Source organism: Rhopilema esculentum, chromosome 1 (assembly GCF_057945365.1).
Source record: "Rhopilema esculentum isolate cy_ngs chromosome 1, ASM5794536v1, whole genome shotgun sequence".
Taxonomy (NCBI): domain Eukaryota; kingdom Metazoa; phylum Cnidaria; class Scyphozoa; order Rhizostomeae; family Rhizostomatidae; genus Rhopilema; species Rhopilema esculentum.
In genome coordinates, this window is record NC_142815.1 from 4569539 (window position 1) to 4713000 (window position 143462).

Below are 143462 nucleotides of genomic sequence, written 5' to 3' on the forward strand. Positions count from 1 at the left end.
GGGCATTTCTACAACTTATGGATAACAATGTCATAAAAACTATCATCAAGAGTATCTGTATAAGGTGATTGAAAGCAGAAATACGAAGACCACGGAAAGAGTAAGGTTGAATACCATGTTCACTGTGTCTCTTGCCAAGGGCACTTCTTCAACTTATGGATAACAATGTCATAAAAAACTATCATCAAGAGTATCTGTATGAGGTGATTGGAAGCAGAAATACGAAGACCACGGAAAGAGTAAGGTTGAATACCATGTTCACCGTGTCTCTTGCCAAGGGCACTTCTTCAACTTATGGATAACAATGTCATAAAAAACTTTCATCAAGAGTATCTGTATGAGGTGATTGAAAGCAGAAATACGAAGACCACGGAAAGAGTAAGTTGAATACCATGTTCACTGTGTGTCTTGCCAAGGGCACTTCTTCAACTTATGGATAACAATGTCATAAAAAACTATCATCAAGAGTATCTGTATGAGGTGATTGAAAGCAGAAATACGTAGACAACGAAGAGGGTAAGGTTGTATACTATGTTGACTGGGTTTAATGCCCATGCCCCTTTTGCAACTTATGAATAACAATGTCATAAACTCGATAACTGTTGAATGGGAAAATACTTAAAACCAAACATCATAAAGACTATCATCAAGAGTATCTGTTTGATGTGATTGGAAGCAGAAATAGGTAGACCACGGAAAGGGTAAGATCTAATACTATGTTGACTGGGTCCCTTGCCTAGGCCCCTTTTGCAACTTATGAATAACAAAGTTATAAACTCAATTATTGTTGCATGGGAATATACTCGAAACCAAACATCATAAAGACTATCATCAAGAGTATCTGTTTGATGTGATTGGAAGCAGAAATAGGTAGACCATGGAAAGGGTAAGATCTAATACTATGTTGACTGGGTCCCTTGCCTAGGCCCCTTTTGCAACTTATGAATAACAAAGTTATAAACTCAATTATTGTTGAATGGGAATATACTCAAAACCAAACATCATAAAAACTATCATAAAGTGTATCTGTTTGAGGCGATTGGAAGCAGAAATAGGTAGACCACGAAGAGGGTAAGGTTGTATACTATGTTGACTGGGTCTCTTGCGAAGGGCACTTCTTCAACTTATGAATAACAAGGTTATAAACTCGATAACTGTTGAATGGGAATATACTCAAAACCAAGCATCATAAAGACTATCATCAAGAGTATCTGTTTGAGGCGATTGGAAGCAGAAATACGTAGACCACGAAGAGGGTAAGGATAAATAGTATGTTGACTGGGTTTCTTGCAAAGGCCACTTCTTCAACTTATGAATAACAAGGTTATAAACTCGATAACTGTTGAATGGGAAGATACTTAAAACCAAACATCAGAAAAACTATCATCAAGTGTATCTGTTTGAGGCGATTGGAAGCAGAAATACGTAGACCACGAAGAGGGAAAGGATGAATACTATGTTGACTGGGTCTCTTGCCAAGGCCACTTCTTCAACTTGTGAATAACAAGGTTATAAACTCGATAACTGTTGAATGGGAAGATACTTAAAACCAAACATCATAAAAACTATCATCAAGTGTATCTATTTGATGTGATAGGAAGCAGAAATACGAAGACCACGGAAAGAGTAAGGTTGAATACCATGTTCACTGTGTCTCTTGCCAAGGGCACTTCTTCAACTTATGGATAACAATGTCATAAAAAACTATCATCAAGAGTATCTGTATGAGGTGATTGAAAGCAGAAATACGAAGACCACGGAAAGAGTAAGGTTGAATACCATGTTCACTGTGTCTCTTGCCAAGGGCACTTCTTCAACTTATGGATAACAATGTGAACAATTTTTTTGCGGTACAGAATTTGAAAATGGCTTTGAAAAAAGCAAACATTTTACAACATACTAAAAGCTTTTTCGTCTGACACTCCTCAGAGCATAAAACGTCAGAATAGGTTCCGAAAAAACACGATGGAAAAATATATACACAGTCACAAAATGTCATAAAAAACTATCATCGAGAGTATCTGTATGAGGTGATTGAAAGCAGAAATACGAAGACCACGGAAAGAGTAAGGTTGAATACCATGTTCACTGTGTATCTTGCCAAGGGCACTTCTTCAACTTATGGATAACAATGTCATAAAAAACTATCATCAAGAGTATCTGTATGAGGTGATTGAAAGCAGAAATACGAAGACCACGGAAAGAGTAAGGTTGAATACCATGTTCACCGTGTCTCTTGCCAAGGGCACTTCTTCAACTTATGGATAACAATGTCATAAAAAACTATCATCAAGAGTATCTGTATGAGGTGATTGAAAGCAGAAATACGAAGACCACGGAAAGAATAAGGTTGAATACCATGTTCACTGTGTCTCTTGCCAAGGGCACTTCTTCAACTTATGGATAACAATGTCATAAAAAACTATCATCAAGAGTATCTGTATGAGGTGATTGAAAGCAGAAATACGAAGACCACGGAAAGAGTAAGGTTGAATACCATGTTCACTGTGTCTCTTGCCAAGGGCACTTCTTCAACTTATCGATAACAATGTCATAAAAAACTATCATCGAGAGTATCTGTATGAGGTGATTGGAAGCAGAAATACGTAGACCACGGTAAGGGTAAGGTTGAATACTATGTTGACTGGGTCTCTTGCCTAGGCACCTTTGCAACTTATAAATAACAATGTCATAAACTCGATTAATGTTGAATGGGAAGATACTTAAAACCAAACATCATAAAAACTATCATCAAGTGTATCTATTTGATGTGATAAGAAGCAGAAATAGGTAGACCACGGAAAGGGTAAGATCGAATACTATGTTGACTGGGTCTCTTGCCTAGGCCCCTTTTGCAACTTATGAATAACAATGTTATCGAAAACTATCGTCAAGAGTATCTGTATGAGGTGATTGAAAGCAGAAATACGAAGACCACGGAAAGAGTAAGATTGAATACCATGTTCACTGTGTCTCTTGCCAAGGGCACTTCTTCAACTTATGGATAACAATGTCATAAAAAACTATCATCAAGAGTATCTGTATGCGGTGATTGAAAGAAGAAATACGAAGACCACGGAAAGAGTAAGGTTGAATACCATGTTCACTGTGTCTCTTGCCAAGGGCACTTCTTCAACTTATGGATAACAATGTCATAAAAAACTATCATCAAGAGTATCTGTATGAGGTGATTGGAAGCAGAAATACGAAGACCACGGAAAGAGTAAGGTTAAATACCATGTTCACTGTCTCTCTTGCTAAGGGCACTTCTTCAACTTATGGATAACAATGTCATAAAAAACTATCATCAAGAGTATCTGTATGAGGGAATTGGAAGCAGAAATACGAAGACCACGGAAAGAGTAAGGTTGAATACCATGTTCACTGTGTCTTTTGCCAAGGGCACTTCATCAACTTATGAATAACAAGGTTATAAAAAACTATCATCAAGAGTATCTGTATGAGGTGATTGAAAGCAGAAATACGAAGAACACGGAAAGAGTAAGGTTGAATACCATGTTCACTGTGTCTCTTGCCAAGGGCACTTCTTCAACTTATGGATAACAATGTCATAAAAAACTATCATCAAGAGTATCTATATGAGGTGATTGAAAGCAGAAATACGAAGACCACGGAAAGAGAAAGGTTGAATACCATGTTCACTGTGTCTCTTGCCAAGGGCATTTCTACAACTTATGGATAACAATGTCATAAAAACTATCATCAAGAGTATCTGTATAAGGTGATTGAAAGCAGAAATACGAAGACCACGGAAAGAGTAAGGTTGAATACCATGTTCACTGTGTCTCTTGCCAAGGGCACTTCTTCAACTTATGGATAACAATGTCATAAAAAACTATCATCAAGAGTATCTGTATGAGGTGATTGGAAGCAGAAATACGAAGACCACGGAAAGAGTAAGGTTGAATACCATGTTCACCGTGTCTCTTGCCAAGGGCACTTCTTCAACTTATGGATAACAATGTCATAAAAAACTTTCATCAAGAGTATCTGTATGAGGTGATTGAAAGCAGAAATACGAAGACCACGGAAAGAGTAAGTTGAATACCATGTTCACTGTGTGTCTTGCCAAGGGCACTTCTTCAACTTATGGATAACAATGTCATAAAAAACTATCATCAAGAGTATCTGTATGAGGTGATTGAAAGCAGAAATACGTAGACAACGAAGAGGGTAAGGTTGTATACTATGTTGACTGGGTTTAATGCCCATGCCCCTTTTGCAACTTATGAATAACAATGTCATAAACTCGATAACTGTTGAATGGGAAAATACTTAAAACCAAACATCATAAAGACTATCATCAAGAGTATCTGTTTGATGTGATTGGAAGCAGAAATAGGTAGACCACGGAAAGGGTAAGATCTAATACTATGTTGACTGGGTCCCTTGCCTAGGCCCCTTTTGCAACTTATGAATAACAAAGTTATAAACTCAATTATTGTTGCATGGGAATATACTCGAAACCAAACATCATAAAGACTATCATCAAGAGTATCTGTTTGATGTGATTGGAAGCAGAAATAGGTAGACCATGGAAAGGGTAAGATCTAATACTATGTTGACTGGGTCCCTTGCCTAGGCCCCTTTTGCAACTTATGAATAACAAAGTTATAAACTCAATTATTGTTGAATGGGAATATACTCAAAACCAAACATCATAAAAACTATCATAAAGTGTATCTGTTTGAGGCGATTGGAAGCAGAAATAGGTAGACCACGAAGAGGGTAAGGTTGTATACTATGTTGACTGGGTCTCTTGCGAAGGGCACTTCTTCAACTTATGAATAACAAGGTTATAAACTCGATAACTGTTGAATGGGAATATACTCAAAACCAAGCATCATAAAGACTATCATCAAGAGTATCTGTTTGAGGCGATTGGAAGCAGAAATACGTAGACCACGAAGAGGGTAAGGATAAATAGTATGTTGACTGGGTTTCTTGCGAAGGCCACTTCTTCAACTTATGAATAACAAGGTTATAAACTCGATAACTGTTGAATGGGAAGATACTTAAAACCAAACATCAGAAAAACTATCATCAAGTGTATCTGTTTGAGGCGATTGGAAGCAGAAATACGTAGACCACGAAGAGGGAAAGGATGAATACTATGTTGACTGGGTCTCTTGCCAAGGCCACTTCTTCAACTTGTGAATAACAAGGTTATAAACTCGATAACTGTTGAATGGGAAGATACTTAAAACCAAACATCATAAAAACTATCATCAAGTGTATCTATTTGATGTGATAGGAAGCAGAAATACGAAGACCACGGAAAGAGTAAGGTTGAATACCATGTTCACTGTGTCTCTTGCCAAGGGCACTTCTTCAACTTATGGATAACAATGTCATAAAAAACTATCATCAAGAGTATCTGTATGAGGTGATTGAAAGCAGAAATACGAAGACCACGGAAAGAGTAAGGTTGAATACCATGTTCACTGTGTCTCTTGCCAAGGGCACTTCTTCAACTTATGGATAACAATGTGAACAATTTTTTTGCGGTACAGAATTTGAAAATGGCTTTGAAAAAAGCAAACATTTTACAACATACTAAAAGCTTTTTCGTCTGACACTCCTCAGAGCATAAAACGTCAGAATAGGTTCCGAAAAAACACGATGGAAAAATATATACACAGTCACAAAATGTCATAAAAAACTATCATCGAGAGTATCTGTATGAGGTGATTGAAAGCAGAAATACGAAGACCACGGAAAGAGTAAGGTTGAATACCATGTTCACTGTGTATCTTGCCAAGGGCACTTCTTCAACTTATGGATAACAATGTCATAAAAAACTATCATCAAGAGTATCTGTATGAGGTGATTGAAAGCAGAAATACGAAGACCACGGAAAGAGTAAGGTTGAATACCATGTTCACCGTGTCTCTTGCCAAGGGCACTTCTTCAACTTATGGATAACAATGTCATAAAAAACTATCATCAAGAGTATCTGTATGAGGTGATTGAAAGCAGAAATACGAAGACCACGGAAAGAATAAGGTTGAATACCATGTTCACTGTGTCTCTTGCCAAGGGCACTTCTTCAACTTATGGATAACAATGTCATAAAAAACTATCATCAAGAGTATCTGTATGAGGTGATTGAAAGCAGAAATACGAAGACCACGGAAAGAGTAAGGTTGAATACCATGTTCACTGTGTCTCTTGCCAAGGGCACTTCTTCAACTTATCGATAACAATGTCATAAAAAACTATCATCGAGAGTATCTGTATGAGGTGATTGAAAGCAGAAATACGAAGACCACGGAAAGAATAAGATTGAATACTATGTTGACTCGGTCTCTTGCCTAGGCCCCTTCTCCAACTTATGAATAGCAATGTTATAAAAAACTATCATCATGAGTATCTGTATGAGGTGATTGGAAGCAGAAATACGAAGACCACGGAAAGAGTAAGGTTGAATACCATGTTCACTGTGTCTTTTGCCAAGGGCACTTCTTCAACTAATGGATAACAATGTCATAAAAAACTATCATCAAGAGTATCTGTATGAGGTGATTGGAAGCAGAAATACGAAGACCACGGAAAGAGTAAGGTTGAATACCATGTTCACTGTGTCTCTTGCCAACGGCAATTCTTCAATTTATGGATAACAATGTCATAAAAAACTATCATCAAGAGTATCTGTATGAGGTGATTGGAAGCAGAAATTCGAAGACCACCGAAAGAGTAAGGTTGAATACCATGTTCACTGTGTCTGTTGCCAAGGCCCCTTCTTCAACTTATGAATAACAAGGTTATAAACTCGATAACTGTTGATTGGGAATATACTTGAAGCCAAACATCATAAAAACTTTCATCTAGAGTATCTGTATGAGGTGATTGGAAGCAGAAATACGAAGACCACGGAAAGAGTAAGGTTGAATACTATGTTGACTGGGTCTCTTGCCTAAGCCCCTTCTCCAACTTATGAATAACAATGTTATAAACTCGATAACTGTTGATTGGGAATATACTTAAAGCCAAACATCATAAAAACTATAATCAAGTGTATCTTTTTGAGGTGATTGAAAGCAGAAATACGAAGACCACGGGAAGAGTAAGGTTGAATACCATGTTCACTGTGTCTCTTGCCAAGGCCCCTTCTTCAACTTATGGATAACAAGGTTATAAACTCGATAACTGTTGATTGGGAATATACTTAAAGCCAAACATCATAAAAACTTTCATCTAGAGTATCTGTATGAGGTGATTGGAAGCAGAAATACGAAGACCACGGAAAGAGTAAGGTTGAATACTATGTTGACTGGGTCTCTTGCCTAGGCCCCTTCTCCAACTTATGAATAACAATGTTATAAACTCGATAACTGTTGATTGGGAATATACTTAAAGCCAAACATCATAAAAACTTTAATCAAGTGTATCTTTTTGAGGTGATTGGAAGCAGAAATACGTAGACCAAACTCTGTACCGCAAAAAAACTGTTCAAAAGTAATATTAAGAAAGAATTGTTGTTTATTTTCTGTTAACAATCTTTTGGTGGTACAAAACTTGAAAATGGCTTTGAAATAAACAATCGTTTAGTAAACTAAAGCTTTTTGTCTGACACTTTTAAGAGTTTCTGTCAGTTGAAATATAAAACAATAAATATATGACTTCTTCTTTCATCATTCTGGGTACTTTATCAACCTTTAATCAATACAGCTACTTTCAAAAGCAGAGATAATATAATACATGAAATCAAAAATATCATAGAATTTGTTGACTGTTTCAACAATATGCCTATTTTATTGGTTGTGATACTTATTATCAAAAATCAGAAATATTTTTTTTCAGTTGATGTAGTAATATCTGGTTAATCATTTTGGGAATATGACACTATTCTAGGCAACAAGTAGTTCTGTAAGGCTGAGTTATTGAGATTTTAAGAAGTTTCATAAACACTAAAGTATTTTAAGGATTTCACTAATAAGAAGTATTTTCCAAATCGTTTATGGAAATCAAGTTGGAAAGTTGCATTGGACAAGTCTATGGACAAAATAACCTTTTTTAAATTATAAAATGTTTTAATGGATCTAAGATAATCATTTACCATGCCTGGCATAAAAAAGGGTAAAGAAAAACAGGATGCTCACATAAAACATGTTTCTAAATGCATGTTTGTTGATAATTACAACTCAATTTAAATCTTAGAAAATTATAAAAATTTATGTGATTCATCGCAAATGAAAATCTCTATGTTCCTTATATAATTTAGGACCAAGATAATGGTAAAGCTGGGAAAGTTGATGTTCTTGGATTGTGTGTTTACCCTAAAACACTTTTGTCATTAGGTACTTCTGAAAATCTGTTTTCCTCGTGTGTTATCACATTTGCCACAAGGAGATCACAGAATTGGAACTCTTAGCCCGTTCGGAAAATTTCAAGTTGTTTGGAGTTGTGGACTGTCAGGAAACGAATAACCCCAATTTAAAAATTCATTTTTTCATACAGTCGTTTTTTTTAAGAAACTGGCTATAAGAAACGAGTACTGGACTACTCGAAGCAAAAAAATTAAGAAAATATCAAATCATGATAAAACTGAGAAATTTTGTAAAATCCAAGAACAAGATTGCCCTGTTGGTCTAGAACTTAAGCAAAAGGAATAAAAATATACTTCCCACATCTAAATACAGCATCGGAATGGAAGCGAATCTCTTGATGTGATAAAAAAGGTCACGAACATTTCATAACATCATTCATGACATCATAATTAAGAAACTCTTAAGAAACAATGAGTATTGATATTTCCAAAACATTAAGAAACTGGAGTATTTAACATCGACCTTTGTTTCTTATTTAAAAAATGAGTGTATCTCACAAACAGCCAAAGGTAGAAATTTGCAAAACTTTGTCATCAATGTACGGGGTTTCTAAGGTCCCATCGAGGCAGGACTTTTTCCAAGGCCCTAGAAATCCTAGGCTCAAAAACCTATAGTTATTTGCGCACAGGGAATTTCAAAGAGGGAGCTGTCTAGTTTCCATACTGCTTGACCTGATGACGTAGTTTACTCTAAACCTAACCCTAACCCTAACCCTAAACCTAACCCTAAACCTAACCCTAACCCAACCCTTCATTTGAAATAATTAATCATACTAATTTATAACTATTAATCATATATGACTATCAGGTCAAGCAGTATGGAAACTAGACAACCCCTTCAAAGAGGTACTTCAAAGAGGCGTAATCCAGTAAAGTAGAATTTCAAAAGAGTTATAGAAACAAATGTCGCCATTAATGGTTCGTGTTTACTTTTATATCATCAACGACTCTTGGAAGTATTGCGGCGTGGAATAATTGTCCTGTTTGTTAAACTTGAAATGATGCGTGCTGTTTCAAAGGGGAAGCCTTAACCAAACAGGCAAAAAGGTCAACAAATTTTCAACAACAACTCCATATTTGCTCAAATTTCTCTACTACATTAAGCGCGCATTTCAGTAACGAGACAATACAAAATTTCGTATGTTTCGTATAAAAAAATGAGTTTATACATTTCAGTCGAATTTGTTGCCGTGCGTAGTGAAATGATTTCACTACAGCAGCAAATTCCGGTCAAATCTAAAGAATTATCCAAATATTCAAAAGGAAGTACCTCGCGACCGAGCTGTCCAAAAATATGAAGTTTTCAGCATAGGCAAAATTCAAGATGACAACTTCAAACCTGAAGTCCATATTTGAGAAATGTTTGTAGATAGCAACATCAACCCGGAACGGAGAATTCCAGCAATCGAACTCTTTTCATCAAACTTGACCATTTTCTGAATTTAAGCAAGTAAAATATTCTTTTTAGGAAAGGCCTGTATATTTCATGAACAGGCTTTCAGAAACTAAATTCGTATTCAACAGAAATTAGAAATTTCCCGCCAAATCTGTAGTTGCCTCGTTGTGGATTCATTGTCTTTATGGTCACATGATGTTAAAGAACATTTTTATGGAAATCAGTTTTTTTACGAGAGGAAGTGAACATCGCGAGATTCGTTATTACCACTGAAAGCTTTTTGTAAACTTTCATAAAACTTCAAATTAAGGTAGGTAAAGGTACTCTCCTACTTTACATCTGGTCATTGCTGTATCAAATTTTTTAGCTGCTTCGTAGAAAAGACTCTCGCCCAGCGGAATCGTGACAGCCCCCCCCCCCCCCAATCAATGTATATAATGATAAACAAAGTGAAAGTTATATTATATAATTGGAATATGAAAGCAGTATTTGATAGACACTGCGCAGCCATTAGCCTAGCATCAATCAAGGGGGGGGGGGGGTGGGGACTATAGCATGTTCATAATCGTGGTGTTTACCATGTTCAATGATATGTTGTATTTACTAACTTGGTTAAATTGGTGTTTATTTATCCTCGAGCTAATTGTAACTATTTTAACAGTAACCTGAAATTTTCTCTAAATCAGACTCTTCATAAATTAGGATGTAGAGAAAGAGGCAAACATTTACATTGTTAACATTAACAGTCCATTTACTATCAATTTTTATTGCTTCCCTAGATAATGTCATTCAAAAGAAAACAGCATGATGTAACTTACAAAGTTCTTGTCCTTGGTGAATCTACTGTTGGAAAAACTGCACTCATAAAATGCTACACAGAAAAAGACAAAGATTTCAACCCTAATTTGGTTCCAACTATCGGTTTGTCTTTTTAAAAAGTTACAAGAATAAATTATGAGTTTCTAATTTGACCTGTCAGTGCATTTTGCAGGTCTACATCAGCACTGCTGCCCCATTAATTTTAAACCTCCTGTTTGTTATGTTTTATGTCTTATGGCCTGTTAAACATTAAATTCAGTAAGATGTGCTTTGAAGTGGACTGCTTAGACAATGCTATTTTTGATTAACAGCATTAAGAATGATGGTCAAATTTTATTCACTTCTTTTTCAGGTATAGATTATAAAACAGAGTACATGACAATTGACAAACTTAAAATTAGAGTACAAATTTGGTAGGTTGGTTTCTTCCTCAAAACTCTAGATAAGCAATTTATTTGAAACAATTTCATGGAAAATGCTATTAATTTCCCCCTTTGCCACAATTCAGGAACTAGAAGAAACTAGTTAGCTTTAACTTTAACGCTTACTTTAACACCAACTTTATCGCCACTACTGAGCATCGCTTTAGCATTTTGCTCAATTGAATAAAAGAAATTTAGTTGGCCACTGCAAAAGGATAAGATTGGTAGAGTCTTAGCTAGAAAACCAGTAACTCAACCTGCTCTGACAGGTTAGAGGATTACCAACATAGCAAAATAACTGATTTTTCTACACTCTGTAACAGGCAAGAGGAGCTAAAATTTTATATTTATCAAATCACCCTCTGTTACATTTTGCAGCTAACCAAAAAAAATCTTTTAATACATTATTTTAAACTTTTTATATAAGGAATTTATTCAATAAATTTTTGAAAATGCATTACTTTAATTATACAAGGATTTTGCCATGGCTCCTGCTCCTCCTGTAGCAGGGGCTCCTCCAGCAGCTGGGGCACTACCAACATTGCAGATGAAGTCACCAATGTTCCTTCTCTCTAAAGCCTTGGCAAAAAGTCCTGGCCAGAAAGGCTCTACATTAATTTTTGCTGCCTTAATCCACTTTGTGACTTTTTCAGTCGTAACAGGGAAATCATCATGGAGGATCAAAGTACTGTATACATATGCAAGTTGCGACATTTGAGCCATTGCTCCAGTAATTTAAAGTCTTTCACTCTTTTTAAGGTTTATAAGTTAGATTTAGATTACCAGTACAATTTTGCTTTAGCTTTTTAAACTAATCTTTTAGGGATACTGCTGGTCAAGAAAGGTTTCGTACAATGAATGCTATGTATTACAGAGGTGCAAAGGTAATGCTTTGTGTAAATTTTTAACTCATTGAAATATGCGCTTAAAATGTGATGCAATTTCTGTCTATCTAATGAGAATAAGCCTTCAAGTTTTCAATATACAGTTTGGCTTGATTATGATCTAAACCTGTCAAAGCTTTTCAGTTTATGCAGCCCCCTGTCCCTTCAGTTATTGTGTCTCTGCCTGGAAGAAATTGTCAATGGGTAAATTAGCTGACCATTTTTACATGTATAGGGAATTTTACTGGTGTATGATGTTACAAACAAAGACAGTTATTTGAAGGTAAAAGATTGGATGGAGGATCTTAAGCAGGTATGCAGCCATTTTGTCTTCATGAAATTGGTTTATTCTTTTCCATTAAACAATTTTACAGTCATTTTGCTGATTCACAAGAAAGAACTTCTACTCAACGTTGTTTTCTATATTAAAGCATGATTTGGACAAGGAGGAAATAATTTTAATTGGCAATAAGATTGACTTGGAGCACTTGCAGGAAGTTGCTTCTGATGAGGGAAATAAGGTGAGAAGTAACTTGTATATCTAAATTGTCTCTCTCAATGTTACATGTCAATTGTCACATGTCAAATTTTGCTGTGTCTTGAAAGCTCTGCCCTCCATTTGGGCCTAGACTACTCTATATTTTTATCTGTAATTTGTATCTTCTTAAATAGTCATCCGTATTGAATGATATTGTTCACCTAACTTGTCATTACTAGTAAAATCTGATTATTATTTCTGTTCTTGTGTCGATTTTAGTTGGCAATGAAATATGGTATTAAGTTTATGGAGACAAGTGCAAAAACTGGAGAAAATGTTAATGAGGTTTGTTGGCCCTATTTCTATAAAAAGAATCTTTAAACCTGTTGTGACCTGTGGTTACGATTAGTAATACACAATGTAGGCCATCTTTTAATCCACTTGCAAACTACAAAAGTCTGTACTACAAGATGTTCCTTTTGAAGTTTCATTAATCATATCTGTGGCATTTTGAAATATGTAGAGGTCTTCTTTAGGCTTGTAGCATATTCATTTTATTAAATACATTTTTATTTCTAAAAGCTGTGAGGGCAAGTCTCTGTTTATATAAAGATGAGGACAACTGCCCTGTTGTTAAATACAATAGAAAGACTTGATTGGCTACCCCCCCCCCCCCTCCCTAGTTAGTATGTTGAAAAAGGTGATTTCTAAAGATTTTTTTCCAATTTTAGACATTTACAAAACTTGTTTACAACATGAAAGATTCCTGTGACCCTTTTACAGTAAGTTATGTTGATCATGAATTTAATTTTAGAAGCTCGATTTTATTCCCTCTTGTTCATGTCCAGTATGTAATTGAAGTGATACAGACAGGGACATCTATAGGAATGCGAGTTTTTGTTGAGCGGCGTTACCTATCATAGTTGTGTTTCTGTGACGACCCTCCGTTGATGAGTAGAACTTCGATGTAGTCTTATTTAACGTGCAGAGAACACGGAGTCAGAGGAGCTTCAGTAAGACACGTGTTGACTTTAACTGGGGTTATCATAACTAAATTAAATGAATCTATCTACATACATATATACTAAACTGATTGTTGTAAATATAATTGAATGACGCTAGGAAAACAATGCATAGGTTGGGAGAGGCAAGGTGACGACAGATGATCAAAGGAGAGGAAATGTCATGTGGGAACAGCAGTGTTTTGATGCTGATGATCGTCATGGTGATTAATGATGATGCCGTAATTGCCTGTTGGGAAATGTCTTACGTGTTAAGTGGAATGTGATGAATAGGCAGAAACGAGTGTATGGCGTAGGATGGAAAATAGGCCTAGGCAGGGTCACTACACATCACTCCACCCAAATCTTTTTTTAACAAAAGGATACTCTATCACCACAGGCCTTGAAATTTTCAGCATTTAAACCCAATCTCAATCTAAAAAAATCACAATAAGTCTGCAGAAAATTGGTTACTAAGGCTAACTATTTTTTCTTGTTTGCTTGCAAAAATCCTTCTGCAGACAAATCAAAATTTGTATAGCTGTGTAATGTTTCTGAATTTTACAATCAATTGTTGTATGTGCAACAAAAGTATGTGCGGGAATTTTCACAGCAAAATTTTAAAACAAGCTATTAAAGCAGGATGGACGGAAACAAGCTCTTACAGACCTTTTCCACATAACAGGAAAACTGAATAATTAAGATATTTTCTCCCATATCCATCCTCAAAAAATCTTAAAGAATGTTCAGCTTACTCATTGTATGCAACCTTTCACCTTATATTGGTGCGGTCAAAAGAAGACCCCTCTAAAATGCTTCCTTTGGTAGAGAAACTTAAAGATGTTCTGTGTTTTGACTTTCAAAGTAAGTTAGTCCATACTAATTTTTTTCAAGGTTTCATCAGATGTAGGAAATGAGGACTGGGAAGCAGTTCATCGGTCCAGCCATGACACCAATGCAAGTCTAAATCTGAAACAATCTGCCAAAAAGAATGGGGAATCTGGTTCTGGGTGGTGTTGTCCTTTAGGCTAATTTTGTATTTATATTTACATGGGCCTCTAAATCTTAGGTATATCATGCATATGTGCTAGTCTTAGTCTTCTTAGTTTCTATTTAGAAAAACTTGACAATATGTGCCCCTTTAATAATATCTTATGTTATAAGGCAAATGTTATAAGAGATACAGAAAAATATCCTCATTTTTACTACTCCTAAAACTAAGAAACAAAGAATTAAAAGGATTAAAAAAACCTATTCTGGTATTCAGTGAATTGCATTATTTTAGTTCCTTCTGAGGAAAGAAACAGGTTCTGTATAAATATATTGGCCTATCTAAGTTATTGTCCTAGAATTTGTCAACATGCATCAAACCTTTTTTTAGGCCTCAGGTGTCGGTTAACGTATATTAAAGTATTGTACTAAATCAACCTCTTTAACAGTTTGAGCATATTAGAAATTTTGAAATTATCAGAAAGTTTAAAGGAAATTATCAGAAATTTCTGATTCGTCAATTTATATCAATATTTTTATAGTCATATAAATTTGTTTTAATTAGAAGTAGAGAAAGTAGAGAAGTAGAGAAAATTTCTCAGAAAATATATTTGTGTAATCAGTAAAAATAAGCCTCTCTATTGTTCAAAGTAGATTTTTCTCAAGAAAAACTATTTCGTACAGAGTAATCCAATCTTTCCACAACAAGTATGGAGCTTGTCCTCTTTGCATAAGAATGTTGGTGTTCCATAATGCAGAATAAGCTGTGACATATAGCTGCACAATATTTTTTATATATTTTTGGCCTATCATGAACTGCTCAATGCTGTAGAGGAAGAGCAGTAAATTTGTAGGTGTATTGAATGAGTATTACACTTTTGTATATCTTACTCAACACACAGTGTACTCATTTTTTTACTTAAGAGTTTTGAAAAATATTAAAAACCTGAGATGTTAAGATATAGGATTTGTTTAGTAGAAGTTAGAGGACAAGATATTCAGTCGGTAGATAGAAGATTTAAACGGGGGGTTTATTAATTGGTATTCCACTATTTTCTAAATTATATCTTTGGTGAGTTTTTGTTGTTCTTTGGCTACCTTGAACAAATTTAGCTAATACAACATCAAAAAGATACACAAGATTTGAAAAAATCCGAATGAATTGTGTTTTACTATACATGCTACCATAAAATACAACACAGTAATTAAAAAAAGGTCTACATATGATCTTCCATTCTACATTTTATCTTTAGCTAAAATGAGTAAAATTTGATTATTGAATACGTTGAAACGTTAAAAAATTGGACATATTCTTGGACCTCTCCTGTCTGCTGTTAAATTTTGATTTGTACTTGGGAAATGTTGATCATATATTCTTTTTGTAAGGTTAGAAAAGGCCTGGGGAAATAAAATTAATAATTAATAATCAAATATACATGCAAAAGACCATTCAGAATAATGGTTTCTGTAAAAAAGGAGCCATTGAAACATATCAAGAACTGTGCATTCTATCAAAAACATAAGATTTGACATAAATATCACCATAAAATCTCTGTATTGAGTCATTCAAAAATATTATAGCCTGAAAAGGGAGGCTGTATCCTGTTATCCTAATATGTTGAATGAAAGGACTGTGTGTGTTTAAAAGCCTAATAGAAGTACATAGCAACAGAGAAAAATAGAATATTTGATTTTACTTCCAGTTTCATTACTTTTATTTTGCTATTGATACTAATGGAAACAGAATAATTTCCATGTGCTACTCTTCTTTACCACATTGATTCAAGACACACATTTTAAATACCAGGTTTTCCTTTCTTTTCAGCAATGCTAATCTCATTGTTTTTCAAGTTCTTTTATGTGGTAAAAGCAAAGAGTTTGTCATTTTCCTGAAACAACTAGTGCAAATTTAATGGAAAGGACAATCATTGAATGATTTACCTGGTGCACAAATCTGTTTTGTTTTGCACTTGTCAAGATTATGTCTGTGTTTCTGAGGCTCTGACATTTCTATGACAAATTGGACACTCGTTTTAGTGAACAACGGACAAAAAAGCTACACAAATTTCCCATAGTGAATAAATCAAAAATAGGGGAGGAATATAAAAGGCCCAGATGATATAAAATGTAAAATCATGTCTATTTTTATGCAAAAAGGAAACAAAATTCCATGTTTATACAATTATTTAATGGAATAATTGCTCTACCCCTCCCCCTAAATGTAGTAGAATTTAATCGCTGTACTTTTTTTCTGATAGAGACAATCCAAAGTAATAAAATAAGGGAAAAATCAGCTTTTTTACAGCAACTACGACTTCTTCCTGGACACATTTGCTGGGAGAGTCATTTTTTAAACCAATGATGAGCTTTGCTGAGTGATCAAATCTATTGTTTCCAATGACCTAAAGAGAATGGAAAAATCATTAGTCAAATATCAAGCTAGAAATGATACCATATTCAGCACTAAAATATTGACCAGCTTGAACAAATATGGAGAAATATGTTCTTGATGATTTACTCATGTCAAGTTATTGTTTAGTGAAATGGTAAGGCAGGTTTTTACAACTAGTATCTGATTAAAAAATGGGGTAAAATATGCTATTAAAAACATGGTCAAGAATTTCAATTCACATACTAAACACATGTTCTCAATCCAGTTGTCAATATTACTCCAGCTTTTGTCTGAATCCACACTGTAGCAAATCATGAAGCCCTGGCAGGAAAAGGGAACCAATCTTATAATATCCATGATATTTAATGCCAAAGACAATTGAATCAATCAAAAAAATCTTTCATAAAACAAACGCTATTTGGTATTTGAGATATAATTTGTTTTACTTACATGAATAATTCCATAATGATATGAGGTTAATGTTCTAAAATCATTTGCACCTGAGAAGTCCCTGGAGAGAAAAGCACACCTTTATGTTTAACAGAAAGACATTTACTAGCAGCTTTCCCGTTCTGAATTTGCCAACTGGGTTCCAAAAAGTGGCAATATTGCAAAATTACATTGTCCAAAAATGTTTGAACTATTAGAGTATTTCATTAAACAATGAAAACTATATTTATCACAGCATCTCAGTTCATTTCTTGTTTAAAATTCCACTGCATACAATTTTATGATGATAAATATACAAAAGACTATATTATTATAGAAAATTTCTTAACATTAAATAAAAGAAATCAAAAGGAATATACAAGTACATAACAACCATCCTCTATGAAAATTTGCTCCAGAACTTCCAGTTTTCTATTTTAGTATCTTAAATGAAAGAATCTCACTTTTTCTAGAGGGATAAAACCTTCCACGTATTGCTAAACATATAAACCTACAGCATAAGATGTGGATGCATGAAACATACCATATTTCAAGTTCTACTTTCTGTTTTTCAATATTTATGGTCTTTTTGGATAAACTGTAGCCTGAAAATTAAATTATGGAAATTATTAAATGATAAATACAGATTCATGAGGATTCTAAAGCCAATTTTATGGTATTCGCAGTTGCTTTGTCGAAAAGGACCTGAGATTCGAAATCTCTATGCTTAAATTAGCTGAAACTGAAAACCTCACATCGTTTGGAGTTCATGGTCGCGAGTAACTACGTTCTGAATATCGTGATATTTCTAGAGATCGACAACATTCCTGTCGCGGGTGAAAACATTCTGATCAAATATACACAATTAGCGGCCTTACAGCCCTAGAAACAAGATATTTTCGGCACAGACTTATTACAACGTGAAGGTTTTAATTCCATGATCCACCTTTTGGCAAATATGAAGATAAAAAAAGACGGCCCAAAATGGGAACCATGCAAAAAATATTATCAATCAAACCTTGCGTGGTTATGTAGACCTCGGGATAAGAATTATCAACAAATCTCGATATCAAGCTCGTTTTTCCAATCCCACTGTCTCCTATAACCCCAATTTTGTACTTGACGGGTGCGCAAGCCATATTTTTCGTACGTTTTCTCGAAAATTAGCTGAGAATGCGGCAGTCCATTCCTTTCTCTTTAAATTTTGTCGCTATGATTGTGAAACCACTGCTGCACTTCCTTCTTGGGAATAAAAAGTGATCACGTGGTGTTGCACATGGTTGAAATTCTACATATACGAATGAGACCGAGGGGCGATTCACTCTTGCAAATAGCGTACGAGATTTTTCCTAAAACACAAGGATTTCTGAGGATTTTCAGATAAAACAGTAGGCTTTTTTCAAAAGGTGTACGAGGTTTTCTTAGAGTGATTTGCCCCTTGAATAAAGTGAGGGGTCTATATCGATGCCCCCATTCATGAAAAGATGAGGACTAGCCCCAGCTAAGCTAGGTACCATTAGGCACGCAATGGCAACCAATAGCACCTAGTATGCTCTGGGACACAGACTTCATAGACCATTTTACTCTAATGAAGCCCTGTATGCCGGGGCAAAATATTATTATTCGTTTTATTTAATTTGTTTGGAAAATTTCTTTCATTGGATTCTCTTCGCTGTTTTGCTTTGTTCCTGAATTTTATCTTCGTATCTTTATTCACTGCAAGATTCACTGAATCCGGTGGACAGCCTATCCTGCGGTTCTCACGCTTATATACCTTACCTTATTCATATAAAACCCACCTCATTGATACAAAGCCCAACCTTTGGATGCTGCGTGGTGTTTACCAGAGGGCATCATTTGATACAAAATGAAAGTGTGTCAAATGAAAATGAAAAGAGAACTGCATTGGAAAAAATAAAAACAGACTTATAACAATATTTTCCTTTCCCAAAAACATATAAATTAACAAAGGTATTGCGAGAACTGTTTTGAAGTCTACAAAATATATGCTCAAAAGTTATGGAAATGCCAAGGAATGTCTCAGTCAGAGCTGTCTTCCGTCTCTTCTGTGACATGAAAACTTTCATAGTTTTCGAATTGTAAGCATTTAAATTATTCGTAATTTCTTGTTTAGTCTGATTTCTAATGAGCGCCGCTTTCAAGATGCGGCTTTTGACAGAGGACGGGGGGGAAGGGGGCGGGGTTTATCAGAAGGCGGTGTCCATTAGAGAAAATACAGTATGTGCATGAGGCAGGGTCTACATGGCCAAAGACAAGAGTAAAAAATTCTCTGAAAGAATTAACGGAAAAAGCTCTAACCCCCGTTTCAATATGAGCTGATGGATCTCCACAGGGGTCATATGATATAAATGCATCTGCCTGGGGGCCTAGCTTTTTTAAGGAAAAAGAAAGAAAGTAACATATTGTTTTAAACAATAGAGGGCCACTTGCCCCTAGTAAGTATATGTTGAAAAATCTAAACCATTCCATTCAACCCAAAGCGAAACCGATCTGTCTTCTCGCTGAGGGTCCTTTAACATGCAAGCAACTTCTCGCCAAAGCCACCCTCTGTTAATTATATAAAGGTCATTCGGTTTCTGAGGCCTAATTAAGTTTTACAATCCACGACTGTTCTGCGTGTGTTAATGAAGAGTTTATCTGTATAAATGCCATTCTAACATGTGTAATTATAATGGAAACATATCAGTGCTATCTTCGTATTGTGCAGTACTAAAATATTATGCGATTATTTGAAAACCTGCAACCTTCTGCAGCTGGTAACCCAGGGTCTAAAAACATCATATTTTCTTAAACCAAGAAAATTTCGAAAGTAAACCTCGTATATCTGGTAACAGTTTTTTGATGAAACTTATGGCCAATACCAGTGCCTCTAGCCCCATCGAAAATGGTCGAACACAGTACATCAACAGCTACCATGGGTACCAGAGCCAAGGAACTTGTGAGGGAATTCAAGATGGGAGAAAACAAACTGTTTCATGAATTCAAGATGTCGTCCACTAAGCACGCATCATACAGATATGCATGACTGTCACTGGAAACAAAGACTTGACTGCGGTGTTCCCCAGGGATCTATCCCTGGTTCACTAGTGTTCATATTGCTAATAAATGACATCGAGAAAATTGTTGAATTAACAAATTCTATAACTTATGCTGATAACACAGCTTTGTTCAGTGCTTGAAAGACAAGTGCAGCGGACTGTAGGTTCGAGCTGTGACTTGTATCATTCCATAGGATTTGAAAACAGTTTGGGATTGGGCGAGCATGGCAGCGGGCAGCAGTAGATTTATACCAAACTTTCAATTATAGGTTAAGCTGATATACTCCTCTCAAGGTAACAACAAAAATAATAATGATATATCGACGTTGATACAATTTTTCTTGGTCAACCGAGTAGGGTCTAAAAATCAAGGACTTGTGTCCAACAAAATTTAATGTAAAATATTAAATCATTTACAATTAAAAAAATATCATTTAGACTTTGAGATAGCAGAAGCCAGATAAAAAAATGTTGAATGGAAGTGGAGATGCATTTCGATCGCTCGTGATCTCGATTAAAGTGGCCAAATTACATTCGATGTAATATGAATATCACTAAATTTTAATGAGAATTACCTAATATATAAAAAGTGTTTTTGATTTAATTTTCAGCTGATCTTTGTTTACTTGCTTGCTTAATGACTTGAACACGTTTGCCAATCAACCAGGTAAACTGAGGTTAGAAATAAAACACGGTCACATACCCACACGAATGAAACTGGCACAGTCTTGCCTGTACTGTAGAAATTGGCAGCCATCTTCTAATAAACGTCTCTTTTCCTCTCAAATTAACAGGAAAATTAATTTAATTCAATTTATTTGGTTTCCAATATAAATCAATGAAAGAAGAGCGTCCATCATGAATAATGATTTAACATGTGACCTCTGCTGAGCATGCCTCTGTCATCAGCAATAAACCATTTTGAACCTATTCGTTCTCTGTAGACATTTTCTGGCCGCCCATTGGCATCCATTAGCGCTCCAGTAAGGATTTTGCCTTTTATGGGATTTGCTTTGCCTTATAAGGGTGCGAGGTGATTTTGCCCGTCTTATTTGATATACAAGATGATTCGCTCGGTTAGCCATGTATGTGCCCAGGTCTATTATGTCATGGCTGGCCGCGCGATTCCCCGTTTAAAGGTCACTGCGCAAATAGCAGGTTGTCTACCATCTTCAGCTAATTTTCACTGTAATCCAATTCGCTTGTTTGCAGCAATCAGCGTTGCCTCCAATTTCCATTATTTCTTCGATACTCATTCGATTTCAGCTGATGGGAAGCATCTCAATGTGACCTTCCGACATGAAAAGTGGATTTATTCTAGTCTTTGGCATTTTTTGCGTCATCGAATGTTTCCCACTTTCCTTGAACAGTAAGTTGAGATAATATCGAGTTCAGTTTATATTCTCCCTTTTCGGGTGAAATTTCTGATCAATCTCCTATTCAAGGCTACAAATGACTCAAGCCCAACTGCTGCTGCACGACAAAATATCATCAGCCATTTTGAGATGATCAAGATGGAACTATCAAATGTCGTATGCTTTGATGTAAGTCTTCTCACGCCGTAAATTTCTCTGCAGGTGCAAGAAAAGAAGATACAGGGTTAAACAGGAGAAAACGAAGCAACGAGCAAATTGCAGACAATGAGGGTAATCCATCTTGAAAATCTATCAGTAAATCATTCAGATATTTAAAGGGTGACAATTGTATTATCTTGAACTTCAAAGCAATTAAAAAATTCCACTACAATGTTTTGAGCTACAAACATTTAAGACACATATTTCAATTAAGAACAATTATTAGGTCAAAGAAGATTTGGTCGCCTTCAGCGCCCCTCGATTCTTGGTTGGCGGTGAACAGATACCCCTTTTCAGAAGCACTATCTCTAATAAATCCGGCAATTTATTTCATATGTATTATTATTATTATTTATCTTATTTATACACAGAAACCCTATCAGCTACTAAGTTAAAAAAAAGTAAAGATTAATTTACATATAATGCTGGTCTTTATAGGGATCGTGCTTCGGGAAAGGATGCTAATTTTGCAGGAATTTCTTTAATGTCTTTTTTAACGTGGTAATCGTGGAGCTCATTCTTATTAGTAATGGAATTTCGTTCCACATCTGCTTTTGGAGAATTCTAGGTTGCCTTGGGATGTCTAGGTGAAGGCAATTTCTTGATATTTGGGATCTAGTGACAAGTCTTCCTTTCAAATTGTCGGGGCAGAGACCATTTATTATTTTCTAGATCATTACTGCCCTGTCAAATTTTATCAAATTTGAGACCGAAAGCCAATTGCAGTTCCACCCGTCCTTTAATCTTGAGCCTTCTATTAGCGTGTGCGCTCTGTTTTGTAAACGCTGAAGATGATCGAGCTTTGTGATTGACAATTTGCCCCATAGTTCATCACTGTATCTCAAATGACTCTCAAGCAGTGCATTATAGACCTGATCCAGTTTCGAATGCGGGAGTATGTTTTTTAGCTTCCACTGGGAAAAGAGAACATTTTTTATTCTACCTTTAAGGTTTTTATATTGCTTATTCCATGTCAGGTTTTCGTCGACCGTAATTCCTAGGTACTTTACCTTTTGAGCTCGTTTGATTGGCTCTCCATTCACATTTACTTCTAGTGGGCCAAGGATACGGTTGGTTTGTCGTTTATGGCCAATAACCATAGATTCTGTTTTTTCAGTATTCAAGCTAAACTAATTCTGACGTAACCATTCTGCAATATTGTCGATCTCAGCTTTTAGATCATTACAGAGATCGTAGATATCTTCGGCAGAAAAGGTGACGCTGGTATCGTCCGCAAACATGTTTGAGGTGCATTTTTTGAGGCACTGCTCAAAATCATTGACATACAGGAAGAAGAGGAGTGGCCCAAGCACGATCCCTGGGGGATACCGCAGTGAACAATTTTTAAGCTTGATTTATGGCCATTTATTTGCCAGTATTGTCTTCTGCCTGTTAAATACGATGTGAACCACCGAAGAGATGTCTCTTCCACTCCGTATTTGGTTAGTTTCGATAGAAGAATCCCGTGTAAAAACAATGGGAAATCTTTACACATTGTCGAAATTCGCATTGTTTCAATACTGCACAGGATGTTCAAAACGTTCCATTAAATTGCCGCATTGCCAAAAAATTTACGTAATATAACTCAAGATTGTCATATATTTTTGGTCATGAAAGCAAAAAAGAAATAATAAAATCGAAGTGTATTTGACTTTTCCAGTTCGCACAATAATATCAGCAATCGTTGATGCCATCCTGGATGGTGACAAAAGGAAGAGATCCGAAATTCCAGGTAAAAGTACTAGCTTCTTTTTCCTCTTGAATGCTGTTTTTCTTTTGCTAATCATTCAAACATTTAGCATAAATTTCGGCATTAATAAGAATAAGAAAAATGCCATGCAGTGTCACAGCAACAATAATACTGCTTTTCTCGAAGTTGAGTTTGTTAAAAGCGCTGGAGAGGCTTGATGATATATACAAAACGAAAGTGCAGCTACAATGGCCTACTTCAATCAAAACGAAAACCTGCAACAAAAAGCCAAAATACGTATATATAATTCAAGTGCAAAGTTCTAAATGCATCAATGATTTGATGTTGTAGTTTTTGAGATGTTGCAAAAATTGTCTGAGTTGAATCGTCAAATGTTTACCTTGTTGCATACTTTATTTTTTAAGATGGCGATGAAGATGAAACCGGAGAAACAATAACTGGTAAAGAGTTGGACACAACAACTCGAAGGGCTCTTAAAAACAGCAACACTGAGATGGGCATTAACAAAAAGTTGTCCAAGACGGGGACTTTCGATAGAATTTCAGCCAAATCAAATTTCAATCCGTTGATTGAATCAGCCGTAGAGCAACAGGGAGGCAAACGTTCCAAAACTATACAGGATAACTCAAAGAAACCAAAGGATGAAGGCAACGTACAAACTTTAGAGTTCAATGGCTCCGGAAATAATATGGAAAAAGGATCCTCAAAATCTAGCAACTCCATTGCGGTAAAAACACAGAACGTTTCAAAACGAGGTGTCGAAGACTTTGATTCGAATCTTATTGGGTCTCGGACAACGGAAAGTGAGATGCTCATTGACAAAACTGTCGATTCGTTAATACAAACTGCGGATTTTGTGGCATCTGAGTCAAGTGAATCTGGGGAATCAGGAGAATCCGGCCATTCTGGAGAATCGGGAGAATCCGGGGAATCTGGAGAAGCGGGTGAATCCGGAGATTCTGGAGAATCAAGCGAATCTGGAGAATCCGGGCAATCTGGAGAATCAGGGCAATCTGGAGAATCAGGGCAATCTGGAGAATCAGGGCAATCTGGAGAATCCGGCGAATCTGGTGATACATCTGTATCAAAGTTTAGCAAAAGAGATCGAATTCCTAAAGATGCTGAGGAAATAAAGACACAAGAAAATCATATCGTTGCAAAACAAAAAATTAAGGAGACTTGGCCAAGGAAAAGGGAGACTTCTGTTGAAGAAGAGGGTTTGGTAGTAGGGGAAGGGAAGGAAGGAGAAAGTTCAAAGAGTGGGGAACTTGGAGAAAGCGGAGAAAGTGGAGAAAGCGCAGAAAGTGGAGCAAGTGGCGAAAGTGGAGCAAGTGGAGAAAGTGGAGAGAGTGGAGAAAGTGAGGAGAGTGGAGAGAGTGGAGAAAGTGGAGAGAGTGGAGAAAGCGGGAACTCAAGCAACGGTGATGTTCAGAGTGAAGCGTCCTTTCAGAAAAGAAGTGATATTCCAAATACCAAAGGAAAATTTAACAAAGAACAGTCTTTCTCCAGTAAAATAAGTGGAGATTCAGAACAGTCCGGCGAAAGTGGGGATTCAGAACATTCAGGCGAAAGTGGCGAGTCGGGTGAATCCGGCGAAAGTGGCGAGTCGGGAGAATCCGGCGAAAGTGGCGAGTCTGATGAATCCGGCGAAAGTGGCGAGTCTGGTCAATCCGGCGAAAGTGGCGAGTCGGAAGTATCAGGAGAAGGTGGCAACGGCTCATTCCAAAAGAGAAGCGAAATCCCTGGATTTCAGTTGGAAAGTGATGACGGTAAGAAGTTACGGCAACTATTCCACCTCAACGGGAGCTTTTCGCTTGCTGATCTGGATAAATTTACGACTGAACATTTTTAAAATTTGAGCATTTCTCATTGTTGCATGATTAGAAAAATTAGCAACAGCAACTATCTGGATAAAAATCAAAGTGGGGTTTGGGATAATTAGCTGTTCTTTTGGAAAACGGTTGCGACAGAAACAAAGCTGATAAATTGCAATGCAATGCACTGCTTTGGCAATAGAAATATCGTTTGATTTTAATAAACAAATAAATCAGAACTTTTTTCGCTACAAATCAAGCTAACTTTTACTTTTGAAAACAGTTAAAATGACATCAAGTCTTTATTGTCAAAATGGATCACTGGAAAGAACATTTTCTCTTAACTAAATTGAAACAGGTTATCAACTCAAATGTGAGTATAAACGGCAAGAAACATATGAGAAATACAAGTGATTTGTTTACATGATTCTAGATGCAGCTGCTGTTTCAGGAGAATCGGGATCTGGGTCAGGAGATGATCACGAGGACGACCTTACTGAAAAATTTCAGATGCAAATAAAGCAGAACAGGTCGGATACTGGCTTAGGGAGCCACATAAAGACTGTGGAAGAACAAGGACGAGAGCTTGAGCAGGATACTAGTGGGAGTGGCAGTGGTGACGTAGAAGAGGAAAGCGGCGATGAAGACTCTGAAGAGGAAGCAGCAAGCGAAGAGAGTGCCAAAATCGTCGAAAAGATTGTCCAAAGCGTCGCTAAAGCGGCCAAACCAAGAGAACAGTCATCCGAAACTGATGACAGTTCCCAAAAAGATGAAAGTGCCAGCAACGACACGAAAGGGTCATCAGAACTATTAACAACTGTAACTCGATCAGTCGATGATGCAGATGAGGACTCTCTCGGAAAGCAGAAAGAGACTAGCAAAGCAGGAGCAATTGACGCTACAAACGTAAGTGAGACGGTTATCACTCCCTCTCCTCCATGTGAAGCTTACCAGTTCTGGCTATTGCAGTAGACTTGTACCTAACGACTTGTACCTAGCAATAATTTGTCTATCCTGGTGCAATTTTTAGCCAGATAAATAAAGCGCGAAAAATCTTCAGGCACAATACATGCCAAAACTCTTTTACATAAATGCTACTTAATCTTTTCTCAGCACTTTTGAGCATCTTTCTTCGAAATTTATCTAGATTATTTACTCTTGCACCTTTTAAATTTAATTGTCGCAATGTTATCGTCATGCCCGATTGTGCTAGACAATTTTCCTTTCATCAACAATAGACATGACATATATGAATTTTGGTAATTTCCTTTCTCTTCTGATATTTTTATGATTAATATCATATTGTTTTTAGGAAGATGCATCTTTGTTTGGTCTGGTCAAAAGAATGGTTCTTCATAGTAAGTATTTCGAAAATGCGCAAAATCCTGAAGATTTTTTGTTTCTTTTGGAAGAGTTTATCAGCACCTTTATTTGTTTCATGTTGAATTACCTGGACCAATTTAAGATGATCCTAGTAGACTTGGAGCCTAAGTCTTTAAGGTCTGGTGAATGTACGTAGATTTACGGAGAGAATATATATATATAGATTTTGTGCTAACTGAAGTTGAAATTCAAAAGGAATGAAATACTATAAAAAAGTAGGATAAAAAAAATAAGGAAAGGTTGCAGCCGAAGCATTTTATCTTACATTTATTAGATTATTCTCTGTGTTCTGCAAATTTACTTTGTTTGTAAAGGTGGGAAAGACGGAACAAAACTGACAGAGACGCTTCTTCACCAGCAAAAGAATCAAGACGAGCGAAAGGTATTATAGCAACCAGAAAGACCAATTATAATTCCTTTCATAGTTATCAGCTCCCTAAATCAGCAATGGCTTAGTTCTTTTTAAAAGCAAAAGTATAGTTCAAGAATATTCTTTTCTATTACGTTTTCAACTTATTTGATCTAATTGTGTAATCAAAAGTAATTAAAATGAATAATCAAATACAATCAACATGATCTGTGTATTTGTATAATATATTGACAAGACGCTTCTATGTTTCAACTCCGAGTTTGATGTTTAATGGGAGAATCATGCACTGTTAAAGCAACGGGTTCCCTGAAAAGTACTTCATCTTTTTCAGTTATAACTTTTAAGAAGGTTTACACTTTAGCAATAATGTTGATATTTATTTGGGCCTTAACTTAAAACTTTTGGAATAAAACATCAAATACCTAAAATCAAATACCTTATCATAATATCTAGAGCCAAATATGTAAATGCTAATGTAAAGTTATATTCCTTTGTATTTTCTAGCTGACTGGCGATTTAGAAGAGGCTGTAGGCATGAAAAACATTGAAGGCGATGCCGAAAAGGCTACTGTAAGATCATTCATTAAAAAAGGTAATTATTCATGCCTTGTCATCTTTCGGCACCAATTTTTAATGCTTCATGTTTCAAATCTTCGTGATCGAGCGTGTTATTAAATGTTCTTTAACAACTTCAGATCTACTGATTATTCAAGAGTCCCTTTTCAAATGCATGAAATAAGTGGAGGTAGAATCGCCTCGTCACTAAAATGGGCTTCCTTCCTAACTAGAAATCGGAGACTTAGAAGGCATGGCAGCCTCACTCTCAAACATTGGTGGCCTAGATCCTGAGATGCATAAAGTAATAGCTGCCTCATTGGAGCGAGGCATGATGAAGAGGCTGTCCATTCCGGAAAAGAAAATGTCTGACCTGGCCCAAGAGGAAGATTCCATAGTTAAGGACGCAGAGGCTCTGTTCATAGCAAGTAAGTTCAAAGATTACAATTAAAAATTTCTAGCAGGGATGGGACAAAAGGGATCAATGAGGAAAAACTTATCCTGCCTAGAAATATTCTCAAATTTTCTTTTTGATTAAATCAATTTATTCTGCTTCTTCACAAAAGGTAATAATTTGTTGCAAAAAGCAGTCTAAAATAGTTATTAATTTACTACTTTTTTGCAGAAAAGTTGACAGATATTCAAGATAGCGATGCTGTACTAACGACAGAAGAGCTAGAGTCTAAAAAGCGATCTTTGGATTCGTTGATTGAAGCCCTTCCGATTGCAAGAAATAAAATTGAACAATTGTCTAAAACTGTAAAAGATGCGGCCTTTGTAAACAAACGAAAAGAAGGGGATCTTAAAAAGGGTACATCGAGGTGAGAAAATGCAGGGATATGGCAAAAAGGGGAGAAGAGGTGATTGGAATTCAAAAGTTCATCTCGTGGCTATTATGTTGCAGTTAGTGTTCATCAAATGCCTTGCGGGTGAACTACCTTGGGAATAAAAGGCAATATGACATAAAAGTTCATCAATTTGCAGTTGAAATTGAAACTGAATGACAAAAAACAACTCGTTCCTTAGATGCCATTAACAATAAATATCTCTTCTGACAATCGGTCGTAGCGCTTTAAATAAAACATTTTTATCTTCAATTTTTGGAATGACGTGAGCAGCTTGTTGAATGAGCTAAACTGATAAATTAAATTATAAACTTTACCGATGGGAAAGTTTTTTGCTCAAGGGTTTTCTTATTTTCCTACATAATCAACTAAAACTAACTACAATTCAACGTTCGAAGTAATAATGAGTTATATCTAGCCTAACGTGTGTAATTAGAACTTAGTGAATGTAACTTTTATACGCAAATAAGCTTATGAATATAATACTCAAGCTACACATAATGAGGGTGATATTCAAACTACAAAATAACGGGATACGTTAATGAATCGGCCATTAAGAAAGCTAATATCTTGTTACCTTAGAGCCGTTTTGCTTTCAGCATTTTAATTTGTTCTATAAATACCTTCATCGCATGTGCTTGAAGCTTAATGAAGATCTAAGTTCTACTTTTTCAAAACTTATAATAGAAATGACAAGGTATCAAATACTTCTTTTATTAATTGAACTTTTTACGTTTTAAGTTCATTGTGGTTTTGTGTTGATACAGTTGTGTATGTATATAGTAATGCATTAAAGCAATAAATGAATCTACAAAAATTTCTTTTTTTGCTTAAAAGTCCCTCTTTTAAAAAAAAACCAGTGCTGAATGAGGTTATTATTATCTTGCTTTTGCTGTTGGTCCTGAATAGAATCAAGCTAATTTCTATAAGAGATTTCTGTTTCTCGTTTATTCCTAAACACAAAGATCGTAGCAGTTTTATACCGTAGATTTTAATAACAAACATGAAGAATATGTAATGTAGAACAAAGTAGAATAAAGGCTAGTAAAAGCAAACCTTACCATAAAAACAAATATGCCAATATTGAGCAATTAGACATTGCAGCAGAAAAAATTGATCTTTCAATATCTAATTTATCAATACGTTTTCAATAACCCTGGGATAATGTCTCTCTAAATAGATCAATCAAACGGTCCATCATTGACCTCTTCTGGTTTTCTTCAACATCTGAATGTTTTTCAATATGAATTGATAATCTGTCACCCTATATTTAATGCCGCAAATTGCTTCTCGAGCAATTCTTTGTTGCAACCCAGAAGTATGCTTGCAAAATAGAAACATGCAGAGGGGATTTCATCCATGTTACTTGCTTCAACTGGTATTGCCACATCAATTGCAATAGGAAGTCGTCTGTTGCCTAGCAACAAGGCAGCAGGTACCAGTGATTTTGCTGCTTCGTATTGATTTCAGCCTCGTAATCACATGACCATAGCTGGTTGTAGCGATGATTTTTGACCGTTGTAAAGCTTTTTACAAAATGTTGCAGGTGGCTACAGAAAGAAACCAATGGAGCACGCAGCCATCCATAAAAACAAAAACGGAAATATTATTTTCCCTTGTTTAAAAACATTCTTTCAAAGCCAACGGATCTTGCAAAAAACTTGTTCTAAAAATTTGTTCTCAGTTTATCGCTAGGAAATAAGTTCTACATAAATAAAAATTACCGTCCTCTAGAACGGAAATAATTTGAATCTTGGTGATGGAGTTGTAAAGAAAGGCTACATGTTGCTGAAATGCCCGTCAGAAACAGCTCTTTGTGATAACTTCTCAAGAATCTCTTAATCGTTGATAGAAGAGCAGAATAATTGTTATTGTCGTTTGCCTCCAGCTGAGTGAATATCATGGATTACCTTGACACGAGGTGGACTAAGCTGAAAGATTACGATTTTGGGGAACAAGATAACGGGGAAACAAAGCGCTTTATCGACTCAGATGAGGGTTCTGGAGATGAAGAGTGGGTACAACAGCTGCACAGGGACTACGGAAATACTCATAAACTTGGGCTACGAAAGCGTTTGTCGAGGTGGACATCGATGGAGAAGTATCTAAGCATCGGGTTGATTATTTCTATTATAATTGGGGTATTCCTGTGCGTCATTTTAATGATAAATTACTTCACAACATCAAGATATAAGCAATTTTGGCAAGAAACATTTGAAAGCAAATGGGGAAAAGATCTAACGAGTATTTGTACGAAAAAAAGTTGCGTTGAAAGGTCGTACTACTTGACTGAATATATCGATGAAAAAACTAAACCATGCGATGATTTTTATCAGTATTCCTGCGGAAAATGGCTTTCCAATGTTGACATACCATCTGGTCAGTCTAAATGGACAAGTTTTACAAAGCTAGCCGAAAAAAACCATCGGAAACTAAAAACTATCTTAGACAAACTTCATCCTCTTGAAAGTGAAAGCGAGGCAGTGAAAAAAGCACATATGTTTTATAAAGCATGTCAAAACAAGGCATGGATGGAGAAAAATGGACTGAAAAATTTGGAAAAGCTTATAAAAGATATCGGGAGTTGGGGACTTTGGAACAGCACTGAGTGGAATGATGAAGATTGGAGTTTTGAGCAAAGTTTGACAAAAATACACAAATTAAAGAGTATGCCACTCTTCTATATGTTTGTAGCAACGGATGATTTGAATGCAAAAGAGAACAGCATACAGGCAAGTCTATGCAAAAATGTGTTTGATCTGTACTTTACAAAAGACCGTTAACATACAAACATCAGCAAAAAATTTATGCAAAAATCTGACGCTCGTTGACATTCTAAAATGCTACCCTTATGCGTTATAACGAAGATAAAATGTTTTATTTATTAAGGCTATGTTGGTGAACAAAGGAGATAATTTTGCAGATGCTCAAAATGCTACCATAGAAGAAGCGTTGTTTTGGTCTTATATTACATAATAGAGTTTAAAGTAAAGTATAAGAGTATAAATGAACATTTCTAGGACAAATAAAATGAACAATGAGTTCCGGTTGAAATTCTAGATTCAACAATCAGGAATCACTTTGTCCGATGAGACGTACTACAAGAACAGTGACGATAACCCGGTATGTATTCTTGTTTAACTAATATCATTGACTGTTTTTTCCTTTCTGCTTAACAAAAATTACAATTTTACTTCTATGTATAAAAATATATTTTCAATACGCAGGATCTCAAAGATGCAAAAAATGCTCAAAATGTTTTACACGTTTCCTGCTTTTGTATTCAACAAATCATTACCATCTAGTTTTAAAATTTTTTCTAGTGCTCTAAATTTTAGTATATTTAGAACGTAAAAATGTCGATGAAACAGGAATTTGGCGCGCATTTTGATGAAAGACATGGAAGCTGAAATATAACAATAAATTCGTATTTGCCCTAGTGTCCGAGCTAAAAGCTCAGTTAACATAAAAGGTATGTCTACTAGGCTTGTGTTATCCACCACATACATAATCACTTCATATAAACTGTGAGACACAAGATTTAGAAGTCATTCAATGTGAAAATGTAATATAGAACTTATTGTATCTGATCATACGCAAGGGCCGAGAGAAAATAGATTCACATGAATAACTTCTTAACCCTGTGTCTCCATATATAGTTGGCCATTATCAAATTTGATACCGAGCACCACAGTAATGTGCTCTTTACAATCAACTTATCTACTGACAATGATCTCATAACAGTCCAAACATCCTTTTTGATGCAACCAAGTGAGCCAAAGCAAAGCACTTTCAAATCCACCTCCCAACCTAACGACTGCAGCAGACTGCACAGCGGCTGATACCGTTTCTCTTTGGTGTTCAGTGCTTGCTCAAAATACAGATCGTAGCAGACAGTCACCTCTAAGATAATGCATTTACGTGACTGATTGTCAGTGATAATGATGTCAGGTTTACGATGCGTAATACGCTGTAATTCATCACCATATTCCGTTATTATTGATTCTGCAAGTTTGTTTGCATGAAACTGGAAACCACTTATACTTCCTGAGATCACCTCAAATATTTTGTCAGCAATTCGATTGTGACGTCGACTATAAAAGTTGTGAAACTCTCTACATCCATTCATCAGATGTGCGACACTTTCCGTGTGCTGATGGCAAAAGGGGCAAGAAGGGTCATTATCACGATTCCATACATGCTTTGTGAAGTTTGTTGGAAGTAGACTCAACCGTGCTTTTATTGCAAACCTCACCAGTAAATCACTTACTTTTCAGTTGTAAAAAATTGAATGGGAGGATTTCAACTGAACATCAGTCATGCAGAGAAAGGGGCCTTGAACTGAAAATTGCTTTGCTTTTTGCAAATCTCGATTAACTGTCTGTTTGAATAGCAACTTCTGAAGTGGAGCACCTTCATCAATAAATTCACCATTAATAATTGCTCCAGCCTTTCCTTGCCTGAACTCAATGGAAACATCTAGCTTTCTAGCATATCTCAGAAGATCTGGCCAATCTGATTGACACCCAAATTTGGTACGACTATTCAGGTAGCCGTCTTCACTAATCTCAAACCCAAGGAAGTCCATATCATTATCTGTTGAAGCAACTTTCCGTTTTTCCATATCCAAATTAAGGGATTGACGTGCAATGTTCTTGAACTGTAATTGGGGATGATTCAACATCTTAATGAGAAATGCAACCCTTGTTGACCTATACGCATCTGACAAACGCTTAACTCCAATCCCTCCGTGCTCGCGTGGTAAGAAGATGATGAGCTGTGTTGTTGTTTCATACAAATCGTACATATTTCGAAATGCCTTCACCAAGGACTTTTCCATGAGTTCCAACTGCTCCTCTGTAAACCTTGTATTGTAAAAATGGTGGAGAATCTTCGCGAGAGCCAAGTTATTTAAAGCACTAGCCTTTAGAGCAAGGGGCAATTTGCAGCTTGTTATTTTTTCCAATAAATCTTTATAACTTTCTATAACTTCATACACTTGCACAGCATCTTCGCCGGAAAGTGAGAGAGACTTTCCAAGATACTTATAGGACTTGTCACGGGGATAAACTTCGATGACATTTCCTTGAATTGACACAGTTGGCTTTTTATCTGCCTTGCCTTTGTACCAGTTATTCCCAGACCTCCTTGCATACATAACTGCACATTTACTGGGTTTCACTTCTAAACCTGCTATCTTCATGGCAACTTGTCCGATCTCAAACATCTCATTTATAATCGTTACGTCATAACTGACAACAACAACATCATCCGCAAAAGCTTGCAATGGATCCTTCTTTCATCTTCGATGCCCTGCCTGATAACAGCCTCTCTTACCATAGGCTTGCATACTCTGTCAATCACCAATATGAATAAAAGTGCACTCAAAGGGTCACCTGTCTCTGTTCCTCTGATTATATTGAACTCTTTACCAGTGGCGAAGCTAACCAAGAACAGGTGGTTCTGCCCAAAGGGGGTCTGGGGGCATAGCCCCCAAAAAAATCACGTGAAGCCACGCCCTAGACACCCCCGGAAAAGGGGGAAACGCCCTTCCGGATATGCTGAAATCAAGATTGCAGCGAAACATTTTTAACTGCCACATTTTGGAAAAAAGGGGAAAAAGGCTCGGATCCTTTCAAGTTCCTCCTGCCTTACATTGAAGAAGTCAAAAGAGCATCACAAAAATTTTTTCTAAAATAAGCAACATTTGAAAATGTTTTCATTGATTAAAAATTTTGAAATCATTGACTAAAAAGAAATTGCTTGTACAGATAGGCATATACAGTTGTAATACATACTGGAAACATAATTGATTCAAATTATTTGAAAAAAAATAAAAATATTTTGTCACAGCATGGATATGTCTGATGCACGGTAGATAGGGTCTTGAATCAATTTGTTTCGAATATTAGAGGCGACCCTTAACATTTTACCAGTACAATACAATCTGAGTCACCGAGTACAAAAGCTCCCAGTAATTACCATTGCTTTCCTTTTCATCCTTTTCAAAGCGACCTTTTCATCGGGACCTCTGAGTTGTAGGGTAGTTCCTGTTTAAGGCAGGAGGACGAACTTCTGAAATTAAATTTAAGCAAGCCATTTTTCTGTCATGCACACTCCATCTCCCCTCGATCTCGACTTTTCTGGTACAAAAAAAACGAAGATTCTCTCTCGGCAGCGGCGGCAAATTTTTCTACTGTTTATAATAGGCCTCTGAATATGACTTCCTTTGCCCTCTGCAGTCTGAGAGAAAACTATATGCTGTCAGGTTCCTCGCGATGTCTGTGATATTCCTGACTTTAACAGTAAATAGGACCAACAGAACGACCCTAAACAATTTGATTTCTATAAGTGCCACTCGACTGAAACGATCGATTCTTGTATAAATCAAGTGACGACAGTGTAGGGCCGAAGCTTCCAGCAGCAAAAACTTCTTCAGCAGCTGAATCATGACGGCTACAGTTAGTTTTATACATGATATCAAAATAGTTAAGCCTGACTATGGCCTGAGTGAAAATTCTTTGTGACCTTTGACCACGGCGCAGAAAATCAACAAATTATACCGAAACATAGGGCTCCAAAAGTCTAGGTCCTGCCTTCATGAAAGAGCAGGACCTGAGGTCCTGCCATTTCTGAAGGGCAGGAGTGCTATTGTTTTCTTCTATTGTGAGGCAGGACCAAAAACAGGGCTACAAGGCGTTTGCCCATTGTTAGGCAGGACCAAACATAGGGTTTAGTCCTGCCTACGAGTATTGAGCAGGACTGACCACAGGGCTAAATTGTTGACGATATCAATTTACGAACGGGATACTCGAAATTCCATTCCAGTCACCCTGTGTCTCAAAATTGAAAAAGGGCACAGCCACGAAGTATAAGTGTAGAATAAGACAAGAAATGCCTTTGAATCAGGCATATAAAGATTTCATAACGTGAATCAATTTTTAATATTTTAAAAATTGTTATCTTTGGTAATTTGTGGTCTTGCCCGGCAGGACAAGCAGGACCTTTGACTTCGCCACTGCTCTTTACTCAATTCAAACCCACAAATCACAGAAAACGAAGAGTAACGGTATAGATCTTCGACCAAGCAACAATAAATCAAAGGAATGTCAAATTCCCGGAGAGAGCTGAAATATAACAATAATAATAATAATAATAATAATAATAATAATAATTCACCATGTTTATGCAGGATAACCTTTTCAGTAAAGATAATGCTGCTATCACTAAGGGTCCTTTAAAATGAAAGTTTGCAAAGAAAAAGGTTCAAAATTATAAAAGATTGAAGTTAAAGCTTAAAGAAAATTTAAAAGGTTAGAAAAGTTACACTACACATTTAAATAAAAGTTACACTAAAAATCCAGGTTTGTGTCCCTGCTGCTTGCTTTAAATCTCAAAAGTGATTTTTCAGTTTGCAAGCTATTTGGTAATTTATTAAAAATCTTTGCACCCTGGAATGAGAAAGTTTTACGCCCCGTTTCTGTCCTAACTTTTGGAATGAATATACTTTTGTTGTTTTTGCGAGTATTCATTTTGTGATTGTGCCTTGTGAAGTAATTTCCAAACGCTTTTGGCGCAATGCCGTTTAAGCATTTAAAAACTTCTAATAATGCACATAGTCTGTTTCGAAGATGGTTTACTCGGGGAAACTTGACATCACTTTTCCTTTTTCCATTGATAATACGCATTGCACTGTCTTGAAAGGCCTCAAATCTTTGTTTTTTCGACTGGGGCATGCCAACAAAGCATTTGAACAGTAAAGCATGACAGGGAGGATCATCACTTTGTAAATAGTTTCAGCAGTGTGTGGACTGCTGTTCTGTCGCACTCGTGATAGTAGCTTCATTCTTGATGACATCGTTTTGACTGTCTTCTCAAAATGGTCGTTGAAATTAAGGTTTTTATCCAATGTTACCCAAAAATATTCATAGTTTTTGCCTCAGTAATGCTTTTTCCATTCATCTGGATCCTTAGTGGTCTTGATTTTGATGGTACTTAAGGTTATACTCATAATTCAAGCTATGAATTGTTTAACTTATGATTGCATGTTTTATAATAATCATAAATTATTAAGAATTTGATTAACTTTAATTCATCATTGAAATATTGGTTTTTCTTTTGAAAGGTAATCAAAGCTTACAAGAATTTAATGGTTGAAACAGGCCTGCTTTTGGGTGGCGAGAAGAAAAAAACAGAGGAAGCGATGGAAGAAGTATTTCAGTTTGAAAAAAAACTGGCTACAATTTATGAAGCCAAAGATAAATTGCGCGAGGCAGAAAAAATACATCACACGATGACAGTGGAACAGCTGCAGGACCTTTGTCCCGCGGTAAGGTGCTTGTAATGATGATTGTAAACCAACCAAACCCAAGCTCTCTTTCAACTCGCAACTAAACAAGACATTTACCTTTGCTCTTTATTTATTTCATTGCTTTTCAGATACCATGGCTTGACTACATGAACAGTATGTTCAACACAAAAGTTAAATTTGATGAGACTGTGGTGATTTACACGCCGCACTACCTAAAGAACATGTCAGATCTGGTTATCAGAACGGAACGAAGGCAAGAGGTTTACCTTGTCGTTTCAAAAATGTTATTGAAAATGAACGGCTCAGAAGAATGTTTTCTTATTGCAATTAGTAAATGTTTTCACTGTTTTATGTAATTAAATTTTATTTTTCATCCAGGATTCTTGCAAATTACATGGTGTGGCACTTGATCTACCCCTTGCTGCCAATGATATCCGGTCCGTTTAGAGCTGCCTATTCTGGAATGCTTAAAGCCGAGAGAGGAGTCCAGATCGTCGACACAAGCTGGCGGAGTTGCGTGCTTCAGACAGATTCAGTTTTTGGTTTTGCCACTGGCTATCTTTTTGCAAAAGAGAACGAGAACGATTTCGCTGCAACCAAAAGCGAAGTAAGTTGTAAGGCCAAGGACAAATTTGAGTCTAAATTCAGTGACAACTACCCCCTGCAAATTAAAACTAATTTATTCAATCCACTACGACTGAATGCTTATTCTGCAAAAAACTTTTGGTTTGAAAAATTTTCCATTTTTTAAATGCAGGTTGAAGGAATGATTACTGCTATTAAAGAGGTATTTCTTAGCGACATTTTACAAAAAGAATGGATTGACGAAGGAACAAAAGCAAGGGCAATTGAAAAGGTGACGTAATTTCTTGTTGCAAATTTCATTTATGTACTCTCCTGTGGAACTAGGACCGTTATCTTAGCTTTGCGCAATAAAACAAAAAGCCAAGAACAAAAGGAACCCAAGAAGACTGCGAAAGCAAAAAAAATATATTTTGCCATTGACTTGAATTTTGTGCACTGAAAGTTTCAAATAAATTTGAAAAGGCTTGCATTCAAATTACTTCAACATTTTGTTTTATAGGTCGCTGCGATTGAAAATATGGTTGGCTATCCAGAATGGATATTCGATGCCGCTTTACTGACAAGTTATTACAGAAATGTACGGGTTTTATTCTTTTGCAGGATAATCATCATGCATATTGCACTTTTCATTTGATTTATTTTCAGATCTCTGATAAATAATGGGAATTATTGAAGATGCATCATAATAATTGTGTAAATCGAGGTTTTTTTTTCTAGTTGTCTGTGACGACAAATCCATTCAAGAACTACCTGAATGCGAGGTCATTTTATCATCAGAAGACAATGAACAGAAGAAATACCAAACCCGCACGCAACGAGTCAGTTATCATATTTTACTATTTTGACTTCTGTCTTACCTTGGACCATTTTCATCTAAAATATTCAGTCAATTTCTTGATATCAATAAAGAATCAATGCGATAATTACAATTAAACTACTATTGTCAAGTAGGGAGCACTTTCTTGATTTCTAAAACTCCTATGTTGAAAAACGCAGATTGGATCTTCGCAGGTCCTCAAAATGTAAAGGATGCTCATATCAAAAAACCAGAAAAAATTTATAAAAAAGGGCTCATATGAACATTTTTCGGAGAAATATTTCAATTTTGTCAATGTGGTAAAATCTTTATCTCCAATTTTGCAGATGGCACGTGACTCCGACTTCGGTGAATGCATTCTACAATGCTCCTCGCAATTACATTGGTAAGCATGTCATAGCTGAATTTATTTGCATTGGCGCAATTCTGTGAAGACATTTCTTAATTTACAAATAATTTTCAATACTAGGTATGCACACAGTAAAGATGTATCTGTTCATCCAAACGGGGTAAACGTTCATTTTCTATAGAGAAAATGTTTCTAGGAATATCGAGGCCACAAACTGCTAACTTCAGAAATGATTGCCAGGCTCAACTTCATCAATAGAACTCATCTGATTTTTTTTTACATTTTGTAGCTCAATTAAAATTTAAATTCACAAAATTACAGCAGTAGAATATAATATTTTTAAAATAAAATATAATTTTTGAATATGCTGAACAATACCACTTACAAGTTAATAGTAGGTGGCCCCCTCCTCATTTCTATTAACTGGCACATTTATATTAACTGGCACAATCTTAAATGGCAAAATATATCGGCTCGAAATTCGATATTGTTTGCGAATATCGACTAAGGCAAAATGTGAAGTGTTCTCTAAAATCATTGATGCAAATAGCAAATGAAGCGGTAGAGAATTCTTTTTAAAAATATGGAATGTTGTTTAGTGAAACTCCTTTTCGACCTTCCCAAATAGTTTTAATCTATTGTTGACAAATTTTGTTGATTAAAGTTGAAATAGATTAGTCAAAAAGGTGCCAAATCATCAATCACATTAAGAATTGAATATTCCGCATGCAGATATAATTGTATTTTAAAAAACGCTTAGCGGATCTGGCCCGAACCATGTTAATTTTGTCTCTGCTAACGTGACTAGCAATCTTTTTCTTTCATTTTAGCATTTCCATTGGGCGTTTTGCAGTCGCCATTTTTTGTGTCAGACCTCCCTCTGTAAGTATCAAATATAGACAGTGATAAAGTGTCTACTTTTCATTTCTCTTTCATTCCATCAATTTTATTTCAAAACCTAACTTAACTTGCAGAGCAGTAAAGTTTGGTGCACTGGGAGCCATAATCGCCCACGAGTTGACACACGGATTTGATAACCAAGGTAGGCTTGTCTGAAACTTTTTTAGATGAATGAAAATCGAATTCAAATTGAAATAAAATGGCGAATGAATTACTTTGCTATAGATATAGTCGGTACAAAACGTGAATGGGCAACTTTTCTTAGGAAAATCAGAGGCTTCACACAATTTCGGACCATTTAATGAAGCAAGAAGTAAAAATCTTTAGAATTTACATCTCGCAGCTTGAAATATGCAAAAAACTTTAAAGTCTATTTTATCACAACAATGAAATAAAAGGACAGGGCAATTTCATAGATTTTAAAGGGGTACTGCGCTGCAGGGCCCGCTCCACTGATTCTAAAGTAGGGGGCCAAATAAGGGGGTGACCTATTTAATACCTGAAGGAGGGATTTGATAGCAAGAAATAGCTATAATTGGCAAGAAATGTGAGAGGCATGCCCCCAGCCCCCATTATGGCACGTGCCCTGCGCTGTGTAATGTAGGCATTCTCAAAAGTAAACTTGTCTGCGCGGGGACCTGCTCGATCCAGTTTCTCTTTTAATTTCATTCTACTTCAATTAATCCGGCAGTAACGTTTGCACACACGAAACCGTTGCTGGAGAAAACCAATCAATAAGCTGTAATAAATTGGAACTGATACTTGGTGATCACAAAGGGGGAGTGAACATTGTTGAAAAAGAGGGAACAGAAAAGGGGGAACAGAAAAGGGGAGTGAACCTTATTGAAAAAGGGATCAGAAAGGGGGTTAGAGATTTGTTGAAAAAATTATTTTCATTATTAGGGCGAATGTTTGACAAAGATGGGAACATGATGAACTGGTGGAGTGAAAAATCGAAGAAGGAGTATGAGAAGCTAGCATCTTGCTTCCAAGAACAGTATCGGAATCTGACAAATTCCGTATCATTCGCAGTATGTAGATATAATTTCGAGGCATGTTAAAGTAACAATATGTTACACTCTCCTACTTTGTTTCTGTTTTAAAGAAACGAATTGGTGTTGATTAAGACTAGAAATAGTAGCCCCGTGCTTTATTTGTTTGATGGCATGGCAATCTCTTGCAGAGCCGAAGCAAACATATTTCTATCATTTTGAATGCATAGTGCAAAAATCTAGGGATTCAACCAATTTGACTTTTACTTTTCTTTCCTGTAGCAAAGCATAACGCACATTGTAAGAGGAATCTTCAGCTTTAGTATATATAAAAAAATATTGTAGATGACTTAGCCCTTTTCCGCTTTATATTGCATCTAAGTAAGTAGATCTTTCTTCAGAGATATAAGAAACCTTGGGACCCCCGGAAACATTGCATGTGCTTTTCTAGCTAGGTTGTTTTTACTTTTTCAATGTATTTTATGCCAATCTTTTTGGTGACTGTTAAAATTACTTAGTGCCCTTCTAAAAGTCATGCAACCCCCCTCCCAAAAAAGATGAATATTTTCTAATTGCCTGTCTCTTTTCCCTTGCAGTATAACAGCAAACAGACCCTTGCTGAAAACATAGCAGATAACGGTGGCTTGCATCTGGCATTTATGGTGATTATAATTTTCTTGTTTTCACTTGACTGCATTTCAAATTCAATTTTCTGTCATTCTCTGAACGGCGATTATATTTTTCCTTCTATAATTGGAAGTTGTTAAACTGCGTCTAAAAAATATGTTATATAAACGAATTGATCTTTAATAAAGACGACGCATGATTAAGATGAGACATGATTAAATCTACGACTTTACCACCGTTCGTTTAAATAGACAGTTCTTGTGTCAATGAACTTAGAGAGAAAAATGATCCACCCACCCATTCTATTAAACGTTCATTCCATCTTCGACTTTTGGAAGTTTTTCATTCTTATTTTCAGGCTTACAAGTTACTGCGCAGGAACACAAAAGCAAACGTACTCCTCCCCGGTGTTCCACTTAGTCCAGATCAGTTGTTCTTTGTGTCTTTCGCCCAGGTATTCTCAGTGCAAAATAGACGAGCTCAAATCAAATTTGTCAAATTTGATCACAGCATTTGATATTACTTTTAAAATTACAATAACAAAAATATTTAATTTGAGAGTATAACTCTCATCGTTATTGTCTCCCAGACCTGGAAATAAAATAATTTCACAGTTGTCGATCATTTTGTAAGTCCAGTTTTTAAAGTTTATTGCCAAAGTTTGTTTATAAAAAATGTTATTTCATTGAAGGTGTGGTGCACTGCCAGTACAGCTTCAAGTGCAGAAGAAGCTGCTATCACTGACCGCCATAGTCAAGAGCGTATTCGGTCGGTAAAGTTCCTTCACAGATATTGAATTTTGTCTTAAAAATTCGTTCTCATCATAAGGCAGACACTCATCGCTTACACTCATCTTTAACCCCACAAAATTAGCCATTAATAATTTTCCAGATTGACAAGAAGCGTTTATAAATCACACCAATCAAATAACCTACCTGGTTCATAAATATATTTACCTTATTGCTCTATGTTAATGATTCAAATTGTTTCTAGCTTCTTTGCTTTTTATCGGAAGGAGGAGGGGAAGGGAGGGGGGGGGGGAGGCAGGAGATTTAGGAAGGGTGCGAGCCCGCTTAGCATTTTTGTTTAGGGACCTCCTCCTTGATTCTAGATTTAACTATATTATGTCCTTTTCCCTCGTCTTTTGCTGTAATTCTGTAAATCGTGATGTAACCTAGTTAGTTTATAAACGTTTTTGTATTATTGATAAGAACTCTGTTTAATATTACACGTTTGATTGACTAATTAGAATGACATTGAATTGAAAGACACGAATCATATTCATATCACACTTGAAAATACAATTATCAATATATTCATTAATATTGATTTGATTATTTAATCCATCAATCCTTTACGAAGAAGGTAAGCTTCAGAATTTTGCTTCTTGTCTCTTAGATATTTATGCACTGCTTTGCCTTTAATCAAATGATCAATACAAGAAAACTTTTAATCAGATGTCAATTCATTTTTTAGTGTTCTGGCAACTATTTCGAATTCGCAACAATTTTCCTCCACTTTTGGTTGCAAATCAAATTCAAAGATGAACCCAGAAAAGAAATGTAGAGTGTGGTGAAGCATAAAAGCTGAAATTTATTTTGCTGTAAATCTTCGACTAAGACAAAGTTGTAACGTACCGTTTTGTTTGATCAAATAAAATTTGGTTGCTATTTAACTCAAGAAAAAACGACATCAGATTTTGTTTATTCTCCAAATCCTTTTAGATACCAAGTCTTTGTGTGTTTACTTTGTAAAAACAGTAAGTTAAAGTAAAATAAAGAAAATAACAGTTTCAGTGGCCTTTGATAAAAGTGACTATATTCCGAAGTAAACTTGTACTGGCCTGAAAGATGTAGTAAGACAATCCAATCTACAAAACGGCTCAACTGTAAAAGTTAGTTTAAAACATTTAGAATAAAAGACAATTTTTAAAGGGAAGTATTGAGGGACCTTGCAATAAAAACAGTTACTCTATACGTAGCATGATGAAAAGCGCAAGTGGGAACAAGACTTTTGATTTGATATTCATTAAATTTGATCAACCACTGTGGAGGACAACAGACCACACAGGAAATCGGAAATGATTCCACATTTACAAGATGGCTGCACAATAGTCGACCGGCTGCCTATTGTTTAAGCGTAGCATGAAACTGTACCACATTGAATTCGAAATGGCGGCTACAGATGCAGGTAGTATTTCCTCGTTTTATATTCGCGTTTGCCAATGTTTTGAATTTGCTGACTTTAATGGCAGGGTAGAACTATGATCAGACGTAATAATAAAATCATATTTTAAAGAATTTGCTGGTGTCTACAGAGGCAAAACTATAAATTGAAACGCGATCAAAGCAAGGAGTTAAAACGTTGCCGTGGCTTCAAAGACAAATAAAAGGATATCGAGAGGGGGTTGGGTTTGCATTTAAAGAAATTTTCAGAAACATGGATTTGAATTTTTCATGTCAGAAAGAAATCTAGCATCTAGATTTAGTGAGTGGATAGCTCTCTTGTTGTACCAAAGAGCATGAACATAAATGTCAAGCATTGAACATGTGGTCTTGAGGACAATTATAAACCATTACAGAAACCATAAACTAAAAGACCCTAGCCTTGGCCTGGAATCCAGATTTTTCCTGGATTAGCCCCTGCTCAGTTAAATTTGCAATTTTGAGGCGTCAACAAGGCCATTTTTCTTAAAGCCGACACCTTTGTTATGTAAGCATAAAATGAGAGCTTACTGGAATTGTTGTCAATGAAACCACGGAATTTAAAATTTCAAATGTTAAGTTTTTACACGAGAAATGACCAAACGACAATCATGTTTATGTGTCAGCTTTCCATATTTTAGAATTTCACTACATACAAAGTTTTTGTTCTATTTCTGCAGTACATACAATACAAATCAAGTACAAGTACAGTTTAAAAAGCAAAGCTACAACTTACAAAACATGTTACATATCGCAAGGAAGGTGATTTCTTCCTCAAAAAACTTGCTCGCTAGCCAGGATACACATATTTTCGATAAGATACACCTTATAAGAAACAGTAGGCTCAATATTCCAAAAGGCTCAATACCCTCACTGAATTTAAAAAGTTAAAGAACTTTAGTAAGTTGTAGTCTTAATTATCGAAATAACTCAAAACAGTTTTGACATTGGAGGCCACTGTAAACTGCAACCCGATCTTTAACATGCAAATTTCATTCATTGTCAGTAAGCCGCACACTCAAGAAGTTTCTATTTAAATATCTGTTTTGACTTCAAATATTCGAGGAACTTAAACTGAAGTAGCACGTAATAAACTTTTCGTAGCAAAATGGCCCAAATATTAAGAAATTACCAACAAGCCCTGGAAATCAGTTTCTTAGAAAATATGCTGTACTAGGGTGGGGGGGGGGGGGGGTACACACTTTGCTACAAGGTAAACTGGTTTCAGTTTTATGGGGTCTAAAATTCATGCTCCCAGCTCCGTGAAAAGACAAAATTACAGATAAGGAGGGGGGGCGGGGGTGCCATCTAGCTGCCATTCATTCACTTTAGAAACAATACGCAAGGGTATTATCATTCGCTGCAGTGTTTCTTTTAATATGAAGCAAGGAAATCAGGAAAATAAGTGAAGACACGTTTCTCTAAATATTTACTGTTGAAGATTTCCGGTGCACACCAAGAGGTATACATACGATTACAAATGAAACACATTGCTCTTCAATAAAAACTCTTCAATCAAATTTGTGCTGGGTAACATAAATACATTGTTTTAATTCACTTAACGACTACAATAATCGAAGGATAGGCATTTACACATTTAAAATGCATAATAATGTTGGGTATCATGCTTAACAATAGCTTAATTATAGCTCAATATTTTGCTCGATTAAATACACCAAAAATAAGAGGGTTATTACCGATTGCCCACAAAGCAAGTTTACATAGCAACAATATTTTTAACATTAAAATTATTGGTTCAATTTTTATTAAACTTACATAGAATAAGTTCTTGGATTGCCTGCATTGACAAGGCCAAAGAACACCAGAAGTGACGAGGCAGCAAAAGTTGATTGAAATAGTTGCCGAACATGAACATCGATTCAGCATCCGCCAGTCTTGCTATTGCTCGCCTTTGCAGAAAGGGAGTGTTATGAGCCACAGAAGTGAATTTAAAGCGATAGGTTTGATCACATGATGGCAGGACTAAAAGGAACATTCCTGGAGCAATGTGCATTCATAATGCTGGCAATCAAGGGCCTGTGATTGGACAAATGCCCTCATAGCAGTTTTTGTTATTGTTTTGTCGTGCAACTGAAGCATGGTCTTGCAACATTTGGGACTCTTCTCTCCGCGAGCTAACATGTTATTATCTTTGAGCAACACCTTTGCAAAGGGGCGTGCTTTCCTGCATGCTGTTGGCTTCAGTGCATCTGATTGGCTGCTCAATCTGTGCTTCTAGTCTCAGTAGATTTCTCTACCAATCCGAAGCCCGCTGAACTCAAAGCATGTAACGTCCCAAGGGCAACCTTGAACATGGACATCGCCCCATCGGGACCTAGACTTTGAGGGAATTTATTATGGGTTGGCCACAGAGGCGTGCATCTCTTCCCGCCATTTTTCAACAGAATTCATTGGCTGCAAACTGTTAACTCGACAAAAAGTATAATATTATTGGCTGATTTCAAATTCAAAAACCGTTGACCAACTTCAAGAGGAATTTTATTCAGCGTGGTTTTTTCTTTTCATTGTGTTCAGGCCAACGTGTAATACAGGCCTTTGGTAAACTAGGAATGATGTCGAACTCGACGAAACTGGATTCACGGTTAGTGTTTTCTTGCAAATTTACTTTTGACGTAACAGTAAATAATCTTGTTTCTTACCCCATGGATTTAAATTTCGATGTTAATGTTTACTGCGAAGTGAACCCTAACGCCTGAAATTTGAAGGAAATTTGTTACCTTTATTTTATATCTCTACAATGTGTACAGAGAGAACGTTTTCAACGCAATTACAATAACAGTTGCTAAATCTTTAAGGGGGCATTTAATTAAGAATTTTTTTGCATAGGCTTGGTATAGACATTACATCATACAAATACATATACACACTTTTATTTTTATTTTTTTGTCTATTTATTTTGCTAAAAAGGTATCTAGGTCAAGATGGCCTTTCACCTAATTACAACATTAACATACTGCAACTTTTCATGCGTTTTTATACGAACCAGTGAATTTAAGTTCAGGCTGACTGTTCTTAATTTTTTCGAAAATCTGAGGCTGGATTGTTCTAAATGTTTTTCTAAATAAAGAGGGTGTAAGCAGTGCCATTGCTAGTTTTTTCGCTCAAGGGAGGTGTCCAGGTCACATTTGCCAACAAATTGACTTAGACAACCTTCATTTTTATACAAATTTACACCGATAACACAACCACACCAGAAGTTTTATGATGAAATTTTGCTTAAAATTATATTTTACAGTAGCTCAGCCTCAGCTTGTTGTTCATTTGTTCTTAACTTTTAACCAATTTTGAGGCTCGTGTTTTTATAAAATTGTTTTTATAAAAAAGTGTGTATTTGCTTGATGCTAAAAGCGCCATCACGCTTGTTCATTTTTAAACATCAATTTTCAAAGTAAGTGCTTAAAATGTATCTTTAATCAGATAAACCGAGTCACAGCTCCTTGTTTGCCAACGCTGCTCAAGCCAGTTCTTAAATGTATTCGAATTAGGTGCATAAACTACAGCTTTCGGTCGGCTCTTCTAATGCATCTTGGATATTTCCCAAATCTTATTGCCTCATTTAGATAGAACTGTCCGAATGGAGCCTGAAATATGATAAGCGATAAGGGGGGCCACAGCCCTTCCAGCCCCAATTTCTATTAGGCCTATAATTCTACAACTTCAAAGTTTATCGAAGGGAGAACTTATTTTGTATTTAATTATTTCGAAGGGATATTCTACAAAGGACAAGAAGATTGAAATGAACGTCAAAAGAAACCAGGTCAAAGGATTTAACATCCTGGAATCCATGCAAAAAGACCTCGTGTCAGGCGAGTTTATTTTATTTTCTTTCCTTTTTTTCTCTCTGAGTGATGAAAATGATTAATGGCTCTGTTTGACCATTATACAATAAATAATTTCAGCAGACACCTGTTGAGATAAATGATTGGAACTAATTTCTTGCGAAAGAAAAAAGGTGTCATTTGACCTTATAAAAGAAATTGATTCAGCAAATGATGCAATTATTTGTAATTGATTCATTGTTTTGCTTTTCAAAGATATATTTACTATGTAGATCACTTTGCTTACTCTGCTTTCTATTTTCATTTAAAGAAACTCAAGGTTTCATCATTTCAAATTCTTCAAATGAATATAAAAAATTGTTGTTGATTTCACTTTTGCCGTTAGATCGAACATAGTGGTTCTCATATTAACCTTTTGAAAATTACTGCATCTTTAGAAATTGGTGGAGTGATTCTCATATTAACCTTTTGAAAAATACTGCATCTTTAGGAATTTGTGGAGTGGTTCTCATATTAACCTTTTGAAAATTACTGCATCTTTAGAAATTTGTGGTTCTCATATTAACCTTTTGAAAATTACTGCATCTTTAGGAATTTGTGGTTCTCATATTAACCTTTTGAAAATTACTGCATCCTTGAAAAATTGTGGATTGGCTCAAGCCTTTTAGCCTCCACGCTTTCTCAGTCCCCGCTACAAATAATTTAAAAAGGGAACAGTAACAGTTTAATAATTAAACAGGATAGACAAAGCAAACTATTAAACATTATTCTAAATGCAGGTCTGTAATATCTTAAAGAAATATCTTCCAGAAGGAATTCGTTTACAAGCATATGACAGTTGACAAGGTACCATTAAAGAACACTCAAAATTTATTGAATGGCGAAATGTCTCCTATTAAATTGACTATATCAAATTGGTCAGAAAACAAAATATCATTAATGATTGTGTTGTTCATTATTCATAAAAAGAACAGCTAGAAACATAAAGACAAGGAAAAATAAAAAAATTATTTTAAATATTTAATCATATTATGAAATTCGAAGGTACATTGTTTAAAAAACTTTGGCAGTTAGAAAACTATGGCAGTTAAAAGTCGGTGTAAAAGAGGCTGAGTTCAAGGTTTTTTTAACATACGAAAGAGAAAGAAAATTGCCCCTGCTGCGCCAATAACATTCCATTGTTTAAAAAATAGGTTATTGTCTTCCTCTCCATCTAAAGAAGGTTTGCACCACAGCTATTTATGAACAGCCTGATATGATTCTTCGTTGAAGGTCCTTCTTAAATGAATTGTTTTTGGTCGAACTACTTACGGCAAAAATAGAACATTGTCGGTTAAACTGATAAATGTTCTTTCTTGTGTTTATAGAATAACTCAAATAATTCTTCGTTAAAGGTCAATCTTAAATTTGTTACGTTTCGTCTAACTACTTATGAAGAAAAAAAATAGCTGGTTAAACTGATAAATGGTCCTCTGTTGTATATATTTCAAACATTAAATAATTCTTTCTTAAAAATTCATCTAAAATAATTTCTATTTGGTCGAACTAATTACGGCAAAAAGAAAACATGGTTGGTCAAACTGATAAATGGTTCTTTGTTTAATGTCCACCTTTAATGTGTTGCTTATGGTCCAAATACGTGCGCTGGAAGGAAAAAAAGGCTGATAAAACTAATGAATGGTCCTTCATTGTCCTTAAAGAAAGCCTTGAATGATTCTTGGTCAAAGATCGATCTTAACAGTGTTGCGTTTGGTCCAAATATGTGCGGTGGAAAGAAAACATGGCTCGTTAAACTGATAAATGGTCTTTCTTGTGTTTAAAGAATACCTCAAATGATTCTTCGTTAAAGGTCCATCTTAAATGAATCTTTGTTTTCGAACGACTTACGGCAAAAAGAAAACATGGTCGGCTGAACTGATAAATGGTCCTTTCTCGTGTTTATGGAAAACCTTAAATTATTCTTCATTAAAGGTCCATCTTAACTGTGTTTCGTTTGGTCCAAATATGTGCGGTGTAAAGAAAACATGGCTCGTTTAACTGATAAATGGTCTTTCTTGTGTTTATAGAATACCTCAAATGATTCTTCGTTAAAGGTCCATCTTTACTGTAATGCTGTAAACTAAACTTTTTCTGGTGATCTTTTGTGCGGCTTCCTCGTGAGGAATATAAACAGCTTGTTTACCAATCTAAGATATTCTTGGCTATCTAGACAAGGCTCTAATCGTATATGACTATGTTAAAGAGCATCAAGAGCTGTTTTAATCTATGTTGTGCTAGAGAGGGCTTATCTTGGTATTGTACTTAATCTCATTCGCTGTTGCTTTCTATTGTCCGTTGATTTATTTTGTCAGAGTTTTACAGATGGCTATCTTTGTTTCTCATCGTTTTCTCTTTTGAATGGTTGATTCTTATTGAATTCTGACTATTGCTTGAAAGTTTACGATGGACTTGTTGTTGTAACAAATTTATCTTGCTGTAAACTCTTGGTTTTGACATTTTAACAGCTAAACTGATAAATGGTTAATTCTTGTATTTTTAAAAAGCCTGAAATGATTCTTTGTTGAAAGTCCATCTTTAATGAGTTGCGTATGATGGAACTACTCACGGCAGAAATAAAACATGGTTGGTTAAACTGATAAATGGTTCTTTCTTGTGTTTATGGAAAACCTAAAATGATTCTTCGTTGAAGGTCCATCTTAGTTGAATAGTGTTTAATCGAACTACAGTAGAAACTCGCATAAAAGAACCTGTTTTTATAAGAACATTGAGGCTGCAATTTAACCTTCAAATCCCCATAATTAAGAAACTCCAAGAGGCTGAAGATTGGGAGGGTTCTTAAATATATAAAAGATGAAATGGTTTTTAGAGTAAACCAGGTTATGGTATGTTGTATGCTACTTGGACAGTCTCACAGGACAAATTCATTAGATTGGTTGAAATTTAACATAAAAAGCTGGTTCAAGTGTGTCCATTAGAATTTTCGCGGTGGAAAACATTGTTAATGTATGCAAGTCCTGTACGTATAGGAGACTTGTTAAGAAACTTTTAGACTGAAATTTAGAATAGCAGCCTGTTAATTAGGAACCTATTCAGGCTGCCTGATAAAAACTTAGGTTCTTTTATGCGCGTTTGTACTGTACTTACGAAGAAAAGAAAAAAATAGCTGCTTAAACTGATAAATGGTTCATTCATAAATTTCTTAAAAGACTGAAATGGTTCTTTGTTTAATGTCCACGTTTAATGTGTTGCTTATGGTCCAAATACGTGCGGTGGAAGGAAAAAAAGGCTGGTAAAACTAATGAATGGTCCTTCATTGTCCTTAAAGAAAACCTTGAATGATTCTTCGTCAAAGATCGATCTTAACAGTGTTGCGTTTGGTCCAAATATGTGCGGTGGAAAGAAAACATGGCTCGTTAAACTGATAAATGGTCTTTCTTGTGTTTATAGAATACCTCAAATGATTCTTCGTTAAAAGGTCCATCTTAAATGAATCTTTGTTTTCAAACGACTTACGGCAAAAAGAAAACATGGTCGAATGAACTGATAAATGGTCCTTTCTCGTGTTTATGGAATAACTTAAATTATTCTTCATCAAAGGTCCATCTTAACTGTGTTTCGTTTGGTCCAAATATGTGCGGTGTAAAGAAAACATGGCTCGTTTAACTGATAAATGGTCTTTCTTGTGTTTATAGAATACCTCAAATGATTCTTCGTTAAAGGTCCATCTTAAATGAATCTATGTTTTCGAACGACTTAGGGCAAAAGGACGACATGGTTGGTTAAATTGATAAAAGGTCCTTTCTTCTGTTTATGGAAAACCTTAAACGATTCTTCGTTATAGGTCCATCTTAACTGTGTTTCGTTTGGTCCAAATATGTGCGGTGGAAAGAAAACATGGCTGATTAAACTGATAAATGGTCTTTCTTGTGTTTATAGAATAACTCAAACGATTCTTCGTTAAAGATCCATCTTAACTGTGTTGCGTTTGGTCGAAATATGTGCGGTGGAAAGAAAACATGGCTGGTTAAACTGATAAATGGTCTTTCTTGTGTTTATAGAATACCTAAAATGATTCTTCATTAAAGGTCCATCTTAAATGAATCTATGTTTTCGAAGGACTTAGGGCAAAAGGACGACATGGTTGGTTAAATTGATAAAAGGTCCTTTCTTCTGTTTATGGAAAACCTTAAATGATTCTTCGTTATAGGTCCATCTTAACTGTGTTTCGTTTGGTCCAAATATGTGCGGTGGAAAGAAAACATGGCTCGTTAAACTGATAAATGGTCCTTCTTGTGTTTATAGAATACCTCAAATGATTCTTCGTTAAAGGTCCATTTTAAATGAATCTATGTTTTCGAACGACTTACGGCAAAAAGAAAACATGGATGGTTAGACTGATAAATGGTCTTTCTTGTTTTTATAGAATAACTCAAATGATTCTCCGTTAAAGGTCCATCTTAACTGTGTTGTGTTTGGTCGAAATATGTGCTGTGGAAAGAAAACATGGCTGATTAAACTGATAAATGGTCTTTCTTGTGTTTATAGAATAACTCAAATGATTCTTCGTTAAAGGTCCAACTTAGCTGTGTTGTGTTTGGTCGAAATATGTGCGGTGGAAAGAAAACATGGATGCTTAGACTGATAAATGGTCTTTCTTGTGTTTATAGAATAACTCAAATGATTCTCCGTTAAAGGTCCATCTTAAATGAATCTTTGTTGTCGAACGACTAACGGCAAGAAGAAAACATGGCTGGTTAAACTGATAAATGGTCCTTCTTGTGTTTATAGAATACCTAAAATCATTCTTCGTTAAAGGTCCATCTTAACTGTGTTGCGTTTGGTCGAAATATGTTCGGTGTAAAGAAAACATGGATGGTTAAACTGATAAATGGTCTTTCTTGTGTTTATAGAATACCTCAAATGATTCTTTGTTAAAGGTCCATCTTTAATGAATCTTTGTTGTCGAACGACTTACGGCAAAAAGACGACATGGTCGGTTAAATTGATAAATGTTCCTTGCTTGTGCTCAAAGCAAAACATTCAATAATTCTTCGGTAAAGTTCCATCTTGAACGAATTGTGTTTGGTCAATCTACTGACAGTGAAAAGAGTTGCGTTTGGTCGAACCATGTGTGGTGAAAAGAAAATATGGCTGTTGAAACTGACAAATGGTCCTGGCTTCTCTTTATTAAAAGTCATAAATATCTCTTGGTTTAAGGTCCATCTTAAAGGTGCTGTTTTTTGTCAAAATACGCTAATTGAATACAACACCGGGGTTTTCAAACTGTTGAATGCTCTATCCCTGTAGTGAAAAAGGTGAGTTTATACTTTGTTCTTGGTTAAAGAGCCATGTTTGGTCAACATTTGTTTGATGGTGGGAAAAAAGGACTATTTCATTTAACTTTTTTTCATTTAAAAATTTGCATAAATTCTTGAAATGTTGATTGGTGAAAAGTTCTTGATAAAGAGGCATTGAATGCTGATAATAGTCAAATTATATATCTGACTATATATCTGAAAACTATAAATTATTTTTCGATTCAATGCAGCAGCAATTTTGAAGTTAACTTGATAAAGTAAAAAATTGAAGAAAATATTAGTCTAGCTATAAATTTCTGCCTAAGTACCCATTGACAACAGTTTTCAAAAAACAATAAATCTAACTTTTTTTAAGAGTTCTTTTTAAGCATTGGCTGCCAAGAGCCTTCAACTCAAGATGTGGTAATGTAACCAACTCAAGTGGTAATCTTTATGGGTATTTTTTTATATATATTATAATACATTAGATTATGATCATTTATGGTTGAAATTCAAACAGAGATCTTTAAATTGCAGAATTCTAACGGAAAGTAAACGCTTTTGCATAGTACTTGATAGAATATTTTCCAATGAAACCTGGACAGATATATTATTAAAAGTGATATTTATTCGTGATCTTAATGTTGCTGTGAAAGTAGAAATATTTCTGTTTAATAAAATTAGAGCTAGGAGAAAAAATTCAACTTGTTAATCTCCAGATCTAGAACAACTTTAATTGCAATATTTTTCCACCATGTAAAGCAGATTTGCCAACAGATTTAATTGCTTGAAATAACTTCTTTTTCATGCATACCATAGAGCTGGACACCGTGGCGAGTTGACTGGAGACTGCTGCAAAAAGGCAAAAGGGCAGTGAGTTATATGAATTTATTGTTATGATTACTTTAACAAGAGGCCAAAAATAAAGAGAATATAAATCAAGTATTTAACATTGTCTTGGGACATGTAAGCAGCTAGTTATCTAGTATTTTACGTTTGTTGTATGTAATTAGTGGCTATCACGTCGGCATAACTAAATCTAGATATTTCCTGACGTTTCCTTCGAAGAAACAAAGAGGAATGTAGCAAACATTTAAAAAATAATCCAGTATTGTGTGTCATTTTGTGAGAGAGGATTTCTAAACAATGCGAGATGAAATATGAAACAAGCCTCACCATAAATAACCTCTAAACATAAGTTCAAGACACTTTATACATATTATTATTAATATTACTAATGAATTTTCCTTTATCTCAATAAATCTCTAAACTTTGTTGTGTCTAGATGGTCGTAATTTATAAAACTGCATTTCAGATTCCTGTTGCCAACGAAGCTAAAGAGCCAACAGACGATAATTAAATGGAGATAAATGCTGTTTAGCTGAAGAGTCGAAAAAGGTACGTTTCAAAAATTCAAGATTTTATCTTTTGTATCATTTTTCTATAACATTTTGAGTGCATGAAAATTTTCGATTAATTTCCTTTGAACGTAGGTACTTTGAGGAATATTCAAAAATAAGATAGACGATCAAACAACGGACATTCAAAATTTAAAAAAAGTCATTTGGTTTAAAGGAGATGAAATGATGATAGATAGAAGAGGTAAAAAATTCCTCTTCAACCCCTGAATCGTGGTGATCAAGATACAACAACTTTAACAAAGTAAAAACAAGATACTGCGGATACAAAACATTGAGATATGAAAAGTAAACTGAATTTGAGACTCTTTTTTTGTTCAGAACTAAGCCGTTTAGACATTTCAAATTATTTTCAAAATTGTTCTCACATTTGTTTATCCACAACTTAAATGGTATAATAATAATTTGCTAGATCGATATGAAAAATATGATTCTTTGGAACTCAGAGACATGACATTCCAATGCCGAAAAAGCTATTGAGCAGAATACATTCATTGCAGCATTCCAGGAGAAAACTGCTAAAGGCACAAGGAGTAGGTGAGTTTGTTTCAATCGCACTTTCTAAACAGTTATTTGAATATATTCATATCGTGTTTATTATGCTCAATATTCCACCCGAGGCCGACGTGTGAAAAAGGCAATAATTCAAAGATTTCAGGTTACAAAAAAGCAGTCTAAAATTATCTGATGGTGAACAGTTGTTCAGGTGTACTACATATATTCTTGCAACAGAAAATTGTAAAATAAAGAAAGATAGCAATACAATTTACAAAGAAGAATGGAACTGAACATATTTACATCAATTTTCTACATTTGATGTTGGGTATTTAAGTGACTCGCTGTCTACTTAAATCGGATAAGAAATAGGCTTTACTTTAAAAAGATCTACATTCAATGATAAGAGAATATGCGAATGAATTCAAAACGCTGGTGCTTCGAGGAGTCTCATTTTATTGGCTATTTAACAGCGCGCTTGAATTTTAACTCGTTTCCATTCTACGAAAGCAGAGGAGAGGGTGTATCAAAAAATCATTGTCGTCATTGTCGTTTTGAGTTCGAGTTGGTCGTTTTCATCGTATTTATCGACGTCGTTTTGGCCAGCATGTTTGTCACATTGAAGAGTTTTGAACTTTTGCACGTACAATTAATGCTGTCAACTAAGCTTGTTCTGGGGATCTTTTGTGCGGCTTCCTCATGAGGAAGATAAACAGCTTGTTTACCAATCTAAGATATTCCTGGCTATCTAGACAATGCTATGATCGTATATGATCATGTTAAAGAGCAGCAAGAGCTGTTTGAATCTATGTTGTGTTAGAGAGGGCTTCTCTTGGTATTTTTCTTAATCTCATTCGCTGTTGCTTTCTATTGGCCGTTGATTTATTTGGTCAGTGTTACAGATGGCTATCTTTCTTTCTCATCTTTTTCTCCTTTGAAAGGCTGATTCTTATTGAATTCTGACTATTGCTTGGAAGTTTACGATGGACTTGTTGTTGTAACAAATTTATCTTGCTGTAAACTCTTGGTTTTGACATTTTAACAACTAAACAGATAAATGGTCATTTCTTGTATTTTTAAAAAGCCTGAAATGATTCTTTGTTGAAGATCCATCTTTAATGAGTTTCGTATGGTCGAATTACTCACGGCAAAAAGAAAACATGGTTGGTCAAACTGATAAATGGTTCGTTCTTGTATTTATGGAAAACCTAAAATGATTCTTCGTTGAAGGTCCATCTTAGTTGAATAGTGTTTAATCGAACTACAGTAGAAACCCGCATAAAAGAACCTGTATTTATAAGAACATTGAGGCTGCAATTTAACCTTCAAATCCCCATAATTAAGAAACTCCAAGAGGCTTAAGATTGGGAGGGTTCTTAAATATATAAAAGATGAAATGGTTTTTAGAGTAAACCAGGTTATGGTATGTTGTATGCTACTTGGGCAGTCTCACAGGACAAATTCATTCGATTGGTTGAAATTTAACATAAAAAAGCTGGTTCAAGTGTGTCCATTAGAATTTTTGCGGTGGAAAACATTGGTAATGTATGCAAGTCCTGTACGTATCAGAGACTTGTTAAGAAACTTTCAGACTGAAATTTAGAATAGCAGCCTGTTAATTAGGAACCTATTCAGGCTGCCTGATAAAAACTTAGGTTCTTTTATGCGCGTTTGTACTGTACTTACGAAGAAAAGAAAAAAATAGCTGCTTAAACTGATAAATGGTTCATTCATAAATTTCTTAAAAGACTGAAATGGTTCTTTGTTTAATGTCCACCTTTAATGTGTTGCTTATAGTCCAAATACGTGCGGTGGAAGGAAAAAAAGGCTGGTAAAACTAATGAATGGTCCTTCATTGTCCTTAAAGAAAACCTTGAATGATTCTTCGTCAAAGATCGATCTTAACAGTGTTGCGTTTGGTCCAAATATGTGCGGTGGAAAGAAAACATGGCTCGTTAAACTGATAAATGGTCTTTCTTGTTTTTATAGAATAACTCAAATGATTCTCCGTTAAAGGTCCATCTTAAATGAATCTTTGTTTTCGAACGACTTACAGCAAAAAGAAAACATGGTCGGCTGAACTGATAAATGGTCCTTTCTCGTGTTTATGGAAAACCTTAAATTATTCTTCATTAAAGGTCCATCTTAACTGTGTTTCGTTTGGTCCAAATATGTGCGGTCGAAAGAAAACATGGCTCGTTTAACTGATAAATGGTCTTTCCTGTGTTTATAGAATACCTCAAATGATTCTTCATTAAAGGTCCATCTTAACTGTGTTGCGTTTGGTCAAAATATGTGCGGTGGAAAGAAAACATGGATGGTTAAACTGATAAATGGTCTTTCTTGTGTTTATAGAATACGTCAAATGATTCTTCGTTAAAGGTCCATCTCAACTGTGTTGTGTTTGGTCGAAATATGTGCGATGGAAAGAAAACATGGATGGTTAGACTGATAAATGGTCTTTCTTGTGTTTATTGAATACCTCAAATGATTCTTCATTAAAGGTCCATCTTAACTGTGTTGCGTTTGGTCGAAATATGTGCGGTGGAAAGAAAACATGGCTGATTAAACAGATAAATGGTCTTTCTTGTGTTTATAGAATACCTCAAATGATTCTTCGTTAAAGGTCCATCTTAACTGTGTTGCGTTTGGTCGAAATATGTGCGGTGGAAAGAAAACATGGCTGATTAAACAGATAAATGGTCTTTCTTGTGTTTATAGAATACCTCAAATGATTCTTCGTTAAAGGTCCATCTTAACTGTGTTGTGTTTGGTCGAAATATGTGCGGTGGAAAGAAAACATGGCTGATTAAACTGATAAATGGTCTTTCCTGTGTTTATAGAATACCTCAAATGATTCTTCATTAAAGGTCCATCTTAACTGTGTTGTGTTTGGTCGAAATATGTGCGGTGGAAAGAAAACATGGCTGATTAAACTGATAAATGGTCTTTCCTGTGTTTATAGAATACCTCAAATGATTCTTCATTAAAGGTCCATCTTAACTGTGTTGCGTTTGGTCGAAATATGTGCGGTGGAAAGAAAACATGGCTGGTTAAACTGATAAATGGTCTTTCTTGTGTTTATAGAATACCTAAAATGATTCTTCGTTAAAGGTCCATCTTTACTGTGTTGCGTTTGGTCGAAATATGTGCGGTGGAAAGAAAACATGGCTGGTTAAACTGATAAATGGTCTTTCTTGTGTTTATAGAATACCTAAAATGATTCTTCGTTAAAGGTCCATCTTAAATGAATCTATGTTTTCGAAGGACTTAGGGCAAAAGGACGACATGGTTGGTTAAATTGATAAAAGGTCCTTTCTTCTGTTTATGGAAAACCTTAAATGATTCTTCGTTATAGGTCCATCTTAACTGTGTTTCGTTTGGTCCAAATATGTGCGGTGGAAAGTAAACATGGCTCGTTAAACTGATAAATGGTCTTTCTTGTGTTTATAGAATACCTCAAATGATTCCTCGTTAAAGGTCCATCTTAAATGAATCTATGTTTTCGAACGACTTACGGCAAAAAGAAAACATGGATGGTTAGACTGATAAATGGTCTTTCTTGTCTTTATAGAATAACTCAAATGATTCTCCGTTAAAGGTCCATCTTAACTGTGTTGTGTTTGGTCGAAATATGAGCTGTGGAAAGAAAACATGGTCGGCTAAACTGATAAATGGTCGTTTCTTGTGTTTATAGAATACCTCAAATGATTCTTCGTTAAAGGTCCAACTTAGCTGTGTTGCGTTTGGTCGAAATATGTGCGGTGGAAAGAAAACATGAATGTTTAGACTGATAAATGGTCTTTCTTGTGTTTATAGAATAACTCAAATGATTCTCCGTTAAAGGTCCATCTTAGCTGTCTTGCGTTTGGTCGAAATATGTGCGGTGGATAGAAAACATGGCTGATTAAACTGATAAATGGTCTTTCTCGTGTTTATAGAATACCTTAAATGATTTTTCGTTAAAGGTCCATCTTAACTGTGTTGCGTTTTGTCCAAATAACTGCGGTGGAAAGAAAACATGGCTGCTTAGACTGATAAATAGTCCTTTCTCGTGTTTATAGAATACCTCAAATGATTCTTCGTTAAAGGTCCATCTTAACTGTAATGCTGTAAACTAAACTTTTTCTGGTGATCTTTTGTGCGGCTTCCTCGTTAGGAATATAAACAGCTTGTTTACCAATCTAAGATATTCTTGGCTATCTAGACAAGACTCTAATCGTATATGACTATGTTAAAGAGCATGAAGAGCTGGTTTAATCTATGTTGTTCTAGAGAGGGCTTATCTTGGTATTGTACTTAATCTCATTCGCTGTTGCTTTCTATTGTCCGTTGATTTATTTTGTCAGAGTTTTACAGATGGCTATCTTTGTTTCTCATCGTTTTCTCCTTTGAATGGTTGATTCTTATTGAATTCTGACTATTGCTTGAAAGTTTACGATGGACTTGTTGTTGTAACAAATTTATCTTGCTGTAAACTCTTGGTTTTGACATTTTAACAGCTAAACTGATAAATGGTTAATTCTTGTATTTTTAAAAAGCCTGAAATGATTCTTTGTTGAGAGTCCATCTTTAATGAGTTTCGTATGGTCGAATTACTCACGGCAAAAAGAAAACATGGTTGGTTAAACTGATAAATGGTTCTTTCTTGTATTTATGGAAAACCTAAAATGATTCTTCGTTGAAGGTCCATCTTAGTTGAATAGTGTTTAATCGAACTACAGTAGAAACCCGCATAAAAGAACCTGTTTTTATAAGAACATTGAGGCTGCAATTTAACCTTCAAATCCCCATAATTAAGAAACTCCAAGAGGCTGAAGATTGGGAGGGTTCTTAAATATATAAAAGATGAAATGGTTTTTAGAGTAAACCAGGTTATGGTATGTTGTATGCTACTTGGGCAGTCTCACAGGACAAATTCATTCGATTGGTTGAAATTTAACATAAAAAAGCTGGTTCAAGTGTGTCCATTAGAATTTTTGCGGTGGAAAACATTGGTAATGTATGCAAGTCCTGTACGTATAAGAGACTTGTTAAGAAACTTTCAGACTGAAATTTAGAATAGCAGCCTGTTAATTAGGAACCTATTCAGGCTGCCTGATAAAAACTTAGGTTCTTTTATGCGCGTTTGTACTGTACTTACGAAGAAAAGAAAAAAATAGCTGCTTCAACTGATAAATGGCTCATTCATAAATTTCTTGTTTAATGTCCACCTTTAATGTGTTGCTTATGATCCAAATACGTGCGGTGGAAGGAAACAAAGGCTGGTTAAACTATTGAATAGTCATTCATTGTCCTTAAAAAAAACCTTGAATGATTCTTCGTCAAAGATCGATCTTAACAGTGTTGCGTTTGGTCCAAATATGTGCGGTGGAAAGAAAACATGGCTCGTTAAACTGATAAATGGTCTTTCTTGTGTTTATAGAATACCTCAAATGATTATTCTTCAAAGATCGATCTTAACAGTGTTGCGTTTGGTCGAAATATGTGCGGTGGAAAGAAAACATGGCTGATTAAACTGATAAATGGTCTTTCTTGTGTTTATAGAATAACTCAAACGATTCTTCGTTAAAGATCCATCTTAACTGTGTTGCGTTTGGTCGAAATATGTGCGGTGGAAAGAAAACATGGCTGGTTAAACTGATAAATGGTCTTTCTTGTGTTTATAGAATACCTGAAATGATTCTTCGTTAAAGGTCCATCTTAAATGAATCTATGTTTTCGAACGACTTAGGGCAAAAGGACGACATGGTTGGTTAAATTGATAAAAGGTCCTTTCTTCTGTTTATGGAAAACCTTAAACGATTCTTCGTTATAGGTCCATCTTAACTGTGTTTCGTTTGGTCCAAATATGTGCGGTGGAAAGAAAACATGGCTGATTAAACTGATAAATGGTCTTTCTTGTGTTTATAGAATACGTCAAATGATTCTTCGTTAAAGGTCCATCTCAACTGTGTTGTGTTTGGTCGAAATATGTGCGATGGAAAGAAAACATGGATGGTTAGACTGATAAATGGTCTTTCTTGTGTTTATTGAATACCTCAAATGATTCTTCATTAAAGGTCCATCTTAAATGAATCTATGTTTTCGAACGACTTAGGGCAAAAGGACGACATGGTTGGTTAAATTGATAAAAGGTCCTTTCTTCTGTTTATGGAAAACCTTAAACGATTCTTCGTTATAGGTCCATCTTAACTGTGTTTCGTTTGGTCCAAATATGTGCGGTGGAAAGAAAACATGGCTGATTAAACTGATAAATGGTCTTTCTTGTGTTTATAGAATAACTCAAACGATTATTCGTTAAAGATCCATCTTAACTGTGTTGCGTTTGGTCGAAATATGTGCGGTGGAAAGAAAACATGGCTGGTTAAACTGATAAATGGTCTTTCTTGTGTTTATAGAATACCTAAAATGATTCTTCGTTAAAGGTCCATCTTAAATGAATCTATGTTTTCGAAGGACTTATGGCAAAAGGACGACATGGTTGGTTAAATTGATAAAAGGTCCTTTCTTCTGTTTATGGAAAACCTTAAATGATTCTTCGTTATAGGTCCATCTTAACTGTGTTTCGTTTGGTCCAAATATGTGCTGTGGAAAGAAAACATGGCTCGTTAAACTGATAAATGGTCTTTCTTGTGTTTATAGAATACCTCAAATGATTCTTCGTTAAAGGTCCATCTTAAATGAATCTATGTTTTCGAACGACTTACGGCAAAAAGAAAACATGGATGGTTAGACTGATAAATGGTCTTTCTTGTGTTTATAGAATAACTCAAATGATTCTCCGTTAAAGGTCCATCTAAACTGTGTTGTGTTTGGTCGAAATATGTGCGGTGGAAAGGAAACATGGCTGGTTAGACTGATAAATGGTCTTTCTTGTGTTTCTAGAATACCTCAAATGATTCTTTGTTAAAGGTCCAACTTAGCTGTGTTGCGTTTGGTCGAAATATGTGCGGTGGAAAGAAAACATGGATGGTTAGACTGATAAATGGTCTTTCTTGTGTTTATAGAATAACTCAAATGATTCTCCGTTAAAGGTCCATCTTAGCTGTCTTGCGTTTGGTCGAAATATGTGCGGTGGATAGAAAACATGGCTGATTAAACTGATAAATGGTCTTTCTCGTGTTTATAGAATACCTCAAATGATTCTTCGTTAAAGGTCCATCTTAAATGAATCTATGTTTTCGAAGGACTTATGGCAAAAGGACGACATGGTTGGTTAAATTGATAAAAGGTCCTTTCTTCTGTTTATGGAAAACCTTAAATGATTCTTCGTTATAGGTCCATCTTAACTGTGTTTCGTTTGGTCCAAATATGTGCTGTGGAAAGAAAACATGGCTCGTTAAACTGATAAATGGTCTTTCTTGTGTTTATAGAATACCTCAAATGATTCTTCGTTAAAGGTCCATCTTAAATGAATCTATGTTTTCGAACGACTTACGGCAAAAAGAAAACATGGATGGTTAGACTGATAAATGGTCTTTCTTGTGTTTATAGAATAACTCAAATGATTCTCCGTTAAAGGTCCATCTAAACTGTGTTGTGTTTGGTCGAAATATGTGCGGTGGAAAGGAAACATGGCTGGTTAGACTGATAAATGGTCTTTCTTGTGTTTCTAGAATACCTCAAATGATTCTTTGTTAAAGGTCCAACTTAGCTGTGTTGCGTTTGGTCGAAATATGTGCGGTGGAAAGAAAACATGGATGGTTAGACTGATAAATGGTCTTTCTTGTGTTTATAGAATAACTCAAATGATTCTCCGTTAAAGGTCCATCTTAGCTGTCTTGCGTTTGGTCGAAATATGTGCGGTGGATAGAAAACATGGCTGATTAAACTGATGAATGGTCTTTCTCGTGTTTATAGAATACCTCAAATGATTCTTCGTTAAAAGTCCATCTTAACTGTAATGCTGTAAACTAAACTTTTTCTGGTGATCTTTTGTGCGGCTTCCTCGTTAGGAATATAAACAGCTTGTTTACCAATCTAAGATATTCTTGGCTATCTAGACAAGACTCTAATCGTATATGACTATGTTAAAGAGCATGAAGAGCTGGTTTAATCTATGTTGTTCTAGAGAGGGCTTATCTTGGTATTGTACTTAATCTCATTCGCTGTTGCTTTCTATTGTCCGTTGATTTATTTTGTCAGAGTTTTACAGATGGCTATCTTTGTTTCTCATCGTTTTCTCCTTTGAATGGTTGATTCTTATTGAATTCTGACTATTGCTTGAAAGTTTACGATGGACTTGTTGTTGTAACAAATTTATCTTGCTGTAATCTCTTGGTTTTGACATTTTAACAGCTAAACTGATAAATGGTTAATTCTTGTATTTTTAAAAAGCCTGAAATGATTCTTTGTTGAAAGTCCATCTTTAATGAGTTTCGTATGGTCGAATTACTCACGGCAAAAAGAAAACATGGTTGGTTAAACTGATAAATGGTTCTTTCTTGTATTTATGGAAAACCTAAAATGATTCTTCGTTGAAGGTCCATCTTAGTTGAATAGTGTTTAATCGAACTACAGTAGAAACCCGCATAAAAGAACCTGTTTTTATAAGAACATTGAGGCTGCAATTTAACCTTCAAATCCCCATAATTAAGAAACTCCAAGAGGCTGAAGATTGGGAGGGTTCTTAAATATATAAAAGATGAAATGGTTTTTAGAGTAAACCAGGTTATGGTATGTTGTATGCTACTTGGACAGTCTCACAGGACAAATTCATTAGATTGGTTGAAATTTAACATAAAAAAGCTGGTTCAAGTGTGTCCATTAGAATTTTTGCGGTGGAAAACATTGTTAATGTATGCAAGTCCTGTACGTAAAAGAGACTTGTTAAGAAACTTTTAGACTGAAATTTAGAATAGCAGCCTGTTAATTAGGAACCTATTCAGGCTGCCTGATAAAAACTTAGGTTCTTTTATGCGCGTTTGTACTGTACTTACGAAGAAAAGAAAAAAATAGCTGCTTAAACTGATAAATGGTTCATTCATAAATTTCTTAAAAGACTGAAATGGTTCTTTGTTTAATGTCCACCTTTAATGTGTTGCTTATAGTCCAAATACGTGCGGTGGAAGGAAAAAAAGGCTGGTAAAACTAATGAATGGTCCTTCATTGTCCTTAAAGAAAACCTTGAATGATTCTTCGTCAAAGATCGATCTTAACAGTGTTGCGTTTGGTCCAAATATGTGCGGTGGAAAGAAAACATGGCTCGTTAAACTGATAAATGGTCTTTCTTGTGTTTAAAGAATACCTCAAATGATTCTTCGTTAAAGGTCCATCTTAAATGAATCTTTGTTTTCGAACGACTTACGGCAAAAAGAAAACATGGCTCGTTAAACTGATAAATGGTCTTTCTTGTGTTTAAAGAATACCTCAAATGATTCTTCGTTAAAGGTCCATCTTAAATGAATCTTTGTTTTCGAACGACTTACAGCAAAAAGAAAACATGGTCGGCTGAACTGATAAATGGTCCTTTCTCGTGTTTATGGAAAACCTTAAATTATTCTTCATTAAAGGTCCATCTTAACTGTGTTTCGTTTGGTCCAAATATGGGCGGTGTAAAGAAAACATGGATGGTTAGACTGATAAATGGTCTTTCTTGTGTTTATAGAATAACTCAAACGATTCTTCGTTAAAGATCCATCTTAACTGTGTTGCGTTTGGTCGAAATATGTGCGGTGGAAAGAAAACATGGCTGGTTAAACTGATAAATGGTCTTTCTTGTGTTTATAGAATACCTAAAATGATTCTTCGTTAAAGGTCCATCTTAAATGAATCTATGTTTTCGAACGACTTAGGGCAAAAGGACGACATGGTTGGTTAAATTGATAAAAGGTCCTTTCTTCTGTTTATGGAAAACCTTAAACGATTCTTCGTTATAGGTCCATCTTAACTGTGTTTCGTTTGGTCCAAATATGTGCGGTGGAAAGAAAACATGGCTGATTAAACTGATAAATGGTCTTTCTTGTGTTTATAGAATAACTCAAACGATTCTTCGTTAAAGATCCATCTTAACTGTGTTGCGTTTGGTGGAAATATGTGCGGTGGAAAGAAAACATGGCTGGTTAAACTGATAAATGGTCTTTCTTGTGTTTATAGAATACCTAAAATGATTCTTCGTTAAAGGTCCTTCTTAAATGAATCTATGTTTTCGAACGACTTAGGGCAAAAGGACGACATGGTTGGTTAAATTGATAAAAGGTCCTTTCTTCTGTTTATGGAAAACCTTAAATGATTCTTCGTTATAGGTCCATCTTAACTGTGTTTCGTTTGGTCCAAATATGTGCGGTGGAAAGAAAACATGGCTCGTTAAACTGATAAATGGTCTTTCTTGTGTTTAAAGAATACCTCGAATGATTCTTCGTTAAAGGTCCATCTTAAATGAATCTTTGTTTTCGAACGACTTACGGCAAAAAGAAAACATGGTCGGCTGAACTGATAAATGGTCCTTTCTCGTGTTTATGGAAAAACTTAAATTATTCTTCATTAAAGATCCATCTTAACTGTGTTTCGTTTGGTCCAAATATGTGCGGTGTAAAGAAAACATGGCTCGTTTAACTGATAAATGGTCTTTCCTGTGTTTATAGAATACCTCAAATGATTCTTCGTTAAAGGTCCATCTTAACTGTGTTGCGTATGGTCGAAATATGTGCTGTGGAAAGAAAACATGGCTGATTAAACTGATAAATGGTCTTTCTTGTGTTTATAGAATACCTCAAATGATTCTTCGTTAAAGGTCCATCTTTACTGTAATGCTGTAAACTAAACTTTTTCTGGTGATCTTTTGTGCGGCTTCCTCGTGAGGAATATAAACAGCTTGTTTACCAATCTAAGATATTCTTGGCTATCTAGACAAGACTCTAATTGTATATGACTATGTTAAAGAGCATCAAGAGCTGTTTTAATCTATGTTGTGTTAGAGAGGGCTTCTCTTGGTATTTTTCTTAATCTCTTTCGCTGTTGCTTTCTATTGGCCGTTGATTTATTTTGTCAGTGTTACAGATGGCTATCTTTCTTTCTCATCTTTTTCTCCTTTGAAAGGCTGATTCTTATTGAATTCTGACTATTGCTTGAAAGTTTACGTTGGACTTGTTGTTGTAACAAATTTATCTTGCTGTAAACTCTTGGTTTTCACATTTTAACAGCTAAACTGATAAATGGTTAATTCTTGCATTTTTAAAAAGCCTGAAGTGATTCTTTGTTGAAAGTCCATCTTTAATGAGTTTCGTATGGTCGAATTACTCACGGCAAAAAGAAAACATGGTTGGTCAAACTGATAAATGGTTCTTTCTTGTATTTATGGAAAACCTAAAATGATTCTTCGTTGAAGGTCCATCTTAGTTGAATAGTATTTAATCGAACTACAGTAGAAACCCGCATAAAAGAACCTGTTTTTATAAGAACATTGAGGCTGCAATTTAACCTTCAAATCCCCATAATTAAGAAACTCCAAGAGGCTGAAGATTGGGAGGGTTCTTAAATATATAAAAGATGAAATGGTTTTTAGAGTAAACCAGGTTATGGTATGTTGTATGCTACTTGGGCAGTCTCACAGGACAAATTCATTAGATTGGTTGAAATTTAACATAAAAAGCTGGTTCAAGTGTGTCCATTAGAATTTTTGCGGTGGAAAACATTGTTAATGTATGCAAGTCCTGTACGTATAAGAGACTTGTTAAGAAACTTTTAGACTGAAATTAAGAATAGCAGCCTGTAAAATTAGGAACCTATTCAGGCTGCCTGATAAAAACTTAGGTTGTTTTATGCGCGTTTGTACTGTACTTACGAAGAAAAGAAAACAATAGCTGCTTAAACTGATAAATGGTTCATTCATGAATTTCTTAAAAGACTGAAATGGTTCTTTGTTTAATGTCCACCTCTAATGTGTTGCTTATAGTCCAAATACGTGCGGTGGAAGGAAAAAAAGGCTGGTAAAACTAATGAATGGTCCTTCATTGTCCTTAAAGAAAACCTCAAATGATTCTTCGTTAAAGGTCCATCTTAACTGTGTTGCGTATGGTCGAAATATGTGCTGTGGAAAGAAAACATGGCTGATTAAACTGATAAATGGTCTTTCTTGTGTTTATAGAATACCTCAAATGATTCTTCGTTAAAGGTCCATCTTAATTGTGTTGCGTTTGCTCCAAATATGTGCGGTGGAAAGAAAACATGGCTGATTAAACTGATAAATGGTCTTTCTTGTGTTTATAGAATACCTCAAATGATTCTTCGTTAAAGGTCCATCTTTACTGTAATGCTGTAAACTAAACTTTTTCTGGTGATCTTTTGTGCGGCTTCCTCCTGAGGAATATAAACAGCTTGTTTACCAATCTAAGATATTCTTGGCTATCTAGACAAGACTCTAATCGTATATGACTATGTTAAAGAGCATCAAGAGCTGTTTTAATCTATGTTGTGCTAGAGAGGGCTTATCTTGGTATTGTACTTAATCTCATTCGCTGTTGCTTTCTATTGGCCGTTGATATATTTTGTCAGAGTTTTACAGATGGCTATCTTTGTTTCTCATCGTTTTCTCCTTTGAATGGTTGATTCTTATTGAATTCTGACTATTGCTTGAAAGTTTACGATGGACTTGTTGTTCTAACAAAATTATCTTGCTGTAAACTCTTGGTTTTGACATTTTAACAGCTAAACTGATAAATTGTTAATTCTTGTATTTTTAAAAAGCCTGAAATGATTCTTTGTTGAAAGTCCATCTTTAATGAGTTGCGTATGATGGAACTACTCACGACAAAAAGAAAACATGGTTGGTCAAACTGATAAATGGTTCTTTCTTGTGTTTATGGAAAACCTCAAATGATTCTTTGTTAAAGGTCCATCTTAACTGTGTTTCGTTTGGTCCAAATATGTGCGGTGGAAAGAAAACATGGATGGTTAAACTGATAAATGGTCTTTCTTGTGTTTATAGAATACCTCAAATGATTCTTTGTTAAAGGTCCATCTTAACTGTGTTTCGTTGGGTCCAAATATGTGCGATGGAAAGAAAACATGGATGGTTAAACTGATAAATGTTCTTTCTTGTGTTTATAGAATACCTCAAATGATTCTATGTTAAAGGTCCATCTTTAATGAATCTTTGTTGTCGCACGACTTACGGCAAAAAGACGACATGGTCGGTTAAATTGATAAATGTTCCTTGCTTGTGCTCAAAGAAAAACATTCAATAATTCTTCGGTAAAGTTCCATCTTGAACGAATTGTGTTTGGTCAATCTACTGACAGTGAAAAGAGTTGCGTTTGGTCGAACCATGTGTGGTGAAAAGAAAATATGGCTGTTGAAACTGACTAATGGTCCTGGCTTCTCTTTATTAAAAGTCATAAATATCTCTTGGTTTAAGGTCCATCTTAAAGGTGCTGTTTTTTGTCAAAATACGCTAATTGAATACAACACCGGGGTTTTCAAACTGTTGAATGCTCTATCCCTGTAGTGAAAAAGGTGAGTTTATACTTTGTTCTTGGTTAAAGAGCCATGTTTGGTCAACATTTGTTTGATGGTGGGAAAAAAGGACTATTTCATTTAACTTTTTTTTATTTAAAAATTTGCATAAATTCTTGAAATGTTGATTGGTGAAAAGTTCTTGATAAAGAGGCATTGAATGCTGATAATAGTCAAATTATATATCTGACTATATATCTGAAAACTATAAATTATTTTTCTATTCAAAGCAGCAGCAATTTTGAAGTTAACTTGATAAAGTAAAAAATTGAAGAAAATATTAGTCTAGCTATAAATTTCTGCCTAAGTACCCATTGACAACAGTTTTCAAAAAACAATAAATCTAACTTTTTTTAAGAGTTCTTTTTAAGCATTGGCTGCCAAGAGCCTTTAACTCAAGATGTGGTAATGTAACCAACTCAAGTGGTAATCTTTATGGGTATTTTTTTATATATATTATAATACATTAGATTATGATCATTTATGGTTGAAATTCAAACAGAGATCTTTAAATTGCAGAATTCTAACGGAAAGTAAACGCTTTTGCATAGTACTTGATAGAATATTTTCCAATGAAACCTGGACAGATATATTATTAAAAGTGATATTTATTCGTGATCTTAATGTTGCTGTGAAAGTAGAAATATTTCTGTTTAATAAAATTAGAGCTAGGAGAAAAAATTCAACTTGTTAATCTCCAGATCTAGAAGAACTTTAATTGCAATATTTTTCCACCATGTAAAGCAGATTTGCCAACAGATTTAATTGCTTGAAATAACTTCTTATTCATGCATACCATAGAGCTGGACACCGTGGCGAGTTGACTGGAGACTGCTGCAAAAAGGCAAAAGGGCAGTGAGTTATATGAATTTATTGTTATGATTACTTTAACAAGAGGCCAAAAATAAAGAGAATATAAATCAAGTATTTAACATTGTCTTGGGACATGTAAGCAGCTAGTTATCTAGTATTTTACGTTTGTTGTATGTAATTAGTGGCTATCACGTCGGCATAACTAAATCTAGATATTTCCTGACGTTTCCTTCGAAGAAACAAAGAGGAATGTAGCAAACATTTAAAAAATAATCCAGTATTGTGTTTCATTTTGTGAGAGAGGATTTCTAAACAATGCGAGATGAAATATGAAACAAGCCTCACCATAAATAACCTCTAAACATAAGTTCAAGACACTTTATACATATTATTATTAATATTACTAATGAATTTTCCTTTATCTCAATAAATCTCTAAACTTTGTTGTGTCTAGATGGTCGTAATTTATAAAACTGCATTTCAGATTCCTGTTGCCAACGAAGCTAAAGAGCCAACAGACGATAATTAAATGGAGATAAATGCTGTTTAGCTGAAGAGTCGAAAAAGGTACGTTTCAAAAATTCAAGATTTTATCTTTTGTATCATTTTTCTATAACATTTTGAGTGCATGAAAATTTTCGATTAATTTCCTTTGAACGTAGGTACTTTGAGGAATATTCAAAAATAAGATAGACGATCAAACAACGGACATTCAAAATTTAAAAAAAGTCATTTGGTTTAAAGGAGATGAAATGATGATAGATAGAAGAGGTAAAAAATTCCTCTTCAACCCCTGAATCGTGGTGATCAAGATACAACAACTTTAACAAAGTAAAAACAAGATACTGCGGATACAAAACATTGAGATATGAAAAGTAAACTGAATTTGAGACTCTTTTTTTGTTCAGAACTAAGCCGTTTAGACATTTCAAATTATTTTCAAAATTGTTCTCACATTTGTTTATCCACAACTTAAATGGTATAATAATAATTTGCTAGATCGATATGAAAAATATGATTCTTTGGAACTCAGAGACATGACATTCCAATGCCGAAAAAGCTATTGAGCAGAATACATTCATTGCAGCATTCCAGGAGAAAACTGCTAAAGGCACAAGGAGTAGGTGAGTTTGTTTCAATCGCACTTTCTAAACAGTTATTTGAATATATTCATATCGTGTTTATTATGCTCAATATTCCACCCGAGGCCGACGTGTGAAAAAGGCAATAATTCAAAGATTTCAGGTTACAAAAAAGCAGTCTAAAATTATCTGATGGTGAACAGTTGTTCAGGTGTACTACATATATTCTTGCAACAGAAAATTGTAAAATAAAGAAAGATAGCAATACAATTTACAAAGAAGAATGGAACTGAACATATTTACATCAATTTTCTACATTTGATGTTGGGTATTTAAGTGACTCGCTGTCTACTTAAATCGGATAAGAAATAGGCTTTTCTTTAAAAAGATCTACATTCAATGATAAGAAAATATGCGAATGAATTCAAAACGCTGGTGCTTCGAGGAGTCTCATTTTATTGGCTATTTAACAGCGCGCTTGAATTTTAACTCGTTTCCATTCTACGAAAGCAGAGGAGAGGGTGTATCAAAAAATCATTGTCGTCATTGTCGTTTTGAGTTCGAGTTGGTCGTTTTCATCGTATTTATCGACGTCGTTTTGGCCAGCATGTTTGTCACATTGAAGAGTTTTGAACTTTTGCACGTACAATTAATGCTGTCAACTAAGCTTGTTCTGGGGATCTTTTGTGCGGCTTCCTCATGAGGAAGATAAACAGCTTGTTTACCAATCTAAGATATTCCTGGCTATCTAGACAATGCTATGATCGTATATGATCATGTTAAAGAGCAGCAAGAGCTGTTTGAATCTATGTTGTGTTAGAGAGGGCTTCTCTTGGTATTTTTCTTAATCTCATTCGCTGTTGCTTTCTATTGGCCGTTGATTTATTTTGTCAGTGTTACAGATGGCTATCTTTCTTTCTCATCTTTTTCTCCTTTGAAAGGCTGATTCTTATTGAATTCTGACTATTGCTTGGAAGTTTACGATGGACTTGTTGTTGTAACAAATTTATCTTGCTGTAAACTCTTGGTTTTGACATTTTAACAACTAAACAGATAAATGGTCATTTCTTGTATTTTTAAAAAGCCTGAAATGATTCTTTGTTGAAGATCCATCTTTAATGAGTTTCGTATGGTCGAATTACTCACGGCAAAAAGAAAACATGGTTGGTCAAACTGATAAATGGTTCGTTCTTGTGTTTATGGAAAACCTAAAATGATTCTTCGTTGAAGGTCCATCTTAGTTGAATAGTATTTAATCGAACTACAGTAGAAACCCGCATAGAAGAACCTGTTTTTATAAGAACATTGAGGCTGCAATTTAACCTTCAAATCCCCATAATTAAGAAACTCCAAGAGGCTGAAGATTGGGAGGGTTCTTAAATATATAAAAGATGAAATGGTTTTTAGAGTAAACCAGGTTATGGTATGTTGTATGCTACTTGGACAGTCTCACAGGACAAATTCATTAGATTGGTTGAAATTTAACATAAAAAAGCTGGTTCAAGTGTGTCCATTAGAATTTTTGCGGTGGAAAACATTGTTAATGTATGCAAGTCCTGTACGTATAAGAGACTTGTTAAGAAACTTTTAGACTGAAATTTAGAATAGCAGCCTGTTAATTAGGAACCTATTCAGGCTGCCTGATAAAAACTTAGGTTGTTTTATGCGCGTTTGTACTGTACTTACGAAGAAAAGAAAAAAATAGCTGCTTAAACTGATAAATGGTTCATTCATAAATTTCTTAAAAGACTGAAATGGTTCTTTGTTTAATGTCCACCTTTAATGTGTTGCTTATAGTCCAAATACGTGCGGTGGAAGGAAAAAAAGGCTGGTAAAACTAATGAATGGTCCTTCATTGTCCTTAAAGAAAACCTTGAATGATTCTTCGTCAAAGATCGATCTTAACAGTGTTGCGTTTGGTCCAAATATGTGCGGTGGAAAGAAAACATGGCTCGTTAAACTGATAAATGGTCTTTCTTGTGTTTAAAGAATACCTCAAATGATTCTTCGTTAAAGGTCCATCTTAAATGAATCTTTGTTTTCGAACGACTTACGGCAAAAAGAAAACATGGATGGTTAGACTGATAAATGGTCTTTCTTGTGTTTAAAGAATACCTCAAATGATTCTCCGTTAAAGGTCCATCTTAAATGAATCTTTGCTTTCGAACGACTTACAGCAAAAAGAAAACATGGTCGGCTGAACTGATAAATGGTCCTTTCTCGTGTTTATGGAAAACCTTAAATTATTCTTCATTAAAGGTCCATCTTAACTGTGTTTCGTTTGGTCCAAATATGTGCGGTGGAAAAAAAACATGGCTCGTTTAACTGATAAATGGTCTTTCCTGTGTTTATGGAATACCTCAAATGATTCTTCATTAAAGGTCCATCTTAACTGTGTTGCGTTTGGTCGAAATATGTGCGGTGGAAAGAAAACATGGCTGATTAAACTGATAAATGGTCTTTCTTGTGTTTATAGAATAACTCAAACGATTCTTCGTTAAAGATCCATCTTAACTGTGTTGCGTTTGGTCGAAATATGTGCGGTGGAAAGAAAACATGGCTGGTTAAACTGATAAATGGTCTTTCTTGTGTTTATAGAATACCTAAAATGATTCTTCGTTAAAGGTCCATCTTAAATGAATCTATGTTTTCGAACGACTTAGGGCAAAAGGACGACATGGTTGGTTAAATTGATAAAAGGTCCTTTCTTCTGTTTATGGAAAACCTTAAACGATTCTTCGTTATAGGTCCATCTTAACTGTGTTTCGTTTGGTCCAAATATGTGCGGTGGAAAGAAAACATGGCTGATTAAACTGATAAATGGTCTTTCTTGTGTTTATAGAATAACTCAAACGATTCTTCGTTAAAGATCCATCTTAACTGTGTTGCGTTTGGTCGAAATATGTGCGGTGGAAAGAAAACATGGCTGGTTAAACTGATAAATGGTCTTTCTTGTGTTTATAGAATACCTAAAATGATTCTTCGTTAAAGGTCCATCTTAAATGAATCTATGTTTTCGAAGGACTTAGGGCAAAAGGACGACATGGTTGGTTAAATTGATAAAAGGTCCTTTCTTCTGTTTATGGAAAACCTTAAATGATTCTTCGTTATAGGTCCATCTTAACTGTGTTTCGTTTGGTCCAAATATGTGCGGTGGAAAGAAAACATGGCTCGTTAAACTGATAAATGGTCTTTCTTGTGTTTATAGAATACCTCAAATGATTCTTCGTTAAAGGTCCATCTTAAATGAATCTATGTTTTCGAACGACTTACGGCAAAAAGAAAACATGGATGGTTAGACTGATAAATGGTCTTTCTTGTGTTTATAGAATAACTCAAATGATTCTCCGTTAAAGGTCCATCTTAACTGTGTTGTGTTTGGTCGAAATATGTGCTGTGGAAAGAAAACATGGTCGACTAAACTGATAAATGGTCGTTTCTTGTGTTTATAGAATACCTCAAATGATTCTTCGTTAAAGGTCCAACTTAGCTGTGTTGCGTTTGGTCGAAATATGTGCGGTGGAAAGAAAACATGGATGGTTAGACTGATAAATGGTCTTTCTTGTGTTTATAGAATACCTAAAATGATTCTTCGTTAAAGGTCCATCTTAAATGAATCTATGTTTTCGAAGGACTTAGGGCAAAAGGACGACATGGTTGGTTAAATTGATAAAAGGTCCTTTCTTCTGTTTATGGAAATCCTTAAATGATTCTTCGTTATAGGTCCATCTTAACTGTGTTTCGTTTGGTCCAAATATGTGCGGTGGAAAGAAAACATGGCTCGTTAAACTGATAAATGGTCTTTCTTGTGTTTATAGAATACCTCAAATGATTCTTCGTTAAAGGTCCATCTTAAATGAATCTATGTTTTCGAACGACTTACGGCAAAAAGAAAACATGGATGGTTAGACTGATAAATGGTCTTTCTTGTGTTTATAGAATAACTCAAATGATTCTCCGTTAAAGGTCCATCTTAACTGTGTTGTGTTTGGTCGAAATATGTGCTGTGGAAAGAAAACATGGTCGGCTAAACTGATAAATGGTCGTTTCTTGTGTTTATAGAATACCTCAAATGATTCTTCGTTAAAGGTCCAACTTAGCTGTGTTGCGTTTGGTCGAAATATGTGCGGTGGAAAGAAAACATGGATGGTTAGACTGATAAATGGTCTTTCTTGTGTTTATAGAATAACTCAAATGATTCTCCGTTAAAGGTCCATCTTAGCTGTGTTGCGTTTGGTCGAAATATGTGCGGTGGATAGAAAACATGGCTGATTAAACTGATAAATGGTCTTTCTCGTGTTTATAGAATACCTTAAATGATTTTTCGTTAAAGGTCCATCTTAACTGTGTTGCGTTTTGTCCAAATAACTGCGGTGGAAAGAAAACATGGCTGCTTAGACTGATAAATAGTCCTTTCTCGTGTTTATAGAATACCTCAAATGATTCTTCGTTAAAGGTCCATCTTAACTGTAATGCTGTAAACTAAACTTTTTCTGGTGATCTTTTGTGCGGCTTCCTCGTTAGGAATATAAACAGCTTGTTTACCAATCTAAGATATTCTTGGCTATCTAGACAAGACTCTAATCGTATATGACTATGTTAAAGAGCATGAAGAGCTGGTTTAATCTATGTTGTTCTAGAGAGGGCTTATCTTGGTATTGTACGTAATCTCATTCGCTGTTGCTTTCTATTGTCCGTTGATTTATTTTGTCAGAGTTTTACAGATGGCTATCTTTGTTTCTCATCGTTTTCTCCTTTGAATGGTTGATTCTTATTGAATTCTGACTATTGCTTGAAAGTTTACGATGGACTTGTTGTTGTAACAAAATTATCTTGCTGTAAACTCTTGGTTTTGACATTTTAACAGCTAAACTGATAAATTGTTAATCTTGTATTTTTAAAAAGCCTGAAATGATTCTTTGTTGAAAGTCCATCTTTAATGAGTTGCGTATGATGGAACTACTCACGACAAAAAGAAAACATGGTTGGTCAAACTGATAAATGGTTCTTTCTTGTGTTTATGGAAAACCTCAAATGATTCTTTGTTAAAGGTCCATCTTAACTGTGTTTCGTTTGGTCCAAATATGTGCTGTGGAAAGAAAACATGGATGGTTAAACTGATAAATGGTCTTTCTTGTGTTTATAGAATACCTCAAATGATTCTTTGTTAAAGGTCCATCTTAACTGTGTTTCGTTTGGTCCAAATATGTGCGGTGGAAAGAAAACATGGATGGTTAAACTGATAAATGTTCTTTCTTGTGTTTATAGAATACCTCAAATGATTCTATGTTAAAGGTCCATCTTTAATGAATCTTTGTTGTCGCACGACTTACGGCAAAAAGACGACATGGTCGGTTAAATTGATAAATGTTCCTTGCTTGTGCTCAAAGAAAAACATTCAATAATTCTTCGGTAAAGTTCCATCTTGAACGAATTGTGTTGGGTCAATCTACTGACAGTGAAAAGAGTTGCGTTTGGTCGAACCATGTGTGGTGAAAAGAAAATATGGCTGTTGAAACTGACTAATGGTCCTGGCTTCTCTTTATTAAAAGTCATAAATATCTCTTGGTTTAAGGTCCATCTTAAAGGTGCTTTTTTTTGTCAAAATACGCTAATTGAATACAACACCGGGGTTTTCAAACTGTTGAATGCTCTATCCCTGTAGTGAAAAAGGTGAGTTTATACTTTGTTCTTGGTTAAAGAGCCATGTTTGGTCAACATTTGTTTGATGGTGGGAAAAAAGGACTATTTCATTTAACTTTTTTTTATTTAAAAATTTGCATAAATTCTTGAAATGTTGATTGGTGAAAAGTTCTTGATAAAGAGGCATTGAATGCTGATAATAGTCAAATTATATATCTGACTATATATCTGAAAACTATAAATTATTTTTCGATTCAAAGCAGCAGCAATTTTGAAGTTAACTTGATAAAGTAAAAAATTGAAGAAAATATTAGTCTAGCTATAAATTTCTGCCTAAGTACCCATTGACAACAGTTTTCAAAGAACAATAAATCTAACTTTTTTTAAGAGTTCTTTTTAAGCATTGGCTGCCAAGAGCCTTCAACTCAAGATGTGGTAATGTAACCAACTCAAGTGGTAATCTTTATGGGTATTTTTTTATATATATTATAATACATCAGATTATGATCATTTATGGTTGAAATTCAAACAGAGATCTTTAAATTGCAGAATTCTAACGGAAAGTAAACGCTTTTGCATAGTACTTGATAGAATATTTTCCAATGAAACCTGGACAGATATATTATTAAAAGTGATATTTATTCGTGATCTTAATGTTGCTGTGAAAGTAGAAATATTTCTGTTTAATATAATTAGAGCTAGGAGAAAAAATTCAACTTGTTAATCTCCGGATTGGACCAACTTTAATTGCAATATTTTTCCACCATGTAAAGCAGATTTGCCAACAGATTTAATTGCTTGAAATAACTTCTTATTCATGCATACCATAGAGCTGGACACCGTGGCGAGTTGACTGGAGACTGCTGCAAAAAGGCAAAAGGGCAGTGAGTTATATGAATTTATTGTTATGATTACTTTAACAAGAGGCCAAAAATAAAGAGAATATAAATCAAGTATTTAACATTGTCTTGGGACATGTAAGCAGCTAGTTATCTAGTATTTTACGTTTGTTGTATGTAATTAGTGGCTATCACGTCGGCATACCTAAATCTAGATATTTCCTGACTTTTCCTTCGAAGAAACAAAGAGGAATGTAGCAAACATTTAAAAAATAATCCAGTATTGTGTTTCATTTTGTGAGAGAGGATTTCTAAACAATGCGAGATGAAATATGAAACAAGCCTCACCATAAATAACCTCTAAACATAAGATCAAGACACTTTATACATATTATTATTAATATTACTAATGAATTTTCCTTTATCTCAATAAATCTCTAAACTTTGTTGTGTCTAGATGGTCGTAATTTATAAAACTGCATTTCAGATTCCTGTTGCCAACGAAGCTAAAGAGCCAACAGACGATAATTAAATGGAGATAAATGCTGTTTAGCTGAAGAGTCGAAAAAGGTACGTTTCAAAAATTCAAGATTTTATCTTTTGTATCATTTTTCTATAACATTTTGAGTGCATGAAAATTTTCGATTAATTTCCTTTGAACGTAGGTACTTTGAGGAATATTCAAAAATAAGATAGACGATCAAACAACGGACATTCAAAATTTAAAAAAAGTCATTTGGTTTAAAGGAGATGAAATGATGATAGATAGAAGAGGTAAAAAATTCCTCTTCAACCCCTGAATCGTGGTGATCAAGATACAACAACTTTAACAAAGTAAAAACAAGATACTGCGGATACAAAACATTGAGATATGAAAAGTAAACTGAATTTGAGACTCTTTTTTTGTTCAGAACTAAGCCGTTTAGACATTTCAAATTATTTTCAAAATTGTTCTCACATTTGTTTATCCACAACTTAAATGGTATAATAATAATTTGCTAGATCGATATGAAAAATATGATTCTTTGGAACTCAGAGACATGACATTCCAATGCCGAAAAAGCTATTGAGCAGAATACATTCATTGCAGCATTCCAGGAGAAAACTGCTAAAGGCACAAGGAGTAGGTGAGTTTGTTTCAATCGCACTTTCTAAACAGTTATTTGAATATATTCATATCGTGTTTATTATGCTCAATATTCCACCCGAGGCCGACGTGTGAAAAAGGCAATAATTCAAAGATTTCAGGTTACAAAAAAGCAGTCTAAAATTATCTGATGGTGAACAGTTGTTCAGGTGTACTACATATATTCTTGCAACAGAAAATTGTAAAATAAAGAAAGATAGCAATACAATTTACAAAGAAGAATGGAACTGAACATATTTACATCAATTTTCTACATTTGATGTTGGGTATTTAAGTGACTCGCTGTCTACTTAAATCGGATAAGAAATAGGCTTTTCTTTAAAAAGATCTACATTCAATGATAAGAAAATATGCGAATGAATTCAAAACGCTGGTGCTTCGAGGAGTCTCATTTTATTGGCTATTTAACAGCGCGCTTGAATTGTAACTCGTTTCCATTCTACGAAAGCAGAGGAGAGGGTGTATCAAAAAATCATTGTCGTCATTGTCGTTTTGAGTTCGAGTTGGTCGTTTTCATCGTATTTATCGACGTCGTTTTGGCCAGCATGTTTGTCACATTGAAGAGTTTTGAACTTTTGCACGTACAATTAATGCTGTCAACTAAGCTTGTTCTGGGGATCTTTTGTGCGGCTTCCTCATGAGGAAGATAAACAGCTTGTTTACCAATCTAAGATATTCCTGGCTATCTAGACAATGCTATGATCGTATATGATCATGTTAAAGAGCAGCAAGAGCTGTTTGAATCTATGTTGTGTTAGAGAGGGCTTCTCTTGGTATTTTTCTTAATCTCATTCGCTATTGCTTTCTATTGGCCGTTGATTTATTTTGTCAGTGTTACAGATGGCTATCTTTCTTTCTCATCTTTTTCTCCTTTGAAAGGCTGATTCTTATTGAATTCTGACTATTGCTTGGAAGTTTACGATGGACTTGTTGTTGTAACAAATTTATCTTGCTGTAAACTCTTGGTTTTGACATTTTAACAACTAAACAGATAAATGGTCATTTCTTGTATTTTTAAAAAGCCTGAAATGATTCTTTGTTGAAATTCCATCTTTAATGAGTTTCGTATGGTCGAATTACTCACGGCAAAAAGAAAACATGGTTGGTCAAACTGATAAATGGTTCATTCTTGTGTTTATGGAAAACCTAAAATGATTCTTCGTTGAAGGTCCATCTTAGTTGAATAGTATTTAATCGAACTACAGTAGAAACCCGCATAAAATAACCTGTTTTTATAAAGAACATTGAGGCTGCAATTTAACCTTCAAATCCCCATAATTAAGAAACTCCAAGAGGCTGAAGATTGGGAGGGTTCTTAAATATATAAAAGATGAAATGGTTTTTAGAGTAAACCAGGTTATGGTATGTTGTATGCTACTTGGGCAGTCTCACAGGACAAATTCATTAGATTGGTTGAAATTTAACATAAAAAAGCTGGTTCAAGTGTGTCCATTAGAATTTTTGCTGTGGAAAACATTGTTAATGTATGCAAGTCCTGTACGTATAAGAGACGTGTTAAGAAACTTTTAGACTGAAATTTAGAATAGCAGCCTGTTAATTAGGAACCTATTCAGGCTGCCTGATAAAAACTTAGGTTCTTTTATGCGCGTTTGTACTGTACTTACGAAGAAAAGAAAAAAATAGCTGCTTAAACTGATAAATGGTTCATTCATAAATTTCTTAAAAGACTGAAATGGTTCTTTGTTTAATCTCCACCTTTAATGTGTTGCTTATAGTCCAAATACGTGCGGTGGAAGGAAAAAAAGGCTGGTAAAACTAATGAATGGTCCTTCATTGTCCTTAAAGAAAACCTTGAATGATTCTTCGTCAAAGATCGATCTTAACAGTGTTGCGTTTGGTCCAAATATGTGCGGTGGAAAGAAAACATGGCTCGTTAAACTGATAAATGGTCTTTCTTGTGTTTAAAGAATACCTCAAATGATTCTTCGTTAAAGGTCCATCTTAAATGAATCTTTGTTTTCGAACGACTTACGGCAAAAAGAAAACATGGATGGTTAGACTGATAAATGGTCTTTCTTGTGTTTAAAGAATACCTCGAATGATTCTTCGTTAAAGGTCCATCTTAAATGAATCTTTGTTTTCGAACGACTTACAGCAAAAAGAAAACATGGTCGGCTGAACTGATAAATGGTCCTTTCTCGTGTTTATGGAAAACCTTAAATTATTCTTCATTAAAGGTCCTCTTCATCTTAACTGTGTTTCGTTTGGTCCAAATATGTGCGGTGGAAAGAAAACATGGCTCGTTTAACTGATAAATGGTCTTTCCTGTGTTTATAGAATACCTCAAATGATTCTTCATTAAAGGTCCATCTTAACTGTGTTGCGTTTGGTCGAAATATGTGCGGTGGAAAGAAAACATGGCTGATTAAACTGATAAATGGTCTTTCTTGTGTTTATAGAATAACTCAAACGATTCTTCGTTAAAGATCCATCTTAACTGTGTTGCGTTTGGTCGAAATATGTGCGGTGGAAAGAAAACATGGCTGGTTAAACTGATAAATGGTCTTTCTTGTGTTTATAGAATACCTAAAATGATTCTTCGTTACAGGTCCATCTTAAATGAATCTATGTTTTCGAACGACTTAGGGCAAAAGGACGACATGGTTGGTTAAATTGATAAAAGGTCCTTTCTTCTGTTTATGGAAAACCTTAAACGATTCTTCGTTATAGGTCCATCTTAACTGTGTTTCGTTTGGTCCAAATATGTGCGGTGGAAAGAAAACATGGCTGATTAAACTGATAAATGGTCTTTCTTGTGTTTATAGAATAACTCAAACGATTCTTCGTTAAAGATCCATCTTAACTGTGTTGCGTTTGGTCGAAATATGTGCGGTGGAAAGAAAACATGGCTGGTTAAACTGATAAATGGTCTTTCTTGTGTTTATAGAATACCTAAAATGATTCTTCGTTAAAGGTCCATCTTAAATGAATCTATGTTTTCGAAGGACTTAGGGCAAAAGGACGACATGGTTGGTTAAATTGATAAAAGGTCCTTTCTTCTGTTTATGGAAAACCTTAAATGATTCTTCGTTATAGGTCCATCTTAACTGTGTTTCGTTTGGTCCAAATATGTGCGGTGGAAAGAAAACATGGCTCGTTAAACTGATAAATGGTCTTTCTTGTGTTTATAGAATACCTCAAATGATTCTTCGTTAAAGGTCCATCTTAAATGAATCTATGTTTTCGAACGACTTACGGCAAAAAGAAAAAATGGATGGTTAGACTGATAAATGGTCTTTCTTGTGTTTATAGAATAACTCAAATGATTCTCCGTTAAAGGTCCATCTTAACTGTGTTGTGTTTGGTCGAAATATGTGCTGTGGAAAGAAAACATGGTCGACTAAACTGATAAATGGTCGTTTCTTGTGTTTATAGAATACCTCAAATGATTCTTCGTTAAAGGTCCAACTTAGCTGTGTTGCGTTTGGTCGAAATATGTGCGGTGGAAAGAAAACATGGATGGTTAGACTGATAAATGGTCTTTCTTGTGTTTATAGAATACCTAAAATGATTCTTCGTTAAAGGTCCATCTTAAATGAATCTATGTTTTCGAAGGACTTAGGGCAAAAGGACGACATGGTTGGTTAAATTGATAAAAGGTCCTTTCTTCTGTTTATGGAAATCCTTAAATGATTCTTCGTTATAGGTCCATCTTAACTGTGTTTCGTTTGGTCCAAATATGTGCGGTGGAAAGAAAACATGGCTCGTTAAACTGATAAATGGTCTTTCTTGTGTTTATAGAATACCTCAAATGATTCTTCGTTAAAGGTCCATCTTAAATGAATCTATGTTTTCGAACGACTTACGGCAAAAAGAAAACATGGATGGTTAGACTGATAAATGGTCTTTCTTGTGTTTATAGAATAACTCAAATGATTCTCCGTTAAAGTTCCATCTTAACTGTGTTGTGTTTGGTCGAAATATGTGCTGTGGAAAGAAAACATGGTCGGCTAAACTGATAAATGGTCTTTCCTGTGTTTATAGAATACCTCAAATGATTCTTCATTAAAGGTCCATCTTAACTGTGTTGCGTTTGGTCCAAATATGTGCGGTGGAAAGAAAACATGGCTGATTAAACTGATAAATGGTCTTTCTTGTGTTTATAGAATAACTCAAACGATTCTTCGTTAAAGATCCATCTTAACTGTGTTGCGTTTGGTCGAAATATGTGCGGTGGAAAGAAAACATGGCTGGTTAAACTGATAAATGGTCTTTCTTGTGTTTATAGAATACCTAAAATGATTCTTCGTTACAGGTCCATCTTAAATGAATCTATGTTTTCGAACGACTTAGGGCAAAAGGACGACATGGTTGGTTAAATTGATAAAAGGTCCTTTCTTCTGTTTATGGAAAACCTTAAACGATTCTTCGTTATAGGTCCATCTTAACTGTGTTTCGTTTGGTCCAAATATGTGCGGTGGAAAGAAAACATGGCTGATTAAACTGATAAATGGTCTTTCTTGTGTTTATAGAATAACTCAAACGATTCTTCGTTAAAGATCCATCTTAACTGTGTTGCGTTTGGTCGAAATATGTGCGGTGGAAAGAAAACATGGCTGGTTAAACTGATAAATGGTCTTTCTTGTGTTTATAGAATACCTAAAATGATTCTTCGTTACAGGTCCATCTTAAATGAATCTATGTTTTCGAACGACTTAGGGCAAAAGGACGACATGGTTGGTTAAATTGATAAAAGGTCCTTTCTTCTGTTTATGGAAAACCTTAAACGATTCTTCGTTATAGGTCCATCTTAACTGTGTTTCGTTTGGTCCAAATATGTGCGGTGGAAAGAAAACATGGCTGATTAAACTGATAAATGGTCTTTCTTGTGTTTATAGAATAACTCAAACGAATCTTCGTTAAAGATCCATCTTAACTGTGTTGCGTTTGGTCGAAATATGTGCGGTGGAAAGAAAACATGGCTGGTTAAACTGATAAATGGTCTTTCTTGTGTTTATAGAATACCTAAAATGATTCTTCGTTAAAGGTCCATCTTAAATGAATCTATGTTTTCGAAGGACTTAGGGCAAAAGGACGACATGGTTGGTTAAATTGATAAAAGGTCCTTTCTTCTGTTTATGGAAAACCTTAAATGATTCTTCGTTATAGGTCCATCTTAACTGTGTTTCGTTTGGTCCAAATATGTGCGGTGGAAAGAAAACATGGCTCGTTAAACTGATAAATGGTCTTTCTTGTGTTTATAGAATACCTCAAATGATTCTTCGTTAAAGGTCCATCTTAAATGAATCTATGTTTTCGAACGACTTACGGCAAAAAGAAAACATGGATGGTTAGACTGATAAATGGTCTTTCTTGTGTTTATAGAATAACTCAAATGATTCTCCGTTAAAGGTCCATCTTAACTGTGTTGTGTTTGGTCGAAATATGTGCTGTGGAAAGAAAACATGGTCGACTAAACTGATAAATGGTCGTTTCTTGTGTTTATAGAATACCTCAAATGATTCTTCGTTAAAGGTCCAACTTAGCTGTGTTGCGTTTGGTCGAAATATGTGCGGTGGAAAGAAAACATGGATGGTTAGACTGATAAATGGTCTTTCTTGTGTTTATAGAATACCTAAAATGATTCTTCGTTAAAGGTCCATCTTAAATGAATCTATGTTTTCGAAGGACTTAGGGCAAAAGGACGACATGGTTGGTTAAATTGATAAAAGGTCCTTTCTTCTGTTTATGGAAATCCTTAAATGATTCTTCGTTATAGGTCCATCTTAACTGTGTTTCGTTTGGTCCAAATATGTGCGGTGGAAAGAAAACATGGCTCGTTAAACTGATAAATGGTCTTTCTTGTGTTTATAGAATACCTCAAATGATTCTTCGTTAAAGGTCCATCTTAAATGAATCTATGTTTTCGAACGACTTACGGCAAAAAGAAAACATGGATGGTTAGACTGATAAATGTTCTTTCTTGTGTTTATAGAATAACTCAAATGATTCTCCGTTAAAGGTCCATCTTAACTGTGTTGTGTTTGGTCGAAATATGTGCTGTGGAAAGAAAACATGGTCGGCTAAACTGATAAATGGTCGTTTCTTGTGTTTATAGAATACCTCAAATGATTCTTCATTAAAGGTCCATCTTAACTGTGTTGCGTTTGGTCGAAATATGTGCGGTGGAAAGAAAACATGGCTGATTAAACTGATAAATGGTCTTTCTTGTGTTTATAGAATAACTCAAACGATTCTTCGTTAAAGATCCATCTTAACTGTGTTGCGTTTGGTCGAAATATGTGCGGTGGAAAGAAAACATGGCTGGTTAAACTGATAAATGGTCTTTCTTGTGTTTATAGAATACCTAAAATGATTCTTCGTTACAGGTCCATCTTAAATGAATCTATGTTTTCGAACGACTTAGGGCAAAAGGACGACATGGTTGGTTAAATTGATAAAAGGTCCTTTCTTCTGTTTATGGAAAACCTTAAACGATTCTTCGTTATAGGTCCATCTTAACTGTGTTTCGTTTGGTCCAAATATGTGCGGTGGAAAGAAAACATGGCTGATTAAACTGATAAATGGTCTTTCTTGTGTTTATAGAATAACTCAAACGATTCTTCGTTAAAGATCCATCTTAACTGTGTTGCGTTTGGTCGAAATATGTGCGGTGGAAAGAAAACATGGCTGGTTAAACTGATAAATGGTCTTTCTTGTGTTTATAGAATACCTAAAATGATTCTTCGTTAAAGGTCCATCTTAAATGAATCTATGTTTTCGAAGGACTTAGGGCAAAAGGACGACATGGTTGGTTAAATTGATAAAAGGTCCTTTCTTCTGTTTATGGAAAACCTTAAATGATTCTTCGTTATAGGTCCATCTTAACTGTGTTTCGTTTGGTCCAAATATGTGCGGTGGAAAGAAAACATGGCTCGTTAAACTGATAAATGGTCTTTCTTGTGTTTATAGAATACCTCAAATGATTCTTCGTTAAAGGTCCATCTTAAATGAATCTATGTTTTCGAACGACTATCGGCAAAAAGAAAACATGGATGGTTAGACTGATAAATGGTCTTTCTTGTGTTTATAGAATAACTCAAATGATTCTCCGTTAAAGGTCCATCTTAACTGTGTTGTGTTTGGTCGAAATATGTGCTGTGGAAAGAAAACATGGTCGACTAAACTGATAAATGGTCGTTTCTTGTGTTTATAGAATACCTCAAATGATTCTTCGTTAAAGGTCCAACTTAGCTGTGTTGCGTTTGGTCGAAATATGTGCGGTGGAAAGAAAACATGGATGGTTAGACTGATAAATGGTCTTTCTTGTGTTTATAGAATACCTAAAATGATTCTTCGTTAAAGGTCCATCTTAAATGAATCTATGTTTTCGAAGGACTTAGGGCAAAAGGACGACATGGTTGGTTAAATTGATAAAAGGTCCTTTCTTCTGTTTATGGAAATCCTTAAATGATTCTTCGTTATAGGTCCATCTTAACTGTGTTTCGTTTGGTCCAAATATGTGCGGTGGAAAGAAAACATGGCTCGTTAAACTGATAAATGGTCTTTCTTGTGTTTATAGAATACCTCAAATGATTCTTCGTTAAAGGTCCATCTTAAATGAATCTATGTTTTCGAAGGACTTAGGGCAAAAGGACGACATGGTTGGTTAAATTGATAAAAGGTCCTTTCTTCTGTTTATGGAAAACCTTAAATGATTCTTCGTTATAGGTCCATCTTAACTGTGTTTCGTTTGGTCCAAATATGTGCGGTGGAAAGAAAACATGGCTCGTTAAACTGATAAATGGTCTTTCTTGTGTTTATAGAATACCTCAAATGATTCTTCGTTAAAGGTCCATCTTAAATGAATCTATGTTTTCGAACGACTTACGGCAAAAAGAAAACATGGATGGTTAGACTGATAAATGGTCTTTCTTGTGTTTATAGAATAACTCAAATGATTCTCCGTTAAAGGTCCATCTTAACTGTGTTGTGTTTGGTCGAAATATGTGCTGTGGAAAGAAAACATGGTCGACTAAACTGATAAATGGTCGTTTCTTGTGTTTATAGAATACCTCAAATGATTCTTCGTTAAAGGTCCAACTTAGCTGTGTTGCGTTTGGTCGAAATATGTGCGGTGGAAAGAAAACATGGATGGTTAGACTGATAAATGGTCTTTCTTGTGTTTATAGAATACCTAAAATGATTCTTCGTTAAAGGTCCATCTTAAATGAATCTATGTTTTCGAAGGACTTAGGGCAAAAGGACGACATGGTTGGTTAAATTGATAAAAGGTCCTTTCTTCTGTTTATGGAAATCCTTAAATGATTCTTCGTTATAGGTCCATCTTAACTGTGTTTCGTTTGGTCCAAATATGTGCGGTGGAAAGAAAACATGGCTCGTTAAACTGATAAATGGTCTTTCTTGTGTTTATAGAATACCTCAAATGATTCTTCGTTAAAGGTCCAACTTAGCTGTGTTGCGTTTGGTCGAAATATGTGCGGTGGAAAGAAAACATGGATGGTTAGACTGATAAATGGTCTTTCTTGTGTTTATAGAATAACTCAAATGATTCTCCGTTAAAGGTCCATCTTAGCTGTCTTGCGTTTGGTCGAAATATGTGCGGTGGATAGAAAACATGGCAGATTAAACTGATAAATGGTCTTTCTCGTGTTTATAGAATACCTTAAATGATTTTTCATTAAAGGTCCATCTTAACTGTGTTGCGTTTTGTCCAAATAACTGCGGTGGAAAGAAAACATGGCTGCTTAGACTGATAAATAGTCCTTTCTCGTGTTTATAGAATACCTCAAATGATTCTTCGTTAAAGGTCCATCTTAACTGTAATGCTGTAAACTAAACTTTTTCTGGTGATCTTTTGTGCGGCTTCCTCGTTAGGAATATAAACAGCTTGTTTACCAATCTAAGATATTCTTGGCTATCTAGACAAGACTCTAATCGTATATGACTATGTTAAAGAGCATGAAGAGCTGGTTTAATCTATGTTGTTCTAGAGAGGGCTTATCTTGGTATTTTTCTTAATCTCTTTCGCTGTTGCTTTCTATTGGCCGTTGATTTATTTTGTCAGTGTTACAGATGGCTATCTTTCTTTCTCATCGTTTTCTCCTTTGAATGGTTGATTCTTATTGAATTCTGACTATTGCTTGAAAGTTTACGATGGACTTGTTGTTGTAACAAAATTATCTTGCTGTAAACTCTTGGTTTTGACATTTTAACAACTAAACAGATAAATGGTCATTTCTTGTATTTTTAAAAAGCCTGAAATGATTCTTTGTTGAAGATCCATCTTTAATGAGTTTCGTATGGTCGAATTACTCACGGCAAAAAGAAAACATGGTTGGTCAAACTGATAAATGGTTCGTTCTTGTGTTTATGGAAAACCTAAAATGATTCTTCGTTAAAGGTCCATCTTAAATGAATCTTTGTTTTCGAACGACTTACAGCAAAAAGAAAACATGGTCGGCTGAACTGATAAATGGTCCTTTCTCGTGTTTATGGAAAACCTTAAATTATTCTTCATTAAAGGTCCATCTTAACTGTGTTTCGTTTGGTCCAAATATGTGCGGTGGAAAGAAAACATGGCTCGTTTAACTGATAAATGGTCTTTCCTGTGTTTATAGAATACCTCAAATGATTCTTCATTAAAGGTCCATCTTAACTGTGTTGCGTTTGGTCGAAATATGTGCGGTGGAAAGAAAACTTGGCTGATTAAACTGATAAATGGTCTTTCCTGTGTTTATAGAATAACTCAAACGATTCTTCGTTAAAGATCCATCTTAACTGTGTTGCGTTTGGTCGAAATATGTGCGGTGGAAAGAAAACATGGCTGGTTAAACTGATAAATGGTCTTTCTTGTGTTTATAGAATACCTAAAATGATTCTTCGTTAAAGGTCCATCTTAAATGAATCTATGTTTTCGAACGACTTAGGGCAAAAGGACGACATGGTTGGTTAAATTTATAAAAGGTCCTTTCTTCTGTTTATGGAAAACCTTAAACGATTCTTCGTTATAGGTCCATCTTAACTGTGTTTCGTTTGGTCCAAATATGTGCGGTGGAAAGAAAACATGGCTGATTAAACTGATAAATGGTCTTTCTTGTGTTTATAGAATAACTCAAACGATTCTTCGTTAAAGATCCATCTTAACTGTGTTGCGTTTGGTCGAAATATGTGCGGTGTAAAGAAAACATGGCTGGTTAAACTGATAAATGGTCTTTCTTGTGTTTATAGAATACCTAAAATAATTCTTCGTTAAAGGTCGATCTTAAATGAATCTATGTTTTCGAAGGACTTAGGGCAAAAGGACGACATGGTTGGTTAAATTGATAAAAGGTCCTTTCTTCTGTTTATGGAAAAGCTTAAATGATTCTTCGTTATAGGTCCATCTTAACTGTGTTTCGTTTGGTCCAAATATGTGCGGTGGAAAGAAAACATGGCTCGTTAAACTGATAAATGGTCTTTCTTGTGTTTATAGAATACCTCAAATGATTCTTCGTTAAAGGTCCATCTTAAATGAATCTATGTTTTCGAACGACTTACGGCAAAAAGAAAACATGGATGGTAAGACTGATAAATGGTCTTTCTTGTGTTTATGGAATAACTCAAATGATTCTCCGTTAAAGGTCCATCTTAACTGTGTTGCGTTTGGTCGAAATATGTGCGGTGGAAAGAAATCATGGATGGTTAGACTGATAAATGGTCTTTCTTGTGTTTATAGAATAACTCAAATGATTCTCCGTTAAAGGTCCATCTTAGCTGTTTTGCGTTTGGTCGAAATATGTGCGGTGGATAGAAAACATGGCTGATTAAACTGATAAATGGTCTTTCTCGTGTTTATAGAATACCTTAAATGATTTTTCGTTAAAGATCCATCTTAACTGTGTTGCGTTTGCTCCAAATATGTGCGGTGGAAAGAAAACATGGCTGCTTAGACTGATAAATAGTCCTTTCTCGTGTTTATAGAATACCTCAAATGATTCTTCGTTAAAGGTCCATCTTAACTGTAATGCTGTAAACTAAACTTTTTCTGGTGATCTTTTGTGCGGCTTCCTCGTTAGGAATATAAACAGCTTGTTTACCAATCTAAGATATTCTTGGCTATCTAGACAAGACTCTAATCGTATATGACTATGTTAAAGAGCATGAAGAGCTGGTTTAATCTATGTTGTTCTAGAGAGGGCTTATCTTGGTATTGTACTTAATCTCATTCGCTGTTGCTTTCTATTGTCCGTTGATTTATTTTGTCAGAGTTTTACAGATGGCTATCTTTGTTTCTCATCGTTTTCTCCTTTGAATGGTTGATTCTTATTGAATTCTGACTATTGCTTGAAAGTTTACGATGGACTTGTTGTTGTAACAAATTTATCTTGCTGTCATCTCTTGGTTTTGACATTTTAACAGCTAAACTGATAAATGGTTAATTCTTGTATTTTTAAAAAGCCTGAAATGATTCTTTGTTGAAAGTCCATCTTTAATGAGTTGCGTATGATGGAACTACTCACGACAAAAAGAAAACATGGTTGGTCAAACTGATAAATGGTCCTTTCTTGTGTTTATTGAAAACTTTAAATGATCCTTTGCTAAAGTTCCATCTCAAAGGAGTTGCGTTGGCCGTAATATGTGCGGTGAAAAGAAAATATGACTGTTGAAATTGATGAATGTTCCTTTCTTGTCTTTATATAAAAGCTTTTAATGATTGTTCCTTTGAGTTCCATCGTAAATATATTGCGTTTGGTAGGACTACTGGAAAACATCGAATGATTCTTCGTTAAAGGTCCGTCTTAACTGTGTTGCGTTTTGTCCAAATAACTGCGGTGGAAAGAAAACATGGCTGCTTAGACTGATAAATGGTCCTTCTTGTGTTTATAGAATACCTTAAATGATTTTTCGTTAAAGGTCCATCTTAACTGTGTTGCGTTTGGTCTAAATATGTGCGGTGGAAAGAAAACATGGCTGGTTAAACTGATAAATGGTCTTTCTTGTGTTTATAGAATACCTAAAATGATTCTTCGTTAAAGGTCCATCTTAAATGAATCTTTGTTGTCGAACGACTAACGGCAAGAAGAAAACATGGCTGGTTAAACTGATAAATGGTCCTTTTTGTGTTTATAGAATACCTAAAATCCTTTTTCGTTAAAGGTACATCTTAACTGTGTTGCGTTTGGTCGAAATATGTTCGGTGTAAAGAAAACATGGATGGTTAAACTGATAAATGGTCTTTCTTGTGTTTATAGAATACCTCAAATGATTCTTTGTTAAAGGTCCATCTTTAATGAATCTTTGTTGTCGAACGACTTACGGCAAAAAGAAAACATGGATGGTAAGACTGATAAATGGTCTTTCTTGTGTTTATGGAATAACTCAAATGATTCTCCGTTAAAGGTCCATCTTAACTGTGTTGCGTTTGGTCGAAATATGTGCGGTGGAAAGAAAACATGGATGGTTAGACTGATAAATGGTCTTTCTTGTGTTTATAGAATAACTCAAATGATTCTCCGTTAAAGGTCCATCTTAGCTGTTTTGCGTTTGGTCGAAATATGTGCGGTGGATAGAAAACATGGCTGATTAAACTGATAAATGGTCTTTCTCGTGTTTATAGAATACCTTAAATGATTTTTCGTTAAAGATCCATCTTAACTGTGTTGCGTTTTGTCCAAATAACTGCGGTGGAAAGAAAACATGGCTGCTTAGACTGATAAATAGTCCTTTCTCGTGTTTATAGAATACCTCAAATGATTCTTCGTTAAAGGTCCATCTTAACTGTAATGCTGTAAACTAAACTTTTTCTGGTGATCTTTTGTGCGGCTTCCTCGTTAGGAATATAAACAGCTTGTTTACCAATCTAAGATATTCTTGGCTATCTAGACAAGACTCTAATCGTATATGACTATGTTAAAGAGCATGAAGAGCTGGTTTAATCTATGTTGTTCTAGAGAGGGCTTATCTTGGTATTGTACTTAATCTCATTCGCTGTTGCTTTCTATTGTCCGTTGATTTATTTTGTCAGAGTTTTACAGATGGCTATCTTTGTTTCTCATCGTTTTCTCCTTTGAATGGTTGATTCTTATTGAATTCTGACTATTGCTTGAAAGTTTACGATGGACTTGTTGTTGTAACAAATTTATCTTGCTGTCATCTCTTGGTTTTGACATTTTAACAGCTAAACTGATAAATGGTTAATTCTTGTATTTTTAAAAAGCCTGAAATGATTCTTTGTTGAAAGTCCATCTTTAATGAGTTGCGTATGATGGAACTACTCACGACAAAAAGAAAACATGGTTGGTCAAACTGATAAATGGTCCTTTCTTGTGTTTATTGAAAACTTTAAATGATCCTTTGCTAAAGTTCCATCTCAAAGGAGTTGCGTTGGCCGTAATATGTGCGGTGAAAAGAAAATATGACTGTTGAAATTGATGAATGTTCCTTTCTTGTCTTTATATAAAAGCTTTTAATGATTGTTCCTTTGAGTTCCATCGTAAATATATTGCGTTTGGTAGGACTACTGGAAAACATCAAATGATTCTTCGTTAAAGGTCCGTCTTAACTGTGTTGCGTTTTGTCCAAATAACTGCGGTGGAAAGAAAACATGGCTGCTTAGACTGATAAATGGTCCTTCTTGTGTTTATAGAATACCTTAAATGATTTTTCGTTAAAGGTCCATCTTAACTGTGTTGCGTTTGGTCTAAATATGTGCGGTGGAAAGAAAACATGGCTGGTTAAACTGATAAATGGTCTTTCTTGTGTTTATAGAATACCTAAAATGATTCTTCGTTAAAGGTCCATCTTAAATGAATCTTTGTTGTCGAACGACTAACGGCAAGAAGAAAACATGGCTGGTTAAACTGATAAATGGTCCTTTTTGTGTTTATAGAATACCTAAAATCCTTTTTCGTTAAAGGTACATCTTAACTGTGTTGCGTTTGGTCGAAATATGTTCGGTGTAAAGAAAACATGGATGGTTAAACTGATAAATGGTCTTTCTTGTGTTTATAGAATACCTTAAATGATTCTTTGTTAAAGGTCCATCTTTAATGAATCTTTGTTGTCGAACGACTTACGGCAAAAAGACGACATGGTCGGTTAAATTGATAAATGTTCCTTGCTTGTGCTCAAAGCAAAACATTCAATAATTCTTCGGTAAAGTTCCATCTTGAACGAATTGTGTTTGGTCAATCTACTGACAGTGAAAAGAGTTGCGTTTGGTCGAACCATGTGTGGTGAAAAGAAAATATGGCTGTTGAAACTGACAAATGGTCCTGGCTTCTCTTTATTAAAAGTCATAAATATCTCTTGGTTCAAGGTCCATCTTAAAGGTGCTGTTTTTTGTCAAAATACGCTAATTGAATACAACACCGGGGTTTTCAAACTGTTGAATGCTCTATCCCTGTAGTGAAAAAGGTGAGTTTATACTTTGTTCTTGGTTAAAGAGCCATGTTTGGTCAACATTTGTTTGATGGTGGGAAATAAGGACTATTTCATTTAACTTTTTTTTATTTAAAAATTTGCATAAATTCTTGAAATGTTGATTGGTGAAAAGTTCTTGATAAAGAGGCATTGAATGCTGATAATAGTCAAATTATATATCTGACTATAAATCTGAAAACTATAAATTATTTTTCTATTCAAAGCGGCAGCAATTTTGAAGTTAACTTGATAAAGTAAAAAATTGAAGAAAATATTAGTCTAGCTATAAAATTCTGCATATTCTAGCTATAAAATATAGTACCCATTGACAACATAGTGCAAAAATGTTTTTTATGCGCGCGCATGCTGACGTGATTTACCTGCCCGCGAAAATTGTGTCGTTCTGTCCCGGATGCGATTGATATAAAAATATATGAGAAAACAAACTTTGAATTTTAACCTTACTTCTGCTTTATTTTTATGGAGTCAAATAGATAAATTATCTACTTAAGATACATTTATATCATTAAATTATGGCTTTAAAACCTTATTAATCTCTTCGTGGCCTATGCTTTACTGCCAAACTAAAGTATCCTATGCCTAGGCCTACTATTAGGCAAGAAGGGAAATATGAACAATTTAAAAAGTAAATTTTCAAGCGTTACCCAATTTTCCGCCTCTGAAGGAGACAATATACAAAAAAATTGAACTTTTGACTACAAGTATACAAAAATTCAGGATGCGGCATGGTGGAAATTTTTCACGATCGTTAATTCAAATATCGAACAAAACTTCCCATGTTGACCTTTCAAAATTTCGCTTTTGTTTGGTTTCCTACTCTTATAGAAAAATACCGAAGCGATTTCAAAATCGCGTTAAAAACAGCTACTTACATTCGTGACCAATCTATTTTAATGAAAAACTTCCATGAATATACCGCATATCCCAAAAAGTATGGCGGTTTTAAATCATCATTCAATCGCACCCATAAATTGACAATCCTAAAGTTAGGTATCTTTGCGGTGAAATTATGAACGTGACCCAATTTTCCAAATATGCCAACCAATATAATCTTATTTTTCGGGGCATGAAGATAAATCAATAAAAAAATCAGCGTGCGGCATGGTGCCGTTTTTGAGATAAAATAAATTTGAATTTTGAACTTTTTCTCCGTGGAACTGACAATATTTGAGGCATACTCACATGGTAAAATTTTGTATATAAAATGAGCCGATCAGGCTTTAAGTTCACTCCGCCATGCTCAGGTCTTTTGTGTTTGTGGTGACACAAAACCCTATAACATTGCACCTCCCAGGAGGCCTGGATCGGAATCAAAGTGTCACATGGTCGGTTGGCGGGAAAAATTTTGCGCGTCGCCATTTGGCCGCAGCTTGCAGGCGCAAAAGCTCTTTGCACAGCGGCTGCAAACATTTTTGCTCTATGTTCCCATTGACAACAGTTTTCAAAGAACAATGAATCTAACTTTTTTTAAGAGTTCTTTTTAAGCATTGGCTGCCAAGAGCCTTCAACTCAAGATGTGGTAATGTAACCAACTCAAGTGGTAATCTTTATGGGTATTTTTTTATATATATTATATTACATCAGATTATGATCATTTATGGTTGAAATTCAAACAGAGATCTTTAAATTGCAGAATTCTAACGGAAAGTAAACGCTTTTCATAGTACTTGATAGAATATTTTCCAATGAAACCTGGACAGATATCTTTTAAAGGTGATATTTATTCGTGATCTTAATGTTGCTGTGAAAGTAGAAATATTTCTGTTTAGTAAAATTAGAGCTAGTAGAAAAAATTCAACTTGTTAATCTCCAGATCTAGAAGAACTTTAATTGCAATATTTTTCCACCATGTAAAGCAGATTTGCCAACAGATTTAATTGCTTGAAATAACTTCTTATTCATGCATACCATAGAGCTGGACACCGTGGCGAGTTGACTGGAGACTGCTGCAAAAAGGCGAAATGGCAGTGAGTTATATGAATTTATTGTTATGATTACTTTAACAAGAGGCCAAAAATAAAGAGAATATAAATCAAGTATTTAACATTGTCTTGGGACATGTAAGCAGCTAGTTATCTAGTATTTTACGTTTGTTGTATGTAATTAGTGGCTATCACGTCGGCATAACTAAATCTAGATATTTTCTGACCTTTCTTTGAAAGAAACAAAGAGGAAAGTAGCAAATATTTGAAAAATAATCCAGTATTGTGTGTCATTTTGTGAGAGAGGATTTCTAAACAATGCGAGATGAAATATGAAACAAGCCTCACCATAAATAACCTCTAAACATAAGTTCAAGACACTTTCGGACATATTATTATTAATATTACTAATGAATTTTCCTTTATCTCAATAAATCTCTAAACTTTGTTGTGTCTAGATGGTCGTAATTTATAAAACTGCATTTCAGATTCCTGTTGCTAACGAAGCTAAAGAGCCAACAGCCGATAATTAAATGGAGATAAATGCTGTTTAGCTGAAGAGTCGAAAAAGGTACGTTTCAAAAATTCAAGATTTTATCTTTTGTATCATTATTCTATAACATTTTGAGTGCATGAAAATTTTCGATTAATTTCCTTTGAACGTAGGTACTTTGAGGAATATTCAAAAATAAGATAGACGATCAAACAACGGACATTCAAAATTTAAAAAAAGTCATTTGGTTTAAAGGAGATGAAATGATGATAGAAGAGGTAAAAAATTTCTCTACAACCCCTGAATCGTGGTGATCAAGATACAACAACTTTAACAAAGTAAAAACAAGATACTGCGGATACAAAACATTGAGATATGCAAAACAAACTGAATTTGAGACTCTTTTTTTGTTCAGAACTAACCGTTTAGACATTTCATATTATTTCCAAAATTGTTCTCACATTTGTTTATCCACAACTTAAATGGTATAATAATAATTTGCTAGATCGATATGAAGAAGTATGATTCTTTGGAACTCAGAGACATGACATTCCAATGCCGAAAAAGATATTCAGCAGAATACATCCATTGCAGCATTCCAGGAGAAAACTGCTAAAGGCACAAGGAGTAGGTGAGTTTGTTTCAATTGCAATTTTTTAAACAGTTATTTGAATATATTCATATCGTGTTTATTATGCTCAATATTCCACTCGAGGCCGACGTGTGAAAAAGGCAATAATTCAGAGATTTCAGGTTACAAAAAAGCAGTCTAAAATTATCTGATGGTGAACAGTTGTTCACGTGTACTACATATATTCTTGCAACAGAAGATTGTAAAATAAAGAAAGATAGCAATACAATTTACAAAGAAGAATGGAACTGAAAATATTTACATCAATTTTCTACAGTTGATGTTGGGTATTTAAGTGACTCGCTGTCTAGTTAATTCGGATAAGAAATAGGCTTTTCTTTAAAAAGATCTACATTCAATGATAAGAAAATATGCGAATGAATTCAAAACGCTGGTGTTTCGAGGAGTCTCAGTTTATTGGCTATTTAACAGGGCGCTTGATCTTTTGTGCGGCTTCCTCATGAGGAAAATAAACAGCTTGTTTACCAATCTAAGATATTCCTGGCTATCTAGACAATGCTATGATCGTATATGGTCATGTTAAAGAGCAGCAAGAGCTGTTTGAATCTATGTTGTGTTAGAGAGGGCTTCTCTTGGTATTGTTCTTAATCTCATTCGCTGTTGCTTTCTATTGTCCGTTGATTTATTTTGTCAGTGTTACAGATGGCTATCTTTCTTTCTCATCTTTTTCTCCTTTGAAAGGCTGATTCTTATTGAATTCTGACTATTGCTTGGAAGTTTACGATGGACTTGTTGTTGTAACAAATTTATCTTGCTGTAAACTCTTGGTTTTGACATTTTAACAGCTAAACTGATAAATGATCAATTCTTGTATTTTTAAAAAGCCTGAAATGATTCTTTGTTGAAATTCCATCTTTAATGAGTTTCGTATGGTCGAATTACTCACGGCAAAAAGAAAACATGGTTGGTTAAACTGATAAATTGTTCTTTCTTGTATTTATGGAAAACCTAAAATGATTCTTCGTTGAAGGTCCATCTTAGTTGAATAGTGTTTAATCGAACTACAGTAGAAACCCGCATAAAAGAACCTGTTTTTATAAGAACATTGAGGCTGCAATTTAACCTTCAAATCCCCATAATTAAGAAACTCCAAGAGGCTGAAGATTGGGAGGGTTCTTAAATATATAAAAGATGAAATGGTTTTTAGAGTAAACCAGGTTATGGTATGTTGTATGCTACTTGGGCAGTCTCACAGGACAAATTCATTAGATTGGTTGAAATTTAACATAAAAAAGCTGGTTCAAGTGTGTCCATTAGAATTTTGGCGGTGGAAAACATTGTTAATGTATGCAAGTCCTGTACGTATAAGAGACGTGTTAAGAAACTTTTAGACTGAAATTTAGAATAGCAGCCTGTTAATTAGGAACCTATTCAGGCTGCCTGATAAAAACTTAGGTTGTTTTATGCGCGTTTGTACTGTACTTACGAAGAAAAGAAAAAAATAGCTGCTTCAACTGATAAATGGCTCATTCATAAATTTCTTGTTTAATGTCCACCTTTAATGTGTTGCTTATGATCCAAATACGTGCGGTGGAAGGAAAAAAAGGCTGGTAAAACTAATGAATCGTCCTTCATTGTCCTTAAAGAAAACCTTGAATGATTCTTCGTCAAAGATCGATCTTAACAGTGTTGCGTTTGGTCGAAATATGTGCTGTGGAAAGAAAACATGGATGGTTAAACTGATAAAAGGTCCTTTCTTGTGTTTATGGAAAACCTTAAATGATTCTTCGTTAAAGGTCCATCTTATCTGTGTTTCGTTTGGTCCAAATATGTGCAGTGGAAAGAAAACATGGCTCGTTAAACTCTCAAATGGTCCTTCTTGTGTTTATAGAATACCTCAAATGATTCTTCGTTAAAGGTCCATCTAAACTGTGTTGCGTTTGGTCGAAATATGTGCGGTGGAAAAAAAACATGGCTGCTTAGACTGATGAATGGTCCTTCTTGTAATTATAGAATACCTTAAATGATTCTTCGTTAAAGGTCCATCTTAACTGTGTTGCGTTTGGTCGAAATATGTGCGGTGGAAAAAAAACATGGCTGCTTAGACTGATGAATGGTCCCTCTTGTAATTATAGAATACCTTAAATGATTCTTCGTTAAAGGTCCATCTTAACTGTGTCGCGTTTGGTCTAAAGATGTGCGGTGGAAAAAAAACATGGCTGCTTAGACTGATGAATGGTCCTTCTTGTAATTATAGAATACCTCAAATGATTCTTCGTTAAAGGTCCATCTTAACTGTAATGCTGTAAACTAAACTTTTTCTGGTGATCTTTTGTGCGGCTTGCTCGTTAGGAATATAAACAGCTTGTTTACCAATCTAAGATATTCTTGGCTATCTAGACAAGACTCTAATCGTATATGACTATGTTAAAGACCATGAAGAGCTGGTTTAATCTATGTTGTTCTAGAGAGGGCTTATCTTGGTATTGTACTTAATCTCATTCGCTGTTGCTTTCTATTGTCCGTTGATTTATTTTGTCAGAGTTTTACAGATGGCTATCTTTGTTTCTCATCGTTTTCTCCTTTGAATGGTTGATTCTTATTGAATTCTGACTATTGCTTGAAAGTTTACGATGGACTTGTTGTTGTAACAAAATTATCTTGCTGTAAACTCTTGGTTTTGACATTTTAACAGCTAAACTGATAAATTGTTAATTCTTGTATTTTTAAAAAGCCTGAAATGATTCTTTGTTGAAAGTCCATCTTTAATGAGTTGCGTATGATGGAACTACTCACGACAAAAAGAAAACATGGTTGGTCAAACTGATAAATGGTCTTTCTTGTGTTTCTAGAATACCTCAAATGATTCTTTGTTAAAGGTCCATCTTAACTGTGTTGCGTTTGGTCGAAATATGTGCGGTGGAAAGAAAACATGGATGGTTAGACTGATAAATGGTCTTTCTTGTGTATCTAGAATACCTCAAATGATTCTTTGTTAAAGGTCCATCTTAGCTGTGTTGTGTTTGGTCGACATATGTGCGGTGGAAAGAAAACATGGCTGGTCAGACTGATAAATGGTCTTTCTTGTGTTTCTAGAATACCTCAAATGATTCTTTGTTAAAGGTCCATCTTAGCTGTGTTGTGTTTGGTCGAAATATGTGCGGTGGAAAGAAAACATGGCTGGTTAGACTGATAAATGGTCTTTCTTGTGTTTATAGAATACCTCAAATGATTCTTTGTTAAAGGTCCATCTTAGCTGTGTTGTGTTTGGTCGAAATATGTGCGGTGGAAAGAAAACATGGATGGTTAGACTGATAAATGGTCTTTCTTGTGTTTCTAGAATACCTAAAATGATTCTTCGTTAAAGGTCCATCTTAACTGTGTTTCGTTTGGTCCAAATATGTGCGCTGAAAATGAAAACCTTGTTGGTAAAATTGGTAAAAGGTCCTTTCTCGTGTTTATGGAAAACATTAAATTATTCTTCGTTAAAGGTCCATCTTAACTGTGTTGCGTTTTGTCCAAATAACTGCGGTGGAAAGAAAACATGGCTGGTCAGACTGATAAATGGTCTTTCTTGTGTTTCTAGAATACCTCAAATGATTCTTTGTTAAAGGTCCATCTTAGCTGTGTTGTGTTTGGTCGAAATATGTGCGGTGGAAAGAAAACATGGCTGGTTAGACTGATAAATGGTCTTTCTTGTGTTTATAGAATACCTCAAATGATTCTTTGTTAAAGGTCCATCTTAGCTGTGTTGTGTTTGGTCGAAATATGTGCGGTGGAAAGAAAACATGGATGGTTAGACTGATAAATGGTCTTTCTTGTGTTTCTAGAATACCTAAAATGATTCTTCGTTAAAGGTCCATCTTAACTGTGTTTCGTTTGGTCCAAATATGTGCGCTGAAAATGAAAACCTTGTTGGTAAAATTGGTAAAAGGTCCTTTCTCGTGTTTATGGAAAACATTAAATTATTCTTCGTTAAAGGTCCATCTTAACTGTGTTGCGTTTTGTCCAAATAACTGCGGTGGAAAGAAAACATGGCTGCTTAGACTGATGAATGGTCCTTCTTGTGTTTATAGAATACCTTAAATGATTCTTCGTTAAAGGTCCATCTTAACTGTGTTGCGTTTTGTCCAAATAACTTCGGTGGAAAGAAAACATGGCTGCTTAGACTGATGAATGGTCCTTCTTGTGTTTATAGAATACCTTAAATGATTTTTCGTTAAAGGTCCATCTTAACTGTGTTGCGGTTGGTCGAAATATGTGCGGTGGAAAGAAAACATGGCTGGTTAAACTGATAAATGGTCTTTCTTGTGTTTATAGAATACCTAAAATGATTCTTCGTTAAAGTTCCATCTTAAATGAATCTTTGTTGTCGAACGACTAACGGCAAAAAGAAAACATGGCTGGTTAGACTGATAAATGGTCTTTCTTGTTTTTATAGAATAACTCAAATGATTCTTTGTTAAAGGTCCATCTTAGCTGTCTTGCGTTTGGTCGAAATATGTGCGGTGGAAAGAAAACATGGATGGTTAGACTGATAAATGGTCTTTCTTGTGTTTATAGAATAACTCAAATGATTCTTTGTTAAAGGTCCATCTTAGCTGTCTTGCGTTTGGTCGAAATATGTGCGGTGGAAAGAAAACATGGATGGTTAGACTGATAAATGGTCTTTCTTGTGTTTATAGAATAACTCAACTGATTCTTTGTTAAAGGTCCATCTTAGCTGTGTTGTGTTTGGTCGAAATATGTGCGGTGGAAAGAAAACATGGCTGGTTAGACTGATAAATGGTCTTTCTTGTGTTTCTAGAATACCTCAAATGATTCTTTGTTAAAGGTCTATCTTAACTGTCTTGCGTTTGGTCGAAATATGTGCGGTGGAAAGAAAACATGGATGGTTAGACTGATAAATGGTCTTTCTTGTGTTTCTAGAATACCTCAAATGATTCTTTGTTAAAGGTCCATCTTAACTGTGTTGCGTTTGGTCGAAATATGTGCGGTGGAAAGAAAACATGGATGGTTAGACTGATAAATGGTCTTTCTTGTGTATCTAGAATACCTCAAATGATTCTTTGTTAAAGGTCCATCTTAGCTGTGTTGTGTTTGGTCGACATATGTGCGGTGGAAAGAAAACATGGCTGGTTAGACTGATAAATGGTCTTTCTTGTGTTTCTAGAATACCTCAAATGATTCTTTGTTAAAGGTCCATCTTAACTGTGTTGCGTTTGGTCGAAATATGTGCGGTGGAAAGAAAACATGGATGGTTAGACTGATAAATGGTCTTTCTTGTGTATCTAGAATACCTCAAATGATTCTTTGTTAAAGGTCCATCTTAGCTGTGTTGTGTTTGGTCGACATATGTGCGGTGGAAAGAAAACATGGCTGGTTAGACTGATAAATGGTCTTTCTTGTGTTTCTAGAATACCTCAAATGATTCTTTGTTAAAGGTCCATCTTAGCTGTGTTGTGTTTGGTCGAAATATGTGCGGTGGAAAGAAAACATGGCTGGTTAAACTGATAAATGGTCTTTCTTGTGTTTCTAGAATACCTCAAATGATTCTTTGTTAAAGGTCTATCTTAACTGTGTTGCGTTTGGTCGAAATATGTGCGGTGGAAAGAAAACATGGCTGGTTAGACTGATAAATGGTCTTTCTTGTGTTTCTAGAATACCTCAAATGATTCTTTGTTAAAGGTCCATCTTAACTGTGTTGCGTTTGGTCGAAATATGTGCGGTGGAAAGAAAACATGGATGGTTAGACTGATAAATGGTCTTTCTTGTGTTTCTAGAATACCTCAAATGATTCTTTGTTAAAGGTCCATCTTAGCTGTGTTGTGTTTGGTCGAAATATGTGCGGTGGAAAGAAAACATGGCTGGTTAAACTGATAAATGGTCTTTCTTGTGTTTCTAGAATACCTCAAATGATTCTTTGTTAAAGGTCCATCTTAACTGTGTTGCGTTTGGTCGAAATATGTTCGGTGGAAAGAAAACATAGATGGTTAGACTGATAAATGGTCTTTCTTGTGTATCTAGAATACCTCAAATGATTCTTTGTTAAAGGTCCATCTTAGCTGTGTTGTGTTTGGTCGAAATATGTGCGGTGGAAAGAAAACATGGCTGGTTAGACTGATAAATGGTCTTTCTTGTGTTTCTAGAATACCTCAAATGATTCTTTGTTAAAGGTCCATCTTAACTGTGTTGCGTTTGGTCGAAATATGTGCGGTGGAAAGAAAACATGGATGGTTAGACTGATAAATGGTCTTTCTTGTGTTTCTAGAATACCTAAAATGATTCTTCGTTAAAGGTCCATCTTAACTGTGTTTCGTTTGGTCCAAATATGTGCGCTGAAAATGAAAACCTTGTTGGTAAAATTGGTAAAAGGTCCTTTCTCGTGTTTATGGAAAACATTAAATGATTCTTTGTTAAAGGTCCATCTTAGCTGTGTTGTGTTTGGTCGAAATATGTGCGGTTGAAAGAAAACATGGCTGGTTAAACTGATAAATGGTCTTTCTTGTGTTTCTAGAATACCTCAAATGATTCTTTGTTAAAGGTCCATCTTAACTGTGTTGCGTTTGGTCGAAATATGTGCGGTGGAAAGAAAACATAGATGGTTAGACTGATAAATGGTCTTTCTTGTGTATCTAGAATACCTCAAATGATTCTTTGTTAAAGGTCCATCTTAGCTGTGTTGTGTTTGGTCGAAATATGTGCGGTGGAAAGAAAACATGGCTGGTTAGACTGATAAATGGTCTTTCTTGTGTTTCTAGAATACCTCAAATGATTCTTTGTTAAAGGTCCATCTTAACTGTGTTGCGTTTGGTCGAAATATGTGCGGTGGAAAGAAAACATGGATGGTTAGACTGATAAATGGTCTTTCTTGTGTTTCTAGAATACCTAAAATGATTCTTCGTTAAAGGTCCATCTTAACTGTGTTTCGTTTGGTCCAAATATGTGCGCTGAAAATGAAAACCTTGTTGGTAAAATTGGTAAAAGGTCCTTTCTCGTGTTTATGGAAAACATTAAATGATTCTTTGTTAAAGGTCCATCTTAGCTGTGTTGTGTTTGGTCGAAATATGTGCGGTTGAAAGAAAACATGGCTGGTTAGACTGATAAATGGTCTTTCTTGTGTTTCTAGAATACCTCAAATGATTCTTTGTTAAAGGTCCATCTTAACTGTGTTGCGTTTGGTCGAAATATGTTCGGTGGAAAGAAAACATAGATGGTTAGACTGATAAATGGTCTTTCTTGTGTATCTAGAATACCTCAAATGATTCTTTGTTAAAGGTCCATCTTAGCTGTGTTGTGTTTGGTCGAAATATGTGCGGTGGAAAGAAAACATGGCTGGTTAGACTGATAAATGGTCTTTCTTGTGTTTCTAGAATACCTCAAATGATTCTTTGTTAAAGGTCCATCTTAACTGTCTTGCGTTTGGTCGAAATATGTGCGGTGGAAAGAAAACAGGGATGGTTAGACTGATAAATGGTCTTTCTTGTGTTTCTAGAATACCTCAAATGATTCTTTGTTAAAGGTCCATCTTAACTGTGATGCGTTTGGTCGAAATATGTGCGGTGGAAAGAAAACATGGATGGTTAGACTGATAAATGGTCTTTCTTGTGTTTATAGAATAACTCAAATGATTCTTTGTTAAAGGTCCATCTTAGCTGTGTTGTGTTTGGTCGAAATATGTGCGGTGGAAAGAAAACATGGCTGGTTAGACTGATAAATGGTCTTTCTTGTGTTTCTAGAATACCTCAAATGATTCTTTGTTAAAGGTCCATCTTAACTGTGTTGCGTTTGGTCGAAATATGTGCGGTGGAAAGAAAACATGGATGGTTAGACTGATAAATGGTCTTTCTTGTGTTTCTAGAATACCTAAAATGATTCTTCGTTAAAGGTCCATCTTAACTGTGTTTCGTTTGGTCCAAATATGTGCGCTGAAAATGAAAACCTTGTTGGTAAAATTGGTAAAAGGTCCTTTCTCGTGTTTATGGAAAACATTAAATGATTCTTTGTTAAAGGTCCATCTTAGCTGTGTTGTGTTTGGTCGAAATATGTGCGGTGGAAAGAAAACATGGCTGGTTAAACTGATAAATGGTCTTTCTTGTGTTTCTAGAATACCTCAAATGATTCTTTGTTAAAGGTCCATCTTAACTGTGTTGCGTTTGGTCGAAATATGTGCGGTGGAAAGAAAACATGGCTGGTTAGACTGATAAATGGTCTTTCTTGTGTTTCTAGAATACCTCAAATGATTCTTTGTTAAAGGTCCATCTTAGCTGTGTTGTGTTTGGTCGAAATATGTGCGGTGGAAAGAAAACATGGCTGGTTAGACTGATAAATGGTCTTTCTTGTGTTTAAAGAATACCTCAAATGATTCTTTGTTAAAGGTCCATCTTAACTGTCTTGCGTTTGGTCGAAATATGTGCGGTGGAAAGAAAACAGGGATGGTTAGACTGATAAATGGTCTTTCTTGTGTTTCTAGAATACCTCAAATGATTCTTTGTTAAAGGTCCATCTTAACTGTGATGCGTTTGGTCGAAATATGTGCGGTGGAAAGAAAACATGGATGGTTAGACTGATAAATGGTCTTTCTTGTGTTTCTAGAATACCTCAAATGATTCTCTGTTAAAGGTCCATCTTAGCTGTGTTGTGTTTGGTCGAAATATGTGCGGTGGAAAGAAAACATGGCTGGTTAGACTGATAAATGGTCTTTCTTCTGTTTCTAGAATACCTCAAATGATTCTTTGTTAAAGGTCCATCTTAGCTGTGTTGTGTTTGGTCGAAATATGTGCGGTGGAAAGAAAACATGGCTGGTTAGACTGATAAATGGTCTTTCTTGTGTTTATAGACTAACTCAAATGATTCTTTGTTAAAGGACCATCTTAGCTGTGTAGTGTTTGGTCGAAATATGTGCGGTGGAAAGAAAACATGGATGGTTAAACTGAGAAATGGTCTTTCTTGTGTTTATAGAATAACTCAAATGATTCTTTGTTAAAGGTCCATTTTAGCTGTGTTGTGTTTGGTCGAAATATGTGCGGTGGAAAGAAAACATGGCTGGTTAGACTGATAAATGGTCTTTCTTGTGTTTCTAGAATACCTCAAATGATTCTTTGTTAAAGGTCCATCTTAACTGTGTTGCGTTTGGTCGAAATATGTGCGGTGGAAAGAAAACATGGCTGGTCAGACTGATAAATGGTCTTTCTTGTGTTTCTAGAATACCTCAAATGATTCTTTGTTAAAGGTCCATCTTAGCTGTGTTGTGTTTGGTCGAAATATGTGCGGTGGAAAGAAAACATGGCTGGTTAGACTGATAAATGGTCTTTCTTGTGTTTCTAGAATACCTCAAATGATTCTTTGTTAAAGGTCCATCTTAACTGTGTTGCGTTTGGTCGAAATATGTGCGGTGGAAAGAAAACATGGCTGGTCAGACTGATAAATGGTCTTTCTTGTGTTTCCAGAATACCTCAAATGATTCTTTGTTAAAGGTCCAACTTAACTGTGTTGCGTTTGGTCGAAATATGTGCGGTGGAAAGAAAACATGGATGGTTAGACTGATAAATGGTCTTTCTTGTGTTTCTAGAATACCTCAAATGATTCTTTGTTAAAGGTCCATCTTAGCTGTGTTGTGTTTGGTCGAAATATGTGCGGTGGAAAGAAAACATGGATGGTTAGACTGATAAATGGTCTTTCTTGTGTTTATAGAATACCTCAAATGATTCTTTGTTAAAGATCCATCTTAACTGTCTTGCGTTTGGTCGAAATATGTGCGGTTGAAAGAAAACATGGCTGGTTAGACTGATAAATGGTCTTTCTTGTGTTTATAGACTAACTCAAATGATTCTTTGTTAAAGGTCCATCTTAACTGTGTTGTGTTTGGTCGAAATATGTGCGGTGGAAAGAAAACATGGATGGTTAGACTGATAAATGGTCTTTCTTGTGTTTCTAGAATACCTCAAATGATTCTTTGTTAAAGGTCCATCTTAGCTGTGTTGTGTTTGGTCGAAATATGTGCGGTGGAAAGAAAACATGGCTGGTTAAACTGATAAATGGCCTTTCTTGTGTTTATAGAATACCTAAAATGATTCTTCGTTAAAGTTCCATCTTAAATGAATCTTTGTTGTCGAACGACTAACGGCAAAAAGAAAACATGGATGGTTAGACTGATAAATGGTCTTTCTTGTGTTTCTAGAATACCTCAAATGATTCTTTGTTAAAGGTCCATCTTAACTGTCTTGCGTTTGGTCGAAATATGTGCGGTGGAAAGAAAACATGGCTGGTTAGACTGATAAATGCTCTTTCTTGTGTTTCTAGAATACCTCAAATGATTCTTTGTTAAAGGTCCATCTTAGCTGTGTTGTGTTTGGTCGAAATATGTGCGGTGGAAAGAAAACATGGCTGGTTAGACTGATAAATGGTCTTTCTTGTGTTTCTAGAATACCTCAAATGATTCTTTGTTAAAGGTCCATCTTAGCTGTGTTGTGTTTGGTCGAAATATGTGCGGTGGAAAGAAAACATGGCTGGTTAGACTGATAAATGGTCTTTCTTGTGTTTCTAGAATACCTCAAATGATTCTTTGTTAAAGGTCCATCTTAACTGTCTTGCGTTTGGTCGAAATATGTGCGGTGGAAAGGAAACATGGCTGGTTAGACTGATAAATGATCTTTCTTGTGTTTATAGAATAACTCAAATGATTCTTTGTTAAAGGTCCATCTTAGCTGTGTTGTGTTTGGTCGAAATATGTGCGGTGGAAAGAAAACATGGCTGGTTAGACTGATAAATGGTCTTTCTTGTGTTTCTAGAATACCTCAAATGATTCTTTGTTAAAGGTCCATCTTAACTGTCTTGCGTTTGGTCGAAATATGTGCGGTGGAAAGAAAACATGGCTGGTTAGACTGATAAATGGTCTTTCTTGTGTTTCTAGAATACCTCAAATGATTCTTTGTTAAAGGTCCATCTTAGCTGTGTTGTGTTTGGTCGAAATATGTGCGGTGGAAAGAAAACATGGATGGTTAAACTGATAAATGGTCTTTCTTGTGTTTATAGAATACCTAAAATGATTCTTCGTTAAAGTTCCATCTAAGCTGTGTTGTGTTTGGTCGAAATATGTGCGGTGGAAAGAAAACATGGATGGTTAGACTGATAAATGGTCTTTCTTGTTTTTCCAGAATACCTCAAATGATTCTTTGTTAAAGGTCCATCTTAGCTGTGTTGTGTTTGGTCGAAATATGTGCGGTGGAAAGAAAACATGGCTGGTTAGACTGATAAATGTTCTTTCTTGTGTTTCTAGAATACCTCAAATGATTCTTTGTTAAAGGTCCATCTTAACTGTCTTGTGTTTGGTCGAAATATGTGCGGTGGAAAGAAAACATGGCTGGTTAGACTGATAAATGGTCTTTCTTGTGTTTATAGAATACCTAAAATGATTCTTTGTTAAAGGTCCATCTTAACTGTCTTGTGTTTGGTCGAAATATGTGCGGTGGAAAGAAAACATGGATGGTTAGACTGATAAATGGTCTTTCTTGTGTTTATAGAATACCTCAAATGATTCTTTGTTAAAGGTCCATCTTAACTGTCTTGTGTTTGGTCGAAATATGTGCGGTGGAAAGAAAACATGGATGGTTAGACTGATAAATGGTCTTTCTTGTGTTTATAGAATACCTCAAATGATTTTTTGTTAAAGGTCCATCTTAACTGTCTTGTGTTTGGTCGAAATATGTGCGGTGGAAAGAAAACATGGCTGGTTAGACTGATAAATGGTCTTTCTTGTGTTTATAGAATACCTCAAATGATTCTTTGTTAAAGGTCCATCTTAACTGTCTTGTGTTTGGTCGAAATATGTGCGGTGGAAAGAAAACATGGATGGTTAGACTGATAAATGGTTTTTCTTGTGTTTATAGAATACCTAAAATGATTCTTCGTTAAAGTTCCATCTTAGCTGTGTTGTGTTTGGTCGAAATATGTGCGGTGGAAAGAAAACATGGATGGTTAGACTGATAAATGGTCTTTCTTGTTTTTCCAGAATACCTCAAATGATTCTTTGTTAAAGGTCCATCTTAGCTGTGTTGTGTTTGGTCGAAATATGTGCGGTGGAAAGAAAACATGGCTGGTTAGACTGATAAATGGTCTTTCTTGTGTTTCTAGAATACCTCAAATGATTCTTTGTTAAAGGTCCATCTTAGCTGTGTTGTGTTTGGTCGAAATATGTGCGGTGGAAAGAAAACATGGCTGGTTAGACTGATAAATGGTCTTTCCTGTGTTTAAAGAATACCTCAAATGATTCTTTGTTAAAGGTCCATCTTAACTGTGTTGCGTTTGGTCGAAATATGTGCGGTGGAAAGAAAACATGGCTGGTTAGACTGATAAATGGTCTTTCTTGTGTTTATAGACTAACTCAAATGATTCTTTGTTAAAGTTCCATCTTAGCTGTGTTGTGTTTGGTCGAAATATGTGCGGTGGAAAGAAAACATGGATGGTTAAACTGATAAATGGTCTTTCTTGTTTTTATAGAATAACTCAAATGATTCTTTGTTAAAGGTCCATCTTAGCTGTGTTGTGTTTGGTCGAAATATGTGCGGTGGAAAGAAAACATGGATGGTTAAACTGATAAATGGTCTTTCTTGTGTTTTTAGAATACCTCAAATGATTCTTTGTTAAAGGTCCATCTTAACTGTGTTGCGTTTGGTCGAAATATGTGCGGTGGAAAGAAAACATGGATGGTTAGACTGATAAATGGTCTTTCTTGTGTATCTAGAATACCTCAAATGATTCTTTGTTAAAGGTCCATCTTAGCTGTGTTGTGTTTGGTCGAAATATGTGCGGTGGAAAGAAAACATGGCTGGTTAGACTGATAAATGGTCTTTCTTGTGTTTCTAGAATACCTCAAATGATTCTTTGTTAAAGGTCCATCTTAACTGTCTTGCGTTTGGTCGAAATATGTGCGGTGGAAAGAAAACAGGAATGGTTAGACTGATAAATGGTCTTTCTTGTGTTTCTAGAATACCTAAAATGATTCTTCGTTAAAGTTCCATCTTAGCTGTGTTGTGTTTGGTCGAAATATGTGCGGTGGAAAGAAAACATGGATGGTTAGACTGATAAATGGTCTTTCTTGTTTTTCCAGAATACCTCAAATGATTCTTTGTTAAAGGTCCATCTTAGCTGTGTTGTGTTTGGTCGAAATATGTGCGGTGGAAAGAAAACATGGCTGGTTAGACTGATAAATGGTCTTTCTTGTGTTTCTAGAATACCTCAAATGATTCTTTGTTAAAGGTCCATCTTAGCTTTGTTGTGTTTGGTCGAAATATGTGCGGTGGAAAGAAAACATGGCTGGTTAGACTGATAAATGGTCTTTCCTGTGTTTAAAGAATACCTCAAATGATTCTTTGTTAAAGGTCCATCTTAACTGTGTTGCGTTTGGTCGAAATATGTGCGGTGGAAAGAAAACATGGCTGGTTAGACTGATAAATGGTCTTTCTTGTGTTTATAGACTAACTCAAATGATTCTTTGTTAAAGTTCCATCTTAGCTGTGTTGTGTTTGGTCGAAATATGTGCGGTGGAAAGAAAACATGGATGATTAAACTGATAAATGGTCTTTCTTGTTTTTATAGAATAACTCAAATGATTCTTTGTTAAAGGTCCATCTTAGCTGTGTTGTGTTTGGTCGAAATATGTGCGGCTGAAAGAAAACATGGATGGTTGGACTGATAAATGGTCTTTCTTGTTTTTATAGGATAGCTCAAATGATTCTTTGTTAAAGGTCCATCTTAACTGTCTTGCGTTTGGTCGAAATATGTGCGGTGGAAAGAAAACATGGCTGGTTAGACTGATAAATGGTCTTTCTTGTGTTTATAGAATAACTCAAATGATTGTTTGTTAAAGGTCCATCTTAACTGTGTTGCGTTTGGTCGAAATATGTGCGGTGGAAAGAAAACATGGCTGGTTAGACTGATAAATGGTCTTTCTTGTGTTTATAGACTAACTCAAATGATTCTTTGTTAAAGTTCCATCTTAGCTGTGTTGTGTTTGGTCGAAATATGTGCGGTGGAAAGAAAACATGGATGATTAAACTGATAAATGGTCTTTCTTGTTTTTATAGAATAACTCAAATGATTCTTTGTTAAAGGTCCATCTTAGCTGTGTTGTGTTTGGTCGAAATATGTGCGGCTGAAAGAAAACATGGATGGTTGGACTGATAAATGGTCTTTCTTGTTTTTATAGGATAGCTCAAATGATTCTTTGTTAAAGGTCCATCTTAACTGTCTTGCGTTTGGTCGAAATATGTGCGGTGGAAAGAAAACATGGCTGGTTAGACTGATAAATGGTCTTTCTTGTGTTTATAGAATAACTCAAATGATTGTTTGTTAAAGGTCCATCTTAACTGTCTTGCGTTTGGTCGAAATATGTGCGGTGGAAAGAAAACATGGATGGTTAAACTGATAAATGGTCTTTCTTGTGTTTATAGAATAACTCAAATGATTCTTTGTTAAAGGTCCATCTTAACTGTGTTGCGTTTGGTCGAAATATGTGCGGTGGAAAGAAAACATGACTGGTTAGACTGATAAATGGTCTTTCTTGTGTTTCTAGAATACCTCAATTGATTCTTTGTTAAAGGTCCATCTTAACTGTGTTGCGTTTGGTCGAAATATGTGCGGTGGAAAGAAAACATGGATGGTTAGACTGATAAATGGTCTTTCTTGTGTTTCTAGAATACCTCAAATGATTCTTTGTTAAAGGTCCATCTTAACTGTGATGCGTTTGGTCGAAATATGTGCGGTGGAAAGAAAACATGGATGGTTAGACTGATAAATGGTCTTTCTTGTGTTTCTAGAATACCTCAAATGATTCTTTGTTAAAGGTCCATCTTAGCTGTGTTGTGTTTGGTCGAAATATGTGCGGTGGAAAGAAAACATGGATGGTTAAACTGATAAATGGTCTTTCTTGTTTTTATAGAATAACTCAAATGATTCTTTGTTAAAGGTCCATCTTAGCTGTGTTGTGTTTGGTCGAAATATGTGCGGTGGAAAGAAAACATGGATGGTTAAACTGATAAATGGTCTTTCTTGTTTTTATAGAATAACTCAAATGATTCTTTGTTAAAGGTCCATCTTAGCTGTGTTGTGTTTGGTCGAAATATGTGCGGTGGAAAGAAAACATGGATGGTTAAACTGATAAATGGTCTTTCTTGTGTTTATAGAATAACTCAAATGATTCTTTGTTAAAGGTCCATCTTAGCTGTCTTGCGTTTGGTCGAAATATGTACGGCTGAAAGAAAACATGGATGGTTAAACTGATAAATGGTCTTTCTTGTTTTTATAGAATAGCTCAAATGATTCTTTGTTAAAGGTCCATCTTAACTGTCTTGCGTTTGGTCGAAATATGTGCGGTGGAAAGAAAACATGGCTGGTTAGACTGATAAATGGTCTTTCTTGTGTTTATAGAATAACTCAAATGATTGTTTGTTAAAGGTCCATCTTAACTGTCTTGCGTTTGGTCGAAATATGTGCGGTGGAAAGAAAACATGGATGGTTAAACTGATAAATGGTCTTTCTTGTGTTTATAGAATAACTCAAATGATTCTTTGTTAAAGGTCCATCTTAACTGTGTTGCGTTTGGTCGAAATATGTGCGGTGGAAAGAAAACATGACTGGTTAGACTGATAAATGGTCTTTCTTGTGTTTCTAGAATACCTCAATTGATTCTTTGTTAAAGGTCAATCTTAACTGTCTTGCGTTTGGTCGAAATATGTGCGGTGGAAAGGAAACATGGCTGGTTAGACTGATAAATGATCTTTCTTGTGTTTATAGAATACCTCAAATGATTCTTTGTTAAAGGTCCATCTTAGCTGTGTTGTGTTTGGTCGAAATATGTGCGGTGGAAAGAAAACATGGATGGTTAGACTGATAAATGGTCTTTCTTGTGTTTCTAGAATACCTCAAATGATTCTTTGTTAAAGGTCCATCTTAGCTGTGTTGTGTTTGGTCGAAATATGTGCGGTGGAAAGAAAACATGGCTGGTTAGACTGATAAATGGTCTTTCTTGTGTTTCTAGAATACCTCAAATGATTCTTTGTTAAAGGTCCATCTTAACTGTCTTGTGTTTGGTCGAAATATGTGCGGTGGAAAGAAAACATGGCTGGTTAGACTGATAAATGGTCTTTCTTGTGTTTAAAGAATACCTCAAATGATTCTTTGTTAAATGTCCATCTTAACTGTCTTGCGTTTGGTCGAAATATGTGCGGTGGAAAGAAAACATGGCTGGTTAGACTGATAAATGGTCTTTCTTGTGTTTATAGACTAACTCAAATGATTCTTTGTTAAAGGTCCATCTTAACTGTCTTGCGTTTGGTCGAAATATGTGCGGTGGAAAGAAAACATGGCTGGTTAGACTGATAAATGGTCTTTCTTGTGTTTATAGACTAACTCAAATGATTCTTTGTTAAAGGTCCATCTTAACTGTCTTGCGTTTGGTCGAAATATGTGCGGTGGAAAGAAAACATGACTGGTTAGACTGATAAATGGTCTTTCTTGTGTTTCTAGAATACCTCAATTGATTCTTTGTTAAAGGTCCATCTTAACTGTCTTGCGTTTGGTCGAAATATGTGCGGTGGAAAGAAAACATGGCTGGTTAGACTGATAAATGGTCTTTCTTGTGTTTATAGAATACCTCAAATGATTTTTTGTTAAAGGTCCATCTTAGCTGTGTTGTGTTTGGTCGAAATATGTGCGGTGGAAAGAAAACATGGATGGTTAGACTGATAAATTGTCTTTCTTGTGTTTAAAGAATACCTCAAATGATTCTTTGTTAAAGGTCCATCTTAACTGTCTTGTGTTTGGTCGAAATATGTGCGGTGGAAAGAAAACATGGCTGGTTAGACTGATAAATGGTCTTTCTTGTGTTTAAAGAATACCTCAAATGATTCTTTGTTAAAGGTCCATCTTAACTGTCTTGCGTTTGGTCGAAATATGTGCGGTGGAAAGAAAACATGGCTGGTTAGACTGATAAATGGTCTTTCTTGTGTTTATAGACTAACTCAAATGATTCTTTGTTAAAGGTCCATCTTAACTGTCTTGCGTTTGGTCGAAATATGTGCGGTGGAAAGAAAACATGGCTGGTTAGACTGATAAATGGTCTTTCTTGTGTTTATAGACTAACTCAAATGATTCTTTGTTAAAGGTCCATCTTAACTGTCTTGCGTTTGGTCGAAATATGTGCGGTGGAAAGAAAACATGGCTGGTTAGACTGATAAATGGTCTTTCTTGTGTTTATAGAATACCTCAAATGATTTTTTGTTAAAGGTCCATCTTAGCTGTGTTGTGTTTGGTCGAAATATGTGCGGTGGAAAGAAAACATGGATGGTTAGACTGATAAATTGTCTTTCTTGTGTTTATAGAATACCTGAAATGATTCTTTGTTAAAGGTCCATCTTAACTGTCTTGCGTTTGGTCAAAATATGTGCGGTGGAAAGAAAACATGGCTGGTTAGACTTATAAATGGTCTTTCTTGTGTTTATAGAATAACTCAAATGATTCTTTGTTAAAGGTCCATCTTAACTGTCTTGCGTTTGGTCGAAATATGTGCGGTGGAAAGAAAACATGGATGGTTAAACTGATAAATGGTCTTTCTTGTGTTTATAGAATAACTCAAATGATTCTTTGTTAAAGGTCCATCTTAACTGTGTTGCGTTTGGTCGAAATATGTGCGGTGGAAAGAAAACATGACTGGTTAGACTGATAAATGGTCTTTCTTGTGTTTCTAGAATACCTCAATTGATTCTTTGTTAAAGGTCCATCTTAACTGTGTTGCGTTTGGTCGAAATATGTGCGGTGGAAAGAAAACATGGATGGTTAGACTGATAAATGGTCTTTCTTGTGTTTCTAGAATACCTCAAATGATTCTTTGTTAAAGGTCCATCTTAACTGTGATGCGTTTGGTCGAAATATGTGCGGTGGAAAGAAAACATGGATGGTTAGACTGATAAATGGTCTTTCTTGTGTTTCTAGAATACCTCAAATGATTCTTTGTTAAAGGTCCATCTTAGCTGTGTTGTGTTTGGTCGAAATATGTGCGGTGGAAAGAAAACATGGATGGTTAAACTGATAAATGGTCTTTCTTGTTTTTATAGAATAACTCAAATGATTCTTTGTTAAAGGTCCATCTTAGCTGTGTTGTGTTTGGTCGAAATATGTGCGGTGGAAAGAAAACATGGATGGTTAAACTGATAAATGGTCTTTCTTGTTTTTATAGAATAACTCAAATGATTCTTTGTTAAAGGTCCATCTTAGCTGTGTTGTGTTTGGTCGAAATATGTGCGGTGGAAAGAAAACATGGATGGTTAAACTGATAAATGGTCTTTCTTGTGTTTATAGAATAACTCAAATGATTCTTTGTTAAAGGTCCATCTTAGCTGTCTTGCGTTTGGTCGAAATATGTACGGCTGAAAGAAAACATGGATGGTTAAACTGATAAATGGTCTTTCTTGTTTTTATAGAATAGCTCAAATGATTCTTTGTTAAAGGTCCATCTTAACTGTCTTGCGTTTGGTCGAAATATGTGCGGTGGAAAGAAAACATGGCTGGTTAGACTGATAAATGGTCTTTCTTGTGTTTATAGAATAACTCAAATGATTGTTTGTTAAAGGTCCATCTTAACTGTCTTGCGTTTGGTCGAAATATGTGCGGTGGAAAGAAAACATGGATGGTTAAACTGATAAATGGTCTTTCTTGTGTTTATAGAATAACTCAAATGATTCTTTGTTAAAGGTCCATCTTAACTGTGTTGCGTTTGGTCGAAATATGTGCGGTGGAAAGAAAACATGACTGGTTAGACTGATAAATGGTCTTTCTTGTGTTTCTAGAATACCTCAATTGATTCTTTGTTAAAGGTCAATCTTAACTGTCTTGCGTTTGGTCGAAATATGTGCGGTGGAAAGGAAACATGGCTGGTTAGACTGATAAATGATCTTTCTTGTGTTTATAGAATACCTCAAATGATTCTTTGTTAAAGGTCCATCTTAGCTTTGTTGTGTTTGGTCGAAATATGTGCGGTGGAAAGAAAACATGGATGGTTAGACTGATAAATGGTCTTTCTTGTGTTTCTAGAATACCTCAAATGATTCTTTGTTAAAGGTCCATCTTAGCTGTGTTGTGTTTGGTCGAAATATGTGCGGTGGAAAGAAAACATGGCTGGTTAGACTGATAAATGGTCTTTCTTGTGTTTCTAGAATACCTCAAATGATTCTTTGTTAAAGGTCCATCTTAACTGTCTTGTGTTTGGTCGAAATATGTGCGGTGGAAAGAAAACATGGCTGGTTAGACTGATAAATGGTCTTTCTTGTGTTTAAAGAATACCTCAAATGATTCTTTGTTAAATGTCCATCTTAACTGTCTTGCGTTTGGTCGAAATATGTGCGGTGGAAAGAAAACATGGCTGGTTAGACTGATAAATGGTCTTTCTTGTGTTTATAGACTAACTCAAATGATTCTTTGTTAAAGGTCCATCTTAACTGTCTTGCGTTTGGTCGAAATATGTGCGGTGGAAAGAAAACATGGCTGGTTAGACTGATAAATGGTCTTTCTTGTGTTTATAGACTAACTCAAATGATTCTTTGTTAAAGGTCCATCTTAACTGTCTTGCGTTTGGTCGAAATATGTGCGGTGGAAAGAAAACATGACTGGTTAGACTGATAAATGGTCTTTCTTGTGTTTCTAGAATACCTCAATTGATTCTTTGTTAAAGGTCCATCTTAACTGTCTTGCGTTTGGTCGAAATATGTGCGGTGGAAAGAAAACATGGCTGGTTAGACTGATAAATGGTCTTTCTTGTGTTTATAGAATACCTCAAATGATTTTTTGTTAAAGGTCCATCTTAGCTGTGTTGTGTTTGGTCGAAATATGTGCGGTGGAAAGAAAACATGGATGGTTAGACTGATAAATTGTCTTTCTTGTGTTTAAAGAATACCTCAAATGATTCTTTGTTAAAGGTCCATCTTAACTGTCTTGTGTTTGGTCGAAATATGTGCGGTGGAAAGAAAACATGGCTGGTTAGACTGATAAATGGTCTTTCTTGTGTTTAAAGAATACCTCAAATGATTCTTTGTTAAAGGTCCATCTTAACTGTCTTGCGTTTGGTCGAAATATGTGCGGTGGAAAGAAAACATGGCTGGTTAGACTGATAAATGGTCTTTCTTGTGTTTATAGACTAACTCAAATGATTCTTTGTTAAAGGTCCATCTTAACTGTCTTGCGTTTGGTCGAAATATGTGCGGTGGAAAGAAAACATGGCTGGTTAGACTGATAAATGGTCTTTCTTGTGTTTATAGACTAACTCAAATGATTCTTTGTTAAAGGTCCATCTTAACTGTCTTGCGTTTGGTCGAAATATGTGCGGTGGAAAGAAAACATGGCTGGTTAGACTGATAAATGGTCTTTCTTGTGTTTATAGAATACCTCAAATGATTTTTTGTTAAAGGTCCATCTTAGCTGTGTTGTGTTTGGTCGAAATATTTGCGGTGGAAAGAAAACATGGATGGTTAGACTGATAAATTGTCTTTCTTGTGTTTATAGAATACCTGAAATGATTCTTTGTTAAAGGTCCATCTTAACTGTCTTGCGTTTGGTCAAAATATGTGCGGTGGAAAGAAAACATGGCTGGTTAGACTTATAAATGGTCTTTCTTGTGTTTATAGAATAACTCAAATGATTCTTTGTTAAAGGTCCATCTTAACTGTCTTGCGTTTGGTCGAAATATGTGCGGTGGAAAGAAAACATGGCTGGTTAGACTGATAAATGGTCTTTCTTGTGTTTATAGAATAACTCAAATGATTCTTTGTTAAAGGTCTATCTTTAATGAATCTTTGTTGTCAAACGACTTACGGCAAAAAGACGACATGGTCGGTTAAATTGATAAATGTTCGTTGCTTGTGCTCAAAGAAAAACATTCAATAATTCCTCGTTAAAGTTCCATCTTGAACGAATTGTGTTGGGTCAATCTACTGACAGTGAAAAGAGTTGCGTTTGGTCGAACCATGTGTGGTGAAAAGAAAATATGGCTGTTGAAACTGACTAATGGTCCTGGCTTCTCTTTATTAAAAGTCATAAATATCTCTTGGTTTAAGGTCCATCTTAAAGGTGCTTTTTTTTGTCAAAATACGCTAATTGAATACAACACCGGGGTTTTCAAACTGTTGAATGCTCTATCCCTGTAGTGAAAAAGGTGAGTTTATACTTTGTTCTTGGTTAAAGAGCCATGTTTGGTCAACATTTGTTTGATGGTGGGAAAAAAGGACTATTTCATTTAACTTTTTTTTATTTAAAAATTTGCATAAATTCTTGAAATGTTGATTGGTGAAAAGTTCTTGATAAAGAGGCATTGAATGCTGATAATAGTCAAATTATATATCTGACTATATATCTGAAAACTATAAATTATTTTTCGATTCAAAGCAGTAGCAATTGTGAAGTTAACCTCATAAAGTAAAAAATTGAAGAAAATTTTAGTCTAGCTAAAAGTTCTGCCAAAGTACCCATTGACAACAGTTTTCAAAGAACAATGAATCTAACTTTTTTTAAGAGTTCTTTTTAAGCATTGGCTGCCAAGAGCCTTCAACTCAAGATGTGGTAATGTAACCAACTCAAGTGGTAATCTTTATGGGTATTTTTTTATATTTATTATATTATATCAGATTATGATCATTTATCGTTGAAATTCAAACAGAGATCTTTAAAGGGCAGAACTCTGACGGAAAGTAAACGCTTTTCATAGTACTTGATAGAATATTTTCCAATTAAACCTGGACAGATATCTTATTAAAGGTGATAATTATTCGTGATCTTAATGTTGCTGTGAAAGTAGAAATATTTCTGTTTGGTATAATTACAGCTAGAAGAAAAAATTCAACTTGTTAATCTCCAGATCTAGAAGAACTTTAATTGCAATATTTTTCCACCATGTAAAGCAGATTTGCCAACAGATTTAATTGCTTGAAATAACTTCTTATTCATGCATACCATAGAGCTGGACACCGTGGCGAGTTGACTGGAGACTGCTGCAAAAAGGCAAAAGGGCAGTGAGTTATATGAATTTATTGTTATGATTACTTTAACAAGAGGCCAAAAATAAAGAGAATATAAATCAAGTATTTAACATTGTCTTGGGACATGTAAGCAGCTAGTTATCTAGTATTTTACGTTTGTTGTACGTAATTAGTGGCTATCACGTCGGCATAACTAAATCTAGATATTTCCTGACGTTTCCTTCGAAGAAACAAAGAGGAATGTAGCAAACATTTGAAAAATAATCCAGTATTGTGTGTCATTTTGTGAGAGAGGATTTCTAAACAATGCGAGATGAAATATGAAACAAGCCACTTTTTCAAGACACATATGAGACAAGTTCAAGACACTTTTGGACATATTATTAATGAATTTTCCTTTATCTCAATAAATCTCTAAACTTTGTCGTGTCTAGATGGTCGTAATTTATAAAACTGCATTTCAGATTCCTGTTGGCAACGAAGCTAAAGAGCCAACAGACGATAATTAAATGGAGATAAATGCTGTTTAGCTGAAGAGTCGACAAAGGTACGTTTCAAAAATTCAAGATTTTATCTTTTGTATCATTTTTCTATAACATTTTGAGTGCATGAAAATTTTCGATTAATTTCCTTTGAAAGTAGGTACTTTGAGGAATATTCAAAAGTAAGATAGACGATCAAACAACGGATATTCAAAATTTAAAAAAAGTCATTTGGTTTAAAGGAGATGAAATGATGATAGATAGAAGAGGTAAAAAATTTCTCTTCAATCCCTGAATCGTGTTGATCACGATACAACAACTTTAACAAAGTAAAAACAAGATACTGCGGATACAAAACATTGAGATATGAAAAGTAAACTGAATTTGAGACTCTTTTTTTGTTCAGAACTAAGCCGTTTAGACATTTCAAATTATTTTCAAAATTGTTCTCACATTTGTTTATCCACAACTTAAATGGTATAATAATAATTTGCTAGATTGATATGAAGAAATATGATTCTTGGGAACTCAGAGACAGAACATTCCAATGGCGAAAAAGCTATTGAGCAGAATACATTCATTGCAGCATTCTAGGAGATAACTGCTAAAGGCACAAGGAGTAGGTGAGTTTGTTTCAATCGCACTTTCTAAACAGTTATCAAATTTACAAAGAAGAATCAAACTGAAAATATTTACATCAATTGTTTACATTTGATGTCGGGTATTTAAGTGAATCGATTCGGAAAAGAAATAGGCTCTTTTTTAAAATACATTTTCTTTCCAGGATTATAAAATATTGGAATGAATTTAAAATGCTTGTGTTTTGATCCTTTTGTGATTTGATCGTTTTTATCCAACGAAAGTATAAGAAAGGGTGTATGAAAGAATCATTGTCATCATTGTGGTTTTCTCTAGTTTTTCGTTTTCATTGTTGTCATTGGCGTTGAACTTGCCAGCAAATGTCACCGTCGTTCGTGAAAGTGGCTTTTGGAAAAGTAAATTTCAACAACAGATTGACTGTTTTTTTTCTGGCTCTCCTCAGAGCATAAAACATCAGAATACCGGCATCTTGTGCCGTAAAATATCTTTTTTTGTTTTATAAAAACCTTGAATAATTGTTCATTGGAAGTCAATCTTAAATTAATTGTGTTTGGTGGAAATACGTGCTGTAAAAGGAAAACAGGAGTGGTCCTTTCTTGTGCTTATAAAACTTTTTAAATGATTCTTCGTTGAAGCTCGATCTTGAGAGGGATGTCTTTGTTCGTAAAACGTTAATTGAAAACGACAACAATATCTGAAACTGAAAATAATTCACTTGCAATTGTTATTGTTCACTTGCTTTTGTGCGACGACTCCCCACGTTTCTCTTGTATCCACTCTTTTAGTTCATGGGCAAGGCAAGGAGTATTGCGGCATCTTGAGGATTTGATTTGTAATACTATGTTACGATGCGTTGTTCATGACGTTTTCAGTTCCTTCGTTCATCCTCGGGTACATCACAAGAAATGCCTCAGTTTCATCTAGTTTTTACTTGCCGGAATTTCCACGTATATAACAAGTTTATCAATCAGATATTTACACTCCAAATTTCAAAAAGATTTCCTCTTACACAAATTTCCACCCTGAATCTCAGTGCGAATTTTTCTTACGGAAACTCACACTGCCAATTTCTTATAAATTTCTTTTCACTGAAATCTACATACCCGATTTCAGCTTATATTTTGGGTTATGATCTCATAAATTTTAACTTAATTTTAATATCAAATTGCTACGATTTTTAGACGTTTGCTTGATTTGCCTTTGATTTTCAAATTCAAGGGAAAATGTCAAATAGGGAACTAAAATTTGCGACTCTTTTTGCACTTGGGCTATTTCCATTAAATAATTTAGAAGTACTATTAAAAATTCTAGGTATCAAAGCAAGTTGACCCATAAAACGGTTTCGATAAAACTCAGAGCTTAAGACTGAATCGTTTTTGTCCTTTCTGTGAGTAACAGGTATTGCTCTCGAAATCAATCAAACAGACTTTGCGCCAATGTTCATGCTTCGTTTTACAATCTTCCTGGGGCGTGGTAATTTTCTATTATGAAAACCTTGCAAATATTATTCGAAATCTGTCGGTTAATAGGATGCTTTCAGTAAAACATTAAATTTTTCCTTAGTAGCTTAGTTCTGTGACAATGGTAGGCCGCGAGCATGGTGTAGCCTGCATCACAGACCATGCTGGCAGAATGACAAACAATAACCTATCGATGGCAGTTGACAGAGTTTGTCACTTCACAATGACTGCCCTATTGGGAAAGGAAATGTGCGCGCAAAAGTAGTAAAGGTCAAGGTTATATTTTCGCTCTTCTGCCTCAAGGCCGAGTGCTCGAGTTTATTCCGACGGTTTGCTGGCATGAAAGGAGGCCTTCGAAGAATTTTCTCTACTTCAAGAAAAAAAACATGGCAGAACACAGAGCGAGCAAATTTGGTAGTGGTTCGATCAAAAGGTGATTAGTTTCCTCATCTATCTTCGAAATTTCAGGCCTCTGGTTTGCCTTCAGGGCCTTTAAGCAGAATAAAGATTCTGTTGCCTTTATTCAGCCTTTATTTGATCGAAAACCTGTGTATACAAACAAACTAAAGACTATTTTTGAAAATTGTGATACCATATATAAAATGTTAATGATCTAAATGTTTAAAAAAAAGATTCAAGATATTGACCAAAGGCTGTTACATTTTTAACTTCCCGCCTGGTTTTGCGGGCACCTGATTGATGATAGGTCTGAAATTCTTTTATGAAATTCTTTTCTTAGTTCTGGCTTACAACCTCTGCATGAAAGTACCTTAAAGCAAGCAGATTTCAGCGGAAAATAGATAAAAATAGGGTAAGTTTTCTTCAATTCCTCAAATGACCATTATATTCTGTTTTAAAAGTAAGAGCACACTAAAGTTAGCTTTTGTTTAAAGGCTAAGTCTTGTATGTACATTTGAACCTTAATGAAGGGTCAGTAGAAAATCATTTCACATTGGAAACTTCATCCAAGTTAGCTACTGCGCAAACTCCAATTTACAACTGATTTTATGATAACATTGTAAATCTGAATATAGATTTATTTTAACATGCTTTTAACGATTTACTCTTCAAATTTTAATTTTCAGATTTGGGCAGCAGGATAATGCCATTATCAGTGATCAGCTTTGTGGTGAAGTATTCAAGCACACAAGATGAAGAGGACCATGGAGATTTTCTCAAGATCAAGTCACTCTATTAAAGATCAAAGCTCTGTATCATCTCACTGGTTTGCTTGATGGGAGAGTGAGGCAAAAATGCGGAAGAAGGCAAAGAGATTTGAAGGAATAAAAGAAATCTCCAATGAAATGAATGCCATCAAAAGGGCGAAAACAAAAACATTTGTAAAAGAGGACTACGATGATTGAAAGTAGGTAGAGGATTTCAACACAGTACGTTCACGAAAATTATTGTGTCTATCCATAACGTAGATTGACTGAAAACGTATTACCAGATATATATAATTAGTCATAGAATACATTTTTAGCTGAGTAATCTTGAAACATTAAGGTATTCTTTAGTATCCTTGTACCAAATATGTGTTATTAAAGCAGCAATCTCATTTTTCACCTGAGTATATGAATTTCCACCTCCTCCATTCTCCCTAACGAATATGAACGGTTATATTAAGGACTTAATTAAATAGGGGTTTTCCATAAGTTTATTTTTAATAGGTTCAACTATTAGTGTTGGCTTATTTTAACTTGTCAATTACAGTCCATACATGTCATGGCAGTCCACTCTTCTTATCCGTAGTTGTATCAAATATGAAATTGTATTATTGTTAGTAGTATTATTGATGTCTTAACCATTACATGTTCTTATAACTTTCATGAAAATGAGTTTGATACATCTTCTTAGAAATTTATCTGATATCTTCTCAGCCTGCTAATATTTTTTGCGTGGTTTTATTCAGGAGAACAGTTTTGAAATTTTAAAAACAACAGTGTTTATAAAGCTGAAATTTCTGAGCCGTTCCAAAAGTAAACTCAAATTTATTCGGTATTATTTGCTTAAAAAAGATAGATATCTGAGCAGGTTTCCGTAGGTAAGAAACTAGAAATTCTTGGAAATTCCAATTTATTTTGTATCATTTCCCTATAAAAAAGATTAATCTAGGAGGTTTTCTGTAAGGAAGAAAATGGAGTTTTTTGCAAACGTAAATTTATTCAGTAAAAATGGCATAGGAAATGTTAGCTTTCCGTTGTAAGAAATGCCAACGTTTCTGATGTGGCACTTGGTGGAAACGGAAATGTACCTTTCTGCTGATTTTTGATGTTGGAAACTGCTACAGAAATTCTAAGTTTCTTACAAGTTTTCTTTGGTGAGATTGGTAGAAACTGTTTGTTTCTGAGTAATTTCCTAAATTAAAACTATAAGGAAACGTCGGCTTTTCTTGCTGTGGTATTTAAAGTTTTGGCATAGCTTGGGTCTTACCTTGCTTGGTGAAGCCTCAATTTAAAGTATGCTGTTTGATTTCCAAGCTCTCCCTCCCTCATTTCGTATTTTATAATGAAATGCCGTTTCGGTTAAGATTTGTATTTTGAGATTCTTTTACGTCATAGGTAAAACATCTCAGTCCTTTGGGCATCTTTTATGCTGTTTAGCGCTCCTATATGCAATTAGGTGCATCGGCAATTAGCAAGAGAAATGGTTTTCTTGGTCATTCCCTTCCAATTATCAATTAAATAATAAGGATATTTTCTAACTTTCATTATTAACCTCTTTCTGTTAAAAGTTTATGGTATGTACACCAAACCTGCTCTCTATGATGTGAAAACACGGCCTCATGACTGACTTTCTAATGTCTATAGCATGTTTTTCTGAGGGAGCTTTTTGACCTTTACTTTTCTAGAGTATGAAAATTAAATTCCTTTCAAACGTTTCAAGTACTGGCTGCAAAGTTGTATTATAGAATGCTCTTCCGAAAATTCAGCTACAAAAGATTGGAAGAGGCTGGTTGGAGCTGCGTTGGAGGCAGCTTTCAATTGTCTATATGTAGAAATTTTTCTAGAAATTCTTTATATTTATAATGTCTAATCGGCATTGATGGTGGTTTTTAAAAAAACCGTTTTATTCGTCGATGGCACAACTACTATGTGTATGTTCCCTTTCATTTTTGGCCGGAAATAAGGCCCCAGCCAAAGAAGTGTACAGCTGAGGCGAGGCTCTTGTTTCTCTAATTCCTCAACTCCACTCTCCTCATCCTCATCGTCACCACAGTTGGCATCAATTTCATTGGCAACAATACCGTAATCGTCGTCTTCATGATGGCGTAGTCCATCGCAAGCTTTTTCGCAAAGCACCTTCATCGAATTTGCAAGTTCTTTTCAGCAAATCAAGCATACCATTTTTCCAGAATTTGGACAGCTTGTGTGAAAGGAATGTCTGCAGCCATGGAAAATATAGAATTCTTGGATCACCTCTGAGCAATCTGGCCTATCACATTTCCTATAAAAAGATATTTCAAAAAGTATTGTTTAACGGTATATTCTATATTGATTATGTTGTCTTAAAGTGAAAAGAATAAAATGTAGTTGGTCAGGGGCGTATTTATAGGGGACCTGAGTTGGTATTACCCCAAAATATAAATGAAGGGAATTGCTACTTTTACAAAAATGACACCTCTACGATGACATCCAAGAAACCCAGGGGTTAACCTAATAATTCCTGGGTCAAAAATAGACAAAAGACTTCATCGTTTACCTGCAATAAGTGAAGCCCCTGACCAAGATGCCTTATCTTAGTTAAAGCAAAAACTAATTATACAGACCTGGATGCATTTGGCTCCTTTCCTGGAAACTGGAATCCCAATGGTAGAACCTTTGAGGCAACAACATTTTCTTCTCCATGTAGCAATTTCCAATAACTGAAATTCTTTATCTTCCCTCTAGGCCTTGGTACTTCTTAAGCATTGTTGGGAAGGTCTTTGCTGTCTTCCAGAACTGTGATTAAAAACATTGCTGCTACCATTTTCAACTGCTCAAGTCTTCTTCTCTTAAATGTGTACTTCTTTGGCACAACGAATATTGATACGAAACTCAATGATGCATCTTTCCTGCTATCTAGCCCTTTGGCTATCTTTCCAAAGCATATCACCACAGTCGTGGTCTTGAGTCTCAGCACGAGGGTGTGAATGAAAATTCTCGACAGGGTATTCATCAAAAGCATTGAGCATATTCATCAGTATGTGATAAAGTGGATGACTTCCAATACAAGAAATTGCTCAGCCACACCAATGGAGCTTTGTTATAATTTACAAAAAAAGAACATTACCCAACACCGAAACAAAGAGCATTTCAGTAATCCTACTCTTGAGCCTTTTTTGCAATTTCCTTATATAGGCAAAATTCGTGGAAGTTACGTTTTTGTCGTTCATTCGGTGCCAAATAAATGGAAAATGTCTGTTGAAGCAATGATGGTAGCTGTTTTCAGTTTCCAATTTATGAAAAATTGTTGGTACCTTTTGATCGTTTTAAGAGCCTTTTATGGAAATTTCCTTATATGGGCAGAATTCGTGGAAGTTACGTTTTTGTTGTTCATTCGGTGCAAAAAGATTGCAAAATGTCTCTTGAAGCAATGATGGTAGCTGCTTACAATTTCCTATTTGTGAAGAAATTTTGGTTTCGTTTTTGCCGTTCATTCGGTGCCAAAAGATTGCAAGAGATCTGTTGAAGCAATGATGGTAGCAGCTTTCAATTTCCTATTTGTGAAAAATGTTTGGTACATTTTGATAGTTATAAGAGCCTTTTATGGCAATTTCCTTATATGGGCAGAATTTGTGGAAATTACGTTTTTGCCGCTCAATTGGTGCCAAAAGAATGCAAGGAACCTTTTGAGGCCATGATGGTAGCTGCTCACAATTTCCTATTTGTGAAAAACTTTTGGTACATTTTGATAGTTTTGAGAGACTTTTATGACAATTTCTATATATGGGCAGATTTTGTGGAAGTTACATTTTTGTCGTTCATTCGGTGCCAAAAGATTTTGATATGTCTTTTGAAGCATTGATGGTAGCTGCTTAGAATTTCCTATTTGTGAACAATTTTTGGTATATTTTGATAGATTTAAGAGCCTTTTATGGCCGTTTCCTTATATGGGCAGAATTCGTGGAAATTACGTTTTTGTCGTTCATTCGGTGCCAAAAGATTGCAAAATGTCTGTTGAAGCATTGATTGTAGCTGCTTACAATTTACTATTTGTGAAAATTTTTTGGTACATTTTGATAGTTTTGAGAGCCTTTTATGGCAATTTCCTTATATGGGCAGAATTCGCGGAAGTTACGTTTTTGTCGTTCATTCGGTGCCAAAAGATTGCAAAATGTCTGTTGAAGCAATGCTGGTAGCTGCTTACAATTTCCTATTTGTGAAAATTTTTTGGTACATTTTAATATTTTTGAGAGCCTTTTATGGCAATTTCCTTATATGGGCAGAATTCGTGGAAGTTACGTTTTTGCGTTGATTCTGTCCCAAAAGATTGCAAAATGTCTGTTGAAGAATTGTTGGTAACTGCTTACAATTTACTATTTGTGAAAATTTTTTGGTACATTTTGATAGTTTTGAGAGCCTTTTATGGCAATTTCCTTATATGGGCAGAATTCGCGGAAGTTACGTTTTTGTCGTTCATTCGGTGCCAAAAGATTGCAAAATGTCTGTTGAAGCAATGCTGGTAGCTGCTTACAATTTCCTATTTGTGAAAATTTTTTGGTACATTTTGATAGTTTTGAGAGCCTTTTATGGCAATTTCCTTATATGGGCAGAATTCGCGGAAGTTACGTTTTTGTCGTTCATTCGGTGCCAAAAGATTGCAAAATGACTGTTGAAGCAATGCTGGTAGCTGCTTACAATTTCCTATTTGTGAAAATTTTTTGGTACATTTTAATATTTTTGAGAGCCTTTTATGGCAATTTCCTTATATGGGCAGAATTCGCGGAAGTTACGTTTTTGTCGTTGATTCGGTGCCAAATGATTGCAAGAGATCTGTTGAAGCAATGATGGTAGCCGCTTTCAATTTCCTATCTGTGAAAAATTTTTGGTACATTTTGATAGTTTTGAGAACCTTTTATGGCAATTTCCTTATATGGGCAGAATTTTTGAAAGTTACGTTTTTGTCGTTCATTCTGTGCCAAAAGATTGGAAGAGATCTGTTGAAGCAATGATGGTAGCTGCTTACAATTTACTATTTGTGAAAATTTCTTTGTACATTTTGATAGTTTTGAGAGCCTTTTATGGCCGTTTCCTTATATGGGTAGAATTCGTGGAAATTACGTTTTTGCCTTTCATTTGTTGCAAAAAGATTGCAAGGAATCTTTTGAGGCCATAATGGTAGCTGCTCACAATTTCCTATTTGTGAAAATATTTTGGTACATTTTGATCGTTTTAAGAGCCTTTTATGGCCGTTTCCTTATATGGGTAGAATTCGTGGAAATTACGTTTTTGCCTTTCATTTGTTGCAAAAAGATTGCAAGGAATATTTTGAGGCCATGATGGTAGCTGCTCACAATTTCCTATTTGTGAAAATATTTTGGTACATTTTGATAGATTTAAGAGCCTTCTATGGCAATTTCCTTATATGGGCAGAATTCGTGGAAATTACATTTTTGCCTTTCATTTGTTGCAAAAAGATTGCAAGGAATCTTTTGAGGCCATAATGGTAGCTGCTCACAATTTCCTATTTGTGAAAATATTTTGGTACATTTTGATCGTTTTAAGAGCCTTTTATGGCCGTTTCCTTATATGGGTAGAATTCGTGGAAATTACGTTTTTGCCTTTCATTTGTTGCAAAAAGATTGCAAGGAATATTTTGAGGCCATGATGGTAGCTGCTCACAATTTCCTATTTGTGAAAATATTTTGGTACATTTTGATAGATTTAAGAGCCTTCTATGGCAATTTCCTTATATGGGCAGAATTCATGGAAATTACATTTTTGCCGTTCATTTGGTGCCAAAAGAGTGCAAGGAATCTTTTGAGGCCATGATGGTAGCTGCTTACAATTTCCTATTTGTGAAAAACTTTTGGTACATTTCGATAGTTTTGAGAGACTTTTATGACAATTTCTATATATGGGCAGATTTTGTGGAAATTACATTTTTGCCGTTCATTTGGTGCCAAAAGATTGCAAGGAATCTTTTGAGGCCATGATGGTAGCTGCTTACAATTTCCTATTTGTGAAAAACTTTAGGTACATTTTGATAGTTTTGAGAGACTTTTATGACAATTTCTATATATGGGCAGATTTTGTGGAAGTTACATTTTTGTCGTTCATTCGGTGCCAAAAGATTTTGATATGTCTTTTGAAGCATTGATGGTAGCTGCTTAGAATTTCCTATTTGTGAACAATTTTTGGTATATTTTGATAGATTTAAGAGCCTTTTATGGCCGTTTCCTTATATGGGCAGAATTCGTGGAAATTACGTTTTTGTCGTTCATTCGGTGCCAAAAGATTGCAAAATGTCTGTTGAAGCATTGATTGTAGCTGCTTACAATTTACTATTTGTGAAAATTTTTTGGTACATTTTGATAGTTTTGAGAGCCTTTTATGGCAATTTCCTTATATGGGCAGAATTCGCGGAAGTTACGTTTTTGTCGTTCATTCGGTGCCAAAAGATTGCAAAATGTCTGTTGAAGCAATGCTGGTAGCTGCTTACAATTTCCTATTTGTGAAAATTTTTTGGTACATTTTAATATTTTTGAGAGCCTTTTATGACAATTTCCTTATATGGGCAGAATTCGTGGAAGTTACGTTTTTGCGTTGATTCTGTCCCAAAAGATTGCAAAATGTCTGTTGAAGAATTGTTGGTAGCTGCTTACAATTTACTATTTGTGAAAATTTTTTGGTACATTTTGATAGTTTTGAGAGCCTTTTATGGCAATTTCCTTATATGGGCAGAATTCGCGGAAGTTACGTTTTTGTCGTTCATTCGGTGCCAAAAGATTGCAAAATGTCTGTTGAAGCAATGCTGGTAGCTGCTTACAATTTCCTATTTGTGAAAATTTTTTGGTACATTTTGATAGTTTTGAGAGCCTTTTATGGCAATTTCCTTATATGGGCAGAATTCGCGGAAGTTACGTTTTTGTCGTTCATTCGGTGCCAAAAGATTGCAAAATGACTGTTGAAGCAATGCTGGTAGCTGCTTACAATTTCCTATTTGTGAAAATTTTTTGGTACATCTTAATATTTTTGAGAGCCTTTTATGGCAATTTCCTTATATGGGCAGAATTCGCGGAAGTTACGTTTTTGTCGTTGATTCGGTGCCAAATGATTGCAAGAGATCTGTTGAAGCAATGATGGTAGCCGCTTTCAATTTCCTATCTGTGAAAAATTTTTGGTACATTTTGATAGTTTTGAGAACCTTTTATGGCAATTTCCTTATATGGGCAGAATTTTTGAAAGTTACGTTTTTGTCGTTCATTCTGTGCCAAAAGATTGGAAGAGATCTGTTGAAGCAATGATGGTAGCTGCTTACAATTTACTATTTGTGAAAATTTCTTTGTACATTTTGATAGTTTTGAGAGCCTTTTATGGCAATTTCTTATATGGGCAGAATTTGTGGAAGTTATGTTTTTGTCGTTCATTCGGTGCCAAAAGATTGCAAAATGTTTGTTGAAGCACTGATAGTAGCTGCTTACAGTTTCCTATTTGTGAAAAATTTTTGGTAGATTTTGATCGTTTTGAGAGCCTTTTATGGCTATTTCCTTATTTGGGCAGAATTCGTGGAAATTTTGTTTTGGCCTTTCATTTGGTGCCAAAAGATTGCAAGGGAATCTTTTGAGGCCATGATGGTAGCTGCTTACAATTTCCTATTTGTAAAAAACTTTTGGTTCATTTTGATAGTTTTGAGAGCCTTTTATGGCAATTTCCTTATATGGGCGGAATTCGTGGAAGTTACGTTTTTGTCGTTCATTCTGTGCCAAGAGATTGAAAGAGATCTGTTGCAGCAATGATGGTAGCCGCTTTCAATTTCCGTTCTGTGAAAAATTTTTGGTACATTTTGATAGTTTTGAGAGCCTTTTAAGGCAATTTCCTTATATGGGCAGAATACATGGAAGTTACGTTTTTGTCGTTCATTGTGTGCCAAAAGATTGCAAAATGTCTGTTGAAGCATTGATTGTAGCTGCTTGCAATTTACTATTTGTGATAAACTTTTGGTACATTTTGATTGTTTTGAGAGCCTTTTATGGCAATTTCCTTATATGGGCAGAATTCGTGGAAGTTACGTTTTTGTCGTTCATTCGGTGCCAAAAGATTGCAAGAGATCTGTTGAAGCAATGATGGTAGCCGCTTTCAATTTCCTATATGTGAAAAATTTTTGGTACATTTTGATAGTTTTGAGAGCCTTTTATGGCAATTTCCTTATATGGGCAGAATTTGTGGAAGTTACGTTTTTGTCGTTCTTTCTGTGCCAAAAGATTGCAAGAGATCTGTTGAAGCAATAATGGTAGCCGCTTTCAATTTCCAATCTGTGAAAAATTTTTGGTACATTTTGATAGTTTTCAAAGCCTTTTATGGCAATTTCCTTATATGGGGAGAATTCGTGGAAGTTATGTTTTTGTCGTTCATTCGGTGCCAAAAGATTGCAAGAGATCTGTTGAAGCAATGATGGTAGCCGTTTTCAATTTCCTATTTGTGAAAAATTTTTGGTAGATTTCGATCGTTTTGAGAGCCTTTTATGGCAATTTCCTTATTTGGGCAGAATTCGTGGAAATTTTGTTTTGGCCTTTCATTTGGTGCGAAAAGATTGCAAGGAATCTTTTGAGGCCATGATGGTAGCTGCTTACAATTTCCTATTTGTAAAAGACTTTTGGTACATTTTGATAGATTTAAGAGCCTTTTATGGCAATTTCCTTATTTGGGCAGAATTTGTGGAAGTTACGTTTTTGTCGTTCATTCGATGCCAAAAGATTGCAAAATGTCTGTTGAAGCATTGATGGTAGCTGCTTATAATTTCCTATTTGTGAAAATTTTTTGGTACATTTTGATTGTTTTGAGAGCCTTTATGGCAATTTCCTTATATGGGCAGAATACATAGAAGTTACGTTTTTGTCGTTCATTTAGTGCGAAAAGATTGCAAGGAATCTTTTGAGGCCATGATGGTAGCCGTTTTCAATTTCCTATTTGTGAAAAATTTTTGGTAGATTTCGATCGTTTTGAGAGCCTTTTATGGCAATTTCCTTATTTGGGCAGAATTCGTGGAAATTTTGTTTTGGCCTTTCATTTGGTGCGAAAAGATTGCAAGGAATCTTTTGAGGCCATGATGGTAGCTGCTTACAATTTCCTATTTGTAAAAGACTTTTGGTACATTTTGATAGATTTAAGAGCCTTTTATGGCAATTTCCTTATTTGGGCAGAATTTGTGGAAGTTACGTTTTTGTCGTTCATTCGATGCCAAAAGATTGCAAAATGTCTGTTGAAGCATTGATGGTAGCTGCTTATAATTTCCTATTTGTGAAAATTTTTTGGTACATTTTGATTGTTTTGAGAGCCTTTATGGCAATTTCCTTATATGGGCAGAATACATAGAAGTTACGTTTTTGTCGTTCATTTAGTGCGAAAAGATTGCAAGGAATCTTTTGAGGCCATGATGGTAGCTGCTTACAATTTCCTATTTGTAAAAAACTTTTGGTACATTTTGATAGATTTAAGAGCCTTTTATGGCAATTTCCTTATTTGGGCAGAATTTGTGGAAGTTACGTTTTTGTCGTTCATTCGGTGCCAAAAGATTGCAAAATGTCTGTTGAAGCATTGATGGTAGCTGCTTATAATTTCCTATTTGTGAAAATTTTTTGCTACATTTTGATTGTTTTGAGAGCCTTTTATGGCAATTTCCTTATATGGGCAGAATTCGTGGAAGTTACGTTTTTGTCGTTCATTATGTGCCAAAAGATTGCAAGAGATCTGTTGAAGCAATGATGGTAGCCGCTTTTAAATTCCTATCTGTGAAAAATTTTTGCTACCTTTTGATAGTTTTGAGAGCCTTTTATGGCAATTTCCTTATATGGGCAGAATACATGGAAGTTAGGTTTTTGTCGTTCATTCTGTGCCAAAAGATTGGAAGAGATCTGTTGAAGCAATGATGGTAGCTGCTTACAATTTACTATTTGTGAAAATTTCTTTGTACATTTTGATAGTTTTGAGAGCCTTTTATGGCAATTTCTTATATGGGCAGAATTTGTGGAAGTTATGTTTTTGTCGTTCATTCGGTGCCAAAAGATTGCAAAATGTTTGTTGAAGCACTGATAGTAGCTGCTTACAGTTTCCTATTTGTGAAAAATTTTTGGTAGATTTTGATCGTTTTGAGAGCCTTTTATGGCTATTTCCTTATTTGGGCAGAATTCGTGGAAATTTTGTTTTGGCCTTTCATTTGGTGCCAAAAGATTGCAAGGGAATCTTTTGAGGCCATGATGGTAGCTGCTTACAATTTCCTATTTGTAAAAAACTTTTGGTTCATTTTGATAGTTTTGAGAGCCTTTTATGGCAATTTCCTTATATGGGCGGAATTCGTGGAAGTTACGTTTTTGTCGTTCATTCTGTGCCAAGAGATTGAAAGAGATCTGTTGCAGCAATGATGGTAGCCGCTTTCAATTTCCGTTCTGTGAAAAATTTTTGGTACATTTTGATAGTTTTGAGAGCCTTTTAAGGCAATTTCCTTATATGGGCAGAATACATGGAAGTTACGTTTTTGTCGTTCATTGTGTGCCAAAAGATTGCAAAATGTCTGTTGAAGCATTGATTGTAGCTGCTTGCAATTTACTATTTGTGATAAACTTTTGGTACATTTTGATTGTTTTGAGAGCCTTTTATGGCAATTTCCTTATATGGGCAGAATTCGTGGAAGTTACGTTTTTGTCGTTCATTCGGTGCCAAAAGATTGCAAGAGATCTGTTGAAGCAATGATGGTAGCCGCTTTCAATTTCCTATATGTGAAAAATTTTTGGTACATTTTGATAGTTTTGAGAGCCTTTTATGGCAATTTCCTTATATGGGCAGAATTTGTGGAAGTTACGTTTTTGTCGTTCTTTCTGTGCCAAAAGATTGCAAGAGATCTGTTGAAGCAATAATGGTAGCCGCTTTCAATTTCCAATCTGTGAAAAATTTTTGGTACATTTTGATAGTTTTCAAAGCCTTTTATGGCAATTTCCTTATATGGGGAGAATTCGTGGAAGTTATGTTTTTGTCGTTCATTCGGTGCCAAAAGATTGCAAGAGATCTGTTGAAGCAATGATGGTAGCCGTTTTCAATTTCCTATTTGTGAAAAATTTTTGGTAGATTTCGATCGTTTTGAGAGCCTTTTATGGCAATTTCCTTATTTGGGCAGAATTCGTGGAAATTTTGTTTTGGCCTTTCATTTGGTGCGAAAAGATTGCAAGGAATCTTTTGAGGCCATGATGGTAGCTGCTTACAATTTCCTATTTGTAAAAGACTTTTGGTACATTTTGATAGATTTAAGAGCCTTTTATGGCAATTTCCTTATTTGGGCAGAATTTGTGGAAGTTACGTTTTTGTCGTTCATTCGATGCCAAAAGATTGCAAAATGTCTGTTGAAGCATTGATGGTAGCTGCTTATAATTTCCTATTTGTGAAAATTTTTTGGTACATTTTGATTGTTTTGAGAGCCTTTATGGCAATTTCCTTATATGGGCAGAATACATAGAAGTTACGTTTTTGTCGTTCATTTAGTGCGAAAAGATTGCAAGGAATCTTTTGAGGCCATGATGGTAGCCGTTTTCAATTTCCTATTTGTGAAAAATTTTTGGTAGATTTCGATCGTTTTGAGAGCCTTTTATGGCAATTTCCTTATTTGGGCAGAATTCGTGGAAATTTTGTTTTGGCCTTTCATTTGGTGCGAAAAGATTGCAAGGAATCTTTTGAGGCCATGATGGTAGCTGCTTACAATTTCCTATTTGTAAAAGACTTTTGGTACATTTTGATAGATTTAAGAGCCTTTTATGGCAATTTCCTTATTTGGGCAGAATTTGTGGAAGTTACGTTTTTGTCGTTCATTCGATGCCAAAAGATTGCAAAATGTCTGTTGAAGCATTGATGGTAGCTGCTTATAATTTCCTATTTGTGAAAATTTTTTGGTACATTTTGATTGTTTTGAGAGCCTTTATGGCAATTTCCTTATATGGGCAGAATACATAGAAGTTACGTTTTTGTCGTTCATTTAGTGCGAAAAGATTGCAAGGAATCTTTTGAGGCCATGATGGTAGCTGCTTACAATTTCCTATTTGTAAAAAACTTTTGGTACATTTTGATAGATTTAAGAGCCTTTTATGGCAATTTCCTTATTTGGGCAGAATTTGTGGAAGTTACGTTTTTGTCGTTCATTCGGTGCCAAAAGATTGCAAAATGTCTGTTGAAGCATTGATGGTAGCTGCTTATAATTTCCTATTTGTGAAAATTTTTTGCTACATTTTGATTGTTTTGAGAGCCTTTTATGGCAATTTCCTTATATGGGCAGAATTCGTGGAAGTTACGTTTTTGTCGTTCATTATGTGCCAAAAGATTGCAAGAGATCTGTTGAAGCAATGATGGTAGCCGCTTTTAAATTCCTATCTGTGAAAAATTTTTGCTACCTTTTGATAGTTTTGAGAGCCTTTTATGGCAATTTCCTTATATGGGCAGAATACATGGAAGTTAGGTTTTTGTCGTTCATTGTGTGCCAAAAGATTGCAAGAGATCTGTTGAAGCAATGATGGTAGCTGCTTACAATTTACTATTTGTCAAAAACTTTTGGTACATTTTGATATATTTAAAAGCCTTTTATGGCACTTTCCTTATATGGGCAGAATTCGTGGAAATTACGTTTTTGCCGTTCATTTGGTGCTAAAAGATTGCAAGGAATCTTTTGAGACCATGATGGTAGCTGCTTACAATTTCCTATTTGTGAAAAACTTTTGGTAAATTTTGATAGATTTAAGAGCCTTTTATGGCAATTTCCTTATATGGGCAGAATTCTTGGAAGTTACGTTTTTGTCGTTCATTTAGTGCCAAAAGATTGCAAGAGATCTGTTGAAGCAATGATGGTAGCCGCTTTTAATTTCCTATCTGTGAAAAATTTTTGGTACCTTTTGATAGTTTTGAGAGCCTTTTATGGCAATTTCCTTATATGGGCAGAATACATGGAAGTTACGTTTTTGTCGTTTATTCCTTGCCAAAAGATTGCAAAATGTCTGTTGAAGCATTGATCGTAGCTGCTTACAATTTCCTATTTGTGAAAAACTTTTGGTACATTTTGATAGTTTTGAGAGCCTTTTATGGCAATTTCCTTATATGGGCAGAATACATGGAAGTTACGTTTTTGTCGTTTATTCCTTGCCAAAAGATTGCAAAATCTCTGTTGAAGCATTGATGGTAGCTGCTTACAATTTCCTATTTGTGAAAAACTTTTGGTACATTTTGATAGATTTAAGAGCCGTTTATGGCAATTTCCTTATATGGGCAGAATTCTTGGAAGTTACGTTTTTGTCGTTCATTCTGTGCCAAAAGATTGCAAGAGATCTGTTGAAGCCATGATGGTAGCCGCTTTCAATTTCCTTTTTCTGAAAAATGTTTGGTACATTTTGATAGTTTTGAGAGCCTTTTATGGCAATTTCCTTATATGGGCAGAATTCGTGGAAGTTATGTTTTTGTCGTTCATTCGGTGCCAAAAGATTGCAAGAGATCTGTTGAAGCCATGATGGTAGCTGCTTACAATTTCCTTTTTGTGAAAAACTTTTGGTACATTTTGATAGATTTAAGAGCCTTTTATGGCAATTTCCTTATTTGGGCAGAATTCGTGGAAATTACTTTTTTGCAGTTCATTTGGTGCTAAAAGATTGCAAGGAATCTTTTGAGGCCATGATGGTAGCTGCTTACAGTTTCCTATTTGTGAAAAATTTTTGGTAGATTTTGATCGTTTTGAGAGCCTTTTATGGCAATTTCCTTATTTGGGCAGAATTCGTGGAAGTTACGTTATTGTTGTTCATTCGGTGCCAAAAGATTGCAAAATGTCTGTTGAAGCACTGACCGTAGCTGCTTACAGTTTCATTTTTGTGAAAAACTTTTGGTACATTTTGATAGATTTAAGAGCCTTTTATGGCAATTTCCTTATTTGGGCAGAATTCGTGGAAATTACGTTTTTGTCGTTCATTTAGTGCCAAAAGATTGCAAGGAATCTTTTGAGTTCATGATGGTAGCCGCTTTTAATTTCCTATTTCTGAAAATTTTTTGGTATATTGTGATAGATTTAAGAGCTATTTATGGCAATTTCCTTATATGGGCAGAATTCGTGGAAGTTCCTTTTTTGTCGTTTATTCCTTGCCAAAAGATTGCAAAATGTCTGTTGAAGCACTGATGGTAGCTGCCTACAGTTTCCTATTTGTGAAAAATTTTTGGTAGATTTTGATCGTTATGAGAGCCTTTTCTGGCAATTTCCTTATATGGGCAGAATTCGTGGAAGTTACGTTATTGTCGTTCATTCGGTGCCAAAAGATTGCAAAATGTCTGTTGAAGCATTGATGGTAGCTGCTTACAATTTCCTATTTGTGAAAAACTTTTGGTACATTTTGATAGATTTAAGAGCCGTTTATGGCAATTTCCTTATATGGGCAGAATTCTTGGAAGTTACGTTTTTGTCGTTCTTTCTGTGCCAAAAGATTGCAAGAGATCTGTTGAAGCCATGATGGTAGCCGCTTTCAATTTCCTTTTTCTGAAAAATGTTTGGTACATTTTGATAGTTTTGAGAGCCTTTTATGGCAATTTCCTTATATGGGCAGAAATCGTGGAAGTTATGTTTTTTTCGTTCATTCGGTGCCAAAAGATTGCAAGAGATCTGTTGAAGCAATGATGGTAGCTGCTTACAGTTTCCTATTTGTGAAAAATTTTTGGTAGATTTTGATCGTTTTGAGAGCCTTTTAGGGCAATTTCCTTATTTGGGCAGAATTCGTGGAAATTTTGTTTTGGCCTTTCATTTGGTGCCAAAAGATTGCAAGGGAATCTTTTGAGGCCATGATGGTAGCTGCTTACAATTTCCTATTTGTAAAAAACTTTTGGTACAATTTGATAGATTTAAGAGCCTTTTATGGCAATTTCCTTATACGGGCAGAATACATGGAAGTTACGTTTTTGTCGTTCATTCGGTGCCAAAAGATTGCAAAATGTCTGTTGAAGCATTGATGGTAGCTGCTTACAATTTCCTATTTGTGAAAATTTTTTGGTACATTTTGATAGTTTTGAGAGCCTTTTATGGCAATTTCCTTATATGGGCAGAATCCGTGGAAGTTACGTTTTTGTCGTTCATTGTGTGCCAAAAGATTGCAAGTGATCTGTTGAAGCAATGATGGTAGCCGCTTTAAATTTCCTATCTGTGAAAAATTTTTGGTACATTTTGATAGATTTAAGAGCCTTTTTGGCAATTTCCTTATATGGGCAGAATTCGTGGAAATTACGTTTTTGCAGTTCATTTGGTGCTAAAAGATTGCAAGGAATCTTTTGAGGCCATGATGGTAGCTGCTTACAGTTTCCTATTTGTGAAAAATTTTTGGTAGATTTTGATCGTTTTGAGAGCCTTTTATGGCTATTTCCTTATTTGGGCAGAATTCGTGGAAATTTTGTTTTGGCCTTTCATTTGGTGCCAAAAGATTGCAAGGGAATCTTTTGAGGCCATGATGGTAGCTGCTTACAATTTCCTATTTGTAAAAGACTTTTGGTACATTTTGATAGATTTAAGAGCCTTTTTTGGCAATTTCCTTATTTGGGCAGAATTCGTGGAAGTTACGTTATTGTTGTTCATTCGGTGCCAAAAGATTGCAAAATGTCTGTTGAAGCACTGACCGTAGCTGCTTACAGTTTCATTTTTGTGAAAAACTTTTGGTACATTTTGATAGATTTAAGAGCCTTTTATGGCAATTTCCTTATTTGGGCAGAATTCGTGGAAATTACGTTTTTGTCGTTCATTTAGTGCCAAAAGATTGCAAAATGTCTGTTGAAGCACTGATGGTAGCTGCCTACAGTTTCCTATTTGTGAAAAATTTTTGGTAGATTTTGATCGTTATGAGAGCCTTTTCTGGCAATTTCCTTATATGGGCAGAATTCGTGGAAGTTACGTTATTGTCGTTCATTCGGTGCCAAAAGATTGCAAAATGTCTGTTGAAGCATTGATGGTAGCTGCTTACAATTTCCTATTTGTGAAAAACTTTTGGTACATTTTGATAGATTTAAGAGCCGTTTATGGCAATTTCCTTATATGGGCAGAATTCTTGGAAGTTACGTTTTTGTCGTTCTTTCTGTGCCAAAAGATTGCAAGAGATCTGTTGAAGCCATGATGGTAGCCGCTTTCAATTTCCTTTTTCTGAAAAATGTTTGGTACATTTTGATAGTTTTGAGAGCCTTTTATGGCAATTTCCTTATATGGGCAGAAATCGTTGAAGTTATGTTTTTGTCGTTCATTCGGTGCCAAAAGATTGCAAGAGATCTGTTGAAGCAATGATGGTAGCTGCTTACAGTTTCCTATTTGTGAAAAATTTTTGGTAGATTTTGATCGTTTTGAGAGCCTTTTAGGGCAATTTCCTTATTTGGGCAGAATTCGTGGAAATTTTGTTTTGGCCTTTCATTTGGTGCCAAAAGATTGCAAGGGAATCTTTTGAGGCCATGATGGTAGCTGCTTACAATTTCCTATTTGTAAAAAACTTTTGGTACAATTTGATAGATTTAAGAGCCTTTTATGGCAATTTCCTTATACGGGAAGAATACATGGAAGTTACGTTTTTGTCGTTCATTCGGTGCCAAAAGATTGCAAAATGTCTGTTGAAGCATTGATGGTAGCTGCTTACAATTTCCTATTTGTGAACATTTTTTGGTACATTTTGATAGTTTTGAGAGCCTTTTATGGCAATTTCCTTATATGGGCAGAATTCGTGGAAATTACGTTTTTGCCGTTCATTTGGTGCTAAAAGATTGCAAGGAATCTTTTGAGACCATGATGGTAGCTGCTTACAATTTCCTATTTGTGAAAAACTTTTGGTAAATTTTGATAGATTTAAGAGCCTTTTATGGCAATTTCCTTATATGGGCAGAATTCTTGGAAGTTACGTTTTTGTCGTTCATTTAGTGCCAAAAGATTGCAAGAGATCTGTTGAAGCAATGATGGTAGCCGCTTTTAATTTCCTATCTGTGAAAAATTTTTGGTACCTTTTGATAGTTTTGAGAGCCTTTTATGGCAATTTCCTTATATGGGCAGAATACATGGAAGTTACGTTTTTGTCGTTTATTCCTTGCCAAAAGATTGCAAAATGTCTGTTGAAGCATTGATGGTAGCTGCTTACAATTTCCTATTTGTGAAAAACTTTTGGTACAATTTGATAGATTTAAGAGCCTTTTATGGCAATTTCCTTATACGGGCAGAATACATGGAAGTTACGTTTTTGTCGTTCATTCGGTGCCAAAAGATTGCAAAATGTCTGTTGAAGCATTGATGGTAGCTGCTTACAATTTCCTATTTGTGAAAATTTTTTGGTACATTTTGATAGTTTTGAGAGCCTTTTATGGCAATTTCCTTATATGGGCAGAATCCGTGGAAGTTACGTTTTTGTCGTTCATTGTGTGCCAAAAGATTGCAAGTGATCTGTTGAAGCAATGATGGTAGCCGCTTTAAATTTCCTATCTGTGAAAAATTTTTGGTACATTTTGATAGATTTAAGAGCCTTTTTTGGCAATTTCCTTATATGGGCAGAATTCGTGGAAGTTACGTTTTTTTTCGTTCATTCGGTGCCAAAAGATTGCAAAATCTCTGTTGAAGCATTGATGGTAGCTTCTTACAATTTCCTTTTATTGAAAAACTTTTGGTACATTTTGATAGATTTAAGAGCCTTTTATGGCAATTTCCTTATTTGGGCAGAATTCGTGGAAATTACGTTTTTGCAGTTCATTTGGTGCTAAAAGATTGCAAGGAATCTTTTGAGGCCATGATGGTAGCTGCTTACAGTTTCCTATTTGTGAAAAATTTTTGGTAGATTTTGATCGTTTTGAGAGCCTTTTATGGCAATTTCCTTATTTGGGCAGAATTCGTGGAAGTTACGTTATTGTTGTTTATTCGGTGCCAAAAGATTGCAAAATGTCTGTTGAAGCACTGACCGTAGCTGCTTACAGTTTCATTTTTGTGAAAAACTTTTGGTACATTTTGATAGATTTAAGAGCCTTTTATGGCAATTTCCTTATTTGGGCAGAATTCGTGGAAATTACGTTTTTGTCGTTCATTTAGTGCCAAAAGATTGCAAGGAATCTTTTGAGTTCATGATGGTAGCCGCTTTTAATTTCCTATTTCTGAAAATTTTTTGGTATATTGTGATAGATTTAAGAGCTATTTATGGCAATTTCCTTATATGGGCAGAATTCGTGGAAGTTCCTTTTTTGTCGTTTATTACTTGCCAAAAGATTGCAAAATGTCTGTTGAAGCACTGATGGTAGCTGCCTACAGTTTCCTATTTGTGAAAAATTTTTGGTAGATTTTGATCGTTATGAGAGCCTTTTCTGGCAATTTCCTTATATGGGCAGAATTCGTGGAAGTTACGTTATTGTCGTTCATTCGGTGCCAAAAGATTGCAAAATGTCTGTTGAAGCATTGATGGTAGCTGCTTACAATTTCCTATTTGTGAAAAACTTTTGGTACATTTTGATAGATTTAAGAGCCGTTTATGGCAATTTCCTTATATGGGCAGAATTCTTGGAAGTTACGTTTTTGTCGTTCTTTCTGTGCCAAAAGATTGCAAGAGATCTGTTGAAGCCATGATGGTAGCCGCTTTCAATTTCCTTTTTCTGAAAAATGTTTGGTACATTTTGATAGTTTTGAGAGCCTTTTATGGCAATTTCCTTATATGGGCAGAAATCGTGGAAGTTATGTTTTTGTCGTTCATTCGGTGCCAAAAGATTGCAAGAGATCTGTTGAAGCAATGATGGTAGCTGCTTACAGTTTCCTATTTGTGAAAAATTTTTGGTAGATTTTGATCGTTTTGAGAGCCTTTTAGGGCAATTTCCTTATTTGGGCAGAATTCGTGGAAATTTTGTTTTGGCCTTTCATTTGGTGCCAAAAGATTGCAAGGGAATCTTTTGAGGCCATGATGGTAGCTGCTTACAATTTCCTATTTGTAAAAAACTTTTGGTACAATTTGATAGATTTAAGAGCCTTTTATGGCAATTTCCTTATACGGGAAGAATACATGGAAGTTACGTTTTTGTCGTTCATTCGGTGCCAAAAGATTGCAAAATGTCTGTTGAAGCATTGATGGTAGCTGCTTACAATTTCCTATTTGTGAACATTTTTTGGTACATTTTGATAGTTTTGAGAGCCTTTTATGGCAATTTCCTTATATGGGCAGAATTCGTGGAAGTTACGTTTTTGTCGTTCTTTGTGTGCCAAAAGATTGCAAGTGATCTGTTGAAGCAATGATGGTAGCCGCTTTAAATTTCCTATCTGTGAAAAATTTTTGGTACATTTTGATAGTTTTGAGAGCCTTTTATGGCAATTTCCTTATATGGGCAGAATACATGGAAGTTACGTTTTTGTCGTTCATTCGGTGCCAAAAGATTGCAAAATGTCTGTTGAAGCATTGATGGTAGCTGCTTACAATTTCCTATTTGTGAAAATTTTTTGGTACATTTTGATAGTTTTGAGAGCCTTTTATGGCAATTTCCTTATATGGGCAGAATACATGGAAGTTACGTTTTTGCCGTTCATTCGGTGCCAAAAGATTGCAAGAGATCTGTTGAAGCAATGATGGTAGCCGTTTTCAATTTCCTATTTGTGAAAAATTTTTGGTAGATTTTGATCGTGTTGAGAGCCTTTTATGGCAATTTCCTTATTTGGGCAGAGTTCGTGGAAGTTACGTTATCGTCGTTCATTTGGTGCCAAAAAATTGCAAAATATCTGTTGAAGCATTGATGGTAGCTGCTTACAATTTCCTATTTGTCAAAAACTTTTGGTACATTTTGATAGATTTAAGAGCCTTTTTTGGCAATTTCCTTATATGGGCAGAATTCGTGGAAGTTACGTTTTTGTCGTTCATTCGGTGCCAAAAGATTGCAAAATCTCTGTTGAAGCATTGATGGTAGCTTCTTACAATTTCCTTTTTGTGAAAAACTTTTGGTACATTTTGATAGATTTAAGAGCCTTTTATGGCAATTTCCTTATTTGGGCAGAATTCGTGGAAATTACGTTTTTGCAGTTCATTTGGTGCTAAAAGATTGCAAGGAATCTTTTGAGGCCATGATGGTAGCTGCTTACAGTTTCCTATTTGTGAAAAATTTTTGGTAGATTTTGATCGTTTTGAGAGCCTTTTATGGCAATTTCCTTATTTGGGCAGAATTCGTGGAAATTACGTTTTTGTCGTTCATTCGGTGCCAAAAGATTGCAAAATCTCTGTTGAAGCATTGATGGTAGCTTCTTACAATTTCCTTTTTGTGAAAAACTTTTGGTACATTTTGATAGATTTAAGAGCCTTTTATGGCAATTTCCTTATAAGGGCAGAATTGGTGGAAGTTATGTTTTTGTCGTTCATTCGGTGCCAAAAGATTGCAAAATGTCTGTTGAAGCACTGACCGTAGCTGCTTACAGTTTCCTTTTTGTGAAAAACTTTTGGTACATTTTGATAGATTTAAGAGCCTTTTATGGCAATTTCCTTATTTGGGCAGAATTCGTGGAAATTACGTTTTTGCCGTTCATTTGGTGCCAAAAGATTGCAAGGAATCATTTGAGGCCATGATGGTAGCTGCTTACAATTTCCTATTTGTGAAAAACTTTTGGTACATTTTGATTGATTTAAGAGCCTTTTATGGCAATTTCCTTATATGGGCAGAACTCTTGGAAGTTACGTTTTTGACGTTCATTTAGTGCCAAAAGATTGCAAGGAATCTTTTGAGTTCATGATGGTAGCTGCTTACAATTTCCTATTTGTCAAAAACTTTTGGTACATTTTGATAGATTTAAGAGCCTTTTATGGCATTTTCCTTATTTGGGCAGAATTTGTGGAAGTTACGTTTTTGTCATTCATTCCGTGTCAAAAGATTGCAAGAGATCTGTTGAAGCATTGATGGTAGCCGCTTTCAATTTCCTATTTCTGAAAAATTTTTGGTAGATTTTGATTGTTTTGAGAGCCTTTTGTGACAATTTCCTTATTTGGGCAGAATTCGTGGATTTTACGTTATTGTCGTTTATTCCGTGCCAAAAGATTGCAAAATGTCTGTTCAAGCACTGATGGTAGCTGCTTAAAGTTTTCTATTTGTGAAAAATTTTTGGTAGATTTTGAACGTTTTGAGAGCCTTCTATGGCAATTTCCTTATATGGGCAGAATTCGTGGAATTTACGTTTTTGCCGTTCATTTGATGCCAAAAGATTGCAAGGAATCTTTTGAGGCCATGATGGTAGCTGCTTACAATTTCCTATTTGTAAAAAGCTTTTGGTACATTTTGATAGATTTGAAAGCCTTTTATGGCAATTTCCTTATTTGGGCAGAATTCTTGGAAGTTACGTTTTTGTCGTTCATTTAGTGCCAAAAGATTGCAAGATATCTTTTGAGTTCATGATGGTAGCCGCTTTTAATTTCCTATTTCGGAAAAATTTTGGTACATTTTGATAGTTTTGAGAGCCTTTTATGGCAATTTCCTTATATGGGCAAAATACATGGAAGTTACGTTTTTGTCGTTCATTCGGTGCCAAAAGATTGCAAAATGTCTGTTGAAGAATTGATGGTAGCTGCTTACAATTTCCTATTTGTGAAAAATTTTTTGGTACATTTTGATAGTTTTGAGAGCCTTTTATGGCAATTTCCTTATATGGGCAGAATTCGTGGAAGTTACGCTTTTGTCGTTCATTCTGTGCCAAAAGATTGCAAGAGATCTGTTGAAGCAATGATGGTAGGCGCTTTCAATTTCCTATCTGTGAAAAATTTTTGGTACATTTTGATAGTTTTGAGAGCCTTTTAAGGCAATTTCCTTACATGGGCAGAATTTGTGGAAATTTTGTTTTTGCTGTTCATTTGGTGCCAAAAGATTGCAAGGAATCTTTTGAGGCCATGATGGTAGCTGCTTACAATTTCCTATTTGTAAAAAACTTTTGGTATATTTTGATAGATTTAAGAGCCTTTTATGGCAATTTCCTTATTTGGGCAGAATTTGTGGAAGTTACGTTTTTGCCGTTCATTCGGTGCCAAAAGATTGCAAAATGTCTATTGAAGGATTGATGGTAGCTGCTTACAATTTCCTATTTGTGAAATTTTTTGGTACATTTTGATAGTTTTGAGAGCCTTTTATGGCAATTTCCTTATTTGGGCAAAATTCGTGGAAATTTTGTTTTGGCCTTTTATTTGGTCCCAAAAGATTGCAAGGAATCTTTTGAGGCCATGATGGTAGCTGCTTACAATTTCCTATTTGTAAAAAACTTTTGGTACATTTTGATAGATTTAAGAGCCTTTTGTGGCAATTTCCTTATTTGGGCAGAATTCTTGGAAGTTACGTTTTTGTCGTTCATTTAGTGCCAAAAGATTGCAAGGAATCTTTTGAGTTCATGATGGTAGCCGCTTTTAATTTCCTATTTCTGAAAAATTTTTGGTATATTGTGATAGATTTAAGAGACTTTTATGACAATTTCCTTATATCGGCAGAATTCGTGGAAGTTCCTTTTTTGTCGTTTATTCCTTGCCAAAAGATTGCAAAATGTCTGTTGAAGCACTGATGGTAGCTGCCTACAGTTTCCTATTTGTGAAAAATTTTTGGTAGATTTTGATCGTTATGAGAGCCTTTTCTGGCAATTTCCTTATATGGGCAGAATTCGTGGAAGTTACGTTATTGTCGTTCATTCGGTGCCAAAGATTGCAAAATGTCTGTTGAAGGATTGATGGTAGCTGCTTACAATTTCCTATTTGTGAAAATTTTTTGGTACATTTTGATAGTTTTGAGAGCCTTTTATGGCAATTTCCAAATATGGGCAGAATTCGTGGAAGTTACGTTTTTGTCGTTCATTCTGTGTCAAAAGATTGCAAGAGATCTGTTGAAGCAATGATGGTAGCTGCTTACAATTTCCTATTTGTCAAAAACTTTTGGTACATTTTGATAGATTTAAGAGCCTTTTATGGCATTTTCCTTATTTGGGCAGAATTTGTGGAAGTTACGTTTTTGTCATTCATTCCGTGCCAAAAGATTGCAAGAGATCTGTTGAAGCATTGATGGTAGCCGCTTTCAATTTCCTATTTGTGAAAAATTTTTGGTAGATTTTGA

The 143462-nt window shown here is 35.1% G+C and overlaps 4 protein-coding genes and 1 long non-coding RNA gene across 38 annotated transcripts; 4 read left to right on the forward strand and 1 right to left on the reverse strand.

Annotated features, from left to right (window-relative positions):
• The first annotated feature begins 9905 nt into the window (after window positions 1-9905).
• LOC135690242 (ras-related protein Rab-13) lies at window positions 9906-14904 on the forward strand. The gene is made up of 9 exons (XM_089109485.1): window positions 9906-10056; window positions 10526-10667; window positions 10918-10978; window positions 11811-11871; window positions 12107-12184; window positions 12303-12392; window positions 12629-12694; window positions 13081-13131; window positions 14245-14904. Exons 2-9 carry the CDS (start codon window positions 10529-10531, stop codon window positions 14380-14382), a joined length of 684 nt encoding a protein of 227 aa, XP_088965611.1. The 5' UTR covers window positions 9906-10056; window positions 10526-10528; the 3' UTR covers window positions 14383-14904.
• Window positions 14905-15498: 594 nt separating this feature from the next.
• Window positions 15499-20888, reverse strand: LOC135690243 (ras-related protein Rab-35). Its single transcript, XM_065207744.2, has 7 exons — window positions 18180-20888; window positions 17706-17766; window positions 17183-17243; window positions 16976-17053; window positions 16644-16742; window positions 16282-16350; window positions 15499-15738 (listed from the first exon to the last, which is right to left on the reverse strand). Exons 1-7 carry the CDS (start codon window positions 18298-18300, stop codon window positions 15634-15636), a joined length of 594 nt encoding a protein of 197 aa, XP_065063816.1. The 5' UTR covers window positions 18301-20888; the 3' UTR covers window positions 15499-15633.
• Window positions 20889-21371: 483 nt separating this feature from the next.
• On the forward strand, window positions 21372-29289 carry LOC135690239 (uncharacterized). Its single transcript, XM_065207740.2, has 10 exons — window positions 21372-21589; window positions 21798-21866; window positions 23455-23526; window positions 23910-25274; window positions 25753-26225; window positions 26632-26677; window positions 27017-27084; window positions 27577-27664; window positions 27861-28055; window positions 28253-29289. The coding sequence occupies exons 1-10, from the start codon at window positions 21520-21522 to the stop codon at window positions 28450-28452; spliced, it is 2646 nt and encodes an 881-aa protein (XP_065063812.2). The 5' UTR covers window positions 21372-21519; the 3' UTR covers window positions 28453-29289.
• Window positions 29290-29418: 129 nt separating this feature from the next.
• On the forward strand, window positions 29419-44403 carry LOC135690241 (endothelin-converting enzyme 2). The gene is made up of 16 exons (XM_065207742.2): window positions 29419-31204; window positions 31533-31595; window positions 36598-36801; window positions 36912-37036; window positions 37162-37390; window positions 37541-37639; window positions 37868-37945; window positions 38086-38186; window positions 38512-38570; window positions 39365-39416; window positions 39509-39576; window positions 40338-40465; window positions 41023-41088; window positions 41412-41507; window positions 41745-41821; window positions 42530-44403. The coding sequence occupies exons 1-16, from the start codon at window positions 30374-30376 to the stop codon at window positions 42627-42629; spliced, it is 2376 nt and encodes a 791-aa protein (XP_065063814.2). The 5' UTR covers window positions 29419-30373; the 3' UTR covers window positions 42630-44403.
• Window positions 44404-51763: 7360 nt separating this feature from the next.
• Window positions 51764-121068, forward strand: LOC135690308 (uncharacterized). 34 transcript variants are annotated; one of them, XR_016144287.1, is made up of 21 exons: window positions 51764-53227; window positions 53670-53752; window positions 54185-54309; window positions 67625-67722; window positions 68081-68148; window positions 68524-68577; window positions 69020-69102; window positions 69535-69659; window positions 76091-76144; window positions 76587-76669; window positions 77102-77226; window positions 91528-91625; window positions 93125-93619; window positions 94063-94145; window positions 94573-94698; window positions 115761-116711; window positions 117143-117225; window positions 117658-117783; window positions 119324-119653; window positions 119960-120031; window positions 120306-121068. It is a non-coding gene; the product is annotated as an uncharacterized LOC135690308 (long non-coding RNA). The 34 variants fall into 34 exon arrangements; XR_016144290.1 differs by lacking the exons at window positions 67625-67722; window positions 68081-68148 and adding exons at window positions 75193-75290; window positions 75649-75729; XR_016144272.1 differs by lacking the exons at window positions 67625-67722; window positions 68081-68148 and adding exons at window positions 75193-75290; window positions 75649-75716.
• The last annotated feature ends 22394 nt before the right edge of the window (window positions 121069-143462 follow it).

Coding starts and splice junctions, on each gene's coding strand:
- LOC135690242 (XM_089109485.1), top strand. CDS start 10,529: ATGTCATTCAAAAGAAAACAGCATGATGTAACTTACAAAGTTCTTGTC. Junction 10,979..11,810: donor AAAATTAGAGTACAAATTTG/GTAGGTTGGTTT, acceptor CTAATCTTTTAG/GGATACTGCTGGTCAAGAAA. Junction 13,132..14,244: donor ATTCCTGTGACCCTTTTACA/GTAAGTTATGTT, acceptor ATTTTTTTCAAG/GTTTCATCAGATGTAGGAAA.
- LOC135690243 (XM_065207744.2), bottom strand. CDS start 18,300: ATGGCTTGCGCACCCGTCAAGTACAAAATTGGGGTTATAGGAGACAGT. Junction 17,244..17,705: donor AAAGTAGAACTTGAAATATG/GTATGTTTCATG, acceptor TTTTCTCTCCAG/GGACTTCTCAGGTGCAAATG. Junction 15,739..16,281: donor AAAACAGATTTGTGCACCAG/GTAAATCATTCA, acceptor TTATTTCCCCAG/GCCTTTTCTAACCTTACAAA.
- LOC135690239 (XM_065207740.2), top strand. CDS start 21,520: ATGAAAAGTGGATTTATTCTAGTCTTTGGCATTTTTTGCGTCATCGAA. Junction 21,590..21,797: donor TTTCCCACTTTCCTTGAACA/GTAAGTTGAGAT, acceptor ATTTCTCTGCAG/GTGCAAGAAAAGAAGATACA. Junction 27,665..27,860: donor AAGATCATTCATTAAAAAAG/GTAATTATTCAT, acceptor CTTCCTAACTAG/AAATCGGAGACTTAGAAGGC.
- LOC135690241 (XM_065207742.2), top strand. CDS start 30,374: ATGGATTACCTTGACACGAGGTGGACTAAGCTGAAAGATTACGATTTT. Junction 31,596..36,597: donor AGAACAGTGACGATAACCCG/GTATGTATTCTT, acceptor TTCTTTTGAAAG/GTAATCAAAGCTTACAAGAA. Junction 37,640..37,867: donor AAGCAAGGGCAATTGAAAAG/GTGACGTAATTT, acceptor TTTGTTTTATAG/GTCGCTGCGATTGAAAATAT.